Source organism: Orcinus orca, chromosome 19, assembly GCF_937001465.1.
Source record: "Orcinus orca chromosome 19, mOrcOrc1.1, whole genome shotgun sequence".
Lineage (NCBI taxonomy): Eukaryota > Metazoa > Chordata > Mammalia > Artiodactyla > Delphinidae > Orcinus > Orcinus orca.
In genome coordinates, this window is record NC_064577.1 from 40,238,164 (window position 1) to 40,376,427 (window position 138,264).

General features: G+C 46.2%; 9 protein-coding genes, 1 non-coding gene and 2 pseudogenes across 30 annotated transcripts in view; 5 read left to right on the forward strand and 7 right to left on the reverse strand.

The window, feature by feature from the left end:
• Window positions 1–35,988, forward strand: part of BRCA1 (BRCA1 DNA repair associated) — a 63,290-nt gene extending 27,302 nt beyond the window's left edge. For 4 of the 11 annotated variants that reach the window (XM_033410957.2, XM_033410961.2, XM_033410960.2 and 1 more), the window contains 14 exons: window positions 1–2,750; window positions 3,161–3,249; window positions 9,244–9,415; window positions 15,933–16,059; window positions 17,697–17,884; window positions 19,838–20,148; window positions 22,460–22,547; window positions 25,138–25,215; window positions 25,708–25,748; window positions 27,763–27,846; window positions 31,810–31,864; window positions 33,399–33,472; window positions 33,851–33,911; window positions 34,753–35,988. The exon at window positions 1–2,750 is cut by the window's left edge and continues 655 nt beyond it. In XM_033410957.2, coding sequence (XP_033266848.1) covers window positions 1–2,750; window positions 3,161–3,249; window positions 9,244–9,415; window positions 15,933–16,059; window positions 17,697–17,884; window positions 19,838–20,148; window positions 22,460–22,547; window positions 25,138–25,215; window positions 25,708–25,748; window positions 27,763–27,846; window positions 31,810–31,864; window positions 33,399–33,472; window positions 33,851–33,911; window positions 34,753–34,898 — 4,264 coding nt within the window. In that variant the 3' untranslated portion in view covers window positions 34,899–35,988. Of the gene's footprint in view, window positions 2,751–3,160; window positions 3,250–9,243; window positions 9,416–15,932; window positions 16,060–17,696; window positions 17,885–19,837; window positions 20,149–22,459; window positions 22,548–25,137; window positions 25,216–25,707; window positions 25,749–27,762; window positions 27,847–29,159; window positions 30,028–31,809; window positions 31,865–33,398; window positions 33,473–33,850; window positions 33,912–34,752 lie in introns of those variants that run through there. The other 7 variants (XM_033410962.2, XM_049701524.1, XM_033410963.2 and 4 more) reach the window with 4 other exon arrangements.
• On the reverse strand, window positions 14,797–15,874 carry LOC117197748 (NADH dehydrogenase [ubiquinone] 1 alpha subcomplex subunit 6-like; annotated as a pseudogene).
• Window positions 35,989–47,914: 11,926 nt separating the features above from the next.
• On the reverse strand, window positions 47,915–51,498 carry RND2 (Rho family GTPase 2). 2 transcript variants are annotated; one of them, XM_004282853.4, is made up of 5 exons: window positions 51,247–51,498; window positions 50,681–50,768; window positions 49,757–49,866; window positions 48,946–49,080; window positions 47,915–48,737 (listed from the first exon to the last, which is right to left on the reverse strand). In XM_004282853.4, the coding sequence occupies exons 1-5, from the start codon at window positions 51,346–51,348 to the stop codon at window positions 48,471–48,473; spliced, it is 702 nt and encodes a 233-aa protein (XP_004282901.1). In that variant the 5' UTR covers window positions 51,349–51,498; the 3' UTR covers window positions 47,915–48,470. The 2 variants fall into 2 exon arrangements, with proteins under 2 accessions (XP_004282901.1, XP_033266946.1); XM_033411055.2 differs by lacking the exon at window positions 48,946–49,080 and having other exon boundaries at window positions 51,247–51,406.
• A 1,994-nt stretch (window positions 51,499–53,492) lies between these two features.
• Window positions 53,493–60,399, forward strand: VAT1 (vesicle amine transport 1). The gene is made up of 6 exons (XM_004282852.4): window positions 53,493–53,986; window positions 56,941–57,148; window positions 57,551–57,721; window positions 57,826–57,915; window positions 58,474–58,715; window positions 58,873–60,399. Exons 1-6 carry the CDS (start codon window positions 53,576–53,578, stop codon window positions 58,954–58,956), a joined length of 1,206 nt encoding a protein of 401 aa, XP_004282900.1. The 5' UTR covers window positions 53,493–53,575; the 3' UTR covers window positions 58,957–60,399.
• Window positions 60,400–60,551: 152 nt separating this feature from the next.
• On the reverse strand, window positions 60,552–70,902 carry IFI35 (interferon induced protein 35). 2 transcript variants are annotated; one of them, XM_004282851.3, is made up of 7 exons: window positions 70,720–70,902; window positions 62,320–62,409; window positions 61,808–61,955; window positions 61,631–61,737; window positions 61,343–61,529; window positions 61,141–61,247; window positions 60,552–60,904 (listed from the first exon to the last, which is right to left on the reverse strand). In XM_004282851.3, exons 1-7 carry the CDS (start codon window positions 70,723–70,725, stop codon window positions 60,713–60,715), a joined length of 837 nt encoding a protein of 278 aa, XP_004282899.1. In that variant the 5' UTR covers window positions 70,726–70,902; the 3' UTR covers window positions 60,552–60,712. The 2 variants fall into 2 exon arrangements, with proteins under 2 accessions (XP_004282899.1, XP_033266945.1); XM_033411054.2 differs by lacking the exon at window positions 70,720–70,902 and adding an exon at window positions 69,945–70,073.
• Window positions 70,903–72,625: 1,723 nt separating this feature from the next.
• On the reverse strand, window positions 72,626–75,164 carry RPL27 (ribosomal protein L27). 2 transcript variants are annotated; one of them, XM_004282850.4, is made up of 5 exons: window positions 75,091–75,164; window positions 74,769–74,851; window positions 73,634–73,803; window positions 72,901–73,011; window positions 72,626–72,788 (listed from the first exon to the last, which is right to left on the reverse strand). In XM_004282850.4, the coding sequence occupies exons 2-5, from the start codon at window positions 74,847–74,849 to the stop codon at window positions 72,740–72,742; spliced, it is 411 nt and encodes a 136-aa protein (XP_004282898.1). In that variant the 5' UTR covers window positions 74,850–74,851; window positions 75,091–75,164; the 3' UTR covers window positions 72,626–72,739. The 2 variants fall into 2 exon arrangements, with proteins under 2 accessions (XP_004282898.1, XP_033266693.1); XM_033410802.2 differs by lacking the exon at window positions 75,091–75,164 and adding an exon at window positions 74,958–74,981.
• Window positions 75,165–76,681: 1,517 nt separating this feature from the next.
• RUNDC1 (RUN domain containing 1) lies at window positions 76,682–87,283 on the reverse strand. Of its 3 annotated transcripts, none has more exons than XM_049701405.1 (6): window positions 86,671–87,283; window positions 83,400–83,558; window positions 82,200–82,398; window positions 81,610–81,729; window positions 80,303–81,217; window positions 79,399–79,537 (listed from the first exon to the last, which is right to left on the reverse strand). In XM_049701405.1, the coding sequence occupies exons 1-5, from the start codon at window positions 87,163–87,165 to the stop codon at window positions 80,352–80,354; spliced, it is 1,839 nt and encodes a 612-aa protein (XP_049557362.1). In that variant the 5' UTR covers window positions 87,166–87,283; the 3' UTR covers window positions 79,399–79,537; window positions 80,303–80,351. The 3 variants fall into 3 exon arrangements, with proteins under 3 accessions (XP_004282897.2, XP_049557362.1, XP_049557363.1); XM_049701406.1 differs by having other exon boundaries at window positions 79,402–79,537; window positions 80,316–81,217; XM_004282849.3 differs by having other exon boundaries at window positions 76,682–81,217.
• A 65-nt stretch (window positions 87,284–87,348) lies between these two features.
• LOC101288778 (alanyl-tRNA editing protein Aarsd1) lies at window positions 87,349–106,996 on the forward strand. 6 transcript variants are annotated; one of them, XM_049701407.1, is made up of 18 exons: window positions 87,570–87,703; window positions 88,076–88,189; window positions 88,310–88,376; window positions 88,481–88,579; window positions 91,734–91,823; window positions 92,732–92,785; window positions 97,158–97,292; window positions 97,443–97,574; window positions 99,341–99,500; window positions 100,978–101,035; window positions 101,445–101,601; window positions 101,698–101,814; window positions 102,051–102,181; window positions 102,487–102,553; window positions 102,742–102,833; window positions 103,489–103,543; window positions 104,678–104,772; window positions 106,656–106,996. In XM_049701407.1, exons 1-18 carry the CDS (start codon window positions 87,696–87,698, stop codon window positions 106,789–106,791), a joined length of 1,767 nt encoding a protein of 588 aa, XP_049557364.1. In that variant the 5' UTR covers window positions 87,570–87,695; the 3' UTR covers window positions 106,792–106,996. The 6 variants fall into 6 exon arrangements, with proteins under 6 accessions (XP_033266983.1, XP_033266985.1, XP_049557364.1 ...); XM_049701408.1 differs by having other exon boundaries at window positions 87,571–87,703; window positions 88,029–88,189; XM_049701409.1 differs by lacking the exons at window positions 104,678–104,772; window positions 106,656–106,996 and having other exon boundaries at window positions 102,981–103,543.
• On the forward strand, window positions 89,029–90,730 carry LOC117197757 (60S ribosomal protein L21-like; annotated as a pseudogene).
• On the reverse strand, window positions 95,363–95,434 carry TRNAG-UCC (transfer RNA glycine (anticodon UCC)). The gene has a single exon. It is a non-coding gene; the product is annotated as a tRNA-Gly (tRNA).
• A 5,263-nt stretch (window positions 106,997–112,259) lies between the features above and the next one.
• LOC117197727 (60S ribosomal protein L37a-like) lies at window positions 112,260–115,414 on the forward strand. The gene is given in 2 exon segments (XM_033410779.1): window positions 112,260–112,266; window positions 115,095–115,414. Coding segments are annotated over 2 exon segments (327 nt in total).
• A 19,025-nt stretch (window positions 115,415–134,439) lies between these two features.
• The window catches only part of G6PC1 (glucose-6-phosphatase catalytic subunit 1), an 11,761-nt gene continuing 7,936 nt past the window's right edge, over window positions 134,440–138,264 (reverse strand). Inside the window, exon 5 of the mRNA XM_004282844.4 lies at window positions 134,440–138,264. This exon is cut by the window's right edge and continues 114 nt beyond it. Within this exon, the coding sequence (XP_004282892.1) occupies window positions 137,867–138,264 (398 nt within the window). The 3' untranslated portion in view covers window positions 134,440–137,866.

Here is a 138,264-nt window from a genome sequence, read left to right on the forward strand (position 1 = left end):
TGAAAGAGTCCACTCCAAACCAGTAGAGAGTAATATTGAAGATAAAATATTTGGGAAAACCTATCAGAGGAAGACAAGCCTCCCTAACTTGAGCCGCATAGCTGAAGATCTAATTATAGGAGCATCTACTGTAGAACCTCAGATAACACAAGAGCGCCCCCTCACAAAAAAACTAAGGCGTAAAAGGAGAAGTACATCAGGCCTTCATCCTGAGGATTTTATCAAGAAAGTCGATTTGGCAGTTCTTCCAAAGACTCCTGAAAAAATAATTGAGGGAACTGACCAAACAGAGCAGAATGGTCATGGAATAAATATTACTAGTAATGGTCATGAGACTGAAATGAAAGGTGGTTATGTTCAGAAAGAGAAAAATGCTAACCTAACAGAATCATTGGAAAAAGAATCTGCTTTCAGAACTAAGGCTGAACCTATAAGCAGCAGTATAAGCAATATGGAACTAGAATTGAATATCCATAGTTCAAAAGCACCTAAAAATAGGCTGAGGAGGAAGTCCTCTACCAGGAACATTCATGCACTTGAACTAGCAGTCAGTAGAAACCCAAGCCCACCTAATCATACTGAACTACAAATTGATAGTTGTTCTAGCAGTGAAGAGATGAAGAAAAAACATTCCAGCCAAATGCCAGTCAGGCACGGCAAAAAGCTTCAATTCATGGGAGATAAAGAACCTACAACTGGAGCCAAGAAGAGTGACAAGCCACACAAACAAATAACTAAGAGACTTGCCAGTGACCCTTACCCAGAACTAAATTTAACAAACATACCTGTTTTTTTTACTCACTGTTCTGGTTCTAATAAACTTCAAGAGTTTGTTAATCCTAGCCTTCAAAGAGAGGAGAGCCTAGGAACAATTCAAGTGTCAAATAATACCAAAGACCCCAAAGATCTGACATTAAGTAGAGGAAAAGGTTTGCAAATTGAAAGAGCTGTAGAGAGTACCAGTATTTCCTTGGTACCTGATACTGATTATGGCACTCAGGATAGTATCTCATTACTGGAAGCTGACACCCTAGGGAAGGCAAAGACAGCACCAAATCAACATGTGAGTCTGTGTGCAGCAATTGAAAGCCCCAAGGAACTTATCCCTGGTTGTTCTAAAGATATTAGAAACGACACAGAGGACTTTCAGGATCCACTGGGACATGACGTTAACCACATTCAGAAGGCGAGCATAGAAATGGAAGAGAGTGAACTTGATACACAGTATTTGCAGAATATGTTCAAGGTTTCAAAGCGTCAGACGTTTGCTCTGTTTTCAAATCCAGAAAAGGAATGTGCAACAGTCTGTGCCCACTCTGGGTCCTTAAGGGAACAAAGCCCAAGAGTCCCTCTTGAATGCAGACAAAAAGAAGAAAATCAGGGAAAGAGTGAGTCTAAAATCAAGCATGTGCGGGCAATTAATACAACTGTGGACTTCCCTGTCGCTGGTCAAAAAGATAAGAAGCTGAGCGATCATGCCAAACGTAGCCCAGAAAGAGTAACTAGGCTTTGTCAGTCATCACAGTTCAGAGGCAACAAAACTGAGCTCATTATTGCAAATAAACATGGGATTTCACACAACCCATATCTTATACCATCACTTTCTCCCATCAGGTCATCTGTTAAAACTATATGTAAGAAAAACCTGTCAGAGGAAAAGTTTGAGGAACCTGTAATGTCACCTGAAAGAGCAATGGAAAACGAGAGCATCGTTCAAAGTACAGTGCGCACAATTAGCCAAAATAACAGTCGAGAAAGCACTTTTAAAGAAGTCAGCTCAAGCAGTATTAATGAAGTAGGTCCCAGTACTAATGAAGTAGGCTCTAGTATTAATGAAGTAGGTTCCAGTGGTGAAAACATTCAAGCAAAACTAGATAGAAACAGAGGACCTAAATTAAGTGCTTCGCTCAGATTAGGTCTTATGCAACCCGAAGTCTATAAGCAAAGTCTTCCTGTAAGTAACTGTCAACTTCCTGAAATAAAAAGGCAAGGAGAAAATGAAGGCACACTTCAGGCTGTTAATGAAGATTTCTCCCCATGTCTAAATCCAGATAACCTAGAACAACCTATGGGAAGAAGCCATGCTTCTCAGGTTTGTTCTGAGACACCTGATGAGTTGTTAAATGATGACAAAATAAAGGAAAGCAACTTTGCTGAAAGTGACATTGAGGAAAGATCTGCTGTTTTTAGCAAAAGTGTCCAAAAAGGAGAATTCAGAAGGAGCCCTGGCCCTTTAGCCCATCATACATCTTTGGTTCAGGGTCACGAAAGAGGGGCTGAGTCCTCAGAAGAGAATGTGTCTAGTGAGGATGAAGAGCTTCCTTGCTTCCAACACTTATTTGGTAAAGTAACCAATACACTGTCTCCATCTACCAGACATAATGCTGTTGCCACAGAGGGTCTATCTAAGGAAACAGAGGAGGACCTAATATCATTGAAGAATAGTTTAAATGACTGTAGTGACCACGTAACATCGGCAAAGGCATCCCAGGAACATCACCTTCCTGAGGAAGCGAGATGTTCTGATAGCTTATTTTCTTCACGGTGCAGTGCAGTGGAAGACTTGACCGCTAATACAAACACCCAGGATCCTTTCTTGATGTTTGATCCTCTTTCCAAACAAGTGGGGCATCAGTCTGAAAACCAGGAAGTTCTGAGTGACAAGGAATTGGTTTCAGATGATGACGAAAGGGAAACTGGCTGGGAAGAGGATAATCACCAAGAAGAGCAGAGTGTGGATTCAGACTTAGGTATTGGAACCAGGTTTTTGTGTTTGCCCCAGTCTATTTTATAGAAATGAACTAAATGTTTATGCCTTTGGGGGAGCACATTTTACGAGTTTCCAAGTACAATGAAAGTAACTGCTTCTTAAACTTTAAACATGTTCCTCCCAAGGTGCTTTTCCTCAAAAGTCCTTTACTCAGCTAGAACATCTTTTCTATTTGAATGAGATTTAATGCCCTAATTATTGGTGGACTTGCTTCTGGTTTTCATGCTTACGATTCCTAAGAGGAAATCTGGTGTCCCTAAACAAAGAGTGTAATCATTTTGTGTGACATGAAAGTGAAGTTTGTCCTGTCAATGAGAAGAAACAGGTACTGCAAGTTGGAGTATTGGCTGTCTGTTTTTACATCTTAATCTATTTTTATTATCATTTAAGGTGAAGCAGCATCTGAGTATGAGAGTGAAACAAGCCTCTCTGAAGACTGTTTGGGGCTGTCCTCTCAGAGCGATATCTTAACCACTCAGGTAAAAGCACATGGGGATGTGTGTGTGGTGTTCTCAGTGCTATGCATCCCGCATTCTTACATTTGCTTATATAACCTCTTAGAATTAATGGTATAACAGTTGTGTGTGGGACCTTGTCTCCTCAAATTGGATTGTAAGCACCGAGATGGAACACATTACCTCCTACTTCATACACACACATACACACATGTACGTACCAACATGCTCACTGCAGAACACTAAATACTGAATTTAATGAATAAGTGAAACCTTCAAAACCCATTTGCCCTATAGCAAAAACACATATGAAAGCACTACTGTATCAAATAGAGGGGTGTGTTTCTTCTCAGTACCAAATTGGCACCTACAGAGTTCTCTTCCTGTTAGACACTATCTAGCCTTTCACTGTTTGGTGGATACTTCTTTTTGTTTTTTCTTTTTAAATCGTATAGTTATTTGTTCTTCAGTGCCTGTAAGTCATCTTTTTTCTTTAAAAAGTACACAATGTTACTTCTTGCTCCTAGTGGTCAATATCCAATATTTTGGTGACTTGTGAGGGGGGTAACAGCTTTGTCATATCTACAACATTTGGCAACATGAATATTTCAGTACTCCAGGCAGAATAGTCTCCTAGAAAAAGCATTCTCTACCACAGCATCTAAAAATTAACATCATATTCCTCACAGAACCTGGCTCTGTCTCCTAATTTTTATGTTGTAGGAGTGGCACCAAAATTTTCTAAGTTCTCACATTCAAAACTTCAGGCTCATTCAGCTTTTTTTTCTCCCTTCCTTCCTTCCTTCCTCCCTTCCTTCCTTCCGTTGCGCCAGGTCTTTAGTTTTGCCATGTGGGATTTTCTAGTTGCAGCATGTGGGATCTAGTTCCGTGACCAGGGATCGAACCCAGGCCCCCTGCATTGGGAGCGCAGAGCCTTAACCACTGGACCACGAGGGAAGACCCTCAACTTATTTTTTTAGAATATTGACACAGTGGTTGCTGGTGGTAATGGTGAGAGTTCTGTACCTGGCTGTGTTACTCTAGGCAATTTACTTATCATCTCTGAACTATAGTATGTACATTCTTAAAATGGAGATACCTGGACCACCTTGAATCATCCTGCCATGACTTCTTTTTCTCACCTAAACCTTAAATACACCTTCAGCTGCTAGCAAAAAGTGACATTTTTTCCTGAACTTCCTGAAATTCCAGATTAGATAAAACTGAGAAAAACCGATATTCTTATAATATTGTATATGTGCATCATAAAAAACTTAGAAAATACAGATAAATAAAAATCATCCCTGACAGTCCAGTGGTTAAGACTCCGTGCTTCCACTGCAGGGGCACGGGTTCCATCCCTGTTGGGGAACTAAGATCCCACGTGCTGCAGAGCAACTAAGCCTGTGTGCCGCTATTATTGAGCTTGCGCAGCACAGCTAGAGAGCCCACTTGCCACAATGAAAGATCCTGCCTGCCCCAAGTAAGACCCAACACAACCAAAACTTAAAAAAAAAAAGAGATTGGTTTGGTAAATGTTAACATTTATCTCTGGTATGATATACAAAAGATAGGTAATAGTTGTTGTCTTCAGGTGGGGAAATAGATGATTGGGAGAAGGAGAAGGAGGAAGCCTTACTTTTCTCTGAATATCCTTTTGTGCCTTGAATTTTATACCATGAACTTGTATTAATTATTTTTAAAATTAAATTCTATGCATTAAAAATCATTACTATTAACTTATTGGTATATATTCTTTATTCTTCCTATTGTACACAGGGGTGTGTGTGTGTGTGTGTATACCTTATCTTTAAAAAACATTCAGATGGTACTCTACATACTTACATTGTTTTTACTATGTCACTAAATTTTCTTCAATGAATTTATTTTTAACTACTATATAGTATTCTTTCCTTGTGTACACCATGATTTATTCAACCTATTGCTGGATATGAGGGTTTCAGGGCAAGAGACACAGTTTGCTATCATGTACAGCACTGTATTATTATCTTAAAAAAAATTTATTTGGTTGCACCGGGTCTTAGTTGCAGCAGGCGGGCTCCTTAGTTGCAGCTTGCCGGCTCCTTAGTTGCAGCACACGGGCTCCTTAGTTGTGGCGTGCGAACTCTTAGTTGTGGCATGCATGTGGGATCTAGTTCCCTGCCCAGGGATCGAACCCAGGCCCCCTGCATTGGAAGTGCAGAGTCTTATCCACTGCGCCACTAGGGAAGTCCCTGTAGTATTATCTTGATAACTAAATATTTGCCAACATCCCCAATGACTTCCTTAGTATAAATTCCTAGGACTGGAATTTTTCTGTTTGGTACATGTTATTAAATTGTCCTTTAGAAAGACTGAACCAAGCTGTGCTCTTCTAGCCCCTGTGGTACTTGGTAGCTCCCATTTTCCTATACCTTTGCCAACACTGGGTAGTATCCAGTTCTAAACTTCTGAGTCTTGGCATTGCTATGAGGACTATAGATAGAGGGCTTGTCTTCTACTGCCTGTTTTCAACACAGAGCAAATCCCTCCAGGACTGAAGCCTGCTGGAGTCAGGAAGAAACCTCTGAGACCACTGCCTGTTCTGTGCCTGAATTGTCACCTGTATTCTCCACTTCTGCAGGATTGCCATGGTGACTAAATTAATGAAAAGATTTTGGAGTCCTTTTCTTTTTTGGCTGTGCTGCACAGCTTGCAGGATCTTAGTTCCCCAGCCAGGGATCGAACCTGTGCCTCCTGCGGCGGAAGTGCAGAGTCCTAACCACTAGACCGCCAGGGAATTCCCTAGGAGGCCTTTTCTCTGTTTGCAATTACTATGATCCTTTCTCAGTGTGGATTTGGGGCTCTGTCAACGTGACTTTCACCTTTTTATCCCTTGTGTTTTAGAGTTGTAGTGTTCGGTTTCTGATTCCATCTGCCTTAGCCATATTGTATAATATTTGACATTCAATAAACTACCTCCTTGTTTTCTATATTTCTGATCTTGTTCCCAGAGATATATGTCTATTTGTTCAAGATTCATTTTATAACCTGTTTTTATCAAGCATCTACCCAAAACAGAGCCAAAGTCAGATTTCAGGGCTAACTTAAATCTAGAGTAGCTCCAACAAGCAAAATGATTGAAGTGGGATCTTTTCCCAAGGTCTGTTTACACAGAACTGGGGAGACATATATAGGAGATAAATCCTAATTTGGTATCATTAGTATCTGTGCTTTATCAAAGACTGATTAACTATATTTATTCATTAATTCATTTCTGCATTAAACATTTACTAAATGCTTACTGCCTGCTGGGTGTTAGGGATACAAAAATGATTAAGGAAGGATTCCATCCATCTGGGAGGAACATTCCACTTCGGTATACTAATGCACTAGCAGTATAAATGAAGCACTGAGGGGTCATCTGTTCCTGACAGGAGATGTATTATTGGTGGGGACTTCTGAAGGAGATATTCAAGCTGGACCTTAAAAGATGAGAATTTTTTCCAGGTGGAAAGAGAAGAGAGGCAGTAAATCAAGGCAAAGGCACGGAGGCGTGAAATCATGCCCAGGAAACACAAAGTTGTCCCATGTGACTGGAAAACAGGGCATACGTGGTGGTTTTGGGGAGAAACAAGAGATAAGATCAGAGTGTGGAGGCCCTTTTGACTGATTGATTGATTTTGGGCTGAGTTGGGTCTTAGTTGCTGCACGTGGGCTTTCTCTAGTTGCGGCGAGCGGGGGCTACTCTTCGTTGTGGTGCGTGGGCTTCTCATTGCGGTGGCTTCTCTTATTGCAGAGCACAGGCTCTAGGTGTGCAGGCTTCAGTAGTTCTGGCACGCAGGCTTCAGGAGTTGTGGCTCACGGGCTCTAGAGTGCAGGCTCAGTAGTTGTGGCACACGGGCTTACTTGCTCCGCGGCATGTGGGATCTTCCCGGACCAGGGCTCGAACCCATGTCCCCTGCATTGGCAGGCGGATTCTTAACCAGTGCGCCACCAGCGAAGCCCGTGAAGGCCCTTTTGAATGCTGTGCTTAGGAATTTGGAATTTATCATGAGATCAATAACGAGTAATAATTATACAGTATTCAGAAAGCGTTAACTTTTTATATGAGCAGTTGTATACAACTAAGCTCCTAATGGAAAAAAGAGACGTGATAAACATGGCTTTTAGGGAACTTTAGCTGTATTAAAAGTAGATATCAGAGTAGCACAGTGGGAATAGAAAAGAAAAGTAGGACTAATTCAAGAAACACAAGAATTAGAATCAAGAAAACTTGGTAACCAATTTGGGTTTAGTCTCCCAAATGTATCAGGCCAATTGCCTGCAGGGGAATTTGTCCAAGTTATAAAGTAACTGCTTTGGGAGAACCCAAAGGAAAGTTATGTACCTATAATTCTCCCATTACTTTTCCGATTTTCTAACCTATTTAATGGCCACAGAAGTTAGATGTGATGGTTGTGGCAGTAGTGACTGATAGAGCTCCTTGAAGCTTATCAGGTATCCTGGTTTCATTCCAGATTTACTGAGGTGAGCCCTTGGCTAGGATTTGATCAGTAATGGAACTACTCACAAGACACCACGTGGTGGCAATGGTGCTGCTGTGGACATTGGCAACAAAGCAGTCTCAGGGTAGTAGTGGAAGCCTTAGTGGAGCAGGGAATGCATTTCCCAGTCATAAAAACCTCCTAAAAACTGTGAACTCAGTGTAGCAGGAGAAAGTAGATGGCTTGTTTTTAGTAGAGGGCAAAGTCATTTGCGAGGATCAGAAGAAACAGGGTGAAACAATCTGTTTCCCCAGGGTTTGCTGGCAACCATACATGCTCCTTCTAAAAGTAGTGAAGAAATGTATATTTTGGAGAGCTCCTTACTTACGAAATACTTCGCTTATCAAAAACCTTAGACTTAGCAGATTTCTTCTTCATATGGAGAAATAAACATCAGGAGCCTCATAAGCAAGAGGAGCCCATTATCTTGAATTGAGAACAATAACTGGCCTTACAGGCTTTCTGAGGGCTCCTTCTGCTGGATCCTTCCATATAGCTGGTTCTTCTCTGCAGCGATCTCTAGGTACCCCGTCCCCATCTAGAATGGCAGCACCATTCTAGGGCTGTATCCCCAGTGCCTGACACATAATAGGTGGTCAACAAATAGTTGTTGAATGAATAAATAGATAAATTAATGAATTAGCTCTTTGCTTGTTCTGTTAGAAACTAAATGTTCAAAGAATCCCAGAAAAGGAAATGACCTCACAAGCCAGAGATTAGACATTTTTATATGGACTAACCCAAATCTCTTATGAGTGCCACAATACCAAATTTTTGAAATGCAGCCTTTGGAAGATGTTAACAGAATCATGCTAATTTTAAATACCAAAAGTGTTTTAAGTACCTTATTTTTTCACTCCCTAGCTTTAAAAGAAAATAACCAACTTCAAAAGGACATCACAATAAAACAAGCCTATTTGGGAGAGTTTGAGGAATTTTTTCTCCCCTTCTAACATCTTTCTGAAATAATTTCATGGGCATTAACTGCATGAATATGGTCAGATTAAAAGGTGCTCAGGGCTTCCCTGGTGGCGCAGTGGTTAAGAATCTGCCTGCCAATGCAGGGGACACGGGTTTGAGCCGTGGTCCAGGAAGATCCCGCATACCGCGGAGCAACTAAGCCCATGCACCACAATGACTGAGCCTGCGCTCCAGAGCCCGCGTGCCACAACTACTGAAGCCCGCGCGCTTAGAGCCCGTGCTCTGCAATGAGAAGCTGCCACAATGAGAAGCCCGCTCACCACAAGGAAGAGTAGCCCCTGCTCAACGCAACTAAAGAAAGACCACGTGCAGCAACGAAGACCCAACGCAGCCATAGATAAATAAATAGATAAATAAATAAATTTTTAAAAAGGTGCTCAGGCAGAACTTATAATTCCATACAAAGTGATTTCAAGTCCCACGGTAAAATTAATTGGTGTAACATATTCTTGATCTCTGGCAAGTTTCTAAAAGAGTATAACTTTCTTGGTGTCGTTTCTCGTGTCTGCAGCAGAGGGATACCATGCAAGATAACCTGCTAAAGATCCAGCAGGAAATGGCCGAACTGGAAGCTGTGTTAGAGCAGCACGGGAGCCAGCCTTCTCACAGCTCCCCTTCCCTCATAGCCGATTCTTGTGCCTCTGAGGACCTGCTAAATCTGGAACAAAACACATCAGAAAAAGGTTTGTAATATTGGCCAAACTGTTACCTTAAGCAAAATTCTTCCCTCCCTAAGCCTTTATCTCTTTCTGAAAAGTATGGACCCAGCTCCAACATTTTATGATCTTTGCTCAGCATATATTTGCCGAGTCACTCCTTGGGAAATCTTAGAGCCTTGCTTCTAGTCCCTGCTTACAACTAATTTACCATTCAGAGGGCCCAAGACAGTCAGCAAGCATCGTCATCTGAGTACCCACAGTAAGCAAATGCTATGGGGCGCCCACAGGAAGCTGAGTGTCATGGGGCAGATTGGAAACAGGTAACCCCATCATTTTAGAAAGCTTATAAAAAAACCACTCAGACATGTTTCGTATAGCACTGGTGTCAGGTCACGAAGCCCTATTTAATCACTTTCTGGTTTATAGAGAGAGACGTCTATGTATACTTCAGGAACTGCACCTTGATCCACAGAAAGCCCAATTATGTGGCAGAGACAGGTGCTTTATAACAACATGATTGTTATCAACAAGACGAGGCATTTGGAGTAACTGGGCAGGTGGAGCTGCTCTGAGCTGACTCCCTATAAGAAGTGAGCACCGAGCTGAGGAATAACCTGGCATAAAGGAAGGAAAGTGAGATGAAAATTTGAGTTTTAACTGGAAAAAGCCTGTGAAAAACAACACATCAGGCAGGGTTTTAAACGGGCAAATACACAGACACGCATGAGAGGCTAGGCATAGGCCTGGGTTCCAGGAGAGAGCTGGTGCTTAGGAACTAGCACTCCCAGAGTGCTAGCTACCCAGCTAACTTAGTGTTAAAGTCCCTTCTTCGTTCTCCCTCCCTTCCTCAGGCCTACAGGGGGCCAAAGGGCCTTCCTTTGAGTCTTTCTAGGAACTTTACTCTTAATTATTCAAGAGAGTGGCGTTGGTCCCAGAGTGTGCCTTGTAGTGTTTTTATGTTCAGAGAGAAACAGTAAGTAGCTCATGCATGAGAAGCTAGGAACTCTGTTGCTATGACAGTGGTTCAAAATGTATTTCCTTAAATGCATTCTTTGTAACTATCTTCATTTAGTTCATCTCCCAGATAAAGTAGCCCCAAGTCTCACCACCATCACAATTCTTGTTGGTGCTTTCACCACCTTCAATCTAAAAACAGACTAGACTTTCAATTTTAATGCACCAGATATAAAATGTTATTGTCTGGCTTTGAATATATGTGTGAATCTACTATCTCATCTTTGTTGGGGGGCATATTTTTTCCTGAAGATCTGTACACAAAATGTTTCTTTGTGGCTTTTTTTTTCATAAGTGCTATACTTTTATATATTCTATTTTACTATGGATTTGAAAAACTCTGAAAATTTCTTCTGAATTTCTATATAAAACTTTTTTTTTATGAAAGAGCCTTTACTCTATCCTTTGTGGTAAACTTACTCATTGGTCTACTTTCTCATGAAATTATAACATCCTCAGAGTTTTGAGGTAGGTGGGTAAATGTTGAGAGGAGGGAGGAGAGGCTTATGAGAATTTCTCCATTTAAAAAAAAAGTGTCCCGGGCTTCCCTGGTGGCGCAGTGGTTGAGAGTCCGCCTGCCGATGCAGGGGACACGGGTTCGTGCCCCGGTCCGGGAAGATCCCACATGCCGCGGGGCGGCTGGGCCCGTGAGCCATGGCCGCTGAGCCTGCGCGTCCGGAGCCTGTGCTCTGCAACGGGAGAGGCCACAACAGTGAGAAGCCCACGTACCGCAAAAAAAACCCAAAAAACAAAAAAAAGTGTCCCCTCTCCCAACTCCACAGAGAGTGTCTGCCATGCCCACTTATATTTGCACAACTTGAATATGTTTTTCAAATTGCTCAAATGCTACTTCTCAAGGAGATCACCTATAACCATGGTTTTTTTTTTTGTTTTTTTTGTTTTTTGCGGTACGCGGGCCTCTCACTGCTGTGGCCTCTCCCTTTGCGGAGCACAGGCTCTGGACGTGCAGGCTCAGTGGCCATGGCTCACAGGCCCAGCCGCTCCGCGGCATGTGGGATCTTTCCAGACCGGGGCACGAACCCGTGTCCCCTGTATCGGCAGGCAGACTCAACCACTGCGCCACAAGGGAAGCCCAACCACGGTATTTTTTATTGTAATTTTTAAGTCTCTGACTTTTCCAGCCCCACTTTACCCTGTTATACTGTTACATTTTTTCAATAGCCCTTATTAACCTTTTTTTTAATTTATTTTTGGCTGCGTTGGGTCTTCGTTGCTGGGCTCGGGCTTTCTCTAGTTGCGGTGAGCGGAGGCTACTCTTCATTGGGGTGCAGGCTTCACATTGCAATTGCTTCTCTTGTTACAGAGCACAGGCTGTAGGTGCACAGGCTTCAGTAGTTGTGGCTCACAGGCTCTAGAGTACAGGCTCAGTAGTTGTGGCACATGGGCTTAGTTGCTCCACAGCTTGTGGGATCTTCCCGGACCAGGGCTTGAACCTGTGTCCCCTGCATTGGCAGGTGGATTCTTAACCACTGTGCCACCAGGGAAGGCCCTTAACTTTTTTTTTTTTTTTTTTTTTCGGTACGCGGGCCTCTCACTGTTGTGGCCTCTCCCGTTGCGGAGCAACAGGCTCCGGACGTGCAGGCTTAGCGGCCATGGCTCACGGGCACAGCTGCTCCGCAGCATGTGGGATCTTCCCAGACCGGGGCACGAACCCGTGTCCCCTGCAACGACAGGCGGACTCTCAAGCACTGCACCACCAGGGAAGCCCGGCCCTTAACTTTTAACAATATCGAATTTGTTTTGCATGTTGTTTAGAGTTCCTTCTTACCTCCCACTAGAATGTAGGCTCCATCTGGGCAGAGAACCCTTACACCTGAGCCTGGAACACAGTAGGCGCTCAATAAATATTTTAATTCACATGATTAAAACTCTGAAGCCCACTCTAGAGTTACTGAAAGAAAATTTCTGGGTATGGATTCTGGAATTTTGTGGCTTTATTTCTGAAACAATTTGAGCATCTACTTAATAGCAGCTCAAGTTTTGTGCCTTTTTCCCTCTTAAATTGGTGTGAGTCTAACTGAAATTCAAGCAAACTTCTTAATCCTGGGAAAAGGAGTTTTGTTTACCTTCAGCTGTACTAAAATGACTTATTCTTTAAATAAATGTTTTATTTTTGAATAACTCTAGATTTACAGAAAAGCAGCAATGATAGTACAGAGAGTTCCTACAAGAACTCTACCTCTTACCTAGTTTCAGTTTCCCCTAATGTTGTCATCTTACATTACCATGGTAATTTTGTCAGAACGAAGAAACCAACATTGGCACATTACTAGTAATAAGCGAAACTCTAGACTTAATCATATTTCACCAGTTTTTATTTTTTAATTTATTTTTATTTTATTATTATTTTTATTTATTTTTAGCTGTGTTGGGTCTTCGTTTTTGTGGGAGGGCTTTCTCTAGTTGCAGCAAGCGGGGGCCACTCTTCATCGCGGTGCGCAGGCCTCTCACTATCGCGGCCTCTCTTGTTGCGGAGCACAGGCTCCAGACGCGCAGGCTCAGTAGTTGTGGCTCACGGGCCTAGTTACTCTGCGGCATGTGGGATCTTCCCAGACCAGGGCTCGAACCCGTGTCCCCCGCATTGGCAGGCAAACTCTCAACCACTGCGCCACCAGGGAAGCCCCAGTTTTTATTTTTTAAGAATCCGTATTCTTAATGATGATGAAAGCTCCTTTTCCAGGATCTTTACATCAGATGTCCTGCCCTCAGCCTAGATCTGCCCTACTGTTTGCCTAAGGGTCATTCCCAAGCCTGCATAATATTTTTGTGCAAACGTGTATTCTTACCCATTATGAATGATGTATACCTCCCTCTGCAGGTAAAGCTATTTCATATCAGGCACTTTGTTTTTATTTTTGTTTTGTTTTTTTCCTCCTGAATTACCTGTCATTCATAAAGCAAACATTAGCATTTGTAACATCGTAGTCCATTACAGCTGAAATGATTTTCAGACACATCTGAGCTTTTCTGCCCTACAGTACGTTCATTCCTGAAAGCTTATAGTTTATCATTTCTCAATATCTCTTTCCTCCTTTTCAATGTCTTTCTCTTTGATTCTTCCCAATACTTTTCAACAATGCTTATTAACACCTAATAGGCAGTCAGTAAATTTATTAAATGTTTGGTCTGGCCCGTATTCCCTACCCATGAAGAATATAACATATTAAGACCCACAGATGAAGGAATGATTTCGGGGGGACTACAGTACTGTTCCAGTACTTGGGCTCTGGATCACTGCATCTATGAAATAAAGATTAAGGAAAAAGAAGAGCAGAAAAGTTTTTCCCTGTATTTTTTAGGTACTATTGAGTTATTGAGTCCTAACTCAGGTTAGCTTATTTTCTTTGTAGCTTGGGCCCCATTGTAGTGAAAAGAGGAACTTGTATGTTAAATGTCCAGGTGGTAGAATGACCTTTTTAATATCTATTTTTGTGTCTGAGGCCTTTCCCTCCCCACCCTTCCACTTAAAAAAATAAAAAAGCCCTTTCCAATAGTTCATTCTGTCACTTTGCTGTACACTGGAAACTAACAACATTGTAAATCAACTATACTTTAATAAGTTTTTTTTAATTAAAAAAATAATTAATTCTGTTTGGTGTGATTCCTTAGACATTGCACATTACCTTTTATCAGTGATCACCTTGTATTTAGGGGGGAAATGATGCCTATATTAAAAACTTTACATTCCAGTTGGAAGAAAAACCTGCTGGTGCATGGTTAGACCCTTCTTTGTTTCAGCACCTTACAGTAGCTCCAGGCAGGGTTCTTGTGTTCCTAGAAACTCACAGGTCCAGAAGAGAAGACTATAAAGGAAACTATAAATAATGTATTTGAGGATTAACTCAGGAAATCAATGATTATTTCCCCCCAGGCTACCCAGTGTCTTAAAAAAATAGTTTAATTAATACAGCCTTTTGTTTAAATTTTTCTGCCTTTATTTATGGATTTTCGCTTTTCTAATAAAAGCTCAAAATAAATTATAGTCATCAGTGACTTTGTAATGGATAGAAGACGTGTAATTTTTAAGTATTTGTTTTTGCTTTTTAAATATTTCTGCCTTTAAGCCACTTCCTAGAAAGCAGTGGCACACTAATACATTTGGAGGAATTAATAAATAAAAAGGATGTACTAACGTGCTAGAACTTTGCCTTGGGTCTGTTCTGTGTTTTTTCCTTTCTTGTGCCAGTTCATCATTAGTTCCATGTATTACTTCCAGGTTCCTTATCAGTCGGCACCTTGTTTTTTTGTTTGTATTGGTTTTTCGGTTTATTATTTTCTTAGTAATTGAAAATGTGAAGCAAAATGTCACCTCTTTTTTCTTTCTCATCTGACCCCTCCCTTGTTTCCACACACATGCAAAAACTCAAACCCCCATCCTATACAGTCTTTTTTTTTTATCATATATTGAGTTTATTTGTGCTCTAAAATATTTAAATATCGACATGCACCTTAATATTGAGTGATGTCACGGGTCATGCCCAACGTAGAACTTGGACAGGAAATCCTTTGGCCTTGGTACTTCTGTTTCATGGAAAAACCGCTGCTCCACACTTCGTTTCTTCCAGTTCCATCTTTCCCTTAATGACCAGAAGATCAGCCACCTTGGGGTCTATGATGTGGGCATTCTTCATAAACATTTCTCGGACTTTATCCCGTCCCGGTTTCACAAAGATGTCTAGCTGGAATAAATGCACAGTGTTCAGCACCTCCTGATACCAGGCGCCGTAGAGCTCACGCAGCCTTCGCTTAGCCTCGTTCATGTCCCGATTGAAAATGGGCTTCAGCGAGGTGCTGGCTGCAGCAGCAGCCGGGCGGAGGCCACTCATCTTGCTAAAGCCCTATACAGTCTTTGATGTGGAGGCAATAGGGATGGAAAAGGGAGTGTGCTTTGTGCTTTCCAGTACTTTCTCTTCCCTGTTGTCTGAGGTGATTTGAGTATAATTTAGTTTGCTGCAGAGATAAAAATTCATTTCCTATTCTTATGTCCTTATCATTCAGGGCCAAAAAATATAAATATATTATTTTTTCAGCCTTGTCTCAGCTGGGTATCTTTATTTACCCAGTTTTAAAGTGTTCCTTTTATTGTTGTTATTATTTTTTAGTCATTGAGTTCCATTTGGTGCTGTATCACTTGTGTTTATAGAATTCTGTCTGATATACCTGTTTAAAAACCAATCTGATTGGGACTTCCCTGGTGGTGCAGTGGTTAAGAATTCGCCTGCCAATGCAAGGGACATGAGTTCAAGCCCTGGGCCAGGAAGATCCCACATTCCGCGGAGCAATTAGGCCCGGGTGCCACAGCTACCGAGCCTGTGCCGCAACTAGAGAAAGCACAGCAACAAAGACCCAACTCAGCCAAAAATAAATAAATTAATTATTTTTTTAAAAAACCAATTTGATTGTCACAGATTGCTGCTTTTGAAAAAAAATGATATTCTCACCTGAATTATCACCATCAGGACAAAGCAGTAAAGTAGATTTCTTTGTTTTCTCATTCCATTTAAAGCAGTATTAACTTCAGAGAAAAGTAGTGAATATCCTATAAGCCAGAATCCAGAAAGCCTTTCTGCTGACAAGTTTCAAGTATCTCCGGATACTTCCACCAGTAAAAATAAAGAACCAGGAATGGAAAGGTAAGAAGTAATAAATGTCAAGTTTGGTAGCTAAGTAACACCTGTACTTACATTAAACTTTTAGTGTTAATTTTTTTTTCACCATACTTTCTCTAGTTTTTTGTACACGAACATATCTAACCTCTCATTGCCCTAGGACATTGCTTTTGTTTAATTGTATGTAGGCTCTTTGGACCTGTACAAGGCATGAGCTACAACATGAGAAATGGACAGTAGATCTGTCCCTTTTCAAAGTCAGAATAAAATACAGAACTAAAACCTCAGCAGGCCTGGAGGCTGATGGTAGACTTCTCCAAGGCCGCCCTTGCCCTAATTGAAGTTTTTGCCTTCCTAGAAAAAGTTTAGCTATTGATTTACCCCAGTAAATATTCAGAATATCTTCCAAGGATGTTGTTCACATCACTATTGATATAAGACTATGTAACACTTTATAGTTTTAAAAATACTGTATCTACTTCTTCATTTGATCTTTATAAAAACACAGTGAAAGTAAAAGGACAAGTTCTGGACTATTATTCCAAATTGATAGTTCAGGATAGAGTCTCAGAACTGATAGAGTCACACATCTCATGACTCTAGAAAGGAAAAGGAATTCATATTTATTGCGTTTCTACCAAATGTATGTATATTTTCACTTATCTCTCTGGAAATAGTGACAAGTTGTCAATAATCTAATCACACCATCTTTTCCAAGCATCTTGGATTGGACTGAGGATATATTTTTGAGGCTGTGATAATGGCCTGATGGCTGTGATAGAGAATGAAAAGACTTGACCTCCATAGGCCCTAAACCCATGATTAGAGGTAATGACCTCATTGCTGTGCTTTAACCGATTGAGCTAAGCACCTGTTTAATATTCAGATGAAATATTCCTCTTCCTCTTCTCCCACCCCAGTATACCCTATAGAGACTTCTATTAAAAAACCTACACATTGATTGAACTTCCTCTACTAGACTGCTTGAGGAACAGTTCAGGTCTTGCTCATCTTTAATCCGTGGAGCCTAGCTTTAGTGCCTGACTCATACTAAATATCCAATAATTGTTTGAATCAGTTATCTGATCTCTGAGGTCCTTTAAATCTGTTGATAAGTATCGTATTCAGCAAAGTTCTAAACACCTGAAAGAGTAGAGGAATTACTGTGTGCATATGCTCTTCTAACAATATATTATAGCTGGCTTTTATTTTTAGAATGACTTTGGACATTGAAAAGGTAGGAGGTAGGGATGATTCTATGAATTCTGCTAAAATTGGGTAGAAAGAATGAGTGTAGCAATGTCAAAATTAATCAACTTATTTTCATGAGAGAGCTGATTCTCATACATTCATTTGAAATAGTGTATAGAATTTGAGTGAGTGGCAGTGGATAATTTGGTGAAATTTGCTGACATGCTTTTAAATAGCTAGGAGATATACTGCCTCAGGCCAGACCCTAAGGAGAGATGTTATATGTCAGCCCTGACATGTTGGCAGACATCGTGAATCCAGACTCCTAGCCATCTCTTGTGTTCTCTCTTGCTAGTCATTCCCGATCTCTGACAGTGAGCTCTTTCACTTATGCCTTGGCTGCCTGGGAAGTACGATTAGTCCTTTCACAAGCTACAGTGATGGTTTTCTCCTTTCATCCTTTTTTCTAGGTCTTCCCCTTCTAAATCGCAGTTGTCAGATAATAGTTGGTATATGCACAGCCACTCAAGGAGTCTTCAGAGCAGAAACTGCCCACCTCAAAAGGAGCTTGAGGTTGTTGATGTGGAGGAGCAACAGATGACGGAGTCTGAGGCCCAGGATTTAATGGAGCAGTCTTCTTTGCCAAGACAAGATCTAGGTAATATTTTATCTGCTCTGATGGAGAAAACACTTTTATTTTACTCTTAACCTAAAGATATTCTGATGAATCAGCTTTCAAATGTGGTAGTCTATCATGAATGCCTCTGTTATACTTAAACCCATTAGAAAACTAGCTTGAATGTTAAGCCAAGTTGAACATTATTGCTGCTGTTAATCGGTCTATATTGGTTTAACTCTAACAGTTTTGAGGATGGGAGAGTCTTGGTGCTCTCTAAATATTTTACTTCAACTGTTAGATAAGAGTTCTAGGGCCCTAGGGTAAAGTTTTAGGCTTGTCCTTTATTGAAAAATGAGTCAAATCTCTGAAGTAAGCTCTTGTTTTATGAATTAATGAATATAAATTACTATATATTTTATGCCTTATAAATCACTGTAACTGAATGGTGTGCTTTATTGCTTGTAAATCAACGTTTTAATCAGTAAAGAAAGTTTTAAATTAATCCTGAAAAACACATTGTCATAAAAGGTGCTCTTAGACAACTAAATGTTTTTGGCCATGTTCACTAGGGTCATTTTAGGAATCTCATACATTCTACTTAGCTGTGCTTACTTGCTGATGGAGTGACATTTTCTAAAATGTTTCAGGGATGGTCTGTTTTTAATTTGGTAATGATATCTGATGATTTATTAAGTGAAAAAGTTAATGATATCATCATGGATGAAGAAACAAAAATCATTTTGATTGTATTTAATCAACTATTTGTATTTGGTATTTTTTTTTTAAAGTTTCAGTGATATAGGAAGTGCCAAAATATTCACAAGCAGCCCAAAGATTAAAGTATACATTTGAGTATAACTGAATCACTTTGCTGTACACCTGAAACTAACACAACATTGTAAATCAACTATACTCCAATATAAAATAAAAATTTTTTAAAGAAGTATACATTTGAATCAAAACCATCCCCTAAGAACTAAACTGATAAATGACAGAAATTATAGAAAGCAGGCTTTCTTATAATATTGCATTTAATATCTAAGATGCAAACATATTTCATGTTAAAACTGAAATAGGGTAGCATCTTAAAAATCAATGGTATCTTTTTTAATTTTATTTTTGTGGTAAAAAAACATAAAATTTACCTCAGCCATTTTTAAGAGCTCAGTAATGTTAAGTATACTCCCGTTATTGTGCAATAGATCTCTAAAATTTGTTCATCCTGTAAAACTGAAATTCTGTACCCATTAAATAGCAACTCCCCATTCCCCCCTCCCCCTATCCCCTGGGAGTCAGCATTCTACTTTCTAAGAGTTTAGATACTCTAGATAACTCATGTAAGTGGAATTATGCAGTATTTGTCCTTTTGTGACTGACTTTTTTCATATAGCATACTGTCCTCAAGGTTCATCCATGTTGGTAGCTTTTTTAAAACCACTGTGTGTGTAGATAGATATAGATATATACATATCTCACATTTTCTTCATCCATTTATCCAATGACAGACATTTGGGTTGCCTCCACCTCTTGGCTATTGTGAATAATGCTACAACAAACATGAGTGTGTGCATTTCTCCATTTTATTGTAATTAAATGTAACAGGTGAAGAGTAGTTCATTGGAATGGATGTGGCATAATTTATTTAATCTCATTGTACATTCAGTTTGTTTCTAAAACCTTACTGTTATAAACAATGTTGCAGTGAACATTCCTATGACTACACTTTTACAGACCTCTTTTATGTCCTTAGGATACATTTCTAAAACTAGAATTGTTGACTGCAAGTATAAACACACAAGGCTGTTGCTACATAATACCAAATTTCCTTTAGAAAAGTTAAGCTGCTTTGCACATCTACCAACAGTGTTATTAATGTACCCATTTTTCTCTTAACCTAAATTAATCTGTCTTTTTAATTTTTAGCAGAGACTAGATGTTATAATTCAGAATTCACTGTCATATATATTAAATTTCTTTCCTCATTCCTTTCAGAGGGAACCCCTTACCTAGAATCTGGAATCAGCCTCTTCTCTGATGACCCTGAGTCTGATCCCTCTGAAGACAGAGCCCCAGAGCCAGCTCATGTCTGCAGCATGCCACCCTCAGCCTCTGCACTGAAATTACCCCAATTTCAAGCAGAAGAATCTGCCAGGAGTCCGGCTGCAGCTCATACTACTAATACTGCAGGGTATAATGTGAGGGAAGAAAGTGTGAGCAGGGAGAAGCCAGAGTTGATACCTTCAACACAAAGAGGCAACAAAAGAATTTCTATGGTGGCATCAGGCTTGACCCCAAAAGAATTTGTGAGTGTATCCATATGTATTTCCCTAATGACTGAGCCTTCATTAACATACCGCAATGGCTTTAAATGGGTACTAGCTGTGAATAACCTATAGGAAGAAATCTGGCAAACGAGTTCATTACTATGTAATTTAATTTCCATTACTAATTTCTGAAAACTTATACCTAGATAAAGCTATAGCATGGATTATTTTGTATGTATTTAGTAAAGGAAATAATTATTAAATATTAGCAGAAAGGTTATGGTTTTGAGTATAATCCAGAGCTTTTTTATTTTAATTTTCTTTCTATCTAAAAAAGCAAGGAGGTATAGCTCCACTCCCCAGAAGGCATCTTTTCCCCACCTTTGTTCACATCTGAGTGAACTTGCCAGCATGATTAACTAAATTTAAACTGGTTCCAAGTACATGGCCAGATAGTGGCATTTCTCCAGTGTTTATTTATCTTTATCCTGGCTTGTAACACTGTTACCCAGTAGCTTGCCCTGTCAGTTCTACCCTACAATAACCCATCCCTGTTAGGATTTTGACATCTCCTGCTAGAAACAGGAGTTGTTTTGTGCTGTGGAAAAATACCCATTAAAATATTAAGACCACTGAAACTTTGTTTCTGCTTGGATTGAGCATAGATTTCAGACATCATAGGAAATTTATCTCCCCTTAATTAATCACCATTAATTAATCATTAATTGAGTGAAGATTTCTTTAAAACCATGATAACACACCAGAGTATCAAACAGATTCAATAGTGGATGCTATTTATTGCACACTGAGAAATGATTCAGTCATTCTTAAGTATCTTTCTTAATATATCCTTCCTGGAATAGAAACCATTTCTCATCCTAGCTTCTCTATAGGTTAGCAGCTCAGCATGACCTCTGTGACCAGATGTGTCCCACTACTAAAAGGGCAAAGTAAGCCTTGTCTGCCCTAGTAGATACAATGAATAAATTCTCATCAATAATGCCAGAATTCTCATCTCACAACCATGTGCCCAGAACAGCTATTTGCTCTAAAAATTCATACCTATGTCTGTTTATACTGCTCTTGATCTTTTGCCAACACATCTAAAATTCCCATTTATTCACTGAAAATTAGCGTTCCTTATTCCTTTGTTTTGTGAGATCAGCTTTTCCTAGAAGGCTAAAATGATCTAATCTTTCTTGCCATGGGCAATCCTGAACTGCAAATGAGACTCTAAGTGGCTTGGGTACATATTGTCTCTAAACAAGCAAAGAAGAAAACTTTTCAGCTCTATTCAGACTTGCCGAAGTGTGGTAAATTTATCATGAAAGCTGCTGACTGTATTACGCATGATTAATTCCGAAGCCTATATTAAGATGATCTTTTCAGCAGTTGCTCTTCTAACTGAACGCTGTTTCAAGGCTGGGATTTCAGCAATTAATCAGTTCAGAATTGCTAATGATCCTGGCAAAGGGCAGTGGCAAAAGCCGGGGGGTGGGGGGAGGATGTCATTAGCTTCTCCAGCTTGCCTTTTTCAGTGCCCTGTGGCAGTATGGAGTGAGGCAGCATGAAAGAAAGACAGCCCACCCTCCATTGCAATCTCATGGGGCACATAAATACTGGCGTGGGTGGTGATGACTAGTAAATGATGGAAATACTGGCGTGGGTGGTGATGGCTAGTAAATGATGGCCCTTGGTAAACAAAGTAATTTACCAAGCAGTAGCTGCTGATTATGTCAAATGTGTCTATAATGGATCTGGTTAATTTCTTTTACTGCCTATTGATTTTTTATTTGGTTGATAGATAATAGCTAGAAGACTCTAGATTTCTTTGGGGAAGAATATGAGTCTCTTCCAATCCTTCTCCTTAAGAGGAATTGATAGTTTTTGTTCTGACCTTTAGAAGCATCTTGACTTGAACGTTTTAAAACTGTCAGCAGGTTGAATCTTGTTCTTAAGTCACATATCTGAGCATAACTTTCTGTATAGGCAAGTTACCTCTCAGCTTATAAAGTGTAGGCTGATAAATCTAAATTATAGTATAGTAGGGTGTCACTCTGCAAAGAAACTGTCTTAGGGAATCAAATGGTATCTGTTATTAAAAGGAAAATTAATATTATTTTGAATCCTTGGTTATAATTCCATGTCTGTTAGCACAGACTATTTTAGAGTTTCTTCCTCTGATTTGTACATAATTTTTATTAAATTACTATTTATTTTGAAACTTCATATTCGAATAAAAAGGATGTACCTTTTGTGAGAAAAATGGAGGTTCAAAGCTGGAATAACTAATACTCAAGCTGTGTTCTAGATGTAATTTATTATAATGTGATATTTGATTTGATTTCAGGTGCTTGTGCACAAGTTTGCCAGAAAACATCACATCACTTTAACTAATCTAATTACTGAAGAGACTACTCATGTCATTATGAAAACAGGTACACCAGGAACCTTTACAGAATATGCTGCATCTGTTGCATAAAACTACATGAAGACATGGGCATGTTTGTTAAGCATAGCATGGGTGACCGTCTTCCAATAGTCAATCAGTTATTGCTTGATGAAAGAAAAATAATAGTTTTGCTATTTCCTGACCCCCTTTATTTTGTGTTAAGATTGGAGAGTGATGAGCCAGAACGATGAATCACTTCTCCTAGTCCACCCTGCTTGGACTACACTGTGTGAGGGCTTTCTGGGAAGGCAGAGCCCAAGTCCTGGAGGAACAAATGGGGCAAAGAGGGGAATGAGCAGAAGTGAGTCTTCACTCAGAATCTGGGTGGTTGGAAACCCTAGCTAGCTCCATGACCTCACTCCACTCCAACACCTAGTTTGAGTGTGGTTGAGAGTTTTACAGGAAACAAGTCCAGTTATCAGCTCTGAGATAGCCTAGCATATGAAAAAGAAAAAAGTGAAGGGAAAAATTCATTTGTCCCACACCTTCCCCTTTTTAAATCTTAAGTATGACTTGTGTGATGACAAGGGAGACCTCAGAGGCTTTTAGTTGACTGTAAGCTAAATCTGAGTAAACATTTCAGGACTGCTAACAAAGCTCATTTGAAATTGGGCCTTATTGATACAAGCCTAATGTCCAGAGCAAGTGAGGTGATGATCCCGACACCCTACCCCACCCCCACTGGAGCGAACACCTGGAAGGTGTGTGCTCTGTTTTGAGCACCATGCTTTCTTTTCATGCTGGTCCCTGACAACTGGAGAGTGTTTATCCAGAGGTAGATGAAGAGAATGGGGAAAAGGAATTCAAAGCAATGTCATTTGAAGGACAAATGAAGGAATGGGAAGACTTAAGGGAACAAGACAAGTGTCTTGAAATATCTGAAGAGTTGTTATCTGGAGGAGGAGTTAGGTTCACTCATGGGCTCCAGAAAGCAAAGACGTGCCTATGGCACACAGAAGATACAGATTGAAGCTCAACTCTTAAAACCTTCCTAACAAAATGGACTCCCTGGTCCTCTCCAGGGTGTTTCTGTTCATACAGCTGAAGGTTCTTGAGCATAGGGTCCAGACTTCTTGGCAGGCACATGCTGCCTTAGAACTTCTAAGAGCTTAGGTTTCTACTGTGTAAAGATCATACTACAGGGTCAGAGGATAATGCTCACAGGAATCCGATGCCAAAACAAGTTACCATGAACTAAACTGTTTTAGAGATGAATGTCATTAAACTTGAATATATCTTAAGCTATGGGTTTGGATCAAGGCTGCTGATAGGTGAAAAGAAAACTTTAAAATGCAAATTAAATCTAAAGTAGTTCAGTGTTTAAACTCAAAGGCAATACACTTGCTACTTTAAAACTAAAAATGAGCTAAGATTTCTGAGTTTAAAGCATATTATTAAGTCAACCTTCACAACAGTTAAACAAAAAGCTTTAAAAATTGTGAAGAGGGGCTTCCCTGGTGGCGTAGCGGTTGAGAGTCCGCCTGCCAATGCAGGGGACACGGGCTCATGCCCCGGTCCGGGAAGATCCCACATGCCGCGGAGCCTGCGCGTCCAGAACCTGTGCTCCACAATGGGAGAGGCCACGGCAGTGAGAGGCCTGCGTACCGCAAAAAAAAAAAAAATTGTGGGGCTTCCCTGGTGGTGCAGTGGTTGAGAGTCCGCCTGCCGATGCAGGGGACACGGGTTTGTGCCCCGGTCCGGGAAGTTCCTGCATGCCACGGAGCGGCTGGGCCCATGAGTCATGGCCGCTGAGCCTGCGCATCTGGAGTCTGTGCTCCGCAACGGGAGAGGCCACAACAGTGAGAGGCCCGCGTACCGCAAAAAAAAAAATTGTGAAGAAAGAGAAAAGATTTTTTTTAATTTGTGAAGAATTCGGTTAGGGAGAATGGCTGTTTCTACTACTGGCAGATGGCCCGCTGTGTTTAGGATTTAGTTAAATACATTTCTCCTGTTTAAAACTAAGTGTTCTTTCCTGAGTTTGCTTAGTCCTTCAAACGGGCCTTTAAAACACTAAAAAATAAGCAGAAGTGATTCTTCAGCTACTGCTTGCTGAAATACGTTGAAAAGAGAAAAACTATGAAAATACTATATTTTTCTGCCTTGCAAGGGAATTAAGAATTAGGGGTTAGGATTCCCCAAGGAGAAGTTCTGGGGGTGAAAATTCATCATTGACATTTCAAATTTAGGATTTCAACAACACTGTTTTCTTTTCCTTTCACATGTTGTCATCCAGTAAAATAGATCTTGCCCGTCCACGTGTATCAATACTACCGACATGGGTAGTTCCCTGAGCACGCTGACAGACATCTTTAGCTGGCCTTGGCATCTAGAAGATAGGGCAGACGCTTCCTGTGGTCTTAACTTCGTATCAGCCTTCTCCAGACTTCCAAAGATCCACATCTGCTGGTTAGAATTAGGGGTGCTTCCAGCCTCTGAGTCTATCACCAGGGGTGTTGGAATCATCAATCCAGATTGATCTCAAGTAGCATAAGGAGCGGGGCGCTCTAGCTTCTTATGGCAGCCCTTCCTGATTTTGTTTTCAACTTCTAATCCTTTGGATGTTTTCCATTCTGCAGATGCTGAGTTTGTGTGTGAACGGACACTGAAATATTTTCTGGGAATTGCAGGAGGAAAATGGGTAGTTAGCTATTTCTGTAAGTACCATATAATTTCTCCCCTCCTCCCTTTAACACCTCAGAATTGCATTTTGACACCTAACATTTTAACACCTAAGATTTTTGCTGATGCTGAATCTGAATTACGAAAAGGTCTTTAGTGGTAACACTAAACTAGCTTTATCTTTAATGCATAGCTCTTTGTTGAGATAGCTGGTGATGTGGGGGAAAATGTATTTCTTTTTATAACTAATAGGACCTAATCTGCTCCTGGTAATGTTAGCATATGAACTAGGGATTTATTTAATGGTAGGCAGAAATCCATGTGCAGCAGGCACTTTTATAATGTTTAAATTAAGCATCAACGGTGTCTCCAGAAGGAAATCTATTAAGGAGCTGTGGCTTTATAGAGAGAGGACCTCTATTCAGTGTTATTTCTCCCACACTCTTATGTGAATCACTGCACCATCTACCCCCATGAAGGGAGGTCTTCTGCTCTTATGTGACCTATCTTTTCTGTGATCTCTTTAGGGGTGACCCAGTCTATTAAAGAAAGAAAGATGCTGGATGAGGTAGGTACTCTGTTTTACAAACTAATCAGAAAGACTTGGTGCCATTGAGTCATACTGAGTCACGAAAATTTATCTGCTTCCTGCCTTGCACTACTTTCTGAAGATTTTCCTTGATGATGTGGATCATCAAGAGTTATGCGAGGGCTTCCCTGGTGGCGCAGTGGTTGAGAGTCTGCCTGCCGATGCAGGGGACACGGGTTTGTGCCCCGGTCCGGGAGGATCCCACATGCCGCGGAGCTGCTGGGCCCGTGAGTCATGGCCGCTGAGCCTGTGCGTCTGGAGCCTGTGCTCCGCAACAGGAGAGGCCACAACAGTGAGAGGCCTGCGTACCGCCAAAAAAAAAAAAGTTATGCAAGCAGGGACTTCCCGGGTGGTCCAGTGGTTAAGAATCCGCCTTCCAGTACAGGGGATGCAGGTTCGATCCCTGGTTGGGGGACTAAGATCCCACATGCGGCGGGGCAACTAAGCCTGTGTGCTGCAACTAGTGAGCCTGAGCGCCACTAGCCTGCGCGCCTAGAGCCCACGCTCCGCAACAAGAGAAGCCACTGCAATGAGAAGCCTGCACACCGCAATGAAGAGTAGCCCCTGCTCTCCGCAACTAGAGAAAGCCCGCGTGGAGCAACAAAGACCCAATGCAGCCAAAAATAAAATAAATAAATAAAAATAATAAATAAAAATTTTAAAAAACAAACAAAAAAAAAATGTAGGGAACAATGGTATAGGCAGAATAGCAGCAAGCATAAAGGTCTTAAGATGGGAATGAGCTTGGTTTATTAAAGAAAAACAGGCCAGTATAGCCAGAGAGTTGTAATTAGTGAATCATATGTAGGCAGCAGAGGTTAGACAAGGGGTTGGAGAAGGTCATAGACAAGGGCCAGATCAGGTAGGATTTGGTGTAAGTCGTGGTAAGGAATTTGAATTTTATTCATAGGGTAATGAGACCTGGAGATGGTAAGAAGAATTTGGTTTGAGATGTTTGGAAGATAGGACTTACTAATAGGTTAAATTGGAAGATGAGGTAAAGACAGGAATTGGGGTAATGCTTAGATTTTTGGCCTGAACAATGAAGTGGATGTTAGTGATGTTAATTAGATAAGGAAGACATGGGGGAGGAGCATCCTGGGAGGCCGGGGAGCAGGAGGCAGGAGTAGAATCAAGAGCTCTGTTTTAGGTGCATGGATTTGGGGATTTATAGGAGACCTCCGGGTAGAGAGGTTAGTAGGCACAGGGGTACAATCAGGTCTATAAATTTGAGGGTCATCTTCAAATAGATGACATGTTTATCACCAGACTCTTCTCACTCACGTGACTAGGAAATATTAAGAGTTCTTTCACCTAATAACAACCTGTGGTTATACCCATGACTTTATTATTCTTCCTAATTCTCTTGGCAACAGATGTGGTCTCCCCTGCAATCTGAGTTTCAGTAAGAATTGTTTCTAAGCATTCTTCCCCAGAATTCTCCCCAAACCTCTAACCTCCCTAATCCTATTATTCTTTATTCCCCCAGCCTTGGCTAGTCCAAATAGTGATTATGAAAAGCCTCTTACTTTCTTCAGTATTAAATGTATATTTTATTATTTTGGTTTCATTAACTGTAAATCTCTCAATGGAAATCTGAGAAACCCTTATTTCTTTAGGTGGTAATACACATTAATTTAAGAGATCAGGAATTCTCCAGTTATCTTTATAACAGCACAGTATTAGCAGTTTAAATGCTAAGTGAATGTTCTGAGAGGAGATAGATGTTGCAAATTAAAATACGTTAAGTCCCAGTGAGGTGAAAAGCCAATTGTTAGTTTCTGCCCACAAAGATTTGCTTCAATGAATTGATTTCAGCAGCTGAGATGCTGGTCATTTCATGCAGTCCACCAGAAAAGATGATTTTGGGGGAGATAGGGTTCAAAACTGCCTGGCAATATCTGATTCCTTAAATATGATGTATCTCCTCTGTTTCCATTGAAGGAGGCTTCTCTTTCTCTGACCCCTGTGGTTTGGGCTTGGTTTCTTTCAGCATGATTTTGAAGTCAGAGGCGATGTTGTCAATGGAAGAAACCATCAAGGCCCAAAGCGAGCAAGAGAATCCCAGGACAGGAAGGTAAAGCCCTCCTCCCCCATGTTGGCAAAAAACCTACCCACCCCTCTGCATTCCTGCCCACTTCGTGGAGATGGTCTCATTCATCTTGTAAGGGGCCTTACAAGATGGCCCCTTACACTGCTAGAATACCAAGTAGGTGCATTCATATAGTTTTTTTAGTTCTTCCGGAACAGCAGAGTAAATAAGTACAGTCATTCCTCAGTACCCTTGGGGGATTGGTACCAGGACCCCCTGCAGATACCAAAATCCAAAGATGCTCAGGTCCCTTTTATAAAATGGTATAGCATTTGCATGTAACATCCTCCCATATACTTTAAATCAACTCTAGATTAATTCTAAGACCTAGTACAGTATAAATGCTATGTAAATAGTTGCCAAAAAGCAGATTCAAGTTTTGCTTTTTGGAACTTTCTGGAAGAAAAATTTTTTTTTCAAATATTTTCCATTGGCAGTTTTTTTTCCAAATATTTTCCATTGGCAGTTTAGTTGAATCTGCGGATGCGGAACTTGTTGGATACAGTAGGCCAGTGGGCCAACTCTATTATCCGATTTATGAATGAGGGAGCTTAGAGGTTTAGAGAAGTTATATAATTTGGGTTTCATTCTAGGGTGCAAATCTTAGCTGATAAATGGCAGAGCTGGGATTTGAGACAGATGTGAATCTAAAACCTTTGCTCTTTCTACTTCACGATGGTGTCTTTCTCTACAGCAGTGTGGTAAGTGCTGTGAGGGGGATGTACCCAGGCTGTCTGTGGAAGCACAGAAGAGAAAGTGATTGATAATCAATAGCTGACATCTGTGTAATGTTCACTATATCCAGGGACTGCTCCAAACACTCGACCCTATCTTAACTAGTTAACAATTTTACAGCAACCCTGGGAAGCGTGTACTATAATTATGCCTATTTTATAGATGAGAAAATTAAGGATCAAAGAGGTTGAGTAAATTGCCCAAGCTCACACAGCTAGTTGTGAACCCAACTAGGAGCTGAACCCAACTAGAACCAGTCTCCCTCCAGAATCTGAGCTCTTAATGACAATACCATAGTTTCCTGGCACATTATAGAAGTTTTCACCCAGGAGAAAAATTGATTATTCTAACAACTTTACAAATGAAAGACTAGAGGCCCAGGAAGATTCAGTGACCTTCTTCACCAGATCATACTGTAACAGATGATGTAGCCAAAATTATGTTGTTCTCTCAAGGAGAAATCCAGGCAAGATTTCACACCAGCCTGTCAGGCCTGAGTTGGCTGCTCTTGGGTCACTGGCTGAGTGCTTATGCTCCTGGTCTGCATTTCTTCCTTTTTCAAGTGTGTACCACTGGGCATGTCAGAACATCCACATACGGAACACCTCCTGTTCCTTTATAGAACTTGAGAGAGAACCAACAGAGATGATTTTCTAAGGAAAACTGCTTTGGGAGATGATCACGAATCAAGCCCTGGAGCTCTGAACCCTTGGGGTCAGCCCACCCTCACCCTCTGAGCCTATCAAGTAATTTCTAGATGCCAAGAAAAGCTGCTGGCCCTGTTTCTCCTTCTGCCTGCACCTGAGGGGAGCTCTGTGTGAGCCAGTCATATGTTTTATTCCACTGGATACAAGGCAGAATCAGCACCAGATTCTTCCCTCCTTGAAAGGAAATTCCAGCATTTGGAGTTTTGCCCTGCATTTGGGGTGGCAATTGTGGAACGTGCCTGGTCAAAGTAATGTCATTCTGAAAACACCACGTGTCACTGTAGCGTTCTCTTGTGGAAGAGAAATGTATTTGTAGAGGTGAAACTTCAAATTTCTGATCTCATAACTAGACATCCTCATCAGTGAGTGTCAGCCTGGATGTAAAAATTCCTAATCTTGGGCTTCCCTGGTGGCACAGTGGTTAAGAATCTGCTTGCCAGTGCAGGGGACACGGGTTCGAGCCCTGGTCCGGGAAGATCCCACATGCTGTGGAGCAATTAAGCCCTTGCGCCACAACTACTTAGCCTGAGCTCTAGAGCCCACCTGCCACAACTATGGTAGCCCACATGCCTAGAGCCCATGCCCCGCAACAAGAGAAGCCACCGCAATGAGAAGCCCGCACACCACAACGAAGAGTAGCCCCCGCTCGCTGCAACCAGAGAAAAGCCCGCACAGCAACGAAGACCCAACGCAGCCAAAAATAAATAAAATTTTTAAAAAATTCTTTATCTTTTGTACTTTTTGTGTCAACATTTGGCTCCAGCTGGCCACCTGAGGAGAACTTTTAGCATTATGAGCATCTAGATCCTGCCAACAGGTTGGAGATGCAGTTTATTCATACAGATAGTGAGAATGGCACAGGTGGAGGCTGTCACATACAACAGAAACAGACTTGTCCTGCTGTCTGTCCTTGTTCCTCTGACTGAGATTGAAATGGGATGGGGGGGGAGTGGGCATTTGCTAAAAGGCCATCTTGTATTTTTAGCTTCCTGATTTTTCTCTACCCCAGTCTCTCTTATTTGAAGGGAGGCGAGTTCTAGGCCTAGACAATTTTCATTTTAGTAGAATGGGGAGAAAGAAAAAGGGTCAAGAGAACAAAGGTTACCTAAATGGTATGTATCCAGCCAACTGACACAAAGTTAGATTTGTTCTTTGAAACGATACCCAAGTCCTTCCCTAAGAATTCATGCCAAAGCATGTGTAAGAATTTGCCTGTCCAACAGAGTAGCCACCAGCCACAAAGCTGTTTACATTGTAATTAACGAAAATTAAATAAAATAGGAAGTTGAGTTCCTCACTCACCCTAACCACATTTCAAGTGCTCATTAGCCACATGTGACTCCTGGCCACCTTATTAAAGCAAATATAGAATATTTCCACCAAAACAGAAAGATCTTTCGGACAGTCTGTTGAGCACTCTAAGTGGAAGAGGTACCTGCAAGGTGCATTGTGATCTGTGTCTCCTGAAAATTTAGGCAGTAAGCTCAGTGAGGAGAGGCACAACCAGGCTTCCCTTCTAGATTAAAAACAACGTAGGTTGCTGAAGGAACAAGGGCCATTCGTAGAGCGGTGTGAAGGCAGGAACAGATGTTCTGGGGACAGGAGAAAAGGAGCAGGTACACTAAAATAAACATAGACCTCTCTGCCAGTTAGGGTCAGGGTTAGTATTGATGTATATATCAAATCTGGATAAACATCAAACTTCAGCTGATAGTTTGAATCTCTTGCCATCCAAGCCTTTTATTAAACATACAGGAGGACCAATTTTTTTCTTCTTGTCTCTAACGAGAAGTAAAATTACCTGCAGAGGTCATCAGGGAAGAGCCTGGACCTGATTGGTGGCAAGGTGGGATGCCCAGCCCTTGAATGACGAAGTATGACTATAGGGTAGATCAGATACATACACACATGAAAAAAAGTCTAAAATCCATCAGTGTTTTGGACATTGGGCTGATTGTCTCTGGGAAGTAGCAGCAGAAATTATCAGGTGGTAAAGAAAAGAAAAGGAAAGTTCTTATGATATCGCTTATATGTAGAATCGTAAAAAAAGGGAGGGGTACAAATGAACTATTTACAAAACAGAAGTAGTCACAGATATAGAAAACAAACTTATGGTTACCAGGGGGTAAGTCGGGGGAAGGATAAATTGGGAAATGGGGACTGACATATACACACTACTATATATAAAATAGACAGCTAATAAGAACCTGCTGTATAGCCCAGGGAACTTTACTCAATACTCCGTAATGGCCTATATGGGAAAAGAATCTTAAAAAAAAAAAAAAAGTGGATATATATATAAATGTATAACTGATTCGCTTTGCCGTACACCTGAAACTAACACAACACTGTAAATCAACTATAATCCAATAAAAATTTTAAAATTTTTTTAAAAAAAGGAAAGTTCTTCATTTTTGAGAGTCTCTATATTGCTTTTTATAAAAACCCATATCTTTTATAACTAATGTTTCTTTCTCTCCACCCCTCTGTCCCTCTCTTCTCCCAGATCTTCAAGGGCTTAGAAATCTGTTGCTATGGACCGTTTACCAATATGCCCACAGGTAAGAGACTGACTGGGAGAACTGCCGAATCCAGCACCAGCCTTTCCCCTACGTCATCATCTTAATGGGGGTTTCCTCATATGGGTGAGATATTCCAGAGGTTATTCTATTTCTCTAGCACTTGTCAGACAAAACCACACCAAAACATTAGCCCATGGCAAAAAAACTAGCCCTGTGCCCCTTCTCAAGAGCTAGAAGGCAGTGAAGAGTTAGGATCTAGGACACAATATGTTCTGTGCTCAGTGGGGTAGAGCTGCTTTTACTGCCCTTTGGTCTAAGAAAGGGGGGAAATAATAAGTTAGGGAGAAGATACCTTTTGGGTTTGTAAATGTCAAGAAGGAATTCTGCTCCTCCTAAACCATCTCCATTTGATACAGAGATGAGAGCACAACAGCTGCATAAGCCCTGTGGGCCTGGGGCCCCACATAGGCCCAGAGCAGAGGGAGACTCTTGATGAACATTTTCTAATTAAATTTGACACTGGATGTGATGTTATGTTGAGGAGTGCTATGTGGCTCAGCTCGGAAGTTGTGAGGCACTGAGGCCCTGGGGTGTGCCTAGATTTGGTTCGTTCTTTTCCAGACAAAGGCTACCCACCTTTTCCTCTGTACCCACTTCTGCCCCCAGGATCAGGTCCTCTTACTCCCCCGAAGTCAGCCTTGGCATCTGGTCAGGGACAGATGAGTGGCAGCAAAAGAACCTGGCAAAGTAATTTTGATTCTGTATTGGTTATTGATTGGGTGTTCATGAAATTTCCAAGCGCCACTCAAAGGTTTCTCAGGGTTTTTGTACTTTGGTATAATGAGAACGAGGGTCTCTAGCAGCTGTCATTTTGGAGGTAAGTTAATTGACCTCGGTTCACTCAGCCAAACAGGAGCACCTCAGCAATCCTCAGAAACGGGCTGATGGTAAAGAGACCCAGAGGTGACCAGGAGCCACCCAGTGGTCAGTTCTGCTGCTTTTCCAGGTCCAAGTGGAACATCTCTTCTGATTTTTTCAAGTGATTTGATTCCAGCTCAGCATATAGCCTTTCCCCACTGACGTGCTGAGTCTCTGTCCAGGATGACTTGTATTTTCTCTTGACTGAATGAATTATCTTCCTATCTCTTGACATTTACAATAATTACCACCAAGTATGGTGCTGTCAGTGGCTGTGATTATCAATCACCAACACAGAATTAGGCAAGGAAGGAGGGATGGTGGGTAGGTAGTTTTTCACAGTGTCTTAGCCAGCAGTTTAGCAAATTAATGGAAATGAGATCTTCGATTTTTTTTTTCTTTCTTTCATTTGACTTTCAGACCTTATCTACCAAGTGGCCTTATGGGGACTGATAACCAAAGTAGGTAGCATATCCGTAGCAAATTGACTTAGAATTTGTAGTTTAAGGCCTTTCCGTCCCTTTGGAGCAGAGAAACAGGGACTCTTCCACTGAGAAGTCTTGCTGTAAGCCTTCATCCAGAGGAGCGTGGGGTAGAGAGCCCAGTTAAATATGTAGATTACTGTGGTGATTTTAGGTCTAAATGTCTTATTTAGATCAACTAGAGTGGATGGTGCATCTGTGTGGGGCTTCTGTGGTGAAGGAGCCCTCATCATTCACCCTCAGCCAGGTAAGTGTTTGGTGCCCTGTCGGGGGAGGACACTGTTCTGTCCTGAGATTGAGCGAGGCAGCACCTTTCAGTCCCTATGAACCCCCCAGTGTAGCCTTGGAAGCCTCACTTCACCCTCACCCTTCTCTGCCCACGTACCTGTGCCAGAAGACTCCATCTGTAAGGGATAAGTAAGGGCTTGAGAGCTACAAATACTAAACAGACCCAGGGAAGGCTCTTTCCCTCTGACCCTTCCTTTTTGACATGTGCCCTTCCCCCTACTTTGCATGGTTGCCCCCAGAGTAGTGTGCTTCAGCAAGCTATCAAGAAATGGTGAAGTGACTGTCGCAAAAGTCCTGCTCTGATACCCTCAATGCTGTTTCCTTTCTGGGGGTACAGGGTACTCAACCAGTTGTGGTCGTGCAGCCAGATGCCTGGACAGAGGGCGGTGGCTTCCATGGTGAGTCTTGCTGTAAGCCTTCATCCAGAGGAGTATGGGGTAGAGGACCCAGGTTAAGCGTGCAGATTACTGTGGTGATTTTAGGCCTAAATGTCCTGTTTAGATCAACTGGAGTGGATGGTGCACCTGTGTGGGGCTCCGGAAGGCCATAGGCACGTACCTGCGTCATATGGGGTGGGAAGAGTTTGATTCAACACAGGTCACCCGGTGCTTCATTAATGTAGTTCTCAGCACATTCTAGGTGCTCAATAAATATTTGTTGAATGAATGGCTAAAATGTACTTTTAAAACTTTTTTGTTGTTTGTTTTGCATTATAAAAGTACTGCATGAACTGTTTCCGGGAGGGGGGGATGTGCTTAAATATGAAAATTCTTCACATAAAATATAAATGAGCACAAACACAGCAAAATAATCCCAGCAATCCCACCACTTGGAGATGATCACCAGAAAATTCTACCAGGCCTGGTTGTGTATGTATGTACACACATATATTTTATACAAATGGGATCATGCTCATCATACTGTTTTGCTTTTTCACTTAAGATATGGCAAACATGTTTCCACGTCATTAAATTGCAATGCTGTTTTGCTCTCTCTGGTGACTTTTCCTTTAACAGATTGGAGCTCATGTTAATAAAGTTGCCAGAGGCTATAGGCTTTTACCAGCAGTCAGTCCTCAGGCTTTTTATGTCCTGAAGCACTGCTGAAGATCAGTGATATTGCTCCTGCCTAAGTCACTCTAAGAACTCATCCAACTGGTTGCCCCGAGTAGATTGACTACAGTCTGGTCTGGGGAAATGTGAATTGACACTAATCTCTGCTTGTGTTCTCTGTCTCCAGTCATCGGGCAGATGTGTGAAGCACCTGTGGTGACCCGAGAGTGGGTATTGGACAGCGTAGCCCTCTACCAGTGCCAGGAGCTGGACACCTACCTGATACCCCAGGTCCCCAGAGCTGCTGCTGATTCCAGCCTGCCATGTATATAGGGGATAGGGCCCATCTCTGCAGGACCTCAAGAATGAGCTTAAGAAATGACCTTTTTCCAGGCCCAGGGAAAGGCCTCTTCAGTCCTTCCACAGCCCCGATTCCTAAATATTTTATATACATCAGCCTGAAAAGAACTTCTGGCTCTGCAAGGGTCCCTTAAAGATTTTCTGCTTCAAGTCTCCCTTTGAAATCTGCCATGAGCACAAAATTGTGGCAACTTTTCACCTGAAAAGAATTTAAAACCATTTGAACCCCACCAATTGAGCAAGATGCTGATTCATTATTTATCAGCCTTATTCCTCGTCCTGGGGCTGTCGGCTTCGAGCTGGAGGCAGAGTGGTTGGTCTCAGGAGAAAAGCTGGTTTCCCTAAATTTGTTTCCCAAAACCCTTGTGTTCTTAAAGTCCAGGAGTCAGATCCTTCAATGGAAGGTGAGTACTTGGGGATCTGTGCTGTGACTTAAAATCAGAACAGTCCTTGGACAGCTCTCAAGTGTTGGAGTGGAGCATTGGGGAGGAAATCCAGAGGCGGTAATGGATATAATATGAAATTTGAGGGTTAATTAGGGGAGAGGGGAGTCTTGCTGACCCTGATCTCCAAAAGTCTGGGCTATAGTTGCTGGGCTTCTAAAGAATTTCTTAGCACTCATGTGCTCTGAAACAGCAGAATCTTTTCAAGAATTCTGGAGTCCAAAGAGAATCTTCTAATTCCCCATTAGTGACAAATAAAATGTTTTTTGTTGTAGCTCTGATATGTAACCCATTCCTCTTGAAATATAAATCTCTGATACGAATATTTCATGTCTGTAAGATGATGGATCCCACCAGGAAAGGAGCTGTTTGCTTTCCTTGAGGTAATTTTTTTCCCTTTGCTCCCTATTGCTGAACTGTACAGATTCATAAATAATTTTGTTTGCTGAAGGAAGAGAAAGTGTTTTTCATAAACGCATTATCCAGGACTGTTTATAGCTGTTGGAAGGACTAGGTCTTCCTTAGCCCCCCAGTGTGTGCAGGCAGTAAAGACTTGATTGTACAAAATATGTTTTGTAAATGTGCTTTTCACCTGGAAATAAACTTGGTAGCAAACACTTCCACCGAGTATGACTGTTCTGAAGGCTCACACCTGCAGACTTTCTCAGAGCCTTTTCTCACTGTACTTTCATCTCCTCATCTGTAAAACGGGGATGATAATAGTACCTACTTCCTAGGGTTATCAAGGGGACTTCAAAACATTATAGGGCTTCCCTGGTGGCGCAGTGGTTGAGAGTCTGCCTGCCGATGCAGGGGACACAGGTTCGTGCCCCGGTCCGGGAAGATCCCACATGCCGCAGAGCGGCTGGGCCCGTGAGCCATGGCCGCTGAGCCTGCGTGTCCGGAGCCTGTGCCCCGCAACGGGAGAGGCCACAACAGTGAGAGGCCCGCGTACCACAAAAAAAAACCCTTTTTATATTTGTTTTCTATTGCTGCCATAACAAATTGTCACAAATCTAGTGGCTTAAAACTACATCCATTTATTATTTTTCGGGTCTCATAAGACCAAAATCAAGGTGCCAGCAGGGCAGGCCTGTGTTCCTTCTTGGAGGCTCTGGGGATGAATCTGTTTCCAAGCTCATTTCATGTTGTCCGAATTGTTCCTTGCACTCCTAGGACTAAGCTCTCTGTTTCCTTGCTGGCTGTCGGCCAGAGGTCATCCTTAGCTTCTAGAGGCCACCCACATTCTGGACTCATGACCCCATACCTCCATCTTCAAAGCCAGCAATGCCTGATCAAATCCATCTCACTTTTGGAATTTCTCTGACTTCCCCTTCTGCCTCATCTCTGTAACTCCTGCCAAAGAAATTTCTGTTTTTAAGGGCTCAAGTGGTGAGATTGTGCCCACCAGGTAATCCAGGGTGATCTCCCTATCCTAAGGTCCAGAACCATAATTACAGTTGCAAAGTCCCTTCACAGCATTACCTAGCTTACTGTTTGATTGAATAACGCCCGGGGCCAGAAATCTAGGGAGGACGTCTTTGGAATTCTGACAACCACTCCCGTTTAACATGCTTAATCCACTGATAACAGTCTGTATCATCTTTTGTTGGTCTTTACTCTGTTCAGAGATTGGAATTCTCTTTGAGGCAAAGAGGATGAAATCCTTGCACAATTCAATACTGCCTTCCTTGTAAGGAGGGTGGTGGGTAGGTGAGGGGAGAAGTAGAGAAAATGGGACTAACTGCCGTTATTACATTTTCATATCGTTTAGTCTTCATCACAGCTCTGTGAAGTGGGTATTTGTCACCTCATTTGAAGAATAGGAACTGGAAATACAGGATTTTGCTCAGAGTTTGCACAGCTAATAAATGACAATGCGAAGATCCAAACCCATGCCCTTTCCATCCCATCATTCAGCTTTCCACCTGCATCCGTCACTGACCCCAGGTCAGAAGGCACTGGTTCAAGCCTCAAGGGAATTTGGGGAGAGGAGCGGACTGGGAGGGGAACTAGCATTCTGGCTTTATGGCCTGTGGTGGGAGGCGGTAGAAAGTTCCTGCCTCCAAGTGGCCGCTCTCCCTGGGAAAGCAGCCCTAGGCAAGGGAATTTACAGGCTTGGATCACGGCTACTTGTTTTGTCCACTCCCATCCAGCTTTCCAGCTTAGGGTTTCTTATCTTTCAGCTGTCAGGACCTGCCAGTTCAGCCTTGCCCACTGTGTGACCTCTCTCGGGCCCACGCCAGCTTCCTGTCCACCTGGCAGGGAGTCCGTAAAGGCAGGCAAGAAGCAAGTGCTTCCCAGTCTTCGGTCAAAAATGTCTCATTTCCAGTGACAAGCCATGGCTTACTGGACCCTGGGGGTAAGCTAGGCCTCATCCTGCTGCCCCCATCACTGATGGGTTAATAGAAAAAACAACATCTATGTAGTACATCCTGCCTTCCCAGGAATCCTGGGTGAAAGCAGAGACAACTAAGACACATTTAGAAGTTTTCTGTAATTGTCTCTCAAGGTCTCCCAACAAATGTCCACCCAGTCTGTTTTTCCAGCTCTGCATAACCTCTCCCGGAAGTCAGCTTCTGGCCCTGGCCTCAGGATGATTGGCAGAGCTTAAGAGTCCTATCTGAAGATGGAGTAAAGCTACCTGCTTTTTTGACCTCTGGCTTTAAGATATCCTCCCACTTTTCCATCCCACAGTCTTCAGCCCTTTCTGGGCACAGCTGCATTTTGGGAACTAGTTCCTGTACTGTCTTTATCTCATTTCACGAAATGAACTTCTGCAAAGAAGCTGGAAAGAAGGAGAAGAGGAGGGGTTATCATGCAGGTTCAGGGAGGGGGGCCTAGAGAAGAGCTCCTAGATTATCTCCCTCCCAAAAAGTGCAACCAGGATCATCCACAAAGTATCGGCTCAAAAACATGCGGGGGAAGAAGAAAGGAATCAGTGTTGGGGGGTTGGAGTGGAAGGAGCCAGGCTGCCCAGAGTGTATCCTGTGAAGGCTGCGAGGAGCAGATAAGGGCAGCCCCAGAGGCAGGCAGTGAGGAGAGCAGGGCCGGGTGAGGGGGAACTGCAGATCTACCCGCAGAACCTGAGAGAGAATGGAGCTCACTGGCCAGGGACTGTGGGAGCTTGCTTATCAACGGCTGTGAGATGGCTGAGCCAGAGGCCCCTGTACCGTACTTCAGGGCTGCCTAGCTCCCTCCAACAGGCTTTAAATCTGCCCATACCAAGGAGAAAATTAAAGAAATGGATCTGGGCAAATAGAAAATTAAGGAGAACTGGAGAGAAAATTGAGAACTGTGGAGAGCACGGATTAGGGAGGTGCAGGAGGAAGCAGATCCTGAAATGAGTCTCAACGATCAGGAAAATCTAAGTAATGGTTTGAGGGGCTAGAAGAAATGGAAAACAGGAGAGACTCCCTGCACATTATGGGGGCCAGCAAACAAGAGCTCTGGAGACCTAGTTTCAGGGACCCAGAATGATAAGGCAGGTTAGGACAGTGATTCTCAAACCATGGTCCCCTGATGGGGAATGGGGTGGAGGGGGTGGGGGCAGGCAAAACCTGTTAGATATGCAGATTCCAGGGCCTCACTCCAGAACTACTGAATCACAACTAGGGGAAGAGCCCAGCAGTCTGTGATTCTGAAGCAAGCTCAGGTTTGAGAACCACTGGCTTAGTGTAAGGGGCTGCTAATTGGTATAAAATGTTACCTACTGTCTATCTTTTGTCTCTAGGAAGATCTTGGGCCTGTTAAGGAAAACTAAGGTTCCCAAGCTGGTGAGTGGTTCTTATCTACAAAGTTGCAGCAGCTAGCTCCAGTTGACTCCAGAATGGCTCTTTAAACAAATACAAAGCAAAGGACAAAGATTAAATTATATCAGCAACCTAGGAGAAGAGCCAGACTGCTTAAAACAACAGCTAGAGGTTTAGGAGGTTTTATTAATATTTAAATTGCAGTGAAACCACAGCTGTAGCTTTTGACTCCAGCATAGAGATATGCAAATGTGGCTTTCCAAAGAAAGGCAATTTCAGACAGCCCTCCAGGTAATGAGAACAAGTAAAACAAATGATTTTGTAATTTACCTTTATTGACTGATGGAGATCAAGGTACAGACAATCCTTACCCAGCGAGAGTCGGCCACCAGCGGGCCCTGTGAGGGGAGGATGGAAAGCTGGCCTGGAGGGAGAAAGGCAGGGAGACACGGAGTGATGACAGGAAAGGCCCAAGAAGGGCAAAACAGGAGGCAGGTGGGAGATGACTCAATTAAAAAGGAAGAGAAATGGGGTCTGTGGACCATCGATCTTGCCAGCTCTCAGGAGCAACAACAATAATAATCATAAGCGACTGTCACGTGCCACACTCCTCAGTGCCAGGCACTATTCCCAACTTACCAGTAAGGGAAATGGCACTTCGAGAGGTCAGGCAACTTGCCCAAGATCACACCACAAAAGGAGGTGGCAAGACTTTGATGCAAAGATTTATGTGAGGCTAAACTGTGCTGGGAACCAGTCCTAGGAGGTGATAACAACAAGGTTAATGACTGAGGGGGCCACTACGTGCCCGGTTTCGTAGTGGACTCTGTATGCTAGGGTTGTGGAAGGGAGGGAGGAGGAGCTTACTATTCAATGGGTGGAGCAAGGAGGCCACCGATAACCCTTGCAGAATTGTGTCTTCTGGTTCAGAAGCCCCTTGTGGGCTGTGTGGTGGGCTCTGCCTGCTGTGGAGGCACCTCACGCCTCCATATTATGGGGGCCGACAAACAAGAGCTTTGAGACTTAATGTCAGCACCCAGAATGCTAAGGCAGTTTTGACGTACAGCTTAATGCAGTGATTCTCAAAGCATGGTCCCCTGATGGGGAATGGAAGTGGGGGCTAATGACGTAGTCTAGGAGCTTGTTAGATAGCAAATTCCAGGGGCTCACTTCAGGCCTACTGATCAGAAACCGGCCATGGGGCCAGCAATCTGTGATTACGAGAAACAAGCTCAAGTTTGAGAACCACTGGCTTAGTATAAGGGGCAAAGCATCTCAAGCTGGCTCTTGGGTAGGATTTGGCCAGGTGAAAAGCCAGGAGATTCCAGAAGTCCCAGTTAAGAGCCCCCAGCTAGCAGAATTAGGGGGAGGATCCAGAAGAAGATTTGGGAGAATCTTCTAAGGATCTATTTCTCTGACCCAGCCAGTCTCCCCAGGCTGTCCCTTCTAAGCCGAAATCCATCCTCACCAGTGCCTCACCTGCTGTTTCCTTTCAGGCACCCTGGCCACCAAATATGGGGACCCACAGATTTTGCTCACACTCTGTCTTATCCTCAGTGAGTCCTGCTCTGCCAACTCTGCAGGCCCAAATACTGACCACCCCACCTCCTCCACAGAGCCCTCCCCACTTCCAGGCCAGTATCTCCCCGCTCTGAGCATCCCAGAAGCTTTGCTTTATTTATGATACTTTCTTCCCTCAGTAAGTTATTTTGCACATACTCTATTGTCTCTATTTGACTAGAAGGTCCTTATGGGTAGGATTAGTATCATTTTATCTTTGTTATAACCCAGCTCTGTTCCTGGCAGACACCCTGATGGGTACTCAATGAATATTTGCTGAATGCAACAGTTAAAGAATGAATGAATGGACTCATTGAGTAAAGGCCTTATCCAGCTGCTAGCCCCACCCTCAAGAACTTTAGTCCTGGAAAACAAGCCACGTTCTGCCACTGAGAGTGCTAATTCCCTTCAATCCCTCCCACCCATTTTTCTAGTACCCAAATTTACTCCAAAAGCAGTACGAGAGATCTAAACATCCAAGAATCACTCTTCCTCTTCTAAGCCCACACCTACAGATTTCCTCCTTGATTCTCTTTCGCCTATCTAGAAGCCTACTGCTTTGTGATGAATCAAACCAGCACCCACGCAGACAGAGAAGGTGTTTCCTCTCTCCATGTGTCCTCCAGCAGGGCCTCCTCCAGGCTAGATACTCAAGATAGATAAACTGCTATGCCATCATCACTGGAGAAATAATTAGGATGCTCATGATAATCTCTTTGCAAGTTCAAAGCCCTGGCACAACCATTATTTCTCTCTCCTTGCTTGTTCCCTAGGAGATCACTAGGGTAGAGATTGTTATCCCCATTTTATAGGTAATAAAACTGAGGTCCATGGGAATTCCCTGGCAGTCCAGTGGTTGGGACTTGGCATGCTTTCTACTGCCAAGGGCCTGGGTCCAGTTCCCGTTTGGGGAACTAAGATCCCACGAGCCGAGCCACACAGCAAAAAAAACAAAAGCAAAAACAAAACTGAGGTCCAGGGCCTGGTCAAAGGTCACCCAGTGAATTGATGGCAGACCTGGAGCTGACTAGCCCAGGACTCCCTATTCATTAGAACACAGATGAAAATGCTCTCATTATGGTGTCTGGGCTGTGCCTTGTCTGAGAGAGGGAGTGTGGAATCCAGTTGAGTGCGGGTTGGGGCCAGGGAAGATAAAAGAAAGTTTGTGACCCTGTAAAGTTTTTTCTCTGCAATGCTGCAGCAGTTGGCACTGGTTAATTCCAAAAGAGTTTTTGTGGGGGTTTTTTGTTTGTTTGTTTGTTTAAAGCATTACTACATGTCCCAGATCAGGGAGGAGGGAAAAAGAGGTGAATCCAAAGGTAACACAGACACACAGGTAATCAGATGTTTGCCATCTTTTGAAAACAATCTAAAACCAAATGGCAAGAGAAACTCAAATTGCAACTTATGTGGGTCTTCCCAGCTGTTAGGCTATAGGACTTCTGCAATAAGCTAGTGCCAAGTGGGCAGAAAATCTTCCCTTGGTGAAGCCTGGAGCTTGGTGAGGAGAGGTCTCTCCTGGAGGCAAAGGGCTTTGGGGCCGTCTCACGGCGTCCACAGCTGCTGAGGTGAGACGCCTGCTGGTGGGGCCATCCCCAAGTGCCCAGAGACTCTGACAGCCACGGAAGCCAAGATTTGTGCTGGAACCTCCTCTGGTTTCCAACCAAATGTCAGAAAAAGTAAGGAAAAAAAATCTCTACAGCAATTCAAGAGGCCATTTCCTAAAGATGTGGCCCCAGGGCTGCGCTGGGGAAAGCAGTGATGATCTTTCCCTTCCCACCAAAGCCCGAGCTTTCTCCCTGGGCTCCATTCTAAAGAGCAGGCCTTGTCCTCTTCACCCCAGGCCAGCTCTGGGCTTTTCTCAGCCTTTAGCCCAACACCAACCTCCATTACTCCTCGACCCTTTGCTGAGGCCTCCGCAGCTTCCCTGTGCCACTGGAGCTTGTAGGGTGTGGAGGTGGGCAGAAGGGCTTGACACCCACGCCCAGAGGGGTGGTGGTTGCACAACAGTGTGAATGCACTAAATACCACGGAACTGTACACCTTAAAATGGTTAATTTTATGTTATGTGAATTTCACCTTAATTAAAAACAAAAACCGAGCTGCCCTGGGAGCTCTTTGGGGGTGGGGAGAGATGGGCCTCGGGGAAGCTGTGAGGGTAGAGCCCCCTTGCTGGGAGTGGCAATGAACGACAATGGGAAGGGCAGTCTGGGCCTGCCCCCTCCTCCTCCAGGACCAGATGGGAACTGGGGCTAAGGAGAAAGGCCCAACTGGGGCAGCGCTGAAGAGAGGCACTCAGTGAAAGCAAGGAGGCCGCAGCCGCCGCTCATTTGCATCATAAGTGATTGGTTTTCCCTGCTCGTCCCTCATTAGGACACAATGGACAGTTGTTTGCTGGCGCAGCAGATCTATTTACCAAGGGAGGGAGGACACAGAGCAAGAGTGACCGATGGGCCATAGTAAGTTGCTGCGGGGGGGCGGGGGCGATCCCGCCTCCTCTCCCCTGCTCCCCCCACCAACCCGCTGCCACTGGGACTCCTGTTCTCACACAGTGCGAAGGGACCCAGAGAGCAAATCAACCCCTCATTTTACAGATGAGGAGACTAAGATGCTAAGAGAGGATGAGACTTGCTAAGGTCAAACAGCGAGCATGGCAGAGCCGGGGCTTCCGGAATCCACAGTGTAGATTCTAGACTCTCACTCCAGGGCTCACTCCACTGCTTGCAGTACCTTCTCCATTCCCAGCTTGCGTCTCTGTGTCTCTGTGGTCTATCCTTCTGTTCCAGGCCTTGGGTTCCATCACTTCTCTCTCCTCTGTCTATCTAATCTCTTTCTCTGTTCCTGCTCCTCTCTGTAATTTTACCCCCAGGTTTCTAGGCAGCCGGGATAATTACTAAACTTCTAATTCGCCCCTGCCCTAAGGAGCGTGTGTCTGGCAGGAGAGGCAGCAATTTTGAAACTGTCTTGGTGTGTTTTAGGGATAGGTGGGGAGAAAACAAATATGTGTGGGGGCCTATTGTAAACCAGGCACTAAGACAGACACATGACACATTTTATCTCATTTCTTCCTTTCAGTCTTGCAAGGTGGTGTTCTTGGAGACGGGAAAATGAGAGGCTCAGAGAGGTTGGGTAATTTGCACAGGAGCACCCAGCTGGCAGATGGCAGCTATCTGATTCAAAAACCACCTCACACCCTGGCGCAGGGGCTAAGCAGGGTAAGGGTCCCTTGATTCCAGGCTCATGGGAGGCAACAACCTTGCTGAAGGAGGCCACTGCTTTGTTGCTCCCCTCTGGGCAGCACCTGCCTCCCCCCTCCCTACCTTCAGGCTCCCACCTTCCTCTGGGCCCCTTCTGCATGGTGGTGAAATCGCACAAATGCAAGCTTTTGCCCCTGGTGGGAGTGGGGGACTGGGGAGATAGCAGTCAAGAGGGAGAAACCTGACAGACCCAGACGGTGGCAGTCTCCCTCCTGCTGACGCCCCCTCCCACTTCCCTGTCTGCCCCTCCCCTTGTGGTTCAAGCTTGCCAGCCACTGCCTCTGTCTCATTGTGCTCTGGGGGAAGGGGAGAGTCAGTGAGTGGGTGTCTGTGTGCATGAACATAAGGCCTCTGGGTTCATTCTGACACTGAATGAAAAACTCACCAATTATTCGTCCAATCTCATTAATATGCAGACAGACATCTGTTATTTAGGAGTCAACAGCAGAGGCATTTTCTTGGGGGGAGGGGCACTTATGTACGTGTCCCTCTTGTCTCTTCGGCTGCAGGCGGGGGTAGCTGCTTGGGAATCACCTCACATGCCTGGACCTGGTGCCTCCCCTCTCTCTGACCCTCACCCCCAGCCTTGAGGAGAGGGAGTTGGGGATTGGCTAGAAATGGAGAGAGACCTGGGAACCCAGCTGAAAGGGGGAAAGGGGGGAGAGGGGCTGCACTGTGTAGAAGAAACTCCTTTGTTGGCAGAGAGGGAGGGGGGGATACTCAGAAGAGCTGAACCCCTTTCCTGGGGAAGAGAGAGTAGTGTAGGGGGCAGCTGTACCAGGACTGCCTGCCAGAGTCCTGGTGTCCACCAGGAACCTGCGGGACATGACCCCTTCCCCCCACCTCCCACAGCCTGCAGGACCAGTCTGCGTGTATCTGGAGTGGGGTCACTATGGCAACCTGGTGCCCTCACCCAGACTTCAGAAAAGGTAATGGGGGAGTTCAGAAAAATGGGGGACCAAAAGATGTCCTTTGGAGGAGTCACTAGACCTCTCTCTCTAGCCCTCAGGATAGGTATGGGGACGAGACACCTGACCTGCCCCTTCCTGTCTTCTGGCCTTCCTCCAGTCTGAATCCCAAGAGGCCCTCTCCAAGAAGCCTTTCCTTATTCCATCAGGCCCAGTTCAGAGGCACTCAAGACTGGATGTGCAAGTTGTAAAAAATAAAGGTCGGTATCAGTTCAGCCCCCTTTAAAGGCTCAAACAACTTTTCTACATCCTTTCTCCTCTCTGAATCCTCCTCAGCAACACAGTGAGGCAGATGTGGCAATCAGCTCCCTTTTCCAAGTATGAAAACTGAGGTTCAGATGCCTGCAGGGCCTCACTAAAGGCTCCCCAGGGAGGAAGCAGCAGAGCTAGGACCCAGGCCCTCGGACCTCTGCCTCCAAATATTAAGCGCTTTTCATGACTGTCCCTCCTGGAAAGGTTGGAGTCATAAGGGGATGACCCTCTGTCAGCTGAAGCATTTCAGGTGTTAGACCAAGTCCCCGCCCCTACCCCATTCCTTCCTTCCACCTCCTCCCTCCAGGGCAGGCTGACTGCTGAGGTTAAGAAACACTGGCAGCAACACAATGTGATTAGTTGTTTATTTCATTAAATGATTAACGAGGCTACATTGTTTCCCAAAGGGGTGTCCAATTTGTGGGGAAACAGCTGCAGAGGAGGAAGCTGGGTCTGACTCCTGCATCTGGGGTGAGGGGAAGGTCCCCTCCTTCCAGCCTGCAGGGGCCTTTGAGGATCTAGGAACAGCCCCATTCCCTCCTCTCACCCTTTGGGCTCCTCAGCCCAGAGGCACAGACCCCTCTGTAGAGGAAATAAAACGTCTGGCAACCCACACCTGCAGAGGGGACCAATATCTGTTCCCGGTGGTACTGGAAATGTATTATAAACTTTAGGGGTTCCTCCAGCTGATTTATCTTCCTAATTATGTTTGTTTTAGGCAAATACTGAAATGTGTTTGCATTCCCTGAGCATGGCAGGAGAGGGAGGTTGGGAGAAGAGAGGGGGTGCAAACACTCCGCACTTTGAGCCTGGTTTGTACCAAAGTTCAAAGTGGAGATGAGAAGCCACAGACAAAATCCCAAGACAGTGGTATATCAGGCCCCTGTGGGGGAAGGGTCAGGCCTCTGGGACCAGACTGAGGTCCACCTAGCTGAGCCCCAGCGCTCTCCAGCACCCTCAATCCAGGACTCAGTATCCTTGCAGAGGATGCTGGAGTCAGCCCCTAACCAGGTCTCAGTTTAAGAGGGTAGGGTGCCCGGTGCCTTTGAAGCTGTCCCAGAATCCTTGAGGAGATTGGCTGAGATGGACCAGGACAGGGTCTTGGAGGAAGAGGGAGGATAAGGAGTGTTTGATGAGGCAGGAGTGGGTGGGGATTTCCTTTCCTCTCAAGACTGGGCCCTGGCATAGGGAAGGGAGAAGCTATTTTATTTGTTTGTTTCTTTTTTGGCCACACTGCCTGGCATGCAGGATCTTAGTTACCTGACCAGGGACTGAACCCGTGCCCCCTGCAGTGGAAGCACAGAGTCTTAACCACTGAACCGCCAGGGAAGTCCCGAGGGAGACGCTATTTTAAATGACACATCACAGAGCCAAACCCCCTAGACACCCTCCCTGCGCCCCCCACCCCACCCCCACCCCAGCCCCCCATCACCTCATCCGGATAACCATCTATCCAAAAACCAAATCTGGTCCCTTCATTCTCTGCTTGAAATCCCTCATGCTGCCTCACATCCTCCGCATGAAGCCCTGGTTCCCTTGTGGGCCCTGCAGCGGCCTCCCTGTACCTTCCTAGCCTTGTCTTCCGCCCTCCCTGCCATGGCAGCCCCACTGGTGCCATGCTCTTCCTCATCTCCACGTGTTTGCACATGCTGTACCCTCTGCTCAGAGTGCCTTTCCCGCCCCTTCCCTGCCTGGCAAACTCCTCTTCAACCCTCAAGGACCTGGCTCAGAGGATGGGCTTCTGAGGCTGTAAGGAGCTTCCACAACCAGGGAACCATCACACCTGGGGTACCTCTCTTCCCCACCGGGCTGGCCTCCAGAGCACAGAGACTGGTCCTTTCAGAATCCCAAGCCAGTGTCTGGCACACAGTTGGTGCTCAGTACACATTTGCTGAATGAATGAGGGAAAGATGGGCTGTGAATTAGGTGGGGATCCCAGCAGATGGGAGGGTAAGGTCTGTGTTCTCTCCCAGAGTGTGTCTGAAGAACTGGCTGGGGCTGGGGGAGGGGAGAGCCACGGATGGTTCCTGGGGGAGAATGTCACCGAAAAGAGGCCAGTGGGATCAGAGCCAGGGAGGGAATACAGGACAATGTGAAACCAGACTCCGGAGAAAACAGACCAGCACTGTCTTTCCAGACAACAAGTGCTCTGGCCGGCCCCTCCACCGTCTTTCCTTCTGTAGGGGGTTGGGGAGGTGTGACCCTCAACTCACATCTTGTGCTCCCTCCAAAATCATCAAGGAGCTCAGGATGGAAAGAGGGAGAGAGCCCCTGCCCCAGCCTCCAAGGAGACCCCAGAATCAAACTACTGTTCCCTTGGGAAACCACTCTGTACAGGGTCACCCTGATGTGGAGGCTTTTGGTGCCCTCCCTATACCCACAGCTCCCAGGGCACCAGCAGATTCCACGTTGGGGCTGGACATGGTGAGCAAGCGGCCTGGACCACTTCAGCCGGATCCTTCCCACATTAGCAGGGGCCCCAGTTGGGCTGAGTAATGAATTGCACATCAGTCCACTTTAAAACCCCCTAACGGCTTTAGGATCGTCTGGCTCATTAACTGACATGAATATTCCCAAGATATCTCTCTCTCGCCTCTGGCTCCGAAAAGGACACTGCTGATCCAACCCATAGCTTTTTCCTCTGCTCCGTCTGTGGGCATCGACAGGGAAGTTCTTACTGAAGTCTAACTTTCCCTCCTGCTGCTAGAGACTGGTAGATTGTTTTCTTAGAAAGCAACAAAACTAAAGCCACAGTCGTTTTCCATGGACATGGGCTTTATTTGGGGACTCTTGGGGGAAGGGAGGGAGGGAGCTAAGACTGGTGGGTAAATTGGGGGAAAGGCTTCTCAACTTGCTTTTTAATTTAGTGCATGTTGCCTGGAGGTTAGGATGAGTGAGAACAGCTGTAGAAGTGAGAGGAGAGGAAGAGGGAAGGTCAGAGAATGGACACTTTCCTTGGGGAAGGAAGCCAGGACCAGGATATGGGAACTGAAGGTGGGGAGGGAAGGCACCCTTCATATACTGAGACTCAACCAAGGTCACCGCTTGATGCCAGCTTCCCCAACCCCCTGGCCCCATCCCAGCTCCCAGCCCAGATGCCTGTTCTGCTAGTTCCCTCAACTTGCCTTGGAGAGGAGCTGAATGAGAATGTGGGGAATGGCGGTACCCTTCTGCCTCCAGCTTCCCTGCCCAGGAGAACTGCTCACTCGCCCACCCTAAAGTCCCAGCCAGAGTCAGGAGGTCAGGAGGCTGGGGGCCAGCAGGGGGACAACTGTGCCTACACCTTCCCTCCTCAGTCTGCCCACGGGGCCCTTCACATGAGGTTGCAGCTCTTGGCTCTATCCTTGTGTATCTCGCCCTCGTTTCCGGTCCCATTCCCGTTTCCCCGGTCCGGCCGTCCTGCCAGCTGAGTAGATCGCTGAAGTCCCCGGCGTGAGTCAGTACGGCGCAGCTGCCTATGGCCCCGGCCGAGGGAGGCCACTGTGGCCACGTGGAAGACATCTCTGACGCTGCGCTCAGAGGACCGGGAGGAGCACTCCACGTAGGACACGGCCCCCACCTGCTTGGCCAGCACAGTGCCCTGGAAGGATGGAGTGAGTGGAGAGAGTTACAGGGCTTAGCCTGCAGCTCAGCAAGGGGCAAGGAAGCTGAGGGCAGGGGGTGGTCAAGGGATCAGGTCAGAGGCCAGGGCAAGGGATTAGCCAAATAGGGTGTTTTCAAATCAGAGGCTGAGAGGGGCAGAGGTGAGAGGTCTAGGCTGGGACTAGGTCAGAGATCAAGGGTCCCACCTGTTCATGTGTAACAGGGATAAGCCTCTGCTTGGACAGCTCCCTCAGTGTGGCCAGGTCGGTCCGCATGTCTAGTTTACAGCCAACCAGCACAACCTTGGCATTGGGGCAAAACTCCTGAGTCTCCCCTTGCCACTATTTGGAGGAAGAAAACAGAGTTATGCAGGGGTAGAAGGCAGCACAGGGTGAATCCTTGCTCACAGCATGCAGAAACCATGCACCTCTCTGGGCTCTCCCATGTAAGTAAGCAAGGAAGTGAGAGTGGTGGGCTTGGGCTGAAAGCAGGAAGGGTGTGGGAGAAGGGAAGGGAGGAGAGGGCAGGGGTGGGGCCCTGCTTCTACCTTAGTGGCCATGAATGGTCTGCCATCCCCTTTCCCAAATTTGCTCCTGGGAACAGACCAGTCCCGCCCTCCCTTCCCCTCCCTGGGAACTGGGGCTGCCTTAGCCGACTTCTGTCCATTCACCATGGGCTTTTCTCATGGAGATAGGGGCCTGGAGAGGAGACCACAGGGCTTTCCTGAGCTCCAGCAGCAGCATTCCTATCCCCTCCATCTGGGGCTCCCACACCCAAGGAGATGGGGAGGGTGGACGAGAAGTCCCTTGAGTACTCCTCCCTGTTGTCCCCCATCTCCCCCAGATGCCATATCCAGCTCTGAGGACTGATTTCCAGGAAGTCAGGGGGGGATTGGGGAGGGTGAGAGCTTCACACACACTCTCCCTGACGGCCATGCTCAGCTGTAATTCCCTCCTCCTGGCCCATGTGTTTTCTGGTCCCCCTCAGTCTAGCTGTCCTGCTTCCCTAGGCTCCCACCTTCTTGAGGACACTGTCCAGTGTTTCTGGTCGGCTAATGTCGAAGCAGATGAGCACAGCATCCGAATCAGGATAGGCCAGAGGCCGGACATTATCGTAGTAAGAGGAACCTGAGAGAAGACAGGGAGGGAGGGGACAGACGAGGGTCCTGAGTGTGCAGAAGGCCTGGAAGGGAATGGGAGACCTTAGCAATCCTGGTCAAGGGATTCTGAGCAGAGAATGGAAAAGAGCAGGTATTAATACCCATCAAGGAGTCTGTGTTTCTCCAAGGAAGGGAGTAGACAGAGGGGAGGTTAGATGGCAGAAAACAGCTCTCCACTTCCCTAGGGGGTTCTCTAAAAGTAATCATTCTTAATCTTTTCTGAGTCTTTGAGAAGCTCATGAAATCTCTCAACATTCTCACAAAATTTTGCATGCGCCTTCTGGGCTTTGACAGACATTTTCTAAAGCTCTCCAGGGGAGCCAAGTAAAAATTTAAAACAAAACAAAAAATTCCTCCCTTTTTGTAGGGGAAGGGGCAGGGGCAGAGCCCTTCCACCCTCCCGGGACTTGATCTCAGATTTCTATAGTTCAGTCTAGAGAAGCAGTTTCCTGCCCCCAAAAGAAATTCTAAATGTCTTTCCTAAACCCAGGCCTATCTCCTAAGAAACATGTTCCAAAATAAAAGCCATTCCTTCCCAACTTTCCCAGGTATGCAGAATCGAGCTGAGGGGATGGGATACTGGGCTTTCTCCTTCAGGACAAGGTTTCTATGTGTCTCTGAAAGCTCTGCCTAGTTTTCCTGGCTTTAAGCAGAAAATTAATTTTCCTTCCTCCTAGAATAGGATGGATGGGCTGGGTTGACCTGGAGCCTAAGGGTCTAGTCCAGGGAGGGAGCAGGGTGGGGGCCTTGGAAGTCAGGGTGACCCCGAGGGACTTGGCTACCTGAAGTGTCCCACATGTTGAGCTCAATGCGGCGCTTGTCGATCTCAAAGCTCGCGGTGTAGTTCTCAAACACAGTGGGGACATAACTCTGCAGACACGAATGGCTCAAGATGAGATCCTCCAGTGCTCACCCCAGACAAATGCCCTCCTCATTCCTACACCCCGTGCAGCCCAGCCCGAGGACACAAGTTGGTCCGGTGTTGGGCAAAGGGGAGATCCCGGGAGCAGCTGCCTCAGCGGAATCTCTGCTAGGCTCCCGGACCCCCTCCCGGTCCTTTCAGGCCCTAGTTCTTCCCCTCTCCAATGCCCAAGACCCCCGACATTCCCCTAGCGCCCCCTCCGGGATCCTCCGGTTCTCCCAAACCCCATTCATCTCACCCTGCTCCCCAATGCCTCCCACCCAAAACCTCTGCAGTCCTTTCAGAAACCCCAACGCTTTCCCCAGTCCTCCAAGCCCCTCTCTCTGATCCCTGGTTACCCCAGCACCCATTTCCGTCCGTCCCCCAGGCCCCAGTCACCCACCCCCGCGGCCTCAGCGCCCCCCTCCCAAGACGCCGGTTCCTCACCCCGGGGTAGGCGTCCTTGGCGAACACCTGCAGCAGCGCCGTCTTGCCGCACTCCGCGTCCCCCACCACCACGATCTTGCAGCGACCGCTCTGCCCCTCCATAGTCCCGGCTACGCGCCGGCCCCCCGCGCAGCCCCCCTCCCGGGCTCCGCTGCCGCCTCCCCCGCCGCTGCAGCTGCAGCCGCTCGGGCCGCCGACACCGGCATCTCTCGGGCCCGCGCCGAGCCCCCGCCCGGGGCCTCGGCCCCCCCTGCGCCCCGCCCCCAGCCCGGCGGCCGCGCCCCCGGCCCCGCCTCCCGCCCCGCACTGCCTGGGGGCGGGGCCCAGAGGAGCGGGGCGGAGCCCCGGGGAAACGGGGGCTCAGGAGAAGGGTTCTATCTAGCGCGCGGGTTTGGTCTAGTGGGCCCCTGCGGGTTTGGGAAGTGCTGAACCGGTTTATTAGACTGAGTTGACTTCCTTAGCGATGGGGGAGGGGCAGAGTTCGGGGAAAGTTCTGAGGGGTAGGGTGGGAGCTGCACAAGCGCGAGGCTTGGGCCTTCTGCGTACCACGCGTGAACGCCGGTGTGCTAGTGCGGACACGCGCGGGGGAAGCCATCCACTTTCTGAACAGAAGGGGGCGCGAGAAGGTAGGGGGAAAAAGGGCGTCTTTTTGGTTCGGTCTCCCTCCCCCACTCTAAAGTCCCGGCAGGGAGTCTTGGGGATGTATAGGCAAGGACTCCAACACACCCACCCGGACAATGGTGACGCCCTGGCTTTCCGTTACCATGGCAACGGACGGCCTGGCCTGGGGCTGCGGTGATTTAACCGCGGGCTCGGGCGATCAGGGAAGCAAGGACAGAGTTTCTCCAGCCAAGCGCAGGGTGGAAAGTTTTGGGGAAGCTGCGTCCTCTGGTGGATGCTTCGGGGAGACGGAGACGGGGACAAAGAAGAGGAAGATAGAACTGCCCAGGGTGACAGCCCTTCTGGAGCCAGAGACAAGCTCTAAAGTGATTTCAGGCTTGATTCGGAGTCTAACAATAATCAAACCTCTGTTTTGCATTTGCATAGCATCTTTTACCGTTTAAAAGCGCTTCTTTAAATAGAGGATACTCGATTTAATTTTATCTTTACCATGCACCTCTCTGGGCTCTCCCGTGTAAGTAAGCAAGGAGGTGAGAGTGGTGGGCTTGGGCTGAAAGCAGGAAGGGTGTGGGAGAAGGGAAGGGAGGAGAGGGCAGGGGTGGGGCCCTGCTTCTACCTCAGTGGCCATGAAGGGTCTGCCATCCCCTTTCCCAAATTTGCTCCTGGGAACAGACCAGTCCCGCCCTCCCTTCCCCTCCCTGGGAACTGGGGCTGCCTTAGCCGACTTCCGTCCATTCACCATGGGCTTTTCTCATGGAGATAGGGGCCTGGAGAGGAGACCACAGGGCTTTCCTGAGCTCCAGCAGCAGCATTCCTATCCCCTCCATCTGGGGCTCCCACACCCAAGGAGATGGGGAGGGTGGACGAGAAGTCCCTTGAGTACTCCTCCCTGTTGTCCCCCATCTCCCCCAGATGCCATATCCAGCTCTGAGGACTGATTTCCAGGAAGTCAGGGGGGGATTGGGGAGGGTGAGAGCTTCACACACACTCTCCCTGATGGCCATGCTCAGCTGTAATTCCCTCCTCCTGGCCCATGTGTTTTCTGGTCCCCGTCAGTCTAGCCGTCCTGCTTCCCTAGGCTCCCACCTTCTTGAGGACACTGTCCAGTGTTTCTGGTCGGCTAATGTCAAAGCAGATGAGCACAGCATCCGAAGATTAATTAGATTAATTAGAGCAAGCAACACCATCACCATTTTACAGAAAGGACAATTGAAGTACAGAGCTTTAACAAAGTCAGATGGCTCGGTCACCCTGCTCCAAGTTTGCCACTGCAAGCAAAGAATGGGTCTCATATGGGTCGTGTCAGAGCCTGAGGAACAACTCGGTTGGGTTCCGCTCCACAGGTGGCTGGCTCCCCACATCTGATGTAAGCTCAGGTTTTGGGATCGTCCTTCAGACTGTCCCTTAATATATTTTTAGCTTAATTATTATGAATAAATAAGTAAATTAACTCGCAGTCTTCATGATCCCAAGAAGGACCTCGCGTGGGCCCGTACCCAATAAGCGCCTCCTCTCCACTTCTCGCGCTCGCGCCGCACCTGCACGGTGGCCCTGGCCCTTTAAGTCCGCGCTCGAGGCCCCGCCCCCGTCCCGGCGCCCCGCCCCGCCCGCTCCGAGTCGGCAGCCTTAGCAAGTCCTGACTCGCGCCCCGCCTTCCCCAGCGGTGCACTCTCGGTCCAGCTGTGCGCGCACGTCGAGCGTCCCAGCCATGTCCGCCGAGAGAGAGGTAGCCGAGGCGGCCACCGTGGTGGCGGTGGCCGAGGCAGAGGCTGGAGAAGATGCCTCTTCGCAGCTCCCGAAGGCGGAGGAGGCAGCCGGCGACGCCCAGCCACCCGCAGCCTCTGAGGGGCCCGTCGCCCCTTCGCCGCCGCCGCTGCGCTGCCTGGTGCTCACCGGCTTCGGTGGCTACGACAAGGTGAAGTTGCAGACCCGGCCGGCCGCTCCCCCGGCCCCCGGGACCGGCCAGCTGACGCTGCGCGTCAAGGCCTGCGGGCTCAACTTCGCCGACCTTATGGCCCGGCAGGGGCTGTACGACCGGCTGCCGCCGCTGCCCCTCACTCCAGGCATGGAGGGCGCGGGCGTGGTGATCGCTGTGGGAGAGGGAGTTAACGACCGCAAGGTGAGCGGGCCAGTGCAGGGCAGGGCAGGGAGAGGCTGCGCGGGCCACGGGGCAGTGGGGCACGAGTGGGCGGGCGCCATAGGTGTGGCAGAGCCGGGGAAAACTGGCACGAACCCGGGTAGACGGGCATGGAAGACGTAGGAAAGGAGCCTGTGCTCTGAGGCTCCTGGAAAACTGGATTTATATTTGGGGGTGGGAGGTTGAGATGAAGTAATTGCTCCCTCCCCAAACATTTTAATTGTGGCCGCCGCCCCGAAACGGTGCTGGTGCTGGGTGGGTGGGGAAACAATAAGGAGCCTATGCGCATGCGCACAATGACCTTTAAGGCCCCCTCCCACCACCCGTGAAACCTATCCTGTACCCCTGCCCACTAAACACTCCGCGGGTAATTGTGGTCAGTGACTCTGAGTGACGGTCGGTACCTTTTTCCCGCGAGGGAGCCTGAAGAGCTATATAGTCGGGGTTGGGCGGGGGCTCAGGGCCGTGCCAGAGCCCTAGTCACATGCAGCCCCGTGGTCTGTGGGGGTGTGAGGCGGCCCCTCCCAGAGCAGGGCCTTAGAGACAGGCACGCCCATCATGGAGGAGAGGGAGTCTGCCACCCCTTCCTCCCGCGCACCGGCCTTATACTGCCAGTCTGATCGGGGGTGGGTGGGGGTGAGAGTGGGGACGGGGTGGGGTGGGGTGGGGGGCGAGGTTGGGTGTCTGGATCTTTGTCTTGGGCTCTCTGTCTCCCGTGACTGCACTGTCTCCTCCTCCGGTGACTCAGCCAGCGGACCACGACCCCGGGCTGCCCTTGGGAACTTTGGGCGGAACCCACCTCTGTCTTCTCGTAGAGGACCCTCTACTGAGAAACCGGGCCGGTGCCCATTTGGGCTGGGGAGGGGGGTGTGGCACCGGGAGCAGGTTGGCCCAGCTCTGCCGGTCTGTGACTCCTTTTTGTTTATCATTAATCTTGGCGACAGCCCCAGGCACCGGAGAGTTTCAAATGGTCAACTTTTTGAGAGACTTGGGGTGAGGCCTTTGCACGTCATTTGTTTAGGGGTTTCTTTTCAAATCTGGCCCCTGCAAGAGAGACTAATCAAATGCAGACTTTCTTCTTGCCAGACCTGCGGGTCCCAGAGCTCAGAGCTGGAATTTTTGGATTTATTGTACAGGCATACGTCTTCTTCCTCCTTAAAGGGCTTCTCTGTGGAATCAGCTCTGGCCCCACCCTTTCCACTGACTTCTAAATAATCCTACTCTAAGAAGGTGCTAAGAAGAATTTTTTTTTTTTTTTTTTTGGTTGGGGGAGTAATAGTTCATGTTACTGCTGAAGGCCAACCACCTAACCTCTTCTCCCCACACTTTCCGCTTCGTAAATACAGGATATCCTGTCCAGGGTAAGAATATGATGTAAGAGGCTGGATTCGGAGGGGAGAGCCCCCGCTCCCTCCTGATATCTGGGCTGGGGAAGGGTCATGGGCCTGCCCTGTAATGGGCTGAGGGGTGAGCATTAGCCTGGGTAAGTGGACCTTGTTCTGGGCCAAATCTGCGACTGGCCACCACCTGGACTGACCACTACACTTTCCCCAGCTCTCCTGGGTTATTTCTGAGTCCACTAGTCCTGAGTCCTGGGGTGGGATGCTTCCATTGCTCAGACCTCGTCTCAGGCCAGTGCTTGCAGAGAAGGGTCCTACTCTGCCCTCAGTACTCCTCCTCAATGGAGTGTGGACATGAAAAAGGGTATGTGTGGGAGTCCCATCCCCCTGCCCCATGGATCCCAAGTCTCGTTAATGTACAGAATTCCCATCATTCCTGGCAGGGACCAAGACAGACTCGGATTGTCCTGGAACAGCACCCACACCTCCCTCTCCATGCTCTTCAGAGGACCATGAGAGGCCTTCCTCTGGAGACTGACCCCTTTCCCCTATCCTCCCCTTGACCCCAGTTGTTAAACTGGAGGGGAAGGTTCTGCTTCCTTTGCTCCCTTTCCCTCCTGCAAGGAGGCTCTTGTGCAGGTGGCTGAGGGTATGGGGAAGGGGAGGGGGGATGCCTTTTCCTGGTAGGTGGGATTGTGTGGCTCTCCTTGGCCATCACTCCTCCCCCCAGTCTCTGGGTGAAGCTTCTTTCTGAGCCCCCAGTGGCGGCTCAGATCCTTCTCCTGAGGTAACAGCCCTAACTGCTCAGAGGCCTTTACCTGCACTTTGGTCTGGCCCTTACAGCATACGGCCCTCTTCCTTCAGTTAATGGATTGGTGACCTCCCCTCCTTGCTTCTGATATTGTCATCATTGTTGTCCTTATTATCAGCTAACACTACGAAGTTCTTACTATGTGTCAGACATTAGGCTAAAAACCACTGATTTTTTGCTACTTAATCCTCATTAACTGCCCTGTTTTACAGATAGGAAAACTGGGGCTCAAAAAGGTTAGATAATTTTTATTTGCCCAAGGTCATAGTGTCAGTAAACAGTGGAGCCCATTTTTTTTTTAAACCTAAGCAGTTTGGTCTCTTCAATATTTCATGCTGCCCTAACTGTAAGCTTCTTGCATTCAGGGATCTTACACAATAATAAAGTGTAAGATCTGTAAAATGGAGATAAGGATAGTATCTTCCTCAGGGGGCTGACGTGAGGATTGAGCGTTTATATGTAGAGCACTTACAATAGGGCCTGGCCTTGATAAGCAGTCAATAAAGATAAGTTGTTATTGATGATATTATTATTACTATTGTTATTATTATAACCATTACCACGAGTACTGCTGCTGCTTGTACTATTACTTCATTGCCAGGAAGAGGGCCTTGTGCATAGTAGAAGGTCATAAATTACCAGTGGGTGAATGAATGAGTGAATGAATGATGCTCTTTTTCCATTCTTTTTTTTAATTTTTTTAATTAAAGTATAGTTGATCTACAATGTTGTGTTAGTTTCTGCTGTACAGCAAAGTGAATCAGTTTCTTTTTCCATTTTTCAAGGTCGGGGACCGGGTGATGGTGTTGATCCGGTCAGGCATGTGGCAGGAGGAGGTGACTGTGCCTTCGGCCCAGACCTTCCTAATGCCTGAGGCCATGACCTTTGAAGAAGCTGCTGCGTTGCTGGTCAATTATATCACAGCCTACATGGTCCTCTTTGACTTTGGCAACCTACGGCCTGGCCACAGCGTCTTGGTACACATGGCTGCAGGTGACAGGCACCCTCCATTTATCCCTTTTCCTTACCCCACCCAGATCTCCTTCCGGGCCTCTTCCCTGCTGCTTGTCTGGACTGTTGTCATGGCAACACTAGCTGCCTCGGCCTATGGTGCCCAGAGGCCTCTGCAGTGTTGTTGCCGTGGTAGCATTCAGCCACCAGGTCCAGCCTGGTGTGCTACCCATAGCAACGTGCCCTTGCCCAGCACCCCCTCCTTCCCAGCCACCTTCCCCCCAATTCTCAATCTTGGAAATTAGACATGGAATGATGGGAGAGAAAGCCTCAAGATGAGCCCAGGCAAAATGAAGGTGATGGGCTGGATCCTTGAGAGGTGAGAATAGAGAGTGGTGGCTGGACGACTCTATATCCCCCCTTTATGAAAGTGTCTTGCTTTAGGGGGTGTGGGTATGGCTGCCGTGCAGCTGTGCCGTACAGTAGAGAACGTGATGGTGTTCGGAACGGCCTCAGCCGGCAAGCATGAGGTGCTGAAGGAGAGCGGAGTCACACACCCCATCGACTACCACACGACTGACTACGTAGAGGAGATCAAGAAGATCTCTCCCAAAGGTGGGGTCAGGGAGTGGGAAGGGCTAGGATGGCATGGGACAGGGAGGGGCGTCTCCAGATCTGTGAATCCTAATGCTCTTCCTGGGCCCCCTACTTTCTGACAGGAGTGGACATCGTCCTGGACCCTCTGGGCGGGTCAGATACGGCCAAGGGCTACAACCTCCTCAAACCCATGGGCAAAGTAGTCACTTATGGTGAGTTGGTGGGCCGGGCTGGAGGGGGAGTTAGGGGAAGCAGGGTGGGGTCTGAGGGGTAGGATATAGGGGCCCGGGGCATTTGAATGCAGAACGGACAGAGACTCCGGCGCTCTGTGGGAAGCATCACGGTTAGCCTGGTGCTGGATGTTGCATTCACATCGCTCCCTCCTGGGTGTAGCTACTCGCCTTCTCATTCATGAGTCATAGCAAGTTCTGTGTTCTCTCTGTGTTCTTGTTTGGGGATTATTCCTGATGCAGTGTCAACCAGTCTGCCTTCCTCTGTCCTACCTCCTGGGCTTCTTGGGCAAGTTGCATTTCCATTTAAAAAACTACTTCACACCAAAAATAAACAAGTATATAAAGCTTAGAGCAATCTTTGAGTCGGCTAGAGTCCATCTGGGCCAGGTAGCCAGCAGGTGGGAGGTGCTCCTGTCACTCCCGGGTGCCGGTATGGATAATTGTAAGGGGCCCGCGGGGGGCAGATGAGCTTGGATCCAGGCACACAGGGATGTGCCTGGCACCTGGATTCACAGGATGTGTCTCCTCGTCCCTCAGGAATGGCCAACTTGCTAACGGGCCCCAAGCGGAACCTGATGGCCGTGGCGCGCACATGGTGGAATCAGTTCAGTGTGACAGCTCTGCAGCTGCTGCCGGCCAACCGAGCCGTGTGTGGCTTCCACCTGGGCTACCTGGAGGGCGAGACGGAGCTGGTCAGCGGTGTGGTGGCCCGCCTCGTGGCTCTGTACAACCAGGGCCACATCAAACCCCACATCGACTCCGTGTGGCCCTTCGAGAAGGTGAGTGTGATGGCCCTGCAGGGAGGGCCTGGATAGGAGCCGTGAAGGCTGGGGTCCCTAGGGGAGGAGTCGTGGGAGAAGGAGGGCTGACTCCTTTAGGCCAGCTCCCTGGATGGGCCGAATGGCGCTGGGAGCAGAGTCTTGTCTTCCTCTCCAGGTGGCGGATGCCATGAGGCAGATGCAGGAGAAGAGGAACGTGGGCAAAGTCCTCCTGGTGCCTGGGCCGGAGAAGGAGAACTAGGCAGGGGGCTGGGAGACCCTCAGGGCCCGGGGAAGAGAGAAGCTGGGAAGCCATGTGCTGTTGGCCACCAGACCCTCGCGGTTCATCCTCTATCACAATGCGCTGCCCTCTTTCCCCCCAAGGTCTCTGCGGTGATGTCCTCTCCCCTGTCCTGTTCTTCCTCTTTAGTCAGGGCTTCCCCCTCCCCGCTTCCTGCCCTCTGAAGAGGTTGGGAAGTGACCACTTGGATGTCTGGGCCCTGCCAAGGGGACAGGGAGGGTCAGAGAGAGGCCGGCCACTTCCTGCCCCCACCCTTTCCCCGGGCCTCGCTGTGCTGCTTTTGTGCCAAGGTTAGCCAATCCCTTCCCGTCTTGTTCCCTGTGCTTCCGCCTCCGCCTCGTCTGCCCTCCTGCCCCCGCCCCACACCTCCCCAAAGAATCGAAATGCCAGCTCAGGATATGGGGCCAATCTGTGTGAGTCCAGCATGTCCCTGTGTTGCCCTAGTGTCCCTTCAACCCGGGCCAGCCAGCGCCCACCTTGTTGTAAGGCCTCGTCCTCTTGTCCCCAATTTCTCGAGCACAATCGGCTTCTCCCACCTCCAGGGGTTCTGCCACTCTCCAGCAGGGGTGCCCCTTCCAGCAGGGGCGGGAGTCAGACCTGCTGCCCTAGGTCACCACTCTATGGGAGGGACACGGAGCCCCCTCCTCTTCACTGAGTTCTCTGGATTTGTTCTCAGTGCCTTAGCAATGGAAAGCTTGCTTGTGTGTGTAGGGGTCCCTGCCTCACACCTCCTGCCCCCGTCCTCCCCAGTGCCTTCCTTGTTCTGCTGGAGCTGGGGTTTCGCTGCTCCCCAGTCCCATAGCACTGCCAAAAATCTGTGTGTGTGCCAGTGTGTGGGGGGCCAGCCCCTAGCCTCCGGGGGCCTGTGCCATGTCCTGTCTTCTGGGGCTGTCATTTCTCTATGGTGGTTGAGGCGGAAGAGGCGGGGAAGCTTTTTCAGCCTTGCAGCTAAGTGTGCCACTTACCAGCCAGAGCTCTGAGAGGCGATGCCATCTGCCTCTTGTTCTGGGACCAAAGTAAAAATCGAAGCACGTTCCCCATGTAGTCACGGAGGCCCACTGTCTCCTCAGAGCAGGGAGGCAGCTTTTCAGACTCAGCCCCAAACTTTGTTTACAGGGGTGGGGAGATGGAACAGGGGGTCAAAGCGGAGGTTTAGGACCTGGGCCACTGGAACCAAAGTGGGGACTTCCCGGGGCTAGGGGTGTAAGTCCCTCTGCCCTTGGATCTGGAATTAGGGCGGGTGATTGCCCAAGCCACTGCCATTGGGAGGTGGGGGGAGGGGCTCAGCCTCTTCATCTGAACGAGGCCTAAATGTGTGAAGTGCGATTTTCACTTTTGTGTACCCACCCCGTTATGGTTACCGAAGCTGCCTTTGTGTTTGTGTCAATAAAAAGCCAAACCCTGGGTGCTGGATGTTGCCTCTGATAGTGGACGGGAAGGGGAGCTTGTGGAAGGCCAGTGCTGCTAGTGGAAGGCTAGGGTTTCTCCCTCCCCCTAGCCTTCTTCCATGGCCTAATCGAGTTTCCTTTCTTGAAATGAAATGAGGAAGAAGATCGTGCAATGCAGGCGCTTTTACTGTTCTCGGGGCAGCGTTTCACAATTCATAGTCCCTCCTGCCGTTGACCAGCATGATCTCTCTCTCCTGTATATGCGTCCAACCCCAGCCTGGTTTGAGAACCTTGGCAGAGGGGCGGGGGGTGATGAGCAGGGCAGGCTCCTAGCCCAACTTGGCAGTGAAGACTGCCAGGCCCTGCTGTCCCAGGGGCATGACTGCCACGGCTTCCACCTCCCCACCCCCACGGGTGGGCTTCTGGAAGTGGATCTCCAGGACGTCTTGTAACTCCGGGCCATCCAGGACATCGGGAATGTTGAGCACCAGCACCGAGTGGGGCACTGGCAGGGACCTGATCTGGAAAAGGAGCCAGGAGCTGGGCAAGGGCTCGTGCAGGTTGGGCTGGGGGGTCGGGGCGGGGCAGAGGTCGGGGCAGGTGGCGACCGTGGGAGTATGGGAGGGGGCAGGAGGCCTGGAGAGGTTGGCAGCGGGTAGGTCAGTGGGGTTTCAGGGCTGTGGTCCTTCCTTGGGCAAGTTTCTGGCAGGCAGACAGGTTACCGGGTCCAGTCCCCATCTTCCACCTTCCCACTTACCTCAGCCTTCTGGATCTTTCCACTCACGTAGGGAGAGACTCTCAGAGGGAACTGCTGCTTACCCAGTGGCACTGTGAACTGGCCCGTCTGGCACAGGTGCTGGGCCACTGCAGGGACAGGGAGCGGGGGACCTTCAGCATCAAGGGCTCCCCCCTCCTGTGGCCTGGTGCCTCTGCTCTCATCTCGCAGACAAGGCCCTTACCTGTATCCTTAGCGAAGCCCAGCATGACACTGCCTTGCAGCAGTTCCCGCGTCTCCACATCGCCACCCCCGTTCTTGCTCTTGCCAAAGAAGATCTCCAGCTTGTCCAGCAGCTCCTCCTCACTTAGCTTAAGCCCGGCAGGAAACCCACTGACCAGTACTCTCTGTTCATTCATCTGGCTGGACACCTAGGGGGAGGCAGGAGGGAGTCATCCCAGGCACACCCCACTCCCTTGTGCCCAGGTGCATGGGGCCCCGTGCAGATCCCAGGGCCCTGCCATTCTGTCACCTGGATGGTGGTCAGCATGGGCAGCTCCAAGGGCTGGACCTGCACCCGCAGTCGGAACCCTTCCACATCGATCGTGTGCTCCGTCTTCTGCAGCACCTGCTTGGCCACTGGGTGGGGGAGCAGGGTCAGTACTTAGGAAGCCTCCCAGCCTCCCTCCCAAGGTTTCCTGGAGCTCACCATTGGGGTCATCAAAGGTGACCAGAGCAGAGCCTCCAGGCAGAGGGTAACAGATCCGCAGGTTAGAAACCACAGACTTGGTTGTTTCCTTGCCCTGCTGAATGTCTCCTCGGAACACCAGGGGGGTCTCAGGCACTGGGAATGGGATCTGGAGGTGGGGGAGGAGAGGCTGATGCAGATTTCAGGGTTGGGAGAGCGCCCCACTCCCAGGAGGAAAGCACCCTCAATTACATGCCACTGATGCTGAGTGCCAGGGATGAACACTGAAAGAAGAGCTGGGTAACTAAGCGGATGAATGTGGGCCAAGCATGTACTGGCACTTTACATACAAAATCTTAGTTTGTCCTCACACAAGCCTGTGAGGTAGGTAGCTCCACTTTACAGAGAAGCAGACAGGTTCAGAGAGTTCAAGTAACACACTCGAGGTCACACAGCACGGAAATGGCAGAGGCAGTAGTGAAACCAAGACCTCCCCAGCTCTTTCTACCAGGCCATACCCCCTCCCAGCTTACCTTGTCTTGGGGGTTGTCCCTGAGCTTCCTTTTCAGCTCCTGTAGCCTGGTCTTTAGTTTGGCCTGTTCCTCCTGAAGGGCTTGGAGGGTCTATTGGAGCAGAGGGGAACAACCAGACATCCACCTGCCTTTCCAGAGAATGAATGACCCAGGGAAAGGGGGCCGCTATTCTGGACACTCCAGGAGCAGAGTTGGTGCTCAGCCCGAGAACAGCCCAACCCCTTTACCTTGCCCTGGGCTTGTCCTGGCCCAGCCTGGCTGCCCCCATCGCAGCTGCTCTGAAAGGCAGGAGCCTTTGCAGCAGCCACGGCTGGGTCATTCCTGGAGACCCAGAGTTTAACAAACACTGATTGAGCTCCTGCTATGAGGTACTGGGCACGACACAGGCAGTGGAAGAAAAGGGTCCAGCGCTTAGGCCCGTATAAAACGGTACTCAAGGGACTTCCCTGGTGGTCCAGTGGGTAAGACTGCACTCCCAATGCAGCCTGTCTGGGTTCGACCCCTGGTCGGGGAACTAGATCCCGCACGCATGACACAACTAAGAGTCCGTATGCCGCAACGAAGATCCTGCATGCTGCAACTAAGACCCAGCACAGCCAAAATAAATAAATAAATATTTCAAACAGACAAACAAACAGTACTCAAGACAGTGCACAATCACACGACTGATGGTGGAGGACAGCGGGAATTTGGAGGAGGGACCGTCCCAAAGGGGTTAACACAACTAGGGAGGCCTCGAGGAGTAGTAGGAGCTTACAGCTGCAAGATGTCATAAGACTATCAGCTAACATGTGCTAAGCCCTTTATATGGATTATACCACTCATGTCTTGCAACAACCTTATGAAATAAACACCCTCTTCTTATTTTGCTGATGAGGCAACAGTAGCTCAGAGAGATCAAGTGACTTACCTGAAGTCATCTGGCCCTAGGCAGTCTGACTCTCGACTCTTAGTCTCTGCTTTACAGTGAAGAAATCAAACTCAGAGTAGGGGAGTAATTTACCCCACATCTCCCAGCTTGTCCCATGACTGCCACCCTTTCTGCTGTACCAAGCAGCCTTTCAGGCTGGGTATGATTTGGAGCAGATCCAGAGAAAGCTGACAAATGGGCAGGGGAGTGACACCAGGGATGGGAATAAATGCACCTTTGTTTGTGGGATGGAGAGCTCACCCTGTGGTTGGAAGCCTGATAAATAAGGTCAGCTCAGGGAAGTGTGAGCTCACTGGGGAGGACGGGACTCTGTCCTGGCCATCTCTGTGTCCCAAGTGTTCAGCAGAGTCCCTGGCACAAAACAGGCATTCAGTAAACCCGTGTTGAATGAATGAATGAAGTGAGTGAATGAATGAAGTGAACGAATGACAGAACGGGAACATATTACAGTGGGCGTTGAATAATTCAATGTGAGTTCACTCTATTTTAAGCAGAAGAAAACTAGGGCTTAACCAAATAATGCCAATTAATGAGTAGTGAGAAATAATCAGTGACTTTCAGGGTCAGTTACATGACATCAATGAGTCAGGGGAGCAGGTGCAGTGTGATATGGAGAGGTGGGGACTCTTACATCCTGCAGACAGCATGTCCCAACTAAAGTGGCAACCCCTTCTCGGCTCTAGCCAAATTTTTTCACATGGAATGTGGTCTCAGTATCCTATATCTTCCCATTTCTAAGGGAAACCAGAAATCTGGATTTTTATTTGAAAAAGATGGCTTTATTTTATTTTATTTTTTTGCGGTACGCGGGCCTCTCACTGTTGTGGCCTCTCCCGTTGCGGAGCACAGGCTCTGGATGCGCAGGCTCAGCGGCCATGGCTCACAGGCCCAGCTGCTCCGCGGCATGTGGGATCTTCCCGGACCGGGCCACGAACCCGTGTCCCCTGCATCGGCAGGCGGACTCTCAACCACTGCGCCACCAGGGAAGCCCAGATGGCTTGATTTTAAATAAATATGAAAAATAAAAGTTGGATTCAGTCTTTAATCCATCCTCTTTTTACTTCTGCTTTAAATCTTGATCTAATTATACATATTGTTTGAAAATCTAGTAATTGGCAATGCTATTTAATAAATAGCTTTAAATAAATAAATAAGTAAATTTAGTTTTAAAAGCTTCATAATTACAGTTTAAAAAAAACATTCAAAAACGTCCATCCACTGGTGAATGGATACAAGGAAAAACAAACAAACAAACAAAACAATTCAGGCCAGAGAGTTTATCAGTGGGAAAATGGGGAACTGGTGAAGATTTCTGAAAGGGGGAGTGAGGTGATGGACACAGTGTTGAAAAGAGCGCAATCCGGTCATCAAAAAATGGACAGAAGACCTAAATAGATATTTCTTCAAAGAAGACATACAGGTGGCCAACAGGCACATGAAAAGATGCTCAATATTGCTAATTATTAGAAAAATGCAAATGAATACTACAATGAAGTATCACCTCACACCAGTCAGAATGGCCATCCTTAAAAAGTCTATAAATAGGGGCTTCCCGGGTGGCGCAAGTGGTTGAGGGTCCGCCTGCCGATGCAGGGGACACGGGTTCGTGCCCCGGTCTGGGAAGATCCCACGTGCCGCAGAGCGGCTGGGCCCGTGAGCCATGGCCGCTGAGCCTGCGCGTCAGGAGCCTGTGCTCCACAACGGGAGAGGCCACAACAGTGAGAGGCCCGCATACCACACACAAAAAAAAAAAAGTCTATAAATAATAAAGGCTGGAGAGGGTGTGGAGAAAAGGGAACTCTCCTACACTGTTGGTGGGAATGTAAATTGGTGCAGCCACAATGGAGTACAGTATGGAGGCTCTTTAAAAAACTAAAAATAGAGTTGCCATATGATCCAGCAATCCTGCTCCTGGGCATATATCCGGAAAAGATGAAAACCCTAATTCAAAACAACACATGCACCCCAATGTTCATAGCAGCACTATTTATGATAGCCAAGACATGGAAGCAAGTTAACTGTTCATCAACAGATGAATAAAGGTGTTATATATATGTATGTGTGTGTACACACACACACACACACACACACAGAGGAATATTACTCAGCCATAAAAAAGACTGAAATAATGCCATTTACAGCAACGGATGGACCTAGAGATTACCATACTAAATGAAGTAAGTCAAGAAAGACAAATACCATATGATACCACTTATATGTGAAATCTAAAAAAAATGACACAGATTAATTTATTTATAAAACAAAAACAGACTCACAGACATAGGAAACAAACTTATGGTTACCAAAGGGGAAAAGGGGTGAAGGAGGGATAAATTAGGAGTCTGGGATTAGCAGATGCACACTATTATGTATAAAATAGATAAACAAGGACCTACTGTATATAGCACAGGGAACTATATTCAATATCTTGCAATAACCTATAATGGAAAAGAATCTGAAAAAGAATACATATATGTATAACTGGATCACTTTGCTGTACACCTGAAACTAACATAACATTGTAAATCAACTATACTTAAAAAAAAAAAAAAAAGCTGGCAGTGATGGCAGGATGAACTGGAGCAGCAGGAACTGGGGAGTGGGGAGAACAAGCCCAGATCTGTGGCTCTAATTCTCACAGACGTGACAGGAGCTGACCTGAACCTCTGGCACTGGGCACAAGGAGCACACACAGATGAGTACATCTCAAGAGGAAAAGCTGCCAGACTCCGGATGCTGTATTAAAGCGACAGAGGGGACAGACTGGAGAGGCGATGCAACACTGAGGTTGCAGACTTGGGTGTCCAAGGATTTGGTATAATGTCATTGACCCAGCAGGCAAGGGAAGAGAGCCAGTAGTTACTGGGGACCTGCTAAGTGATCGGCACAGTTGGACTCCATCCCATTTAAGTATCACAAAACTGCCTCCTGTCTCCAACTCCCAACTGAAACTTCTCTATCACAGACTTCTTAAGGACAACACAGGCTGATTGTAGTCACTTACTTGAATTCAACTATACATGCTATTTATTTACTTAACTAACATGATAACTTGGTCTCTAAATGCAAGCCAGTATCCACCTGGTACTCAACTGAAAAAAGAAAACGGATCCATTTTACACTGAGCTCATTGAGAGACTGTAAATTCTGGATACTTAGGGGTGAGTTAATGATTTGAGGTTCATTTGACTACATGCATTCTTCTGCCTTACTTGCCAAGTTTAGAACCTAACAACCCCTAAGATAAAATCTCATGCTATCTGTGTTCATCATAGCAGTACTGAGAGGCAGTGTAATATAGCAGTTAAGAGCACAAGTTCTGGGGCCAAAACTCCGGGGCTTACATTCAGCTCCTCTTACTACTGCCAAGACAATGGGCAAGTTATTTAACTCTCTGTGCCTTGGTTTCTTCATCTGTAAAGTGGGAATAGCAATTTCTACCTATGTATAATTTTATTTGGAAAAGTAGTTCCCGGCATATGATGAGTGCTATGTTAAATGTTTTGTATTTTAATAATCCCCGTTTGATAGTTGAGGAACCTGAGGTTCATCAAGGTTAACTAATGGTGGGAGTTCCCTGATGGCCTGGTGGTTAGGATTCCAGGCTTTCACTGCTGTGGGCTGGGTTCAATCCGTGGTCGGGGAACTGAGATCCTGGAAGCCACGTGGTGTGGCCAGAAACAAAACAAAAAAACCCACAAAAAACAAAACCAAACAAACAAAAAAACTTTGGCCCTAATGGGCCAAAGTAAGTCAAACCCAAGGCTGTTGAAGACACAGAGTGTCAGGGACAGGACTTGGTGGCTTGGACTCTGGGTTAGAACAGTATGTGGTAATAGTAGAAGCCAAGAGGATGGAAGAACTCATTCAGGGACAGAGCCCTTAAAAATGTGATCTTTGAAGATACCTAGTCAGGGGTCAGGAAAGATAAAGGAATGCAGAGAAGAAAAAGAAGGCATGGGGACTTCCCTGGTGGTCCAGTGGGTAAGACTCCGTGTTCCAGGCAGGGGGCCTGGGTTCGATCCCTGGTCAGGGAACTAGATCCCACATGCATGCCACAACTAAGAGTTCACATGCCACAATTAAGAGTCCGCATGCCGCAACGAAGATCCCATGTGCCGCAACTAAGACCCGGTGCAGCCAAAATAAATAAATAAATGTTAAAAAAGAAAAGAAAAAGAAGGCATGGTCAGGGCCAGGATTAGGTAGCATCATAGACACAAAGGAAGAGGAGTGATGAAACAGAGGCAAAAGAAAAGGAGGGCTACAGGAAGTCCCCTCCCTCATTTGCTTCCTTATTCACTCATGCAACGATCAGCTACCAGGCATCTACCACGTGTCGGGCCCTGTTCTAGGCTCTGGGGACACAGTAGTGAACCAAACAGACAAAACTTCCCTGTGGAGTTTACATTTTAGGGGATGAGCCAGATAATAAACACAATAAATAAGTAAAATCTGCAGTATGTTAGTGATAAGTGTTATGGACAAAAACAGCGAAGGGAGGACAGAGAATGTTGGAGTACAGTTTTAACTGGGGTGATCAGAGTAGGCCTCGCTGAGATATTTGATCATATACTTGAAGGAGATAAAGGAGTCAGCCGTGTGTGTATGTGGGGGAAAGTTTTATGCAGAGGGAGCGGCAAGTGCAAAGGCCCTGAGGTGGGAGTTTGTTGTATGTATTTGAGGAACATCAAGGAGACCAATGTGGCTGGAGCAGAGCGAGTGAGGGGGGAGTGGTGGGAGATAAAGTCACAGAGAAAACAGAGTGGGGCCATGAAGGGCCTTTCACATAAAGTGAGGTGGGAGGCTGCAGGCAGGCTTAAATGCTAACAGGATAACTTGGCTGTTGTGTGAACAGACTGATGTGGGGAAAGGGCACTAACAGGGAGACTACTAAGGAGGCCATGACAGTGTCCATGTGAGCAACGCTGATGGCCTGGATCAGGTGGTAGCAGTGGAGGTGGTGAGGCGTAGTCAAGAGTTTAGATTGATTGAGGGAATTCCCTGGCTGTCCAGTGGTTAGGACTCCACACTTCCACTCCAGGGGACACGGGTTCAAACCCTGGCTGGGGAACTAGGATCCAGCAAGCCACGCAAGCGTGCCACAAAAAAAAAAAAGAGTTTAGATTGATTCAAGTTGCTGATGGATTGGAAGTAGGATGTGGAAGAGAGACGAGTCTGTGATGACACTAAGCTGTTAGGCTTGAGCAACTGAGGGGAAGGAGAGCCATTTGCCGAGATGGGAAATACGTTGGATGGAAGAGATTGGGGTTTACTTTGAACATATTAGGGATGAAGTGCTTATCTGACATCCCAGTAGAGATGTAGAGTGGTGGTTGCCTCTATGATGTGGCATCCAGGGAAGGGGTCCAGGCCATGAGTATAAATTTGAAAATTATCCAAGCAGAGACACTTAAAGTCACAAAATTAAATGAGATCAATATGTAGAGGTCCAAGGGCTGATTTCTGGGGCAACCAACACTAAGAGATCAGGGGAACAAGGAAGAACCAGCCAAGGAGAATGCAGAGGAGGGGCTAGTGAAACCTGAGGGAGAGCAGGCATGAAGAACAACACGTTTAAGGCAGAGGAGCCCGCAGCTGTGCCCAGTGCTGCTAACAAGCCTTCTGCCAGGAGGCATGAGAATGACTGCTGAGATTGAGCAACAAAAAACAGTCCTGCTTATCATAAGGAGATGGTCAGTTCACGTACAAGAATGATTACAGTAGCCTTGTTTACAATGGAAAAAAAAAAGAAATCTACATGTCCAACAAGAAACAGCTAAATATAAAATATTTAGCAATTAAAAGACAGTAATAAAGAACATTTAACATGAAAAAATGCTCACAATAAGCAAAATATAAAGCTGCCTGTACATTCCCTATTCTGATGATTTAAAATGTTTTAATTCATGAGGATATTTATCAATGCATAAAAATTCTGGGAAGATAGACATCACAATGTCATTAATAGACTCTGTCTCTCAATAATGAATTTAGGGTGATTTTTTAAAAATACAGTTTCCTGGGCTTCCCTGGTGGCGCAGTGGTTAGGAGTCTGCCTGCCAATGCAGGGGACACGGGTTCAAGCCCTGGTCCGGGAGGATCCCACGTGCCACGGAGCAATTGGGCCCGTGCGCCAGAACTACTGGGCCTGCACTCTGGAGCCCATGAGCCACAAATACTGAGCCCACATGCCACAACTACTGAAGCCCACGTGCCTAGAGCCCGTGCTCCGCAACAAGAGAGGCCACCGCAATGAGAGGCCCGCGCACCGCAACGAAGAGTGGCCCCTGCTCGCCGCAGCTGGAGAAAGCCCGCGCACAGCAACGAAGACCCAACACAGCCAAAAATAAATAAATTAAATAAATTTATATTAAAAAAATACAGTTTCCTGAATCCACCTTCCTTCTTTCCTTTCTAATATGTAAAGGCCCTTTAAGAGAGCACTTTTACCAGAGTGGGAGGAGTGAGGGGTGGCTGAACTGGGGAACTGGCAATGTTAACAATAATGAACATGTATTGAGCACTCAGTATGTGCCAAGCAGCGTGCTCAGTTTTTACTGTGTATTTTAGGGATTGTTTAGTTTAATTGTGGCAGGTAGCTATTCTTGTGTGGAAGTGTTACCATCATTCCCACCAAATAGATAAGGAAATGGGGCTTAGACTGTAAACTTTAGAGAGGCTAATAACTTACCCAGGGCCACACAATTGGAGGAACCAGGATTTGGAACCAGGCAGGCTGGCCTCTAGAGCCTGTGTCTTCCTTCAACATTTGAGGGGCAAATGAAAAATTTCCAAGCAAGAGACCTATATATTTGTAACAGACGGGGTAGTATCAGGGAGAAAGACTGAAGAAACTAGGGAAATGAGATTCATTCACTCAACAGCTGTTTATTGAGCACCTACTGCATGCCAGGCACTGTGCTGGGCACCGAGGATCAAGGGTGAACAGGCTGAGACAGAGGACCAGCCTGCAGAGGGCTTAGTCTAGCACGAGCAGGGGCGATCAGGGGTTGGGAAAGCGGAGACCACAGCAGACAGGGTAACACTTCTTCCCCTTGCCCTGAAAAGAGGTCAAGGTGACATTTAGATGGAAATATAAGGAGGGGAGGAACTTGTTGAGGAAGATCTCAGGAGATAAAGGTTGGAGCAATTCTTAAACTTTTTGGGGTCACAGAACCCTTTGAGTATCTAATGAAAACAATGGATTCTTTCTCCAGAAAAATGCACATCCACACAAGGAATTCACGATCCCGAGATGCAGGTTATAGAACTGTCTCTGAGGCAGTGGATTAGGGGACCAACTCCCTTGCAGAGAGGTCATCCCAGCCGTCACTCCCCAGACCTGTAGCAGGTCTAAGAGATGGGTAGGGAGAGGGTTGCCTGCCAGGCCCTGGGATACCTGTAGATTCCTGGCCAAGAGGAGCATTCCTCTTGGATTCCCCCGACCCCCAAGACCCTCCTCTCACCATCATGGTCTAAGGTCCAGTTAGCAAGGGCTGAAGCTTCAGAGCTGGCACAAACTGGCAGGGTCCAACGCGACTGAAGTCTTGCTTGCACTTTGAGGAGTTTTGGTCTCCCCAGCAGAGCCTGAAAGACACTTCTTATGGTTCTTACGCAGGTTCTTTGCTTTCACTTTCATTTCAGTAAAGTCCCTGCCCTTCCGTACTCCACCCCTGGGTGGCTTCCTGGTCTTCGAACTTCCCCCAGCTGTGAGGCCTCAGGGGAAGTTACCCCACAAGCAACTACAAACTGAATGCTGGCCCCAATCAGCCATTCATTCCTAACCTAGCAATCCCAGCACAGGCCTATTGGTAGAATTTTGTCTGCTTTGTTAATGGCTATTTCCCAAGAGCTTAGAATGTTGCCCAGAACATGCAGATGTTAATAACTGAATGAGAAATGCAACCAGGACAGATAAAGCCCCATCAAGTTGACGAAGCTGTAGCAACAGCCAGCACTTGAGAGCTGTTATGTGCTCAATACCAATTCTGCTTCCCATGAATTAACTCAAACTTCAAAACAACCCCTTGAAGTTGGTTCCATTTTCCCGATGAGATTCTAAACTTGTGAGGCACAGAAGTGCAGAAACCTGCCCAAAGTCACATTGCTAGGAAGTGATGCATGTATCCAAACCTGGTTGGAACAGTATTTGAACTTGAATTTTTAGTTAAAGGAGGGTTTAAATATAGTTCCGTTTGTGACTGTTGAGTGTGAGTGTGACTTACTGGAGACATCGAACACTTAAGGGTGAGGGGCTTCCCTGGTGGCGCAGTGGTTAAGAATCTGCCTGCCAACGCAGGGGACAAAAGTCTGAGACCTGGTCCGAGAAGATCCCACATACCGGAGAGCAACTAAGCCCCTGGACCACAACTACTGAGCCTGCGCTCTAGAGCCCGTGCTCCAAAAAGAGAAGTCACCGCAATGAGAAGCTCACGCACTGCAACGAAGAGTAGCCCCCGCTCACCACAATTAGAGAAAAGCCTGCGCGTAGCAACGAGGACCCAACGCAGCCAAAAAAAAAAAAACAAAACACACTTAAGGGTGAGATGAGTCCAATGAATATACATAAAACAGTGCAGGATATAAGTTTTCTATTTTCACCTAGTCCAGGGCTTCCCACTCAGAGTAACTTACTGAGCCCCTTTCTCATGCCCCCACTCCTCACCCCAGCTGAAAGTGTGCCAAGTGTGAAGCTTGGCAAATAGGGCCATTTGAATCCTAGTTCCATTTAGTGACTTAGTATTAGCTTGCCTGGAGAACCTATTTCATCAGTAACACCAGTCACAGTTAAGTGTCCAATGAGAGGTAAAATGCTATAGAAGGGCCAAACGCCTTTCCTGTAACAGTGGTGACAATCCAGAGCCCCACCCCCTTCCTTGCCTGTCTCTGCTAGACAGACCACTTGGGGACCTCTCCTTGGTCCCACTAGGAATGGCTGCTCTGTGGCTCAGGCCTTCATTGTTGGTGTCCATCCCCATCTAGAGCAGTTCTCCAGTGTGGTCCTCGTCCAAGCAGCACCAACATCACTTGACAAGATGCTGAATTCTGACCTACCAAATCTGGCACTCCGGTTTAACAAACCACCTCAAGTTAGTGACTCTTAATCCAAAGTAGATGATGTCCACTCAGAGGGGCCTTTGGTTGTCACACGGGGTGGGGGTGGGGGAACAGTTCTCTAGATATGTAATGGGTTGAAGCCAGGGATGCTTAAACAATTCCACACCTAAAAATGTCCAGAGTAGCTCTTTTGGGGAAACAGTTCAATATGACATTTTACCCACTGAGTTAGACCATTAAAGGATTATGAGGCTATGGACAGAAGTAGCCCATGTCTCACAAAGGCAGATGTACCTTTTATTTTATATTTTCCCACAGTCCCTCATTGTATGAATGTTCTTTCCCAGTCTAATAACAAGAAGGAAGCAGACACATGGATTTTTTTTTTTTTTGTATTTTTGTATTTGTAATGACTGAAACAAGACAGACCTAAAACCGCAGCTTCTGAAAGAACCATTTGTTCTTGCCGGTCTTGTATCTAGAGGGGGGAAAAAAGGACACTAATGAGGGGAGGAATCACAGAAGACAAAACTGTCTTCATGGGGAACAGTGAAACCATACTCCAGCATTCACTACCAAAGCCTACTTACCTCTCCTCAAACTTGACCTTGGCCTCTCGTCGGGCCTTGCGTTTGAGAGCAGGGTCTCTGAAGACATCCTTGTTGACAACAGTTTTGTCCAAGGGGATATCCACAGAGTACCTGGGGACAATGGCAGGAAGGTAGGAGCAGCCCACATGCTGCCAGGGCCTTCACCCCTCCGCCCCACTCCTGGGACATTGGCACGTTAAGGTCTGACTCCACAGGAGCTATCATCAAAACTGTGCTAAAGTCCTGATGATATTCTTTGGAAATGTCCAGTTTTAACAAACTCATTTACATAGATTCAAGCCACTGAAAAACTTCACAATTCACTCTCAGTTTCCCACAACTACCCTACCCTATAATAACTAGTATCCTTGAGAGTGGAAGAAGGCAGGCCAGATTCTATGCCTGTGTTTACTGTGGCTGGAAACAAATGGAACAACCTTTACTCAACACTTCAAAGAATTTTCAGGTGAGGAGACAGACAGATCAAGAGCAAGTTTGGAAGAGGTTTTTCAATCCGGCTTTGCCAAGTCAGGGAAATCAATAGAAAACAACAGGAAAGTGAACACTTCCAAGATGGATTAAAGAGGCGACACTGGAAACCACGGCCAAATGACAAATTGAAAATGATGTCGCTTCCACTGGAGCGGCTACAAGGTTGTCTCCTTATTCAGCAGGGCAGAGAGTGGGAAAAGTTAGAAAAAGTCACTTTCATTCCCATTCTTGAAACGCTCACCTTGTAGGCATGAGATGATTATAATTATAAACTTTCACGAAAGACTTGATCTTTGACCTCTTGGCAATTTTCTTCTTGCCCATGGCAGCTGTCACTTTGCGGGGATAGCGATCAATTCCAGCCACCAGAGCATGGCTGTAGGGTCGGTCTGAGGTGCCGTCATCAATGTTCTGAGTGAGCAATTACATGTTATTGCTATTGAGGCCCTTTGCTAGATGTAGGGCGTGTATAGAAAGAACACCGTCAACCCCTAGGCCTCTGAGACCCACTATTATAAAAACGACACAAAGCAGACATTCTAAGTGCTATGCTAGATGCCCAAAGAGTAACAGGGAAAAGGGTGGTTTCCTTCCCACCAGGAAAAATCCGGAAGGGTTCCTGGGAGGCAAGAGATTTAAAATGTAACAACAGTTAACAATTATGAAGTGATTGCTATATGCCAAGCACTAGTTCTCAGGACTTTACATCTCTTAACCTCCTCCAGGATTGCACTGCTAGGAATGGTTAGAGGCAGGATTCCAAACCTGGCTGCCTAACTCCAAAACCAGCCTCAGGCAGACGGAGGAAAGGGAACCAAGGGTGCCCCGGTGTCCCCAACAGTCAACAGCAGTGGTGTATGTGGCCAGAGCTTAGGAAAATCTCATAAAAGGCTAAAGACGTAGGTAAAAGGCAAACAGTGAACGGCTAGATTACGCTAAGTAACCATTTTAACTAGTAACAATTTCTCCTCTTTTTACGGAGTCCCAGCTGCAGAACTTACTACCTGTTTGACCTCAGGTTAAACTTAACATCTCTAAACCTTCGCAGTAGAAAGTAACCTTACAGTTACCGCAAGGATTGCACATGACGACACCTATAAGGCAGTGCCAGGTACCAAGCAAGCATTCAATAAACGTCAGCCATTAGTATTACTTAAAACCTCTCTGATAGAAAACGCGTTGGGTGTCAGCTGTCCAATTCAACTCCCATTTGTTATTATGCGTCTTTCTCTCTCAAAAGCTCTCATGCATTCAACTCCCCCCCCAACATTCGCAATGCTCAGTGGGTAATGCCCCCAAACTAGGTCTTGAATTCCAAGTCGCCCGCCCGCCCCATTCACGGGATACAAAGGGGCACAGGTTCGCGAGGTTGGTACCTTTACGATGACCGCTTTGCGTCCGGAGTAGCGACCGGCCAGGACCAGCACCACCTTCCCGGGTTTCATGAACTTGCCCATGTCTGCAGAGAAAAGAAAAAGGGCCGCTCAGAAACCCGCCAGCTCAGGCTGTGGGCCCGGAACTTCAGCGGCGCTCACTGCGTCTCGGCTCAGGCCGCCCGCAGGTACTGCTCTCAAGACAGGATCCGCTACGAAACCATCAGAGACCGAGGAATGAAAAGCACCCGGCACCACCCCGCAACTCAACCCCCAGTCCGCGGATGGCTGCGGATTGTAATACCCTGCCCCAGCCGCTCCTCACCGGCAGCAACCTCTCGGGCCTACAGCAGAGAAAGAAAGAGCACTTCCGCTTACCTTTCACCCCGGGGAGGGTGACCTCACTTCCTGCCCCGCCCCCTCGGGCTTCTTCCCGCCTCTTGCGTGGCGCTCAGAATCTGTGTTGAGGGCGGAAGAAGCTCTTGAAGGGAAAGGAAGGCCTGGCAGTTTTTTTATTCAAATCAAACTTTATGAGCAGCTCCAGCAGTAGAAAGGGCAAAGGAGTTCTGCCTCCCCCGGAAGGCTTTTACGTGGACGCAGCTGCTCCTCTGCCCCCTGGTTGTAGTTCCTTTCTCTGGCGCTAGCGGGTGGGGGGAGGCACAGTTTGAAATTTACTTCTTTTGCTTTGGAAGAGTAAGAAACAAAATAGGACATTTATTAGTACCAACTGTGTACAGTTACGCATAAGGAAGAGACGAAGATCAATCAAACAAGGGAACTTGCCCTCAACATTTAGAGGCTAATGATGTCAGAGACATTTCCGACCAGAATAAAGGAGGGAGATGAAGGACGATTATGGTGATACTAGCAGCTCTGTACGCTGTGTCAGGCCAAGTTAATCTATTTACGTGTATTATCTCTTTTGATCCTCATAACGACAATAAGAGATAAGTAATGTTATCTCCATTCCACAGTTGAAGATACTGTGGTTTGGGAAGGTTAAGTAATTTGCCCCAAATCCACAGCTAGTACGTGATCAAGCTGGGAACTCAGATTCAAGCAGTCCTCCTGAGCCCATACTGTTTACCCAGTCACCAAATTGAGTACCCACTCTGTGCCAGGCAAGATGCTAGGCACTTTAGGTAAGTCAACTGCTATTTAATTCTCAGGAATCTGCATCTTGGGTATTTTCCTCCCATTTAGACATGAGGAAATTGAGATTTAGAGAGCCTAAGGCTCTGATCATCAAATCTGGGTTTGAACCCAGGTCTAGTTGGCTCTCAAACTGAATTATTTCCCATCACTTACTGGAAGAGTGTTTTTAGGTGGGTCCTTAGGTGTCTTCCGAGTTCAAGAGAAAGAGAAACCATCTTATAGTTTTTGCTCATTTGAACACTGACGAATCTATAGGATTGGTCTTGGGCAAGACGTGGGAACAATCAGGGTTTCATCATTTCTCTTCTTCAGGCTCTCCAAGGACCAATTTCCCCCGCAGCCCTCAGGACTTCATTCCAATAGTTTATCACCCTGATATGTACTTATATTTCTATATTTAATGAAAATGTTTTAATTTGTAATATGACATTGTAGAGTTGGAAAGGAACTCAGAAATCGTCTACTCTGTCCTCTCAAAGATGAGAGGAAAGTTCTAGAGCAGCAAAGTCACGGAGTTGGTGGCGCAGATCAAGGTTCCCCCGTTCCCAAGCCGCTCTTGCCACTGCACCACACGACCCTGTCCATGTCCACCTCCATGGTCTTCTTTCACCCTCCTTATCTGCTTTTGTGTCTTTTGCTGTTTCTCTCTTGGAAAACAGAAACCAAACCCTGAAATCTTATCATTGCCTTGAACTCTTATCACATACTAAAACTCTCCAAATCAAATTAGTAACTAAATCCTGTGAATTTTGCCTCATGTCTTTTAAATCTTTTCTATCCTTTTACACCTGCTCCCTAACTGATCCAGCTTCAGTTCTTTGTTTTCTCCAGTCCCTCCTCAAAACTTTGGGTGGGTCAAAAATTGCTTGGGATGCTTAAATATGCATTGCCAACTGAAGAGATTCCAGTTCAGGTCTGGTGTGGAGCCATGAGCTATAGATCTTATTTTTAGAAAGTTCTCTAAACACAACTCTTAAGTCCGCCACTTACCTGCCTGAAATCCTTCGCTGGCTCTCTGTACCAAAGTTTGAACTCTCACTCCCTTCCTATCTTCCTTGCAGTATAAGTTCCTGTCTCCTCCACACCCTTCACATACCACCTGGGTTCCAGCCAGCTCAACTACTCAAAGATCCGACCCCTTCTGAGCACCAGGGTCTTCACGCAAGCTGTTCCGTGTTTCGTTATTCTCCTCCACTGTAGCTGGGCAAAATCCTATCCATCCTTCAAGGCCACTCTAGAATTCTCCCAGGCAGAATTCATCTCTTCCTTCTCTATGCTCCCTCAGCAATCCAATCCACACTTCATTTTACTATAGAACATATTTCAGTTGGTTTGGATCAGTGGTTGTCAAAGTGTGGTCCCCAGACCAGCAGCATCAGCATAACAAGCATGGGAACTTGTTAGAAATGCAAATTCTCAGAGTTACTGAATAAAAAACTGTGGGGATGGAACCAAGCAATTTGTGGTTGTTTTTGTTTGTTTGTTTTAATTATTTATTTTTGGCTGCATTGGGTCTTCCTTGCTGCGCGCAGGGGGACTACTCTTCATTGTGGTGCTCTGGCTTCTCATTGTGGTGGCTTCTCTTGCTGCAGAACACAGGCTCTAGGAGCACAGGCTTCAGTAGTCGTGGCATGCACGCTCAGTGGTTGTGGTACACGGGCTTAGTTGCTCCGTGGCATGTGGGATTTTCCCAGACCAGGGATTGAACCTGTGTCCCCTGCATTGCCAGGCGGATTCTTAACCACTGCACCACCAGGGAAGTCCCAGCAATTTGTGTTTTAACAAGCTACTCAAATCTCCAATTGGCTTGCTACCTCCTTTGCTAAACTTTGTGTTCCTTGAAGGCAGGCAGAGATAAGTTCTGAGCACCTAGCCTGGCCCAAGCAGTTGGTGGGTGCTCAATAGTGAATGAATGAAGGCAGAGCATCTTGGAAATCTTTAACGATGCCTTGCAGATCATACAATGGACCCTGCACTTTCATTGGATACATATCCACGGCTCTCTTTCCTTCTGTTCTTGCATAGCCTTAGACCTCGGCTGACAGTCCCTCCTCTCCTCCTTCATCCTGTCTGCCTCACTCCAAGCCAAGCACAGACCTCTGTCCTCAGTTATAATACAGATGTTATCAGTGACTAGCAGCTAAGTGACTGCTGGCCTGCTGGCAGGCTTGTCTCTGTCTCTGCATGTCTCTAAGTTTCATGAAGAACTTGGCAGAGCAATGGCTATCTGCCCATCTCCCTGCAGCCTAGTCCTTTGGCAGCTGAAATTTCTGGCAGGCATGTGGAAAATACCTGTTCATCCACAAAGTGATGGTGAAGTGAGGGTGTGGATAAAGGAGAGAGAGGAACAAAATATCTAGAAGCAGCATGATACAATGAGGTAACATTAACAGTATAAAGACCATAGGATTTGGATTCAGGCAACTTGGGTTCAAATCCCAGCTCTTCCAACATGTAAACGTGGACAAAATATTTAACCTCTGCAGTTCAGTTTCCTCAGCTATAAAATGCAGATAATATTGTCCTGCCTTACATGTAGTGAGAATTAAATTAGGATGGCACACACACAAAATGCTTCTCATCATGTTAGCATAAAAGCCTTAATACCAGTTTTTGTGAGGACTGGAAACACACTGGGGTGATCCAGGGCTATGCCATACGACTAGAGCACTTATCACCCACCCTAAATGGTATCCAGACAAGTGAATTCAAAAGCGTCAGTTCCTAAAGTGGCATGTGTGGTGAGATATGCTGTGGGGATAGGACTGTAGGTCTGGGCAAGACGGGATGATAATGCCAACGACACTTTCTCATGAATTTGTTCAAGGGGGATAGTGGGGGAAACACCACCAAAGCTGAGTTGATCCAGTGCAGGGGACAGAGAAGAGGCAGAAATGCCAGGAGCCAGGCATTGCTCAAGGAAATACTCATCTGGATCAGATACGCTGACAATGCCCAGACTTATAAACCAAAGCCAACAGTCTCTAAGGTCTTTGCAGAGAAGCTACACAAAATACTATGATTTTATTAGCAACCACAGATACCATTTTTCACAACATTTTACACTTATCCTGTTTCACGTGAAGGAGGACTAATTCTAATGAATTATCAAGAATAGATCTTAAATAATATCTTACTGAAAACATTAAGTTAAAATGCACTACATAATAGTGCAGTCACGAAGCGCAGCTGGCAATTAAATACATGAACGATGGTAAATCAGTAGTGTTGGGAACCCATTTGGCTTTCCAGAAGGTGATATACTTTGCTCATTTTTGGTCAGTCCCAGAGCAGGATGCAAGCTGAATGGCAAATATGAACTAAAAAGGCTAAAAGAGACCCAATAGGACCAGTCTAGAGTCAGTTCTACAAGGAAATGCCAAGGCCCTTCTTTGTCACCAGTGATCTGCCACAGTTCCTACCCACGCTGTAGTATGATCACATGGTCAGACCTCCTCCACCATCCAGCCTCCAGGACACGTGGAACACACCTTGGACATGTTTCCTTCTGAGAAGCTGGGAGGTGCGCAGAGGAAAGGTTACTCGCCAGAGGACATGGTACCAGACGGTGGCTGTCCTGGTAAACCAGCTCCAAAACCGAAAGACCATCATCTGGGCTGTGAGGAAAGGACCACGTGGTCAGGGACAGATTTCAGTTCTTACCTCTACACGAAAAAGGGCTCATATTAAAATCAACTTTGGGGAATTCCCTGGCGGTCCAGTGGCTAAAACTTGGCGCTTTCACTGCTGTGGGCCCGGGGTTCAATCCCTGGTCGGGGAACTAAGATCCCGCAAGCTGCTCAGCGCAGCCAAATTTAAAAAAAAAAAAAAAAAAAAAACCAACTGTGGTAAACACCCTTAGAAATGCTGTTCTCAGATATTCCCACTCCTGGTTTTAGAGGCAGCTATGGAACACACAGGGCCTCCCCTGACCTTGGGGTCAGGAAGAAAGAGGCATCAGTATTCACAAAAGGAGTTTGAATTCTGACCTAGGACTCTCTCAAACCTGCTTCAAGTGAAGGAAGATGGCTCGCAACTTGACTGACAGGAGCCTTAAGTTGTATGTCTTCCAGGACCAACAACTCACTCATGCTGTCCCTCACCACCGTGAAGAGAATGGTTACAGCAACCCGGATTTTCTACAAATCAGACATGGCGTGAAGAGGGTGTGCCATGACTGACTTCTTTTCAACAGGCTCAAGTATATGTGCTCACATGCACACCGTGGTTACACGCCAGGGCAGAACCTTTTAACAAGAGGATCTCCAGCATATCTTTCTGAGATGCTAAGTTGATGGGGGAGAGAGACTTTGCATCATCTGGCTAGGGAAAATGTCTTTAGCCCCTCCTCCTCATTCTTGCTCTTATCCGAGAAGACTAACCATCTATCCTTACTGAGCAAGATGCTGGTCTGGGGCCAGGGCATTCTCATCAAAAGGCATCTTTGATGTTCTTGAGCTGGCGCACAGCCAGGTCTACAGGGAGGCTGAACTTGAGGCTGCTAAGGCGGCTGAGCAGGTTGAGGGCACTCTCAAAGCCCGTGTGTGCCATGTAGCTCCAGGGCTGGTAGTGGGGCTCGATGAGCGACCCCGACTTGCAGATGAGGTTCACCCAGGACACGAGACGCTGCTCATTCAGCGCCATGCACACCAAGGCCTTCAGCTCCGAGTCTGCACTGCGCTTAAACGGGTCGTGCTCTGTCAGCACCACGTGGATGGCTGTCAGCAGGCTCTGCTTGGGCGTCACCGCAGTGCCTCCCATGACAGGCAGGGCGAAGGACTGTGAGAGCTTCCGGGCGGGGGATTCCACGTAAGCACGGCCGTTCTTAGCGTGGTAGTACTTTACAAAGAGCTCCCAGGGGTGCATGGCCTCGGGGGCCGAGGAGAAGGCCGGCAGCAGACAGGCGATGGGGGCCATGACGAGGCTCATCCCCGGTGAAGAGGCGTACAGTCCATGGGCCAGCAGGTCCCTCACAGCCACAGTCAGCTCCTTCCGCACAGCCACGGTCAGCTCATCCTTGCCTCCCAGAGAGAGGTCCTGGAGGCTGGCGGAGCTGCTGAAATGGTCGTGCGCCTGGTGCCTCAAAGCCAGCTGCTTCACCCTGTCTACTGACACCTCCAGCCTCTTCAATAAGGGAGAGTAGTCCCTGTCAGCCTGGTCCCTCTGCCACAGGGTCTGCGGGATCTGGCCCGTGGCGCAACCGAACTGGCTAACAGCAAAGATCTGGAGCACTGCCAGCACTCGCCGCATCAGGTGCAGCCCTGTCTCCCGAACTCTCTTCATGTCTTCTGCCTTCGCTGCGTAGAAAACACAACGACTCATCAGTGAGAGGCCATAGTGGTCAGAGGGACAGTCAGCAAGTCACAAGCTGAGATCCAGTCTTGCTTCTGAGCCACAGCATGGGTCCCACATGAAGCCAAGAGCCACCTAGGATGTCGCTGGGCTTACTTTTTTTGGTTAGTAATAACTATTTTGAGATATGATTCACATAACACTCAACTTACCCATTAAAAGTGTATAATTCAGTGGTTTTTAGTATATTCACAGAGTTGGGCAACCATCATCCCCCAAAGAAACCGTGTACCATTGGCATTTCCCACTCCCTACTTCTCCCCGATCCCCCAGCCTAGGCAACCCCTAATCTACTTTCTGTCTCTATAGATTTGTGCATTCTGGAAGCTGTACTTACTTTTGCTGTTTCCTGGAGGTGGTCTGCTGCTGCCAGTTCTGCAGGAGCCGTTTCCTGTCTTCCCACTGGCCTTGCACTCACAGTGTCCACTACCTGTCTGTAATGGGCTTCCTACTTCATCTGCAATCAGAGGTTACAAAGAGGAGACATTTATTTAGCCTCTTTTTGGCAGATTTTTAAAGGCAAAATACTATTTACTAGTGCCTACCACGTGACAAGACTTTTACAAATAGTATTTCATCGTGTGGAACAGTGACTGGCACATACTAGCTGGCTCAATAAATAACTGCTGAGTGAAGGAAGCATGAATCATCATTTTATGGAGGAGGAGAGCGGGACTGAAGTGGTTAGGAACCTGCCTAACCTCATTAGTCTACGAAGGACACGAAGCCAGTAAGGGGCAGGGCTGAGATTTTAACTCTCTGGTTTTAAAATCCATGTCCTTTCTACTCCATCATGCTGGCTCCCTTACTGAGTGATCAAACCTCTTGCATATACATCAAGGACTGGCACCTTTAGGTGTTAGTACTCAGAATACATATAATTATGATGACATCCAGCCACCCTTCTCTTTCCATCCCTCCTCTGACCTTGGATGAAGCTGATGAACATCTCGAGGTCTCGGATCTGAGTTTTCAGCTGCTCAACCAGCTGTTCTTTCACTCGGGCTGGGTTGACGATCTGAGCTACAGCTACATCCACACGCTGCCGAAGCTCCTCAGTGGACAGTGAGCTGAGGTCCTCGTTCAGATTCATGTCCAGTTTCTTTATTAACTCATCGATGATCACCTATCAAGACTACAAGCCATGAGCACACCCTTTGGAATTTTCAGGGAGAGGGTTAGGAAGAAGGAGAATCTTTACTAGTGTGCCTCCCTTCTACCCTTAAATGGAAATCAAATTTGTGAGAAAAATGGTGCAACTGCTGATCAAGGTGAGGGCACAGGCCTTTTACGTCTCTTATAGAAACAAGGACCCCTGGTTCCTCTCTGACAGAAATGGCTCCTCTCACTGCAAATTTTCTACCAGGCCAGGTAAATTTCACTCAAGAGAACAACAGTGTAAATGATCCAAAGCGGCTGATGATCCCAAAAGCCCCATAGTTAGCTTCCCCCCTGGCCTCCAAGAGAATAAATACTGATTTCCCTTAGTCTCTAGTCCTTCTCATCCCTTCTTGCCTTACTACTCTAGGCAACTAAAGGAAAAGCTCTATGAAACATCCAGGCGTGTTACAACCAAAATATCCTAGTGACAACATGAGGAACAATTTGAAAACCAGATAATGTATAACTCCAGCCCTGCCAGAAACACAGCCACATCACAGCTCCAGAGAGACAAACGTGTAACTGAGACTGTGTTTTGACTAACAGATTCACCTGTCTGCCCAGGTGTTGCTTTAATAAATACAGCATTAAAGTCAGGATTCCTGGAATATTTATTGACTGGTGCTGGGGGAGAAAACTAGTTTACATCATATGAAGTGCCCAAGTAGAACGGTTTCAATGATCAAATGAAATAAATTATTGCTGTTATTATTATTTATTACTACTATTATTAATAATAATAGCCACCAAAAAAACAAAAAAGAGCTCAATCATCACATTAGAAAGCTTTGGCATGTGTGTTTCCACATGTGAATAAAGACTGGTCCCAGGTAGCAGCAAAATTTCCCTTTGATATGGGCCAGCAGTGAGGCTGAGGGTGAGCAAGCTGGACAAGGCTGTCCTGCGAACGCTGGAAGGGACAAGGTAACCCGAGGCAGTGGAGGAGGCGCCTCTGGATCTGCTCACCCGCTGCCTTTCCAAGACCACGGACTGCGGCAGGGAGTCGTAACTGCCTTCCTGATAGGCAAACGTCTCCAGGTCATCGAGCTGCGTTTTGAGCTGCAGTATCAGTTCCTTCTGCTTCTCCCTTTGGGTTTCCAGATGTTCCCGTTTCTCCTGCTCACTCTAAGATGGGAAAAGATTTGGGTTGATTTCACAGGAAAAGAAAAAGTCAGGGCACATTATGAATTCTCTTAAGCCAATAATGACTAGTAAAATATAAAATGTTTCCAAGTAACCCGAATGAAATACAGAATTCATGGGACACGTTAAAAAATGAGAATAATTATTTCATCGGGGCAATTTATTAAATGCGTGTTTTCTTTAAGAAAGTATTTATCCTTCATTGGAAATAGGATATAAGTACAATGGGGCCTTTCATTAAGATTGCTTCCCACCCCCTCAGGTCTAGTTAAGATTGACACAATTTATCTCAGCCAAGACAGCCTCCCTGGAATTAAACATGCCATCCTCCAGAGCCAATTACCACAGAACAAGTCCTGAATACTTGCTACAGCCAAATTTTGCGAGAGAATCTGGAGGTAAGGGTGTACAGAGAGGCTTTATAACTCATATCAGTTTTCTTAAGGTCCAAAGCGCCTCCAATGTATTGCAAAATCAAACAAACACAGGTACCTGGGGCAGTGAAAAAAATTCAAAGCCAAGTAATAAGGGTGAGAAGGTAATTAGGTTTGAGAAAAAAAAAAAAAAAGTTCGAAAAGGTTCCCTGACCAGTGACGCCTTTTCTCACTGTTGGCCACCCAGTAGTTTCTACATTTAAATGATGAAAAACCCTTCGGAGAGGTAAAGCCTTGCCAATGTATTCTCAAATACTGGTTCTTCCTTGCCTTTTTTGAGTATCAAAAACAAAACAAAGCAAACTAGCAAATCATTTACAGGTGTAAGGCTGCATTTTAAACTAGATGTCTATAGGATATTAAATTTAATCTTAAAATGGTACTTACCAAGGCCTCCAGAAGTAAGGTATGAGAGAGAACAAATGAAAAACAACAAATTAACTGTTTGTTTAGCTATTTAAAAAGCAATCCCCTTGCTTTAGCTTTGCTCAATATGAAAGCAAGCCTTTTCTCAGGGGATACTGCCTCTCCAAAGCTTTCCCAGTGTCGTGGTTTTTTCTTAGAACCCTGTTCTTCTCCCCAACTTAGTGGCCTAGCTATTCTTTAAGAGGTTTCCTCGATTTCCCCAGGCAGAACCAATCACTTCCTCTGTATTTTGTACAAACTTCTACTCTAGCTCATGTCACATTATAATGATTTGTTTAGGATTCTGTCTCCCCAAGTCTATGAACTCCTTAAGGGCAAAGGCCCTGACTACCCCCAGGGCCTAGCACTGTGTCTGGCACAGGGTAAGCTCTCAGTACACATTTGCTGTATGTTACTGAACGCAATCAGGTTCAGAAGGCCACATTCCAAATAATGAACTCTTACGGAAAAAGTTGTCTAACCAGCCCAAAGGGAAAGGACTAGGAAAACTTTGTTTTTGTTTTCATTGTATCCCATCCCAACATCATGAAGCCAAAGAAGAAAGAAACCAGCCCTAGATCCTGATTCCATTTTCATGACTGTGCCTGCTGAACGCTGTTACCTGCCATGGTAATTACTGAGTATGCGATTTACTGGAGTGTGGGCAAACATGTTTACTAGGTGAGAACAATGAGCTCTGGTGCAAGGCAGGAAATAACAGAAATAATTTCCAGTATGAAGCGAGAGAAAATACTGGTTAAAAAAACAAAAAACTGGAACTGATAAGTAGTAAATCGTTTGGTTCTAACTGTCCCCACTTTGGCACCACCTGTTCATGTGTCAATATATGCACACAAGATTACAGCTGCTTATTAGGTGTTTTGAGCGCTACAGTTTTTTTTTTTTAAGTTGTACACTGTTTCTAAAAGTAAAAACGGACAACCAAAAGAGCACCACATCCACACCAAACCTTTGGTGCTCCTCACTCCTGAACAGGGCCTGACCACAGAAATTCTTTCTATCCTACCTGTTCCTTAAAAGTCTGGCAATTTGGGCTTCCCTGGTGGCGCAGTGGTTGAGAGTCCGCTTGCCGATGCAGGGGACACGGGTTCGTGCCCCGGTCCAGGAAGATCCCACATGCCGCGGAGCGGCTGGGCCCGTGAGCCATGGCTGCTGAGCCTGCGCGTCCGGAGCCTTTGCTCCGCAACAGGAGAGGCCACGACAGTGAGAGGCCCGCGTACCGCAAAAAAAAAAAAAAAAAAAGTCTGGCAATTTGAGGACTTGTGCAAGGAGCTGTGGGTATACGGAGAGAAGGGTGGAACAGTAAACACAGGACTGCACTGGAAACATTTCAGATTAAAATAAGCAAGTCAATATCTGCTGATAAGTCTTCTTGGTTAAAATCAATTTAAGTGGGAAGAAAGCCACATATGGGTTGTAACCTAAATAAGAAGGTGGAGAAAAAACAGCGAGTCTCTTCCAACAAGCTATCTACAATTGTGCACTTCCAGAGGTTCAAAGACTGTAAGGAAACGTCCCCTGGGGCTGTCATACAAATTCTCAGCATTCAATGTTGACTAACTGAATGAATCTTGTCACAGTTACCAAAGGGGCTTCCTTTAGAACACCTAGTTATTAAGTAGGATGGGGAAGGAGTTTCAAAATACCAGCATTAGGAAATTCACATAATTAGGACTTGTGTTTCTTACAATTACTAAGAGACCTTGCTGTTCACCAAAGCTCTCACCCAGACAAGAGTCTGAAGATCAAAGACATTCTCTAGATTCTAGGAAAGCACAGACAAGGAGTACATCTAAATTTCCATGGATTTCAATTCACTTGCTCTTCTCTAAGCAATTTTCTCCATCTCCAGGGTCGGAGAACTCTCACAACAAATGTGCTGAGGGCTTAGGTTCTTGAGGCGACAGCAAGGTGAGCGGGAGCAGCACTGTTTCAGTTGGCTGCTCTGTTGCCCTCTGAACACTCTCCTCGCTCATCCCTCTTCTGCCTCTCACCTCATCACACCTGCATCTCTTCCCACACCTTTGGTGAACACCTCTCACCGTCAGCTTCCCAGGCCTCTCTGTCCTCTTGCCTTTCAGCAGGTCCCGAACACCTGTCTGGTCTCTTCTGGGACACGCATAGCCACCTAGACGAGCCGGCTTCTCACCAGTGCTACCTCCGTCCGCGTTAGCATCGCCGCCCACCTACCCCTCTATTCCCATATCCCTCGGGGCGCGGCCCCAGCTGTTCACCTGGTCCTCGCCCCGCAACCGTGGCCGGTCCCCCGGCATCCCGTCGCCATCATCGCTGGTGGGGTCCTCTGGGCTCCCGCAACCCAGGACGTGAGGGCAGCCGCGGAAGGCAAAGTCCTCGAGCTCGCTCAGGAGGCGCTGCTGCTCCGCCGGCGCCCCGCGCACCACCTGCCGCAGGCGGAACTGCACCTGCGCGAAATGCGAGGACAGCGCGAGCAGCGCCGAGTCCAGCCGCCGCCGCTCGGCCCGCAGCCGCCGCAGCGTCCGGCCCGGCGAGTCCGGTGGGGAGCCCGGGGCCGCTCCGGGCTCCTCGGCCGCCGCCTCTTCCGAGAACGCCGCCGCCCCGGGCCCGGCCTCTGCCACCGCCCCCACCGGCGCCCAGCGCACTGCCTCGCACGGCGGAAGCGACTCCTCTTCCTCTTCTTCGTCCTTCGCCTTTGGTCCAACGGCCGCTACCCCCGTTACCGGTTCAGCAGCCGCTTCGAGAGCCGCCATGTTTCAGGAAACGCCGCCGGACGTCAGCCGCGCCCCCCGCTGCCATGGCAACGGCGCGCTGGCAGGGAAACCCAGAGGAGCGGATGGGCGGGGCCCAGACGTCACCTAGTTCAGACGTCATCCAGGGCCGGCCTTCCCTCGGGACTTAATTCTGGCCAGTAGTTTTTTTTTTTTTTTTTTAATTGAGCGCCTGCTGTGTGTCGGACACTGAGTGTGCTAAGCATTGGAGAAACAGGCGAATGAAGTCGGGACAAGCCCTTCCATGTGTATCGACCTCTAATCCCGGCGGGCGGGTCGTCTATTCCTAACGTGTGTATTTCTGGAGACCCCAAGATGTGAAGGGCTGCAGGGACTATGCTCTCCCAGAGTCTCTTCGGAGTGCGGATCCCTTGGCCTAGGCCACGTTCCCACTTCTTCTAAACCCTTTCCCCAACCATGTAAGGAGAGGCAGCTGCTGGGGGCGTCCCCAGGATCTAAAGATAGCGGCCCCTGCCTCGGATTCCAAACGCCTCGGGGCAGCGGGAGCCGCCATGGCACGGTAAGTGCTTCTGGTTGCCTTTTTCCCTAGAGATTCCTTTCCCCACGTTTTCTGGGCGCTCCAGGTTCTGCGAGGTCCCATGGGAACCCCGGACCCCAGGTCTCTGTATCCTTGGGGTGCTGAGGGGAAGTGTGGCCTGAATGTTCTCCATAACTCCCTACCTCTCTACTCTCGCACTTTCGGTTCTCCTCAGGTTCATCTTCACCGCACACCCCAGTCTCGTCACTCCCCTTCCACCCCCTTCTGTCTTATTTAGCTCCGCTTTGACCGTGCTGTAGCATAAAACGTCCCTGTATTTTCCCCAACCTTTCCCAAATGCCCTCAGTCTTCCCTCTCGCACCCCTATGAAGCCCCACCTCAACTCCTCTTCAGGCAGCATGCTCGGACCCTGTGGTACGACAGGCCCAAGTATGTGTTCATGGAGTTTTGTGTTGAGGACAGCACCGATGTCCATGTGCTCATCGAAGACCACCGCATTGTGTTCAGGTAATCCCCTCCCCCTCCACTGCTGCCAGGGCCTGGCTTCTTGGGAACCTTTCCCTTCTCCTAATGCCCCCACACTCCACACTCAGCCTCCTCGTCTCCTTAGCTGCATTGTCTCCTCAGCTGCAAGAATGCCGATGGAATGGAGTTTTATAATGAGATTGAGTTCTATGCCAAGGTGAACTGCAAGGTAAGGGTGGGGTGGGGCAGTAAGGGCTGGATGGGAAGGCTGCTTGGGAAATGGAGATTCATTCTAAACCTCAGACCCTAAGAATGATGCTCTTTATCTGGCAGGACTCACGAGATAAGCGCTCTGGCCGCTCCATTACTTGCTTTGTGAGGAAATGGAAGGAGAAGGTGGCCTGGCCCCGACTCACTAAGGAGGATATCAAGGTGGGTGTGCGGGAAGTGGCCGCTTTTTCTCCTGTGCTCTCTATCTGTGTACCCAGGTTGACAAGTTGGGTCTGGGACTCACCCTTGGCTCCTTTCCCACCAACATTCAGTTACTCACCAGGTCCTGCCTATTTGACCTCTTAAATAGAATCCATGATTTAATCTCTTCCTAATTCAGGCCTTATCCATTACTGGGTGAGGTTTGTTGCATATTTTCAGCACCACCCTCAATCCATCCTCTGCATTCCTCGCAGCATGGTCTGTTTAAAACACACATTTGGGGCTTCCCTGGTGGCGCAGTGGTTGAGAGTCCGCCTGCCGATGCAGGGGACACGGGTTCGTGCCCCGGTCTGGGAAGATTCCACATGCCGCGGAGCGGCTAGGCCCGTGAGCCATGGCCACTGAGCCTGCGCGTCCGGAGCCTGTGCTCTGCAACGGCAGAGGCCACAACAGTGAGAGGCCCGCACACCGCAAAAAAAAAAACAATAAAACACACATTTGACCCTGTCACTTTTCCTCTTAAGACCCTCCAGTGGCTTCTTTTCCCCTAAAAGTTGAAAATTGGCTGCATGCTGGCTGGATCTGCCTCTCAAATTTGTTTTAGCAGTCTTCAAAGTGTTAAAAATTATTTTGATGGGCTACTGACATTTAAAAATGTGGAGATTTCAGACATCCCTGATGGCTCAGTGGTTAAGAATCCACCTGCCAATGCAGGGGACATGGGTTGGAGCCCTGGTCCTAGAAGATCCCACTTCCCGTGGAGCAACTAAGCCTGTGGGCCACGACTACTGAGCCTGCGCTCTAGAGACCGTGAGCCACAACTACAGAGCCCACATGCCACAACTACTGAAGCCTAGAGCCCGCGCACCGCAACAAAGAGTAGCCCCTGCTTGCCGCAACTAGAGAAAGCCTGCACGCAGCAACAAAGACCCAAGGCAGCCATTAATTAATTAATTAATTCATTCATTATTTAAAATGTGGAGATTTCACCTTTCAGCCGGAACCGCCATTTTCCAGTAACTCACCAAAATGACCAACACAAAGGGAAAGAGGAGGCCACCCACTATATGTTCCCTAGGCCTTTTAAAAAACATGGAGTTGTTCCTTCCATGTGAATCTACAAGAAAGGTGGTATTGTAGATATCAAGCGAATGGGCTCTGTTCAAAAAGGAATGCCCCACAAATGTTACCATGGCAAAATTGCAAGTTTACAGCATTACCCAGCATGCTGTTGGCATCACTGTAAACAAACAAGTTAAGGGCAAGATTATTGCCAAGAGAATTAATGTGCATATTTAGCATATTAAGCACTTTGAGAGCCGAGATAGTTTCCTGAAATGTGTGAAGGAAAATGATCAGAAAAAGAAGGAAGCCAAAGAGAATGGTACTTGGGTTCAGCTGAAGCACCAGCCTGCTCCACCCAGAGAAGCACACTTCATGAGAACCAAGGGAAAGGAGCCTGAACTGTTGGAACCCATTCCCTATGAATTCATGGCATGATAGCTATAAAGAAAATAAAAGATCTAGATGGTAAAAATGAATAAATACATAAATAAAAATTTTTAAAAAAAAGTAGAGATTTCACCTAAAAATCCAGATTCTCAGCTTCTCTTGGAAACTGGAGACTCTGGCCACGCTGGTCTAAATTCCCAAATGCCTAGAGTTGGAGCTTGAAATGGGGCATGCATTCCACTTCACTTCACTCCTTTTCGTTATCTCCCTGACACTCTCAGGCATTTGAACTTGTAGCTTCTGCCATTTGGGTTAGAGTCTAAGGACCATAGCATGGTGTATAAGCTGATGACTTGGCTGTTCTTTCCTTCTGCAGCCTCATACCCCTTTACTCTCTGCCTCAAATGCCACATTCCAGCCACAGCAAACTGCTTGCAGCTGTCTTCCACACACCAGGCTATTATGCACCTCAATACCTTTGCTCAAGCTATGGCTTCTTCCTGGAAAGTCTCCATCACCACTACCTTTGCCCACCTAACCCCTGCTCATCCTTCAAGGCCCTGCTACTCCAAGAAGGCTGGCTTCCTATAATATCCCCTACAGAACCCACCGTCACACTTTCCACACTGTATTATAATGATTTATTTACATTTCCCTTCCCTACTTGCTTCTTTTTTTAAAAATAAATTTATTTACTTATTTTGGCTGCATTGGGTCTTCATTGCTGCGCGCGGGCTTTCTCTAGTTGTGGCGAGCGGTTCTTTGTTGCGGTGCGCGGGCTTCTCATCGCAGTGGCTTCTCTTGTTGCAGAGCACAGGCTCTAGGCGCACGGGCTTCAGTAGTTGTGGCACTCGGGCTTAGCTGCTCCGTGGCATGTGGGATCTTCCCGGACCAGGGCTCGAACCCGTGTCCCCTGCACTGGCAGGCGGATTCTTAACCACTGCACCACCAGGGAAGTCCCCTACTTGCTTCTTTTTTTTTTTTTGTGGTATGCGTGCCTCTCTCTATTGTGGCCTCTCCCATTGCGGAGCACAGGCTCCGGACGCGCAGGCTCAGCGGCCATGGCTCACAGGCCCAGCCGCTCCGCGGCATGTGGGATCTTCCCGGACCGGGGCACGAACCCATGTCCCCTGCATCGGCAGGCGGACTCTCAACCACTGCGCCACCAGGGAAGCCCCCCTACTTGCTTCTTGATGGCTGAGACTGTGTAGTGAACATTTTAAAAATCCCAGTGCCAACCACAGTATGTGTTCAATAAATACCTGTTAAATGATCGAGTAAATAACTTCTTTCCCTGTCTAAATGTGGGAACTTGGAATATGGGCCTTAAAGGGTTGTCCCTGATTCCAGGGAATGCTGCTTGGTTGACTCCTAGGATGCTTTATGATACAGTTATCTTTCTAGATGTGTTATCTTTCTAGTCAGCTGGCTCCTGGAGGACAGAGTTTCTATGCTTTTCCATCCCCTACAATGCCTGGCATTGTGCTTGGCACTTAGTAAGTTCTTGGTAAATCTTTGCTGCTGCTGCTGCTGCTGACGTGGCAGCCTGGAGGGGGGTTAACTAAAGGGGTGCTGTTGGGAAGATGATACCCCCATTGACCCTCTTTTCCCCAAGCATGCTCCCACACACATACCCACACTCATCTATGCACTTCTGCTGCTGCCTTCCTGGCCTGTGACTCTCTGTGCTTTCCTCCTGCAGCCAGTGTGGTTGTCTGTGGATTTTGATAACTGGAGAGACTGGGAAGGGGATGAAGAAGTGGAGCTGGCTCAGGTGGACCATTATGCAGAGGTAATGCTGTTTTCTGCCTATCTCAATCATTCTCTGTGACTCTCTGCACACATTGCTTTGGAGGCTTGTCGTCAGGGCTAGGCAGAGGGATATGATCTCCCCAGGCAGGTTGCTCAATGGTTTGATAGTCTTTATGTTTTGTGCAATGTTTATTTAGTAGGGATGAGAGAAGTGAATATTGCTAGTGAAATTGTATACATAGATTCATTCACTGTTTAGAGTAGAGCCTGTGTTCCGAACAAGTTTGGGAAAAGCTTTTCCTACTTTTCTGTAATTCTTGTTCTCTCTTTTGTTTTCTTTGTGTATGTGTGTGTGTGTTTCCTGAGCCAGATAGCTTCATGGGAAGCTCAAACTACGCAGTATAAAAATTCACATCACAAAATAAATCACCAATCCCCAATAAATTGCACCGTGCTATACGATATTTGGTTTCCGAATTTCAGCTGTTTATTCAAGTTGTAAAAACACTAATAGTAACCCGGATTAGTAAGGAGGTGTGTGTGTCTAAATTTCCTTTTAAAAAGGGGGTCAATTTCATATACACACTGCTATAATTAAAATAGATAACCAACAAGGACCTACCGTATAGCACAGGGAACTCTGCTCAATATTCTGTAATAACCTAAATGGGAAAAGAACTTGAAAAAGAATAGGTATAACTGAATCACTTTGCTGTACACCTGAAACTAACACAACATTGTTAATCGACTGTACTACAATATAAAATAAAATTTTTTAAAAAGGGGTGTATCAATTTACTTTTCTTCAGTTCATTCCAGTGATGTATTAGGGACTTTAAAGCTGGGGCAGTTGTTTGCCTGGGACCATTTTCCTGTGGTCCGTCAATATGCAGGTTGCTCTTCCTTTGCCCCTCTTCTCTCTCGTGACTACTTTTCTCTTCCCACCAGCTTTTGGAGAAGGTCAGGACCAAGAGGCCTCCCCCTGCAATGGACGACCTGGATGTAAGTAAAGCCTGCTCCTTAACCTTTCCCTTTCCTTTTAGCCCTTAAAAATAAGATACTAGAAAGCTCCTGTCCCAGTCTCTAGCACATAGTGGTTCTCAGTGCATGTTAGCCAAATCTGAATTTGACACAGGAGGTCAAATGTTCTTCTCCATGCTCTAGAAAACCCCAGTAAGACCCTTGTCCCTTCCATCTCCCCTTCTGCTTCTCCAATCTAGGGCAGACCTGGCCCTGTTGACTATCTTTATAGCTGTAAGGACCAGTAGCATACGCTGTAATTCTGGCATTAAATGATGCATGGCACAGTGCTCTTTACTGAATACAAGTGTCTTATTTTATCATACAAAATTTAAATCCTTCCGTGTTAGGCTCCCAAGAAGTTGTGTGATTCAGAAAATTACCAAAGAAAACCTGGAGAGCTGGAGGGAGTGAGCAGCATTTGTGAACATAAATGTCCACTCTTTGCAGACTCTACAGGGGCTTTTGTCTTTTTTTTCCCCCCAGGATGATTCTGACAGTGCGGATGCAACAAGTAATTAACTTTCTGTGACAGCAGAGCTGGGGAGGAAGCTGTGGCTATCTTCCAGTCACTCTAACAAGCTAGGTCCTGGGTCTTTCTCAACTCTTTGGCTGTGCGCCAGGGTCCTCTGGGATCTCCGAACTTTCCTAGAAGCTCTTTATTAAGGGTCCTCCTTCATGCTTTATTTCTATTTCCTAGGCACTTGACTAAGGCTGCTGTGTCAGATGACAGGATAGGAGAGGAGTAGACAGGTGGGGCTTCTGACTTCCTACCAATTGGCTGCAATCTTTGTGTTTGGGCCACTCATCAGGGCTTTGTGGAGTACTTGAGCCTCTGTGTGTGTGTATGTGTAAGAGCAAAAGCCATAGAAGCAGCATATAGCTTATAATAAATCTGTAGGAACTGTTCTGTGTCTCTTTCCTTTTTGTACTTCTTCCTCCTAGAGGGAAGCCTCTTCCTGTCTATAGCTCCTCTCCAGTGGAGAGGTGGGTGTCAGAGATCCTGGCCCTTACTGTCGAGATTGGAAGAAGAAAGATATTGGGAGCAGACTTGTAACCAAGCCGGGGAACTTTCCCATGCCCAGATCTTCAGAGCAGAAACCAGCCTTTCACTGTATAGCTAATACTGCCACCTCTAGAACCAGCCAGAAACCCACCTTAGCTTCCTGCATACTCCAGAAATATCTTTACTTTTTTTTTTTTTTTTTGGCACTTAAAAAGCAGTTAGGCCATTTATTGGCACTAGGAGAGCATTCCTTTAAATATCTTTACACTTTTGTTTTGTTTTGTTTTTCAGTACGTGGGCCTCTCCCGTTGCGGAGCACAGGCTCCAGACGCGCAGGCTCAGCAGCCATGGCTCACGGGCCCAGCTGCTCCGCGGCATGTGGGATCTTCCCGGACCGGGGCACGAACCCGCATCCCCTGCATCGGCAGGCGGACTCTCAACCACTGCGCCACCAGGGAAGCCCTATCTTTACACTTTTAAAGCTAATTGTTACATTAGTTAATGCCTATGTCTGTTTACTACTCTATTCATCAGCTACCCCATTCATCCATAAACATTTTCTGAGGGCCCAGTGTGTACTTAAACTGTCACTTAAACAAAATGCAACACTCAGGCTTTGCCCTTGAATTCATGGTAAAGTACTGAGATTTGTTAAAAAAAATTAAAATCTAAAGTTTATTTCAGTAATATAGGGACATAGTTTAAAAAATTAAATAGTATAGAAGGGTCTAAAATTTAAAGTAGAATTTGCACTCCCTCAATAGCTGTAACCACTGTTAACAATTTCTTCAATAAATTTATATATTTATGTCTAGATCTTTATATCTATATTTATACCTGTTATAAATTTCTTAATACCTGTAATTAATATTATATAATTATATAGTTATATATAAAACATACAACATATCTGGAACATATACAATATCATGTATTGTTTATATACAGTACAATATATCAGTATATTAAAATTTAACGCATATAGGCAAATGCAATGCGTCTGTGTGTACACAATGGGAATCATACTATTAATATACATCTTGTACCCTGCTTTTTTTCACTTAATATATATTGGAGCTCTTTCTAAATCAGTATACATAGATCTGACTCTTCTTTATGGCTACATGGTATTCAGTTGAATATATTTTCCATAATTTAACTGGTTCCTTATCAAGGGATATTTAAGTTGTTATTAGTCTTTTTCAGTTTTCAAACAAGGCTGCAAGGAACAGTTTAAAAAGTAGATCCTTGGGCTTCCCTGGTGGCGCAGTGGTTGAGAGTCCGCCTGCCGATGCAGGGGACACGGGTTTGTGCCCTGGTCCAGGAAGATCCCACATGCCATGGAGCGGCTGGGCCCGTGAGCCATGGCCGCTGAGCCTGCGCATCAGGAGCCTGTGCTCCGCAACGGGAGAGGCCACAACAGTAAGAGGTCCGCGTACCACAAAAAAAAAAAAAAAAAAAGTAGATCCTTACATGTTTGGCAAGAATATCTGTAGGGTAAATTTCTTTCTTTTTTTTTCCCCGGCCACACCACGTGGCTTGCAGGATCTTAGTTCCCCAACCAGGGATTGAACCTGGGCCCTGGCAGTGGAAGCACCAAGTCCTAACCACTGGACCACCAGGGAATTCCTATAGGGTAAATTTCTAGAAGTAGAATTGCTAGGTCAAAGAGCAGATAAACATTTTGAAAGCTGTTGCCAAGTTGCTTTTAGATGAAATCATACCAATTTTCACTTCCACCAAGAGTGCTCCATTCTCCAAAACCTTTTAGATATTTGCCAAGATAAAATTATACTTGGTTTAATTTGCTTCATTTTTTTTCTTTCTGGCCATGACGCGGGACTTGAAGGATCTTAGTTCCCCAACCAGGGATTGAACCCGGGCCCTCAGCAATGAGAGTACAGAATCCTAACCACTGGACCGCCAGGGAATTCCCTGGTTTAATTTGCTTTAAATTATGAGATGGCTCATTGTTTATTAGTGATTAATATTTCTTTTAATGTGCTCTGTCCATGTCTTTTGCCCATTTTGATATTGACATTAGTTCTTAAACTTAAAAAATAACATAATGCAAATCTGTATTTGTATCGTGTTTTACAATTTACTATTTTAATATCATCTCATTAAAAATTTTGAACTTCATATCAACCTTGTAAAATAATTAAGTCTTCTCTTAATAGGTGCTCAAACAGGTCACAATAAGTGGCAAAGCTGGGACTTGAACTTCTATAGCATATGTCCCCTTGCCCACAATTCTGAAAACCGAAAATTTCTAAAAACTGACCTAAAAAAATAAGTTAACACCAAAACTCATCCGGCAGCAAAACATGACCTAAAATGATGTGAGGCTATTTATAGTCTTTGTTTATTCCATTTAGCGTATTTATTTCTCAGCATAAATATCAATACGGAGTTGCTCCAGAGTTCCAAATGGAACACATTATGTAACACATGGGTATGGTCTGCATTACTGCCTAAAATCAGAAAAACCCTATATTCTGAAACATCTGGGAACTTCAAGCTTTTTATTACTTGATATAAAAGAGCAGAAAGTTAATCTTAACTTTTAATCCATTTAACGTTTTAAGGCACCGATTGCAGTTAAACTTGTTAACTTCTGTTAACCTCTTTATTTGCACTGTCCAATCCCGTAGCAATGGTCACACGTGATTACTGAGTACTTGAAATGTTGCCTGTCCAAACTGAGAGGTGCTGTAAGTGTAAAATACATAACAGGTTTCGAAAATCTTGTACGGGGGGAAAAATACTTATTTTAAAATACACATTACATGATGAAATAATATTTTGGATATGGTGATTTAAATAAAAACATTATTAAGGGACTTCCCTGGTGGCGCAGTGGATAAGATCCCAGTACTCCCAATGCAGGGGGCCGGGTTCTATCCCTTGTCAGGGAACTAGATCCCACACGCATGCTGCAACTAAGAGTTCGCATGCCACAGCTAAGGAGCCCGCCTGCCGCAACTAAGACCGAGTGCAACCAAATAAATAATTAATTTAATTTAAAAAAAAAGAGCTTTAAAGAAAAATTAACATGTGGCTTGCATTACATTTCCATTGGGCGGCGTTGCTGTCTATCCAAGCCAGTACCATCCCCACTTCTATCAGGCAGGCTTCCGCGGGGCCGAATTACGTACATCCCTGGGGTCCAACGGGGCCAAACAAAGTGCTATGACAAGTTCAGGCCGCAGTTTTGTTCTGTCTTGTCTTCTGGTTTTCTTCAAAGTCTTAAAATAGTCCTTCAGCAACCCTGAGCGCCTGCACTTCGCGTTTTCAATAAATTTGTCCAAACCACACACCGTTCTTAGCCCTTTTGCTTCTGCGCAGAGACGCGCCCGGAATGAAGATTGTCCCGCTTCGCTCTCCGTCCGGCGCCAGGCGTTTCTGTGTGCAAGGTTACCGGCGTACTGGGAGACAGCAGCCATGGCGTTCCAGTGTCAGCGGGACAGCTACGCCAGGGAGGTGCGGCCGGCGGGCGGGAAACCTGATGCTCCGAGCGGGTGCGGCGGTGCGGGGAAGAGGGCGCCGCGTGGAGGGGGCACCGAGCTGGATTCAGTCCCGGTGCGCTGAGGGTTGGGGTCGGGGCTTACTCTCGCATCCCTCTTTACCCAGTTCACCACCACCGTGGTCTCCTGCAGTCCCGCGGAGCTGCAGACCGAAGGAAGCAACGGCAAGAAGGAAGTGCTGAGCGGTTTCCACGTGGTGCTGGAAGACACGCTGCTTTTCCCCGAGGGCGGGGGACAGGTACCAGGCCCGTCCTTTCCCCTTTCCTTCTCCCCCCTCCCAGGAAGCCCCTAATTCTTTCCGAGCAGGTCGGAAATGCTCTCCTGTCCTCAGTCCTAGCTGTAATGAATACAGATGGAAATTAGTTCAATTCAGTTCATTTGTTCATTTAGCAGGTATTTATCAACAAATGGTTATCTATCTGTCTGTAACAAATGCTGGGTACTAATTCAAGCCCTAAGGATAAAAGCTGAACAAGAAAATGTCTTTGCATACGTAGAATATTTATTGGAGAAAACAGACAAAACGATGAATAGATAAGTAGTATGTCAGTATGATAAATGCTATAAAGAAAATTAAAGGTCGAGGGAAAGAGAGTGATGGGATGGCCTCCTAGGTAGGGGGCAAGTTATTTCAGTCGAGAACGAAGTGAGGTGAGGGGGTAAGCCATTGCCATTATCTAGTGGTGCTGGTGCGGGGTGGGGAGTATTCCGGGGAGGGAGAATAAGTGCAAAGGACCTGAGGTAGGAATTCGATTAGGGTGTTTGGCATGGACTGAAAAAGTTTCCCATGAAGGAGCACAACAGAGGGCAGACGTATCAGTGCTGTGATGGGGTAGGGGCAAGGTCCAATGAGAAAATGGGAAAGGAGAATAGTAACACCAAAGGTGGGCATTGTGGGAGAGGCTTTCCCAGCCGAAACAGGGAAGCCTGTAAGAATCTGACAAGTCTAGTTAACTGCAAAATAGTCCCATATAGTTGGAGCCTCTGGTGTGTGTTGATGACAGGCTGGAGATGGTTTTGTAAAGGTAAGTGGGGGCCAGTTCAGAGGGCCTTGAAGGATGTGTTAAGGTGTGTGGACTTCATTCAGGAGGCTATGGTGAGCCATGGAAGTACTTAAGCAAAGAAATGATGTGAGAGAACATATTCAGTAAACTTGATTGTGAGAAACTTCCAATTTTTCCCAGCATGGAGGTTTTCTGATCTGCTGAAGGAAAACATGTGCCCTCAGGTATCCATAGCAGGTCTCATTTTATATATCACCTCTTCCAGGAAGTCTTCCCGGATTCCCCAAGACTGTTAGGTTCCTTTTCTTTGAGCTCCTCTAAAACAATGTACTTTTTTGAACTATGGCATGTTGTAGATCATATTGCAGTTGCCTGTTAGCATGTCTTTATTCTTCTCCAGACTTTTCAGTTCCATGAGGGACCATGTCTTATTTACATTATAGTCTTGGATAGGTACAGTGTCTTGTAAGCAGTTGATATTTTGTAATATTTGATATTTTTAATGAATATTTTTGAATTTAATTCTAGTAGGAGTGTAGAAGATAGAGTGGAAGAAAGGAGAAAAATTCAGGTCAGTTTGGAAACTATTGAAAGATAAAAATCTAAACCAAGGCAATGAGAGTGAGGATTAAGTTTGTTTGGGTTTTACTAAAATTTTCGTTGCTGTAGTTACATTTTTTTTTCAAATTTTATTTATTTATTTGTTTTCGAGCTTCATGTGCTATACAGTAGGTTCTCATTAGTTATCTATTTTATGCTGTAGTTACAATTTTTGTATTCATTCTGTGATTTTTTTCTGAAGAACAAAAGGTGTTCCAAGTGAAGAGTATAGAGAGAGTCCCCTCATGAGCAAAGTGGACCACCTCACTTGGCATTGCTTCTTCTCCCTTAGGGAATCTCAAATTCTGGGTGTGTTTCTCACAAACTTCTGCTAGAGGGTATCCAGGAGTTAGGGTGAGCCCTACCTGCTACCATCGATTATTTTTACTTCTTTCCCCAGCCTGATGACCGTGGTACAATCAATGACATCTCTGTGCTGAGAGTGACCCGCCGGGGTGCCCAGGCTGATCATTTCACCCAGACACCTCTGACCCCTGGGACTGAGGTACAGGTCCGGGTGGACTGGGAACGGAGGTTTGACCACATGCAGCAGCATTCAGGTAGGTGGGGTGGGATGGGGCAGTTGCTGCGTGTGGGAATGTCACGATGATTGAGACGTGGTTTGGGTCCTCTAGGAGTTAACCTTTTGGAAGAGACAGACATATTCAGAATCAGCTCCAGTTCAGGCAAGATGTGATAAATGTTATAAAAGCAAAATGAGCAGTTAAAGTAAAAGTATTAGAATAACTGCTGGATTTAAGTATTATAACTTCCCACTTGATAGCTATATCTGTAGATGTCTCATAGCCTTCTTAAACTCAAAATGTCCAGAATGGAATTAAAAAGCCACCCCCTCCCCCAGATCTGGTCTTCTCTTCGCCTTCACTGTGTTCAGTGCATGGCCAGCATCCACCCAGTTGCTCAAATCCTGGAAGTCAGTTCAGACACTGCTTTAGGGATAGCCAGGCAATCTGAGTCATGTCGATTTATTTTCGAAATACTTCTCTATCTGCTTCCACTGTCAACACAGTCATCCTCATCCCAGCTCTCATCGTCTCTCCCCAGCCCTCTGTAACAGCCTCCCGGCTAGTCTCCCCATGTTCATTCTTGTCTCTTTGCAACCCATTCTCCACAAAGCAGCTAGAATATTTTTTAAAAATGAAAGTCTGATCAGGCCACTCCCCTGCTTTAAAGCTTTTCAAAGGCTACCTGTAGCTCATGATGAAGGCAAACGTCTTGCCATGGGGCACAAGGCCTGCCTGGGCTGGCGCTCATCTACTGCTCCAGCCTCACCCGGTGCTCCTGCCTCCCGCTCCCTGCATCCTGGCCATGCTGGCCTTCTCTCCATTCCTTGAACACATCCTGCTTCTTTCCTCCTTCAAGGCCTTTGGCTGTCTTGTTCCCTTTGCCTTCACAGTTGATTCCTTCTCCTCCTCGCTGTCATCGATCAGGGATGGCGCTACATCTCTAGTGCCAAGCCCTGTGCCTTGCACGTGGTAGGCACTTGATAAATTTTTGTTGAGTGAATGAATCTGGCACAATTAGAACTCGAGTTCAAATCCTGCCTCTGACGAGCTACTGTTGCCTTGGAAAGTTGTTTGATTTCTCTAGACTTTGGTTTCCTCATTCAAGAAATGGCATCATAGGGCTTCCCTGGTGGCGCAGTGGTTGAGAGTCCACCTGCCAATGCAGGGGACACGGGTTCGTGCCCCGGTCCGGGAAGATCCCACATGCCGCGGAGCGGCTGGGCCTGTGAGCCATGGCCGCTGAGCCTGCGCGTCCGGAGCCTGTGCTCCACAACAGGAGAGGCCACAATAGTAAGAGGCCCGCGTACCGCAAAAAAAAAAAAAAAAAGAAATGGCATCATAAAGCCTCTTGCAGAATTCTCCTGAGGGTTTTCAATAAAGTATCTCTCAAGAGTATTACCCAGTGCCAGGCAGGTCTTCAGCAGTAGAATTTCTGTGATGACGTTGACATTGGGGTCGTGTCACTCATGATCACGTCTCACTTCTTCTCCCGTCTCCTCTCTCTGCTCAGGGCAGCATCTCATCACTGCGGTTGCTGATCATCTGTTTGGGCTGAAGACAACATCATGGTGAGCAAGAGGCATAAGACTAATTGTCAGGCATGGGTCCCTGACTGCTGGCTCCTTTCCTAGTAGTGAGTCGGGGGTAGGAGGATAAAAATCTGCTGTGCTCACCTGTTCCCCTCGAAGATGGCGTGGTGGATGACTTCGTGTTTTCCCTGAGAAACATCTCCCTTTGCTTAAAAAAGAATATGGACTTTGAAGCTCAGTGACCTAGGGGGTGAATCCCTTGCATGACCTTGATCCTGTTCCTTATCACCCCTCACCTGTAAAGTGGAAATGACAGTCCCTACTTTGTGACATTTTTGTGAGGATTAAATACCAGCATTTACATGAACACGCTTTGTAAACGATAAACTTCCTTCTATTATTAATTGTCCCCGTCAGCATCCTGTGACCACTCTACTTCTTCTTGCAGGGAGTTAGGGCGACTCCGGAGTGTCATCGAGCTGGACAGCCCTTCCGTGACTGCGGAGCAAGTAGCTGCCATTGAGCAGAGTGTCAATGAAAAAATCAGAGAGCGGCTGCCTGTGTATGTGCGAGAACTGAGCCTGGATGATCCCGGTGTGGAGCAGGTGAGGGGAGAGCCGGCAGGGTGGCTTCTGTAGAGTGGCCCTCCGAGGGCTCCTCATCAAAATTCAAACAGCCCTCCTCCCTCCCTTGCGTTCCAGGTGAGGGGCCGGGGTTTGCCGGATGATCATGCTGGGCCTATTCGAGTTGTCACCATCAAGAGCGTTGATTCCAACATGTGCTGTGGGACCCACGTGAGCAATCTCAGTGACCTTCAGGTAGGTGAGGAAGGGCTCTTGAGTGGGTGGGAGCGAGGGTGTCAGAGGTGGGGGAAGGGCTGAGAGTGATAGAGGGGGACACGTGAGGGGTCCTGAGTGAAATCACTCCTTATTGCTTCCGAGCCAGCAGGGAGGTCTTGATCTCTCCTACCCTTGGGTCCAGCACCTGCTGCGGTTTATATGTGTGTGTGTGTATGTGTGTGTGTGTGTGTGTTTTACTTCCTTGCGTCATGTAGGTCATTAAAATCCTGGGCTCTGAGAAGGGGAAAAAGAACAAAACCAACGTGACCTTTCTGGCTGGGAACCGGGTGCTGAAGTGGATGGAGAAGAGTCACAGCACTGAGAAAGCACTGACAGCTCTGCTGAAGTACGCCCCCCTCCACTGCCTCCTTTTCTCAGCGCCTGGGCAGCCCGGAGCTTAGCCTTCCCACCTGTGCGGCAGACAGAATACTCTATCTTTAGGGGTAGGATGCAACCAGAAGTGCTAAGGTGCTTTGGGTAGTCGATCAGATGCACACAAAATGGTTTCTTCCTTTACATCCTCTTCCCCAACAGCCTGAGGCTTCCTTGGAAATGACCCTGGGTCCCATCAGGAAGGGCGCCATTGATTTATGCCTGACACCAAAAGCAGTTGGAAAACTGGGCAGGCCTCCATGAACCTTTCTCTTGCAGGTGTGGAGCAGAGGATCACGTGGAAGCAGTGAAAAAGCTACAGAACTCCAACAAGCTCCTGCAGAAGGTGATTTATCCTTGGAGGGTGGCGAGGGTGTGGGCTCTGCCTGGAAAAGGCTCCCCAGACTCAGCCCCTCCACCTGACTGGATGTGCAGCATGTTAGTGGGCAGTGACTGGGGAGGGGAGGGGTGGAGAGATGTTCTCTCTGGTTACCCTTTCCCCACCTGTCAACTGAGTTATGGCATCCCTTTCAGAACAACCTGAATCTGCTCAGAGACCTGGCTGTGCACATTGCCCACAGCCTCAGGAACAGCCCAGACTGGGGAGGTGTGGTCACATTACACAGGTGAGGCCAGGGGTGCTAGGCTTAGGGCTCAGCCTCTCCCCTGTACGCAGTGCAGAGTGGGAGGCGGGTCGCCCCGGGTGTTCCTTTTTTTTTTTTTGCGGTACGCGGGCCTCTCACTGTTGTGGTCTCTCCCGTTGCGGAGCACAGGCTCCGGACGCGCAGGCTCAGTGGCCATGGCTCACGGGCCCAGCCGCTCCGCGGTATGTGGGATCTTCCCGGACCGGGGCGCGAACCCATGTCCCCTGCATCGGCAGGCGGACTCTCAACCACTGCGCCACCAGGGAAGTCCCGCCCCTGGTGTTCTTAAGGCTGAGAAGACCCGAAGAAGTGTGTTGCCTTGCAGATTTTCTGGGTTTGATATAAACATCTTCACTATAACTTTCATTAGAGCCTTCCCTCATCTCCTTTGCCATCTAACAGGTCTCCACTTACCCGGGTGAATCCTGTTTAAGGGAGACAGAAACAAACGCAAAACTTGTTATAGCGTGCCAAGGCTTAGAAAGATGCCAGGCTGGCCCTCAGAGAGCACGCTGTTTCTCTGGGACTCTGCACAAAAGGCAGCAGTGTGGCCAGCCTCACGAGGAGGAGCTGGGCTTCCTGCAGTTTCTTAGCTCCCGTTGCAACTTAGATCTGATGTCTTTGCCCTTTGTTTTAGGAAGGAGGGTGATTCTGAGTTCATGAATATCATCGCCAACGAGATTGGGTCAGAGGTAAGAGGAGCATGAGGTTCTCTGTCCGCCCCGGGTGGAGACCTAATGAGGGGCGTCAGGTTAGCTGAGGTCCCTCCGCATGAACACATGAAGAATAGGGAACAGAAATTCATTCAACGCTATTTTCTCAGCACTGACTCTGAGCTAGGCTCTGTTTTAGGTGCCAAGCTCAGTCAGTGGTATTGACCTTTCTGGGGCTGTGACACTTACCAGCTTCAGAGCTCCTTTTATCAGAACTGGAACTCCTCCGTGCCACCCACATTTATATGTGCTGAGGGCTGATTTCAGAAATACGGCGGTCGGCTAGGCCCTTAGAAGGCTGTCCGTTCAGTGTTCCTTTGCCTCTGGCTTCAGCCACCCGTCCCGGTCCTGACCAGAGCTTAGTGGTTTCCAGGTCTCTCTTTTGCATTCACTCAGGAAACACCTTTGGGAATATCTACTCTGGGCCAAGCAGTGTGTGTGTATCTCTCCTCTTATTTCTGTGTAGAGAGTACTGATACTCAAGGAGCTCACTCTTGAGTCTGGGAGACAACCGTGTATGCCGACATTTATAACTTAGGGTGGTCAGTGCTAGAGGCAGAGGAGCGCATTCCCTGAAGGGCTGGGGAGGCTTCAGGGGAGAGGCGTAGAAGACTGCTTAGCGGTCATCGGCAGACAGGGGAGCCGAGGTGGCCAAGCAGAGGGAAACACGGAGGTTTTGGCGATAGCAGACACAGGGTGCAAGGGGCGGTGTGGGAGTGGGGTGACCAGGCTGCAGAATTTGGCGGGAGTCAGATCATGAAAGACATTCTATGCTTGGTCATGGTCAGCAGGCTTCTGCCCCCTTCTTAATATTCAACCTAAGTTCCTATAGCCACTCTCAAAGTTTCTTGTCCCTAGTGGGCCCCAGAGTGGAGGGGCTGCCTTACATTCATGAGGAACATCACTTGTGGTTTAGGAGGGAAAACCTGTTTTCTTTTTAATTGAGATATTATTGGTATGTAATACTGTGTAAGGTGTACACTGTGTTGATTTGGTATCTTTATATATTGCAATATGATAAAAGTCTGTTCCTGAGACTGAAGAGAGTGCAGTTTAGGGGGGATTGACTGCACATCTTTTAAGTGTCAGGGCTCATCTTGTCTTCCATCCTAGGAGACCCTCCTGTTCTTAACTGTGGGCGAAGAGAAAGGTGCTGGACTCTTCTTACTGGCAGGGCCAGCTGAGGCTGTGGAGACCCTGGCGCCCAGGTAATCTTCCGTGGACTGCTTTGCACGGGTGGAAGAGCCTGTAAGCCTAACCTACTAATAGCACCCTTGTTGGATGCAAAGGGCCACCGCATCTGCATCTCATTTTTTTTTTTTTTAATAAATTTACTTATTTATTTATTTATTTTTGGCTGTGTTGGGTCTTCGTTTTCTGTGCGAGAGCTTTCTCCAGTTGCGGTGAGCGGGGGCCACTGTTCATCGCGGTGCGCGGACCTCTCACTGTCGCGGCCTCTCCCGTTGCAGAGCACAGGCTCTAGACGCGCAGGCTCAGTAGTTGTGGCGCATGGGCCTAGCCGCTCCACGGCATGTGGGATCTTCCTGGACCGGGGCACGAACCCGTGTCCCCTGCATTGGCAGGCAGATTCTTAACTACTGCGCCACCAGGGAAGCCCCTGCATCTCATTTTCATTCACATCACAGTCATGTGATGTTGCCTTAGCAGAAATAATGATCACCACCGTCCTTCCCAGTTTTAGAGATGAGGGACAGCAGATTGTGTGCCTGAGATCTCACGGTTAAAGTGGCAGAACTGAGACTCGAGCCCAGGACTTTCGGCTCCAAATCTCACGTGCTTTGTGTTTTTTCTTTTAGAAATTGAGATTCATAAGTGATACATGAATACAGGTGCTGGATTCTCACTAGGCAGTTGAAGCACCTGCTTAAGGCATCAGCAAAGCAGAGGCACAGACAAACTTGGGGGAAAAAAATTAGGATTTTGAGACTGAATCAAAAAACGTATTGATGTAGTTATTATAGAAAAAGTAGAATTGTGTTGGACTTTTTTACTCTTATATTGTTTATATTTTCTTATTTTAAATTAGACATGGAGGTGGAGTGCCCCATATTCTTTCTGGCATTTAGGGTTTTGAAGTCCTGATTGGCTGTGATGAATATGTGTTCACTGTAAAACACTGAAGGAAAACAGAAGTATTTAGAGCAGAGGCTCCTGACAGGCAGCCAGCTGTGGCCTATAGACTGGTTTGGCCTGTATACTACTTTAAATTTTTAAAATTAGTTGCTACATTTTAAAATTAGGAGATTTTTATTTAAAAATAGAGAGTTCTAGCTTTTCTCAAAAAAGGAAGAAAAGCGCACGCTTGCAACACTGGACTGACGTTCCTGCAGGTTAGTATCTACGAGGACGTGAGTGGGGCCTGCTTCTTCAGACAGCACGGGCCCGGCCAGTGCCATAGGCCCACCTTTCTCGCTCAGCCCCAGTTGCTTCCCTGCTGCTCCCGCAGGCCTTTGTGTCTACAGCTCTTTACTCCTAATGACGCTCATCCTGTTCCTTGAAGGTTGCCGTAATTTAGCCCGTTTCTAGACACTTCTATTGTTTCCAGTTATTCACTCTTTTTTTTTTTTTTTTAAATATTAATTAATTTATTTTTGGCTGCGTTGGGTCTACGTTGCTGCGCGCGGGCTTTCTCTAGTTGCGGCGAGCCGGGGCTACTCTTTGTTGCAGTGCGCAGGCTTCTCATTGCGGTGGCTTCTCTTGTTGCAGAGCACGGGCTCTAGGCGCATGGGCTGTAGTAGTGGCCCGTGGGCTCTAGAGCACAGGCTCAGTAGTTGTGGCGCACGGGCTTAGTTGCTCCGTGACATGTGGTGTCTTCCCGGACCAGGGCTCGAACCCATGTCCCCTGCATTGGCAGGCGGATTCTTAATCAGTGTGCCACCAGGGAAGCCCCCAGTTATTCGCTGTTAAATAAATATGGTACCCATATCTTTGTGCACATGTGCAAGTATTTCTAGAAGCCATTTACTTTTTCTCTCCCCCCAGCCCAAGGGGAAAGCCTCAGGGCTGCCCTTGGTTTTCCTGTGACTTTTCCCTCAAAGACGCCCTCCCTGACTGTCTCTCTGCTCCCCAGGGTGGCTGAGGTGCTAGAAGGCAAGGGAGCGGGGAAGAAAGGCCGCTTTCAGGGCAAGGCCACCAAGATGAGCCGTCGGGCAGAGGTGCAGGCGCTTCTCCAGGACTACGTCAGCACGCAGAGTGCAGAGGAGTGAGGGCTCGGGTGCCTCCCTGGTTGTCCGTTGACAGCCGGCCTCCTGTGACCACAGAAGGAGTCTCTTGGACAATAAAATAGTTTGACTTGGAATGATTGTGGCACCATGTATATTTACATGATGGATTTGAATTTATACAGTATATTCCAGTGTGCTTATGTGATCAGTGTCTTTGTGAATAAACAGCTTTATTTTTTAAAATTTATTTTATTGAAGTATAGTTGATATATACAATGTTGTGTTAATTTCTGCTGTACAGTAGAGTGATTCAGCTACATATGTTCTTTTTCATAATTTTTCCATTATGGTTTATCACAAGATATTGAATATAGTTCCCTGTGCTATACAGTAGGACCTTGTTGTTTATCCATTCTATATATAATAGTTTGCATCTGCTAATCCCAAACTCCCAGTCCATCCCTACCTACCCCCCACCCCCACCCCTACTATGGCATCCACAAGTCTGTTCTCTATGTTTGTGAGTCTTAAACAGCTTTCTAATTCAGCTCCTGTTAGGCACACCCTATCCGTGAGTGTTATGTTGATGAACTGTAGTAATTTATCTAAACCCAGCTGCAGTCTTTCTTCATGTAGAACTGCAGCTGCCTAAGGAGATGTGAGTCAGACCAGAGGCTTGGCTTAGGGCTTAGACTCACATCTCCTTGTTTTCTCTTATTTTTTCCTTATTTCTTTTCCTAGTCTTGTGTTTCAGAATTAAAAGGTATCAATGACTTTGTAAATAGGTCAAGAGGGCACGAAAATATATAGTTGAAAGATGTTCCAAGTCTGCTATTGAGGCAGGAAAAGGATGGAAAAAGATACCAGGCAAGACTAACCCCGAGAAAGCTGGGGGCATTATTAATATGAGGTAAATGAGACTTTAAGGCTGTAACACTTTAAGAATCATTATTGGCTCCGCCCCCCCAGAAAAAAAAAAAAGGAATTCCCTGGCGGTCCAGGGGTTAGGACTCGGTGCTTTCGTTGCTGTGGCCTGGGTTCAATCCCTGGTGGGGGAAGTAAGATCCCGCAAGCTGCACAGCATGGCCAAAAAAAAAAAAAGAATCATTATTAGAGACCAAGAGAGATGTGGTGATAAAAGGAAGATAAAATAGTTCTAAATTTATAGGTATCTAATAACAGCCTCAAAATACATAAAGCAGACATTGACAGATCTAAAAGGAGAAACAAATCCATAGTTGATGGAAGATTTAAAGTCATCTTTCAGCAGCTGATAGAACAAGAGGAAGCATTATCTCAAGGTTAAGAGCATAGACTGGAGTTTCACAGACCTGAGTAGTCCTGGCTTCGTGTATCTATAGGTGGTAGAACTATATAACAAAAAGCGAGGGATTGATTTTATTTTTTTATTTATTTTTTATTTATTTTTTTATTTTATTTTATTTTTTTTTTGCAGTATGTGGGCCTCTCACTGTTGTGGCCTCTCCCGTTGCGGAGCACAGGCTCCGGACGCACAGGCTCAGCGGCCATGGCTCACGGGCCCAGCCGCTCCACGGCATGTGGGATCTTCCCAGACCGGGGCACGAACCCGTGTCCCCTGCATCGGCAGGCGGACTCTCAACCACTGCGCCACCAGGGAAGCCCGAGGGATTGATTTTAAAAGGACATTTATTGATACTTCTTGGGGGGGCAGTGAAGCAGGACGAAGAAGGGACCCAAGATGGGGGTGGGAGGGTGGTTTCCGGGGTGCCCGCAGTGTTTTGTTTCTTGACTTGGGTGACAGGTAAACATCGGGCTTTGCTCTGTGATTACGCACTGTAGTCTACATTTATGATTTATTCCATGAGGTTATATTTCACAATTTAAGAATACAACTTAAAAAAAATCTGGTTCTGTTGTTTACTCACTTGGGAGAGTTATCTTGCCTTTTCAACCTTCACTTTCCTCACTGGTGACGTGGCAGTAATGGGGGTGCCTCCATCTCTGTGGTGTTGGGAAGTAACATATTCAACTGTAAGTGCTCAAGAAAACACTGGATTCCTGGAGATGACCTAGAATGGGTATTTTTGATTACCTAATGTTCAGTTCCTCTTTACCTGCAAATCGAGGATTGGTTGTAACAGCAGGAGTGGCTGCACTTCTGCCACCTCCAGGTGAGCTGCATCCCTGGGCAGTGCCCCTGTGAATAGATGTGTGTGCAGGCACCCCCTATGCTTCCCCAGGTTATTTTGGAGCTATGATTGAGGCCAAGGGAGGCGTCTCTTGAACCCAGCAGCTACCGGTGAATAGCTTCAGATCAGATGTCTGTCTCCTTGTTCACACAAGGACTTTATTCAGGTAAAATTCCCACATGAGGAATTTCTGCTGCGTTCCTGCTAGAGAAACTGAGGCAGGCAGGGAGCGTGGCTTCATAGAATTTGGCTGGATGGAATTGAGTGGTTACCTAGTGTAGTGGCTTTCAAACTTTTGTCTTCAATTTAAAGGAAGCTTTTCTTCATGAGTCTTACATATAACAGCCCAATTCAGAAATGGATGAAAGCTGTGTTGATCTGGTTGGAAAAAGGAGTGGAGGCTTGGAGTTTTGCAGGAGCTTAGAGGGCCCTGAGGTACCCCCATAGAGCCACAGGGCACCATTTGGAAACCACTGATGTAGTGTAACTATTTTATAGATGAGAAGGTTCAGGGAAGGTAGGTGCCAATGGGTATATGATTAGTAATAGTACCATAGGGCAATAATCATCCAAGGTAGTTAAAAAGATTAGCTTCACATTTAACAAGTTTTTTTTTTTTAGGTACGCGGGCCTCTCACTGTTGTGGCCTCTCCCGTTGCGGAGCACAGGCTCCGGACGCACAGGCTCAGCGGCCATGGCTCACGGGCCCAGCCGCTCCGCGGCATGTGGGATCCTCCCGGACCAGGGCACGAACCCATGTCCCCTGCATCGGCAGGCGGACTCTCAACCACTGTGCCACCAGGGAAGCCCTTACCAAGTATTTGTTGATGTGCCGTTCCATTTCAAAGTATAGACCAATTCTCCCCAATAGCCCCTGTGTTCTCCCTCACAGGGCATGTCAGCTTTGATGTTTGTGCTGGTCCTATAAATCAAACTTATGGTTGAATCCTGGGTCTCCGGATGAGGTTATGTGCTTACATGTGCATGTGATATAGAAGGTCAGGGTGGATACAGCTCTGATGTGGAATCATTTTTTCCTCCTGTGTCAAGAGCTCCTAAGGAGAGAATGACGGTGTCCAGTTAGTTTTCTCCCAAAGTGAAAGAAGCTTAAACAGCTTGTCTGGTAAGACTGAAAGCCACAAGGCAGCCTACTTGGCAGGGACAGAAGTCCAGAGTCTGAGACTTCAGCTGGAGCCAGGAGGAGGATGAGTGGGAGAGCTGGGCTGCAGGCAGGTGGCCAGAGGGAAGAGAGATTTGAGTTTCTGAGGCGAAATTTAGGCATTGACGTTGCATCAGTAGGCTGCGGAGGGGGTATGAAAGGCATCAAGAGATATTTTTTAAATGTATTTTTATTTTATTTTAAATAAATTTAAATAAATAAAATAAATTAAATTAAAAAAATAAAAGATGTATTTTAAAAATTTTTGTCTGCACCACACAGCATGCGGGATATTAGTTCCCCGACCAGGGATCAAACCTGCGCCCCGTGCAGTGGACACAGGGAGTCTTAACAACTGGACCGCCAGGGAAGTCCCTAAAAAACGTATTTAAAAATTTTTTCTCTCCAGCCCTGCCTCTGCCCAATTTTCCTTGCCAGAGACAGCCACTAATTTCTTATATATCCTCTGGCAGTATTTTTTTCATAGGTGTGTATAAATCGCCCCTCTTTTGAAACATAATGTACACTCCTCTGCATCTTGCTCTCCTCAATTAAATGAGTATCGTGTTTTAAAACAAAACCATAGTGTAAAAGTTAGGCAGTACAAAATGGAATCGTTGATGAGAGACGGGGAAGTATTATTTGCTTCACAGAAGGGTTCCTACTTAGAGAAGGACTCAGGCAGGATTCCCTTGAACAGAGACCCAAGGGAATGCTTTTTTTTTGATGAGGGAGTTGTTTGTTTGTTTGTTTTTGGCTGCATGGCTTGTGGGATCCTAGTTCCCCTACCAGGGATCAAACCCGGGCCCCCTGCAGTGGAAGCGTGGAGTCCTAACCCCTGGACCACCAAGGAATTCCCATGAGTTCATTTTCTTGTGTGTGTGATCTCCCTCTCTCCCTCTGTGTTTCTGTTTCATCGGGGTGTAATAAAAATAGCAGTGAACTGGGCTTCCCTGGTGGCGCAGTGGTTAAGAATCCACCTGCCGATGCAGGGGACACGAATTCGATCCCTGGTCCAAGAAGATCTCACATGCTGCGGAGCAACTAAAGCCGTGCACCACATCTACTGAAGCCTGCATGCCTAGAGCTCGTGCTCCGCAACAAGAGAAGCCACTGCAATGAGAAGCCAACGCACCGCAACGAACAGTAGCCCCCGCTCGCTGCAACTAGAGATAGACTGCCTGCAGCAATGAAGACCCAACGCAGACAAAAATTAATAAAATAAATTTATTAAAAAAAAAAAAAGCAGTGGACTGGGACCACCCTTGCTTGCCACCACTCAGGTGGGTTCTGGTCACATAGGCTTAGAATGACCATATGATTTATTACCCAAACTTGGGGACTTCTAAGAGTGAAGGGGTGCTCCACACATCTCTCCAGAACCACAAACCAGGTTGGTCTCGGGCAAATCCGGGGTGTATGGTTTCCCTGCTGAGACTCTCCCTTACCTTCAATTTCTTAACCTGCAAGTGGGGATGTGAACACGGTGTCCTAAGAAAGAAGGAATTTTCTGAAATAATTAGGAAAATGCATCAACATTTGAGCTAATTATGTGAAAACAGTAACTAGTTGTGTAAAGGAAGGGAAAATAAAGCAGCACGTTTTGAACTGGTGATGTCATTCACACCTGTCAAAGGGGCCCTAATCCAATGCCCTGGGGAGAGGTACAGTTTGTATTCAAGGGACGGGGTGGATTATCTTTTGTGAGGTTCACCAGAAAAATCAAGCAGAGTGAGTTTGATCATTTACTAGAGTAACATTAAATGAGGACCAAGAGAATAGTAGGTATTAATTAGCACAAAATGTAGTAGAGTTTTAGGTACACATATACGCACATAGATTGCATATTCTGGAACATTGCTAGAATCCACTTTTACAGCATAGAAATAGTGAGAAATGGCTCCCTCTTGGCTAAGAAAGTTTTATGACCTAAGTACCCATAAATTGCTGAAGACAATGCTGTGGCTCACACCAAGGTGAAGGTCTCCTTCGTGACTATGTGCGCACATGGAGGTGCTGGATCAGGTTTTAGTACGAAAGACAAAAGACATCAGATGAAAGCTGGACACAGAGCAGGAGACAGCCTGAATTCAGGCAGGCATAGTGCCTAAATGTCCTGTAGCTCCACCCCACCCTTTAGTCCTGAGTGGAAACGAGAGAGTCAGCCAAGTTATGCTAGAATGCCAGGTATTTTCCTTAATAAGAACTTAAATAAACTGCAGAGCCCTGCTGGGAAAACAGACAGCTCAACATACCCTAATGAAATGCTCTTGAAGAAAGCTTCTGTGTCTCCCATTCCTTTCCTGAATTGGATCCAAACTATGACTAAAGTGCCTTCGATGGAGGGAAACCAGGGCTATCTGGGAAAGAGTGATGGAAAGTTTTCTTCTTTTTTCCAGAAAGGTCTGCACCTTCTGTGAAGACTACTGCTGGCAGAGTGCCAGACTCTCAATGTCAAGGAACAAGGGTGGGTCTTGGTGAACTGGCCGGTGTCCAGAGCAGAAGAGGCGCTGATAATGAGAGCCTTCTCTCTCTTTTGCTGAGTCCTTCCGTGAACTCCCTGCAGAAGCCACCCGCAGCCGAGGCCTCCTGTAAACCATCCCTGTTCATCCTCAAACATCCTCAAAGCCAAGTGTTTCAGAATCAACCTTTTCTTCTGTGAAGATAAAAGTTCCTCTATCTTCCATGTCACCTAACTTGTTTCTGTTGTTATTGCTGATTTGGGTATGTAGTAAACCATCACGGAATTCATTTGTTCATGTATTCAACAGGTATTTATTGAGAGTGTAGTGTGTGTCAGACACTGTTCTAAGAACTGGGCCATACTGGTGGATAAAACAGCTGTGGTCACTGTTTTCAATGGTATTTGAGGTCCTGGAGACGAAAGGGGAGAGAGAAGCAAATAAATGTAAAATTATACATTCTGTTAAGTCAAACAGGAAAAGAACAGGGTGATGTGAGAGAATAATGGGGGGAGGAGAGCAGAGGAGGATTGTGGCAGAGACAACAGAGGACTGAGTGGAATTTAGTCGCTCCTGGGCTCCAGTATCCAGGCCATCTCAAATACAGCAGTGCGCTTAATAGGCAAACAAAACTAGTTTATTCTAAGACAGCTGCTGGTTTCCCTTCCAACCAGATGGTCATTGCTAAGCCCCTTCTTTATAGAAATTCTGGACTGCGAATTGTCCTCAGCCCCAGAAAGTAACAGGGTCTTAAAAAGGCTGATGGAGTGAGTCATATATTTTGGGCACCTTTTACTTGGCTGTTACAAGGAGGCAAAGAATAAGACAGACATGAAGCTTGTGTTGCTCTTCACCCAAATGAACCTCTCCCACCAATTCTAGGCCATTTCTTCTGGTCCCCAGAGGCCCACCTCCCTCCCCATTAACAGAAGGTAAATCCTGTGTTACACCCCAGCAAGAAGAGGGTGACAAAAACATAGTCTGAAAAAGACCTCACAAAGGCAAAGAAGTTACACTTGATAAAACCCTCTACTAATTGCAGTTCCAAACAGTGAAAAGCAGATTTCAGTGCCACTGCCTAATTTTTATTTTATTATTGTTTGGTATTGCTTAATTATTGGTTGCTGTTAAACATATAGAGTTCTGCCAGGTGTTGTTCTAAGCACTTTATAAATATCAACTTATTTAATTCTCAGAACAACCCCATGAGATGGATTCCATTGTCATCCCCATTTTACAGATGAGGATACTGAGGCACAGAGAGATAAGGAGATTGCTGGGGTCACACGGCTAGTTAATGACAGGGCACAACTTTGAACTAGCAATCTGGCTCCCGAGCCCATCTGCCTAACCACCATGCTGTGTGGCCTCTGAGTAACATAGCTAGTATATTTAAGTAGTTATGTAAGTATTCGTAATATACTTTAAAAGAGCACACAAATTATATATATGTGTGTGTATATATATACATATATATAATGTATATATATAATTTGTATAATATATTTGTATAATATATTATATATAATTATATATAATATATATATAAATATATTATATTTGTATAATACATATATATATATGACCAACATCTTTTCTTTTATAAACTAGCATCTCTCTCATGGTTAAATAAGTGATTTCAGGACGGGGGCATTTAAGGATCTTAAGGCTGTCTGGTGCTTTTGGCAAGGAAAAAGATCAAATAAGCAAGCTATAAGGAGAAGTGAAAACCTTCCATTACACTGTTGCCATGTAGCTTCTAATTTTACCTCTGTTAGGGCAGGTACATACCTTATCATGCTGAAAGCCAGAGGGCCCAGAAGAGAAGCCCCTAATTCCCTACATTTAATTCGAAGCCTGTCTGTCTCCCCTTTTCTGTTACACTGGGCTCTATTTCTATGAAGACAATATTCCATGTGTTTTACAAATGGTGCTCGAAAAAGTGTACTTGGCCTGTTTGGATCCTTGGTGTGGGTGAGTCAGGGATTTCCATTCAGCTTTGGAAAAGGCTGAAAAGCTGTCTTGCTGGAAAATTTCCACTGTCCTCCCGTTTTCCTTGGCTGTGTCTTTGCTGCCTGTTACCAGCAAGATTAACTCGTCCTGAAGTTTTGCATGAAAACGAATTTTGAGTTTCTTTTGCTCTTGTCATTTGCTTCTTGCCCCAGACCAGAATTCTCTCGTGGTCTCAGTCCCAACATCAAGACTGTAATTTAACAGCAGAGGGTGCTGTGAGCCTGTGGTTGCCCAGGCCTCCGCCAGAAAAAAAGAAGATAAAAGAGCCCCCGCTGATTCAGCCAGCCTGAAAGAAGGCTTCTCATTGTCTTGGCCCCTTGTGGCTACTGAAGATCTTGCTTGGGGGACGTGGAGTAGTGAGACGTTTCTCGAAAAGCCAGCAGGGAATGAAGAGACAAGTTGTGGCCTTCTGGAAATGATTTGTCATTTGTGTTTTTGAGAGTTTTAACCCTTCTCTGGTCAAATTGATGCTTGATATTTTATGCCCTTACCTCCATGAAGACCAGAGATTCTGAATAGAGCTGAATCCTAACAATTCAGAAAACAGCATCCGCTTTCTGGGCTCAGCCTTAGTTTACAACGACAAGGCTAAATGCACTAAGGTCAGAATCACGGGTAAATATGGGACTTGTTTTGATGCCTCCCTCAGGAGAATGGTGAAGGAAATTGAAGTCCGCCAGCACGCCAAGTACACTTGTTCCTTCTGAGGTGAAACCAAAATGAAGAGCTGAGTTGTGGGGATCAGGCACTGGGGTTCCTGCATGAAAATTGTAGCTGGTGGTGCCGGAACCTCCCAGCCCACTTCTGCAGTCACAGTAATGTCTGCCCTCAGAAGACTGAAGACATGCAAAGGCCAGTAAAACTCCACCATTTGAAACATTGCTAGCCCATAATAAATAGCTTGATTTATGTAACAAACACACAAAACAGAATGCAGCATTCATGATTCCCATTTTCCAGCACCCCCTGGAAACCCCTGCTGAATTCCTCTATACTGATGCTATCAATGGCTGCAGTAAGACAACAGGGAACATTTCTTTCTTTGTTTCCTCTTTTTGTAAGCTGAGGCTTGACTGCTACCTCTAGGTTATCTCTGTTTTTCTCAGTCTTCCTGAAATTCTGCATCTTTAACTCTTTTTTTTTTTTTCAGCTTCTTGACTTCCTACAACGTTTTTCATGTCTTGATTATTATTTTTTTACATCTTTATTGAAGTATAATTGCTTTACAATGGTGTGTTAGTTTCTGCTTTATAACAAAGTGAATCAGTTATACATAAACATACGTTCCCATATCTCTCTTCCCTGTTGCATCTCCCTCCCTCCCACCCTCCCTATTCCACCCCTCCAGGCGGTCACAAAGCACCGAGCTGATCTCCCTGTGCTATGCAGCTGCTTCCCACTAGCTATCTACCTTACGTTTGGTAGTGTATATATGTCCATGCCTCTCTCTCGCTTTGTCACAGCTTACCCTTCCCTCTCCCCATATCCTCAAGTCCATTCTCTAGTAGGTCTGTGTCTTTATTCCTGTCTTACCCCTAGGTTCTTCATGACATTTTTTTTCTTAAATTCCACATATATGTGTTAGCATACAGTATTTGTCTTTCTCTTTCTGACTTACTTCACTCTGTATGACAGACTCTAGGTCTATCCACCTCATTACAAATAGCTCAATTTCGTTTCTTTTTATGGCTGAGTAATATTCCATTGTATATATGTGCCACATCTTCTTTATCCATTCATCCGATGATGGACACTTAGGTTGTTTCCATCTCCGGGCTATTGTAAATAGAGCTGCAATGAACATTTTGGTACATGACTCTTTTTGAATTATGGTTTTCTCAGGGTATATGCCCAGTAGTGGGATTGCTGGGTCATATGGTAGTTCTATTTGCAGTTTTTTAAGGAACCTCCATACTGTTCTCCACAGTGGCTGTATCAATTTACATTCCCACCAACAGTGCAAGAGGGTTCCCTTTTCTCCACACCCTCTCCAGCATTTATTGTTTCTAGATTTTTTGATGATGGCCATTCTGTCATGTCTTGATTATTGACAGAAAGCAATAGCAACGTTTTATATTTCTGGCTATTTCAGTTGCCTTTGCTCTAAGCAAATTTGCTTTATAAGATATATTTTTATAAAACCCTTCACACCAGGCTTTCATGGCAAGATAGGCTGATAAGTTCATAAAATAACCTGATGGACACACTCAATTTGCTATTTCTGACAAGTGTAGAATATATCTATCGTGGAGAGCTGGCTTCAACTGTTTCTATGCGATTTCACAACCACAGTGAGAGAAGGGGCTATGGGGATGCAGAGGGAACTTGGGCAATGTGTGAGAAAAGTTGTGGTGGCAGACTGGCCTCTGATGGCATCAGCAATCACCTGGAATATAAACTTATCAAGATTCTAGACCTGAACAAAGCAAAGATACTGCTAGACAAACAAGGACTCAGAAATGTTATTGCCTGTGCTCCCTTTCCGGACAAACAAACAATATTTGATTTGACGTGTTGGATAAACTCCAGCCAGACAAGAGAAGAATTCAACAAAGAGGAAAACATAGGATTTAAGAAACTGAAACTGAGAACTGCAGGGAAAGAAAAGCTGCTTTACGGGGCAACGAACATTGAAGAGCTGATTAGAAACATCTAAACAATCACAAAGGCACACTGTTCAAGAAAGTCACGATCTGAAAATAAAGCGAACTATAGTTTTTAAATGACTCTGAGAACTGAAGAAGCAGAAAGAGCAGCATTTTCCAGACTACGAAGGCCGTGCCTCCTTTAGCTAGGTAATTCGGGGTGGGAGTGGGGAGTGGGGAGTGGGATTGACGGATGCTCTAATTTTGTGAACCATCATTTTGGATTTATAATAGTTGCTAACCACAATTGTTTCCCCATGATGCACTTTGTTGTTTCTTTTCATTTTGACTGCCTTTTATAGAATAGTTTTATAGGATCTTTTTAGGTGATGTATTCAAATCATTTACCAATTGCTATGGCATGAGTCCTGACCAATTTCAACAAATATTTATTGAGTGCCTCCATGTGCCAGACATTATCCTAGGTGCTTGGAATACATCAGTGAACAAAACCATTTCTGCCCAAGTAGAGCTTACCTTATAGTGATGCAGACACATCAGAAACAATAAATCAGTAAGAGAGGACAAAAGAAAGGGAGCAGGAAAGAGAAGCAGGATTGGGAACGCAGAGGGTAGGAACAGGGAGAGGAAGGTAGTAGCGTGGATGGAACTTTTAAATCGGGTGGTCACGGAAGGCTTCATTGAGAAGATGAGACTCAAGCAAAGACTTGACAGAGATGAGGGCATCAGGCAAGCAGGTATCTGAGGGCAGTGCATGGGGGCAGAGGAGAGCTGGTGCCAAGCCCTCAGGCTGGAGTGTGCCTAGTCTGCGGCAGGGACCGCAAGGAGCCACGGTGGCTGGAGTGGGGGCTGCAGTGGAAGGAGAGGAGCGAGATAAGTGTCCTTGTCCCTCCATCCCTCCACCAACCCGAGAGGAGTGCAGCTCTTACTCTGAATGACATCCCACCCACTGAAGCATCTTAAGCACAAAGGCCAGCGTCTGACTTTCATTTAAAAATGATCACAATGGTTGTTCTGATGAAAAAAGACTGTAGGAGGCATGGGAGGAAGCAGGGGGTCTGTCAGGAGGCTGATGCTGCCATCCAGGTGAGAGAAGATGGCACCTTGGATCCAGATGGGCAGTGGTGGGTTCTGGATATACTTGAAAGTTAGAGCCGTTGGAATTTCCTGACCAACTGCATGTGGGAGTGAGGGAGGGAGAGGGGTGAAGGACCACTCCTGGGCTTGGAGGATGGTGCCGATCCGGGAGGGGCTGGAGCAGGACCCTGGGAGCCTCTTGCTGGCCCTTCAATGCTGTGGCGGTGTTAGGGGAGTCCCCTGGGGGGCGGGAGGCGCCAGGACAGCAGGGGCACCTGGGGAGTTCTGCGCATGTCTGTTTCCGTGCTTACCCGCCATCGGCAGCCCTGGATGTTGTGCTTACGGCTCAGCTTTTCCTCATTCGTTTCTCTTGGAGAATGAACCTAAAAGTAGGCTTAGATCTTAAACTTATTTTAAATTAAAAAATAGGTTTTTGATTCTCCAGTTAGATATCAGAGAGGTCTTCTGATTTTTAGGGGACAGTTGACTAAGTTTAACTATCTGAAAACAAATGTTACTCATTAAGAGACATTAGTTAATTAAAAAAAAATACCGCGGGCTTCCCTGGTGGCGCAGTGGTTGCGAGTCCGCCTGCCGATGCAGGGGACACGGGTTCGTGCCCCGGTCCCAGAAGATCCCACATGCCGCAGAGCGGCTGGGCCCGTGAGCCATGGCCGCTGGGCCTGCGCGTCCAGAGCCTGTGCTCCGCAACGGGAGAGGCCACAACAGTGAGGGGCCCTAGTACAGGAAAAAAAAAAAAAGTACCGAAAGTATACTAAACAGAAAAGAAAAAAATTAGGGAAAGCCGGAAACCTTTGGACACCACAGTTTTTACCCTGACATTTTGATTGGAAGGGTGTTGTAACTCAGGAGACATTTTCTCATAAAAGTACATACTTTGGGACTTCCCTGGTGGCGCAGTTGTTAAGAATCCGCCTGCCAATGCAGTGGACACGGGTTCGAGCCCTGGTCCAGGAAGATCCCACGTGCCGTGGAGCAGCTAAGCCCATGCGCCACAACTACTGAGCCCGCACTCTAGAGCCCTCGAGCCACAACTACTGAGCCCTCGTGCCACAACTACTGAAGCCCGTGAGCCTAGAGCCCGTGCTCCGCAACAAAGAGTAGCCCCCGCTCACCACAACTAGAGAAAGCCTGCATGCAGCAATGAAGACCCAACACAGCCAAAAATAAATAAATTTTTAAAAAATGAAAAAAAAAAAAAGGATGGCTGGCTTCAGGAGGCTGCCTCCAGTAAGAATTCTGGCCCTGGCCAGTGAATGCACACGCTCACGTGCGCGCGTGTGTGCGTGTGTGTGCGTTGGGAGGTTGTGTTTCCTGCTGTTAACGGAAAGAGGACAGGTTGATCAACTAAAACAAAGAGACCAACCCAGTGGACATCATTGTCAACAAAGAGACAGCATGATGGTAGTTGCCAAGGAATATGAGGAATAAAAAGAAGAAGGAAGTACGATTATATTGTGGGTGAAGGAATAAAACTTTAAGCAGAAATATTGTAGGTAAAATAAAATAGATAAAAGATTTTATATTAGAAAAAAAATGTAATTTTAATTGGGAAAATCATTGTGAACGCATGACCTTTAACAGAAACATGTTTTTCTGACTGCAGCCCATTAATATCAGCACTTCTGCCAACCCCTGACTCTCGCTGAAAGGAATTGAGACTTCTTGAAGGAGGATTCTGCATCTTGGGGCAAGGAAAATTTAGGATGGGCTTAGAAAACAAGGGTTTCAGACAGGTAATGGTGGAAGGATAAGGAAGCCATGGACCAAAATGCAACAATTTTGACACCAAAAAAGAAAAACCAATTATGATTAACTAAAATGAGTTGAGCGTGTGAAAAACCTCAAGATAAAGAAGTTGATGTATGATTTCTTCAAAAGATAAATACAGCCAAATATGTTACCTTTAATCAATAGAGTGTCAATAAATCTGGACTTCTAAGATTAAATTAGTAGCCTCATGCATTTTTTACTGTGTAATCAGGAAAGTGTGACTACAAGAAATTAATGTGAGACAGATAGTTCTGGAAAAAGGGAGAAATTGTACCAAGAACAGGAAAGACTGATCAAGACTAGTGGTCACACATAATAAACAGAAAGTATATGTGTGGCGGTCTCACAGTGGAGCAACTCCAAAGTTTTCCAAGATGAAGAATTACCCAAATATTCTAAACGGGAGAGGGGAAACTTCCGGAGCTCCCTGTTAATCATAATGAGATATGACAAAGCACACATACATTTTAAATATAATTGCAACAGACCCGGTCAGTACTGCGTATCATACAGATGATGAGACAGTGGGATTTGGCTAAGCAAGATTGTAGAATGCACTATTTTGGTGGGAGACACCAGGTTCCAAGGGATGAATTAGTACAATCTATCGATGTAGCAAGTCAAGTTTAAGTAGAAAACGGGATCTTGGGTTGGAAAGTACGACCAGATCCATATCCTTGTCCAGAAGGTTTAGAATGTGGAAACCTAATCTTGGCTGGTCAGAGATAGTATTTTTTTTCTGTCTTGGTTCTGAAGATCACTGCAACCCTACGAAGACAAAGGAAAAACAAAATTGCTGTGAACCTACGAGAGTGTCAAATAATCCTAGAAAGGGAACCCAAGAGAGTAAGAATAATATATACAGCGACGATGAAGGTGAACATTGACACCCACAGTATTATGACTTAGGTAACCACTTAAGTGTAACTGCCTAATAATGAGTTCTGCTATCGCTGTGGCGTTCTGTGGATGTTTTCTCTGCTTTTATGATGTTCAAAGCATCACAAAGGGGACAGGGAACTGGAGTGTCACAGGGGCTGAGGCAATGTGGTGACTGCTGGTTAAGACACCAAGAGATCTGTGACCTTCAATGAAAAGATAAAGTCCCACCCTGAAAGCCCTGGGGTTGAAGCAGGATTCAGTTCACACTTTCTGCCTAGAACCTTCGGGAGTCAATCTATCTTGAAAAATAAAGGCAAAATAAATAAATAAAATAAAATAAAATAAAATAAAATAAAATAAAGGCAAAACTTACTCATGACTTCCTTATCATCAGCTGCTTCAGGAGTTTGTTCCCCGCCTACTGGGGAGTAAACCTCTCCTGGGAACCCAGAGGCCAGAGTTTCTCCATAACCTACCCTGTCCTTTGGGTTTTCAACCTCTTTCTAATTTTCAGTTGGGAGCCTAAGAATGTCTTTTTATTGAGTCATTTGTGGAACTCGAATTTATAATTTGTTAGCTGGTTTTTCCAACTATTTTCCAGGAAATAGCTGTCTATTTTTCACGTATCAGTCAACAGAGACTTTCGGAGGCCACCTCTGTGTTAGGCCCTGAGGCATGGTGGTGATCAGAGCAGGCACGAGCTGCCCTCAGGGGGCTTGTAAGGGTCTAGTGGGGAAGACAGACGTGGCTCAATAAATCACACACCTGACACTTGCTAGAGAGGAAGGGTAAATGGGGAGCTATGCATGGGCTTATCAGGGGCTCTTGATCTAGCCTGGGGGTGGGGGGTGGTTTCCTTGAGAAACTGCTATGGAATGGGAAGGAATTTTCTTGTGAAGTGGGGGAAGAGTGTTCTGAGAAGAGGGCTGTGCAAAAGCCCCGAGGAACCAGGCTGGGGTACACAGACCGAGGCGAAGGTGGCAATGCGCCACCCAAGGCAGATCAAGCTGACTCCTGGAGGCCACGTAAAGATTTGTTTCTTTTTTTGTGGTAAGAGATTTATTGAGATCATTCACATACCATAGAATTTATTGATCTAACGTGTACAGTTCATTGGTTTTTAGTAGATCCACAAAGTTAAATAATCACTACAACCAATTTTAAAACATTTTCATCACCCTCCCCCCACCCCCAAGGAAACTTTATAGTCTTTGGCAGTAATCTCCATTCTCCCCATTTGGGTTCTGGACCCAATTTCAATGTGTGTATGTGAGTGTTTCCCCAAACATCCAACAAGCAATTATGGGGACACAGCCTGGGCGTCCTACAACTCAACTCAATTCTGACACCGTCTACCTGGACATTGAGGTTAAGGGCTCAGTTCTCCAAGACTGCCCTCCCCTCCAACCCTCCATTCAGAGGCCAGTCTTTTTTTTTTTTTTTTTTTTTTGGCGGCACATCATGCGGGATCTTCCCTGACCAGGGCTCGAACCCCTGTCCCCTGCACTGGCGGGCAGATTCTTAGGTTCCACCGACCCCCTCCTTGGGTTCGACTAACTTGCTAAGTGGCTCAGAGAACTCAGAGAAACATTTTACTTAACTAAATTACCGATTTATTATAAGAGGATATAAACTCAGAAACAGCCAGACAGAAGAGATGCCTAGGGCAATGTATGGCGAAAAGTCGTGGAGCTTCTATGCTCTCTCCACACACCCTACTCTGCCCAAATCTCTTTGTGGTCACCAACCCGGAAGCTCTCCAAACCCCACCCTTCTGGGTTTTAGGGAGGCTTCATTACATAGGCATGACGGATTACATCATTGGCCATTAGCAGTTGATTCAACCTCCAGTCCCTCTCCCCTCCCAGGAGGTCAGGAGGGTGGGACTGAAAGTTCCAACCTTCTCATCACGTGGTTGGTTCCCCTAGCAACCAGCCCCCATCCTTAGGTGCTTTCCAAAAGTCACTTCATTAACATAAACTCGGGTGTGGTTGAAAGAAATTTGTTATGAATATCGACTCCTTTATTGCTCATATCACTTAGAAACTCCAAGGGTTTTAGGAGCTCTGTGCCAAAAACCAGGGACAAACACCATGTATATTTTTTATTACATCATATACCTGGCTGGTATGTTTTGAGTTTGAGGCACTGTGAGAAATTCAGGTTAAATGGGTAGTTGAATGAACAGCTCTAGAAAGCAGTGGAGACTGGTCTGGAAGGAGATAATTTGACAGTCACTGGGAGACAGGCAGAGGCCCTGCAGGAAACAGATGTATGCTCCAACGGCTTGCTTTGAGGAGAGTTTAAGAAAGGGGCTGTTGTAGGGTTGAAGGAAATCAAATAAAAAAGAGAGCAGGTACTTCCCTGGTGGTGCAGTGGTTAAGAATCCTTCTGCCAATGCAGCGGACATGGGTTCGAGCCCTGGTCCGGGAAGATCTCACGTGCCGCGGAGCAACTAAGCTTGTGCGCCACAACTACTGAAGCCCGTGCGCCTAGAGCCACCGCAATAAGAAGCCCGAGCACCGCATCGAAGAGTAGCTCCCACTCGCTGCAATGAAGACCCAAAGCAGCCAAAAATAAACAAATAAAAAATAAATAAATTTAAATGTGGCATGTTTTAAAAAAAAGTACATAACTGGAGGGGTTATATTTGCAGAACAGAAAGTAAATATTTTTTTTTAAAAAAGAGAGAATGTCCTTATTCTTAGGAGCTATGTGAAGTACTTAGAATTGAAGGAGTCCTGATGTCTGAAATTACTCTTAAATGAATGACCAAAAAATAAGAATATGTATATATATCTAGTGAGAGAGAGTGATAAGGCAAATAAGACAAAATGTGACTAGTTGGTGATTTAGACGAAGGGCATATAAAAGTTCATTGCACTTTATTTTTTATTTTAAAAATTTTCAAAATAAAAAGTAGGGAAAAAACTAACACCTGCTTAGTATAGAACAATTGAGAAAAAACAGAAACACGGAAAGAAGAAAATACGCATGATTCCACCACCTAAAGATAGTCAATGTTGACATTTTGGTGTATTTCCTTTCATTTTTCTTAGGCACTTAAAAACTGTATTTGATGTTACTATATATACACACAGACCCACTGAGAGTTTAATTTTTTTTTTTTTTTTGCGGTGTGCGGGCCTCTCACTGTTGTGGTCTCTCTCCCGTTGCGAAGCACAGGCTCCGGATGCGCAGGCTCAGCAGCCATGGCTCACGGGCCCAGCCGCTCCACAGCATGTGGGATCTTCCCGGACCGGGGCACAAACCCACGTCCCCTGCATCGACAGGCAGACTCTCAACCACTGCACCACCAGGAAAGCCCTGGTAGTTTAAATTTAAATGACATATTTGAATAACACATTGTTTCAACTTAGATGAGTAGAAGGCAACAGAAATAATTCTAAACATTCAGAAGTTTTTAAAAGAACCTAAAATTGGGGACTTCCCTGGTGGTCCACAGGTTGAGACTCCGCACTCCCAATGCAGGGGGCCCGGGTTCGATCCCTGGTCAGGGAACTAGATCCCGCATGCAGCAGCTAAGATCCCACATGCCCCAACTAAAGATCCCCCACGCCACAGCAAAGATCCTGCACGTGGCAACTAAGATCCGACACAGCCAAGTAAATAAAATAAATAAATGAATACTAAAAAAAAAAAAAAGGAACCTAAAAAATTCGATATTCTAGTGCATCATTTAACCATGTATGAGCCATTTTTCTATTGCAGTACCTGAGGCAGTATGGTGCAGTGGTCAGAGCCCAGGCATGGTGGTCAATTGCCTGGGTTTGAATCTGGCTCAGACTAGCTCTGTGACCTTGAGGAAGTTTCTTAGCTTTATGATTCTGCTTCCTCATCTGTAAAGTGCTGATAATAATTGGTGTTGGGAGGATGAAGCAAGTTATATGTGCAAAGTCTTTAGAAAAGTGACAGCTACCTCACCATCACCACCACCATCACCACCACCATCATCACCACCACCATTATCATCATCACCACCACCATCACCACCATCTTCACCACCACCATCATCACCACCACCATCACCATCATCACCACCACCATCACCATCACCACCATCTTCACCACCACCACCATCATCATCATCATCCCTATGATTAGCTCGAGGAACCAGGTGGTCAGGATGACTCAGTAAGTTATTTTTTGTTTTGTTTTGGTTTTGATTCTTAAACCAAAGAGACCAAGGTCCTCAAGCATTCACAGTCCTTAGAAGTCACCTACAGATAGTGATTAATCTGAATCTCAAAGGCACAGAATCAGCTTATTTCTCTCTCTGCTTGTGCCATCACCCCAAAAGCAGCAATGACAAGAGAGCAAGTCCTTCCTTTTTTTTTTTTTTTTTGGCTGCAACCAAGGATCGAACCCATGCCCCCTGCAGTGGAAGAGCGGAGTCCTAAACACTGGACCACCAGGGAATTCCCTTTTTTTTTTTTTTTAATTTTTTACCTCCTTTCTTTTTATTTTCCACCTCTCCCCCTATCCTCCTTACCAAGTCTTCCTGATCGCTTGTCACTTGCCAGCTTTAAATTCTCCTCAAAACTATCTCAGCCTCAGATATCGTCAGCTGACATTACTTCCCAGAACCTTGGTGGCATTTTCTATTCTGCCTGGAATACAGCTGCTTCACTCCAGCACTTGTGGGGTAGCATTCTATCAAGTTAACCTAAAAGAGCTCGTCTCTGGCTACGCAAAGAGTGCTTCCATCCTTATTTTTGTTTTGTTTTGAAATTTTGTAACTGTCGTCCCCTACTGAAGATTATGGAAGAATAAGAGAAGATAAAAGTTACTCTTACTGTAGAGCGTGGGAAACCTGGCTAGACATTTGAAATGCCCAAATATACCACAATCTGCCTAGAGAATATTCTGTCAGTGGGTAACAACAGCTATGAAACTTTTCAAACCTTTGACCCAGTATTACCAGTTTTGGGAATATACCCCAAAGTAATAAACTAAAAGGGAAAAAATGTAACTCGTGCAAAGATGTTTGTGTGCAGCTATTTTTAAGAGTGAAGAATTGGAAATAATCCAAATGCCAAATAAGGAAATGGCTTGGCAAATTATGGTATAGTGACATAAGGAGAGAGACACCAGGGAACGATTTTCAAGGACAGGAGTATAGCCTCTGCTGGCTCTGGGGAATGCGTAGATTAAATTATTTTAAGGGACAAAGAACAACAAATGAAAAGTTTGCAGCTGTGTAAAATGTGTGTTGTGCAGAAAAGTTTGGAAGTGAATTTTGAGGAAAGGAAAATGTAGTTCAGAGCTGAGTGTGATACCTCTGCTGTAAAGCTGCGTGTGAATTACTGGAAAGTTGTGAACTGCCGTAATGTTGCAAACATCTATTGCAGTACCTTCTGGGGTCTGACCTTTTTGACAGCTGTAAGAGCATAGATCATAGCTAATTATAATATAAATCAACCAGTGGGCTATGTTTTGCCCCCGCGGTGGAAGCACGGAGGCAACATCTTCATAGTTCTGTGCGAAGGCTTGGGAAAATATGAACTCTGGCATCAGAAGTCTTTGCTCTAGAATCTGGAGACACCGAGAGCTGCAGAAAAGACATGCTGGGTATTAAAACCTGTTTGGAATCAGACCCCTGGCAGATCAATACTCAGACCTTGCTGAGGGCTCACCAATAACCAGGCGAGCGGAGGGGACCTATTTTTTTAACAGGGAGAGAGGAGAAAATTAGATTTCAGAGGCCAGAATGTATGAGACATGCCGAAGAAACATTTACCAAAAAGTAACACAGACTCTTCAATGACTATTTACAGACTCAGGCCTACAGTAGACTCTCACTTCTTTTTTTAAAAACTAGGAATGCAAGAGTTCAGAATAGGAAACTGGACAGTCAGAGCAAGAAACTAAGAGGACATTAATCAAGGTGCTGTAAAAAACAGGAAGGTGATGGATAGATATTTGTGGCAATTTTAGGGGTGTATAGAGTATTTTTTTAATAATATATCTTGGACATGAGTTAATTTTTAACAACTAGAAAACAAGGAAACACGTTCACTGGAATGAATTGTTATTAAAGTTTACACGTCAGTTTTTAAAAATTCTATTTATTTTATTTATTTATTTTTGGCTGTGTTGGGTCTTTGTTGCTGCATGCGGGCTTTCTCCAGTTGTGGCAAGTGGGGGCTCCTCTTCATTGTGGTGCGCAGGCTTCTAATTGCAGTGGCTTCTCTTGTGGAGCACGGGCTCTAGGCGCACGGGCTCAGTAGTTGTGGCTCGCAGGCTCTAGATCGCAGGCTCAGTCGTTGTGGCACACGGGCTTAGTTGCTCTGTGGCATGTGGGATCATCCTGGACCAGGGCTCGAACCCATGTCCCCTGCACTGGCAGGCAGATTCTTAACCACTGCACCACCTGGGAAGCCCTACACATCATTTAAAGTCATTTTTTCTAGTGAAGTTTTACCCTATCATCATCCGAAGGCTATTTGGCCTGGGATGGATTTTTTTCTTTCTTAGCCTTAACTTGGGCAGTAAGACACAATCAAATTTGCATTTTTTTTCCATCAGCCGCTAACAGAAATTAAAACAGGAGTTTGTACCAACACTATTGGACACTGAATTTTGTAGCGATGAGACATCAAAGTATCCCATGTCTTCTATCCTCTCCAAAGAAGTCAAGTCCAAGCTCAGGAGAGTTAAGCGCCCGTGTTATGCAGTGTGTCTTAACCAAGGTCTTTGTTCATCTAAGAATGTGTTTTTTTTTTTTTTTTTTTACCATCTTTATTGGGGTATAATTGCTTTACAATGGTGTGTTAGTTTCTGCTTTATAACAAAGTGAATCAGTTATACATATACATATGTTCCCATACCTCTTCCCTCTTAAGAATGTGTTTTGTTTTACTCATTCCTCTCCCTGGTGATTTAACAACAATGTTAAGTACATCCAGAGCCTTTGGAACCAGGGTGGGGTTTGTCTCCCAAACTCTTGCAATTGGTGGCTCCCTGCCAAGACACCGCCCCTCTTGCTGGCTGAAACTCTCAACCCGTCTACACATTTTATCCTGTGTTTAATGATGGCCACATCTATGAATACCTAGAAAGACATTCAGCTTCAGGGTCTCTACAAAAGTCCTGGAGTCAAGGGTAGTTTTACTTACAGGAACCCAGCTGCAACGACTCCTGTTACTTTCACAAGTTGACCTCGTTGGAGGGAAAGGTTTTAGAATTTAGAGTGATAAATCTCCCACCTCGAACAGAAAGAGGGGCCGCCTGGCACCCCAGAATCACCCCTTGGCACAGAGGTGCTCTGACGCTGAGTTGAAAAACATTGACTGGAGGGAAGTTCTTTCAAGTAAACTGTGATTGAACTGCTTCTTCTCTGGTTTGTCACAGTGTTTCTCAATCCTGGCGTTATTAACATTTGGGGCGGGATGATTCTTTGTTGGGTGGGGGGAATGGGGAGCTGTGCATTATAGGATTTTTACAGCCTGTGTGGCTTCTATGTACTAGATGCCAGTAGCACCCCATCCAATTATGACAACCAAAAATGTCTCCAGGTACCGTCAAATGTCACCTGGGAGGCAAAATCACACCCAGTGGAGAACTATTGGTTGATTAGATATTTTGTGTGGACATGATGGTATTTGGGCAATAGTGTGAGATTCTCTCCCATCTCTGAAATGAATGGAACATTTCAACTTCATCTACTCTGCCCTTGGCTTCCCAGCTGGCTCAGCGCAAAATAAAACTTGTTTTCATTCCTAACTCTTCCCCTCATCAAGCTCTTCTCAACACTTTTTTTAAAAACTAATCTGTTTATTTATTGGCTGTGTTGGGTCTTCCTTGCCCCACGTGGTCTTTCTCTAGTTGCCGAGAGTGGGGGCTACTCTTCCGGGCAGCGCGCGGTCTTCTCTTGTGCGGAGCACAGGCTCTAGGCTTGCAGGCTCAGTAGTTGTGGCTCGCGGGCTCTAGAGCACAGGCTCAATAGTTGTGGCACACAGGCTTCACTGCTCCGCAGCATGTGGGATCCTCCTGGACCAGGCCTCAAACCCGTGTCCCCTTCATTGGCAGGCGGATTCTTAAACACTGCGCCACCAGGGAAGTCCCTCCAACACTTTTTTATTCTTCCTCAAATCCATTTCCCCCAGTTAATCTTCCTCAAGGATTGAGTATTATAGGCATTCCCTCCAAAGAACACCTGTAACTACTTGGAAAGCTATGTCAGGTGAGAGAGCCCAAAGTGAGCCTTATCCTCCCCAGGTCTTTTGTTTTTCTTAAAATGGATTGAGTTCAGCCACCCCCCGCAACTTGAGGAATTAACTCACCAGTCTGACAGTTATTATGTTTGGGGTCACTTGCCCTTTGGAATTTCTTAGAAGCGTATCATGCAGCTGTGTGGAGCTTTGTAGGTAGGAAGCGAGAAAGGGCAGAGTTCTGGAGATAACTGTTTGGCGGCCACTGTAAGCAGGGAGGCTGCTGACAAAGCTTGGGGAGCCAGGTCAAAGCCTGGAGCTGCAGCGTCAGCCTTTCCTGAATCAGCTCTGATACCTGTCGAGAGCCTCACCTAAGGAACCTCACCTAAGGCTCCCCAGAGCAAGAGAGCCCTTTGGAGGCTCTGGGGCAGTGGCCATGGTGGTTTCACTGCAGTCTACAGGGAGACGCGATGCCATCGTCATTTCACTGCAGTCATCGTGTGGGACAAAATGGACTGGTAAGGAGGGCATTGGTAGTCTAAAGACATGGAGGCAGTCTGGGACCTGAGACCCTTTGCTGCAGTGCTACAATGCTTGCACCTGGACAAACGTCTCTTTGAGCAACAAAATACAAGGAAACTGTAAGGGACTAAAAAAACTGCGTGCATGTTGCAGTTGGGGCAAATTCTGGACAACAAGATATAAAAGATACAAAAAGTCCAAAAAAACTCAACTGCCACTTCTGAAGAGTTGGGAGCAACAACAGGGTGTCGGGAGCAAAAGCAGGGTACTGGGCATGACCCCTGCACTCAACAGCACCAAAGGGGTGGGCAAACACCTAAGCCGTCCCTCTGGCCTGACCCCCGGAAACATCCCTACTCCTCACCCCATATAGGGAACCAGCTCTCCCTTCCTCCGGGAGTGAGCAAGGGAAACTGTTACTTGTTTTCACTCCCCCCTGCTGCAGCAGGGGCCCCAGTATAGCCTTGCCTGAATTTCTTGTCTCACCTCTAGTCTATTATCTATTGCTTGGGGAAGGCCAAGAACCTGGTGGGTAACAATGTGATCAAAATAAACAAAAATAATTTATGCCACTTGGACTTTTAAGTTAGTGAAGCCAAATCACACTTGTACAAAAGCTCACTTAAGTTCATTACTAGGGTGGATCATGTAGGGATCAGTGGCAGGGTTGCCTATGGGCTGGGGTTGAAGGAGGAGATTAGAGAGAAAGACAGAGGAGCAAAGATGGAATTTTGGTGGCAGTCCTCAGCTAAAGAGTCCAAAATGGTTCACCGTGGAGGAGAAGGAATTAGATTTTCATTCTTTTTGCTCTGGAGAGAAGGACTGCAGCTCTTGAAGCCTGGAATCCCAATTCTGTGATGGCGCGGAATGAGAGAATGAGAGAAGTCTGGCCAGCCTTCAAATGTTGAAGTGCAGTTGAGCTGATCGGAAGGCAATGACCATGGAATGTGAAGATCAAAAGAAGAAAGCCAGAAGACAGCAGAAAAGAAAGCATTGAAAATTTGCTGACTGGAAAAATACCCTCATGCTAAAAAAACCCCAAACCCCATAAAAACATCAAGTCGTTTCATGTTGTTGTAGTTACACTCCTGCCCTGGAAAGATTTATGAAAGCAAAGGAAGAGAGGAGCACATAACATAATTAGGAACAGGCTACCTAGAACACAGTTATTCTAGCTGTGGCTTAATTTGGTTAACAGACTCTGGTCCTGGTTCAAATAAGCTGGCTCTGCTATTCACTTATGTCTTTCACTTCTGTGTCAACAGCTGCCTGTTGACCCCGCTGCCCAGGTAAATGCCGGAGTCAGACAAAGCGGAGACAGTTCTCTGCTAAGAATCAGGAGACCTGAGGACAGGTTACTCATGTGACTTAGAAGGGCTGTTTTACCTCTGTAGGTCTGCATTTTTGTATCTATGAAAAGAAAAAAACATTTTTTTGAATAGAATTAATAATGAACAACTTAAAAAAAAAATAAGGGCCAATTCAGGAAAAAGAAAAATATTAAAAACTTTTTTCTTTTTATTAAGAAGCCAGCAACCCAGAGGCAGCTTTTTTATCTTTCACACTGAAATTAGATTTTGGACTTTGGGTTGCGCATCATTGGACTAGACTGTTGCTAGTTTCTCTTCCAGATAAATTAGGTCCTTGGTTCCCTAATGGAAGTAACTTTTATTGACTGCTACTCATACTGTTTCTAGTCAATTCTTTCCTTAACAACATCATCAGAAGGCTCTTTGGCCAGAGTGTTTTCTGTTCTCAAGAGGCTCTTGAAAAACTCTTGGATACAAATTCTATTCTGCTATTTGATTTACACATATAGGCCTTAAAGGCGTCTGTCTTAGTTTGGCAATTACTACAGAGTGAAATCAATAAATATTAAAAATTTAACAGCTAACGTAATGATTTTCAGAAAACAGCTCAGCAAAGTTTGACAGGTTACAAACAACTAGTCAATTGTTAAGGACTGGAACTTCGACTATCCAGGTGTGTCTTCAAATGAAACGCTCCTGGAGCGATAAAACCACTGCCAACAGAAGAAGGAGACTCCCACTGATATTTCTTCATGTAAATCTAATCACCTGATCAATCTTGCTTTGAAACTCTTCCAAAGCAAAGAATTAGACAAAATTTTGATATAGGGTCTGATCCTAGGAAACCAAAAGAGATGGCAACACCAAAAACACTATAAAATTTTCCTTCCTAACCCCTTGGGAAAAGTTTGGTCATTCCTTAAAAGTTTCTAGTAACTTTTTCTAGTTTCCGCTAGTTTCTTAAACATAGAGTTACCATTTGACCCCGCAGTTCCACAACTAGGGGTATACTTAAGAGAAATGCAATCATGCATCTACATGAAAACTTGTACGCAAGTGTTCCTAACAGTATTGTTCATAATAGCCCCAGTGTGGGAACAATCCAGATATCCATCAACTAATGAATGGATAAACAAGGTTTATCCATACACTGAAATATTGTTTGGCCATAAGAAGAAATGAAGTACTGATACATGTTACAACATACATGAACCTTGAAAACATCATAAGTGAGAGAAGCCAGACCCAAAAGGTTACATGTTGTGTGATTCCATTCATATGAAATGTCTAGAATAGGCAGCTCTATGAGTCAGAAAATAGATGAGTGGTTGCCGAGGGCTGTATGGGTTCGGGTGAAATGGAGGTGACTTCTAATGAGTGTGGGGTTTCTTTACGGAGTGAGAAAGAATGTTCTAAAATCGATTTGTGGTAATGGTTGTACAATTCTCTGAATATGCTGAAAACCATTGAACTGTTCACTTTATTATTTTTTTTACGATTTTTTTTTGATGTGGACCATTTTTTGGAAAGTCATTATTGAATTTGTTACAATATTGCTCCTGTTTTATGTTTTGGTTCTTTGGCCTCGAGGCATGTGGGATCTTAGCTCCCCAACCAGGGATCGAACCCGCACCCCACCCCCGGAATTGGAAGGCAAAATCTTAACCACTGTACCGCCAGGGAAGTCCCTGGACTGTTCACTTTAAATAGATGAATTGTACAGTATGTGAATTATATCTCAATAAAGTTTTTTTTTTTTTTTTTTTTTTTTGCGGTACGGGGGCCTCTCACCACTGTGGCCTCTCCCGCCGCGGAGCACAGGCTCCGGACGCGCAGGCCCAGCGGCCATGGCCCATGGGCCCAGCCGCCCCACGGCACGTGGGATCCTCCCGGACCGGGGCACGAACCCGCGTCCCCTGCATCAGCAGGCAGACTCTCAACCACTGCGCCACCAGGGAAGCCCTGTTATAAATTTTTAAAGCTATTATAAGTTTTGTTAAAAAAGAAGTAAAAACAAAAATTTTATGCCCTTGGTTTCTCTGCAGTGAAGCAGCATTGGCCCAGGCAGCAGACATTGCATTTCCTTTTCTTTTTTAAAAAAATAAATTTATTTATTTATTTTTGGCTGCGTTGGGTCTTCGTTGCTGCGTGGGGCTTTCCATAGCTGCGGGGAGCAGGGGCTACTCTTCACTGTGGTGCACGGACTTCTCATTACAGTGGCTTCCATTGTTGCAGAGCATGGGCTCTAGGTGCATGGGCTTCAGTAGTTGTGGCACATGAGCTCAGCAGTTGTGGCTTGCAGGCTCTAGAGCACAAACTCAGTAGTTGTGGCACATGGGCTTAGTTGCTCCATGGCACGTGGGATCTTCCTGGACCAGGGCTCGAACCTCTGTCCCCTGCATTGGCAGGCAGATTCTTAACCACTGCGCCACCAGGGAAGTCCCAGAAGTTGCATTTTCTTAATGGGTCTGTTTTCCTAGGGCAATAATACAATTGTATAGTATGTGTGTGTGTGTGTGTGTGTGTGTGTGTGTGTGTGTGTGTGTATCATCCTCAAACCTATTTCCCTAAAACGGATAGACTGCTAGACCAATCTATCAAATTATGCTATAATATAACATGGACCTTGGTTTAAAACGGTCATCGGTCACTTAAACCTACTTCCATCCTGAGGTTTCACAAGTCGTTTCTAAAGCAAACATACATCTGTAACTTGGGGAAAAGATCTGTGTTCAAAATGTGCTCGTACATTGGCTATATTACAAATTGATCATGGCCTGACACTCTGCTCGGCTTTACCCGTCACAAATTCTTAGCCCTTAGGGCTGTCCATTTCTAGACTTTGCCTGTCCCAGTGAAAGGTAGCAGTCCTGTATTTGTGGAGTCTCTGATCTAAATAATCTTCCACGGTGTCTCTTTACTTTCTACTCCTGTATATGGCTCTATACCAAAAGTTCTTTGTGGTAATTCTACCTTCTCATGCTATCTCGATTGTAGAAATAAGTTACTTACTGTCTGACCCAGATAGGCTGAGCATGGCTTTTAAGCTCTTCCTTGAAAGAAAGAAAAGAAATAGCTAAGGTTGTTTTAGACACTGCTGTTAATCTAATATGGTCATGCCTGTTCCAATAGTTAGTTTATGAAATTAACTTTGAAATACAGTATCTTCATACTTAGAAATAAATACTAGCTCACTGGGAGGATCACTCTGTGTTTTTTTTTTTTAATTGGAGTATAATTGCTTTACAGTGTTGTGTTAGGTTCTGCTGTAGGATGAAGTGAATCCCCTCTTGGACCTCCCTCCCTCCCCTGCCCCCTTCCCACACCTCTAGGTCATCACAGAGCACCGAGCTGAGCTCCCTGTGCTATATAGCAGGTTCCCACTAGCTATCTATTTTACACATCGTAGTGTATTTATGTCAAACCTAATCCCCCAATTCATCCCACCCTCCCCTTCCCCACTGTGTCCACATGTAAATTCTCTACGTCTGTGTTTCTATTCCTGCCCTGCAAATAGTTTCATCTGTACCATTTTTCTAGATTCCACATATATGCATTAATATACATTATTTGGGGGCTTCCCTGGTGGCGCAGTGGTTAAGAATCTGCCTGCCAATGCAGGGGACATGGGTTCGATCCCTGGTCCGGGAAGATCCCACATGCCGCGGAGCAACGAAGCCTGTGTGCCACAACTACTGAGCCTGCACTCTAGAGCCCACGAGCCACAACTACCGAGCCCATGTGCCACAACTACTGAAGCCTGCATGCCTAGATCCTGTGCTCCACAACAAGAGAAGCCACCGCAATGAGAAGCACGTGCACCACAACAAAGAGTAGCCCCTGCTTGCTGTAACTAGAGAAAGCCCGCACACAGCAAGAAGGCCTAACACAGCCAAAAATTAAAACAACAACAACAACAACAACGGTATTTGTCCTTTGGCCACAAGAAATCAAAATCTCTGCGGTCTGAATGAAGAGTTGTATCTGGTATTGGAAGGATGGTTTGATGCAGCCATTAGTCTTACTGGCATCTGTGGGGCAGAGGATAGAGGATGAACTTGGAGTCAGACTGCCTAGCTCTTAAACTGTCTCCTCTATTCTGGGCAAGATACCTAATCCTTCTGTGCCTATTCATACGTAATGTGAACATAAATTCTAACACCCACCTCACAGAAACCTTGGGAGAATTAAGGGAATTCACTGTATAAATAAATAAAATACTTAGAACAGAGCCTGGTATATATTAAGCCCAAATTTCATCTTTTATTATGTGTCTTTATTAACCTCACCAACTGCTGGGGGCAGGGACATTATTTACTTTCTGCCAGAATCCTACTGCAAGGAACCTGGACTTGGTCCCTGAGGGCAAATAAACCATCCAGGATGGAGGCCGTGCCCAAGCAGTGGGGTTCAATTCAGACAGAACAAGACCATTTCCCTTCCTCCTTGGTGAGACCGTTAGTGTCTTGGAGGGGCCTGGTGCCACCCCTGAAGAAATAAAATTCGGTAGGAGGACTCACCTTTCCCTAAAGAGTCACATCCCAAAGTTCTGAAGCGAATGATCAGACTCACTCTCAGTAGATCCGGAGATATGCCGATGAGTCAAGGCTTCTGGAGGTGGGACCCTGCGCCCAGGATGAAATAAATCCTGCAGAAATACTTTCAGTAGCTCCCTTGAGCAGCCCTCGGTGCTATCACTTGCCCTGTTCATATTTTCTTTAACTATAACCCAAAACCTTGCTGACACTGGGCTACTGGATTCCACAGTCTGCTCAGTTTTTTTTTTGGCCAGGACCAGGGATTGAACCTGCGCCCCTTGAGGTGGAAGTGCAGAGTCCTAACCACTGGACCACCAGGGAATTCCCTGCTCAGTCTTGTTCTGCTGCTATGACTTACATTCCCTGATTGCTTAGTTTGGTAATGATCTTGCCTGTCTGCCCCCAAGTTGCAGTTTTGTAACAGGAGAGAGCCAATCCTGACTCCATGTTGGATCTGTTTCTTTTATTTTAACCTTTGCTTCTGATTGCTTTTGTTCATTAAAAGGATACTGTCTATACACAGTGGCCTGCCTTAGGGAACCCTGTCCCCTCTGCTTGAATGTTAAACCAAAGTGCCTTTGTTCAGGGAAACATCCTGACCCTGTCCACCTGTGGATGGCGGCAAGAAAGAAGAAATGAACACATCCCCTCCCCAAGGCTGGCCATTCCAAGGGACATTCGCAAACCTTATGGCCTTTTAATTTTACTTCCTCATCTCCTCCCCCTCTGTTCTATAAAAGAAACTGGCATCCAAACCCTGATAAGGTGGGTTTTTTTGGAGACATTAGTTTGCCATCTTCTCTGTCTGCCAGCTTTCCGAATAAACTTGTATTCCTTGTCTCAGCACCTCGTCTCCCGACTTATTGGCCTGTCGTGTAGCAAGCAGAGCGAGCTTGGACTCGGTAACAGTTTGACCCCATAGAGCAACTCATGCTGCACTGTGGTCTGGTAAATAATGTTCAGCCTTGGCCAACTAGAATATGATATTGTGACTCTGTTGATATGCTCGACTCTACCTGTGCCCCTGTGGACACTTTGTAAGTCTCAGCAGCCCTACTGGGACTCCTGGGCAACCCAAGACAAAGCACCTTCCTCTTGCAAAAAGAAAACATAAGTATATAGAAACCAAATTATTTGTTTAGGGAAATAGAGAAAGACCTAGAAATTTAGCTAAGCCAGAATGAGAACCTTCAGATCACATTGCCTCTAAAATATAGTAATCAGCAAGACTTCATTCTTAAGTAAAATGTTGTTTTAATAAAATACTGCACGTATATATTTTTCTTTGCAAAGATGTTATGACCAGGATGGTTGGTGTGAATGATACTATATGGTAAGCTATATAATTAGTAGAAAAAACAAGGACTCTCAAATAAATAGGCTTCAACATTTTTTTTAAAGGACATATCCTGCAAATTAGTTGAGACTAGAGAATAGGCAAAGAGGAGGAGTTGGCTTTTCCTCCAAGAATGCACTCTTGATTGGCTTGGGATAGAGAAAGGAGTCATATTTACCTCCAGGAATCAAAAGTAACATTGGAGTGACCTTCTGGAGAGAGAAATCCTGGCCCTCTCCTTGCCATTTTGCCCAAGATTTCAGAGCTTAACTGCAACATACAAAAGCACCACTATAGAGTCACTTTTAGGCATCTGAGGATCCAGCAGGGTGGTTGTGGAATCAGTGGAAAATGCTGGGGAAAGCAGAGCTGGGCTAATAAGGAGAAAGATCGAATGTTATAGAGGAGAAGCTGACATTGCCTGAGTATTCTGACCTAGTGCAATACCCAGATCACTGCAGCCATTCAGAAATCCCAGTAAATACAATGACCATGGATATATAATAGAAAAATACAAGAAGCAGAATTACTCCACTAAGGACCTATTCATTGTACTTTAAGTTGGTCCCCCACCGTTGAGAGCCCTTTACCTAAAGATTCGTATATCATCGAAGCCATTAAGATATTGTTTGACATACAATTTGCATGACATGCAAGATATTTAAAAATCCTCCTTAATCAATCCTTCTTTCCCTATCAAATCCACTGCTCCTTTCTCCTTTTCTGGGTAAGGATGAGCATGAGTAGAAAATTCAGTGTGATCCCCAGCCTGGCGTTATGAGCTGGCCCTACCAAGAAGTCTCGCTTTTGTGTATTGGACAAAAGAGTAAGTATATCTTCGTGGAAAAAAAGCCAGAATGACCCAACCTCCAATAAGGCTTTTCTCAAAGAGCCTTATTAGCTTTTCAAAAAAACATCACCCAATGCAATTAGAATTGCAAAGAGGGAAGGGGGTGTCGCCTGAGCTGACTCTATAGTACCTCTGGCCTCACAACGGGCTGGCAGAAGGCCCTAGCCACCTTCAATCCTTGGTGCAGTCATCGACTTTTAAATTCTGAAGACTCCACATCCCTTTACAAAGTCTTCTTGTTCGGCTGGCCCAGGACCTGGGCCAGGCAGTAGGGGATGAGACTGACAGACGCCAGGGGCACTGCCGCACTCTTGCAGAAGGACAGGACATAGAAGATCAGCTCGATGTGGGATGGGGGTTTCAAAGAGTCAAAGAGATGCAGGAGGACGAGGGAGGCCACAATGCAGCTGAGGCGGAACGGGAACCACTTGCTAAGCTTGCCTTTGCAGCTCTCCCTGTACATGCTGGAGTTGAGAGCCAGACCCAGGCCAAAGAGTGTCCCCAGGTTCTTGAGGAGGCTGGCAAAGGGCGTAGTGTCAATGTGGACCCATTCTGGCCGCTCACACCTTCGCTTGGCTTTCTCTACGGTCCACAGGAGGTCGACCCCCAGCCCCTTTAGCA

Excerpts from the sequence above, each read along its gene's own strand:
- RND2 (XM_004282853.4), bottom strand. The coding sequence starts at position 51,348 with ATGGAGGGGCAGAGCGGTCGCTGCAAGATCGTGGTGGTGGGGGACGCG. Across the intron at positions 49,081-49,756 it reads TGGACAGTGTCCTCAAGAAG|TGGCAAGGGGAGACTCAGGA; the intron begins GTGGGAGCCTAG and ends TCCTCCAAATAG. Across the intron at positions 48,738-48,945 it reads TCCCTGTTACACATGAACAG|GGCACTGTGCTGGCCAAGCA; the intron begins GTGGGACCCTTG and ends CCATCCTTCCAG.
- VAT1 (XM_004282852.4), top strand. The coding sequence starts at position 53,576 with ATGTCCGCCGAGAGAGAGGTAGCCGAGGCGGCCACCGTGGTGGCGGTG. Across the intron at positions 53,987-56,940 it reads AGGGAGTTAACGACCGCAAG|GTCGGGGACCGGGTGATGGT; the intron begins GTGAGCGGGCCA and ends CCATTTTTCAAG. Across the intron at positions 58,716-58,872 it reads CCGTGTGGCCCTTCGAGAAG|GTGGCGGATGCCATGAGGCA; the intron begins GTGAGTGTGATG and ends CTTCCTCTCCAG.
- IFI35 (XM_033411054.2), bottom strand. The coding sequence starts at position 70,022 with ATGTTGAAGGAAGACACAGGCTCTAGAGGCCAGCCTGCCTGGTTCCAA. Across the intron at positions 61,738-61,807 it reads CACCTTTGATGACCCCAATG|TGGCCAAGCAGGTGCTGCAG; the intron begins GTGAGCTCCAGG and ends TCCCCCACCCAG. Across the intron at positions 60,905-61,140 it reads GAAAGATCCAGAAGGCTGAG|ATCAGGTCCCTGCCAGTGCC; the intron begins GTAAGTGGGAAG and ends CTCCTTTTCCAG.
- RPL27 (XM_004282850.4), bottom strand. The coding sequence starts at position 74,849 with ATGGGCAAGTTCATGAAACCCGGGAAGGTGGTGCTGGTCCTGGCCGGT. Across the intron at positions 73,804-74,768 it reads GCAAAGCGGTCATCGTAAAG|AACATTGATGACGGCACCTC; the intron begins GTACCAACCTCG and ends TTGCTCACTCAG. Across the intron at positions 73,012-73,633 it reads AATCATCTCATGCCTACAAG|GTACTCTGTGGATATCCCCT; the intron begins GTGAGCGTTTCA and ends CATTGTCCCCAG.
- RUNDC1 (XM_004282849.3), bottom strand. The coding sequence starts at position 87,165 with ATGGCGGCTCTCGAAGCGGCTGCTGAACCGGTAACGGGGGTAGCGGCC. Across the intron at positions 82,399-83,399 it reads TGGTCTTGGAAAGGCAGCGG|GTGATCATCGATGAGTTAAT; the intron begins GTGAGCAGATCC and ends TAGTCTTGATAG. Across the intron at positions 81,218-81,609 it reads ACCTCCAGGAAACAGCAAAA|CGAAGGCAGAAGACATGAAG; the intron begins GTAAGTACAGCT and ends TTTTCTACGCAG.
- LOC101288778 (XM_049701407.1), top strand. Across the intron at positions 88,377-88,480 it reads ATGCCAAGGTGAACTGCAAG|GACTCACGAGATAAGCGCTC; the intron begins GTAAGGGTGGGG and ends TTTATCTGGCAG. Across the intron at positions 99,501-100,977 it reads CCACATGCAGCAGCATTCAG|GGCAGCATCTCATCACTGCG; the intron begins GTAGGTGGGGTG and ends CTCTCTGCTCAG.